Source organism: Xenopus laevis, chromosome 6L (genome assembly GCF_017654675.1).
Source record: "Xenopus laevis strain J_2021 chromosome 6L, Xenopus_laevis_v10.1, whole genome shotgun sequence".
NCBI classification, from domain to species: domain Eukaryota; kingdom Metazoa; phylum Chordata; class Amphibia; order Anura; family Pipidae; genus Xenopus; species Xenopus laevis.
In genome coordinates, this window is record NC_054381.1 from 157371689 (window position 1) to 157515867 (window position 144179).

At 41.8% G+C, this 144179-nt stretch overlaps 1 protein-coding gene across 1 annotated transcript; it reads right to left on the bottom strand.

Moving 5' to 3' along the window:
- Window positions 1–21018: 21018 nt before the first annotated feature.
- kcnk9.L (potassium channel, two pore domain subfamily K, member 9 L homeolog) lies at window positions 21019–83396 on the bottom strand. The gene is given in 2 exon segments (NM_001094635.1): window positions 21019–22973; window positions 83046–83396. Coding segments are annotated over 2 exon segments (1125 nt in total). The 5' UTR covers window positions 83329–83396; the 3' UTR covers window positions 21019–22131.
- Window positions 83397–144179: the final 60783 nt, after the last annotated feature.

The following is a 144179-nucleotide window of genomic DNA, read 5'->3' on the forward strand; positions in this document are numbered from 1 at the left end:
AGGGGACCATGACCAAAGGCTGAACCTCCATAAGGAACTTGAACTCAAAAAAGTCCAACAATCACTGTCCTAAAGATAAAGTCAATATATATATATATAATACACAAAAGCCATGAATATCCTGTAAATTATATCCTTATAAACGGTGAGTAGTGATGTCATCAGTTATAAACGGTGAGTAGTGATGTAATTTCTGTCACAAGTACTTTACAAGTACATTAGAGGACATTATAGACAAATGGCAGGGGACCTTTTTACCCATAAAGTGGATCACGTACCAGAGGCCTCCCCTTCAGACTAGAAGAAAAGAAGTTTCATTTAAAGGAACAGAGTAGGGGGTTGATCACAGTCAGGACAGTGAGGTTGGGGAATGCACTGCCGGGTGATGTTGTGATGCTGATTCAGTTAATGACTATAAGAGGGACTTGGATGATTTCTTGGACAGACATAATATCAAAGGCTATTGTGATACTAAACTCTATAGTTAGTATAGATATGGGTATATAGAATTTAATTAAAAGTAGAGAGTGGTGTGTGTATGGATGCTGGGTTTTCATTTGGAGGGGTTGAACTTGATGGACTTTGTCTTTTTTCAACCCAATTTAACTAACTAACTATGTAAAATGACTCACTAAAATTTGTGTATTATAATAAATAAAGTACTCCCAGTTGTAAAATATGAGGATATTAGAAGTTACCTTGGAGTTCGGCCTTGTGTTTTTATATGGTCATGAAACTCCTCGGTAACTTATAATATCCTTATACTTTACAAGAGGGGGTACTTTATTCACTATATATAATATGGGTTGAGTGTTTCACAGTTGCTCTGCAGAGAATTATACAATTAGTATTTACCACCATGTTCATTGCAATTACATCTGCTCCAGACAGGGGAACAATTCCTCTTAAAATAAAGTGCTCTCATTTGACTTGGGAAACTTTCCATTGTATTTCATCTCTTTATCTAAATGAAAGATGAAAGTGTTGCTATTTTAAATAACCAGTTTAAATGCGATGTCCTTGGGTAAATCAATCAGCGCAAATTATTCCTCGCTGAGTGGATCTAAATGACTCCGTTAATTTGAATATTGCATTTATCTGCTCGTTTGGATGAAAGGGAGAGGTGTACCCAAGCAGAGTATAGTACAAGTACAATTATATTATTTTCTAATCATGCAAGTATTTTACAAAGAACGTCGGAGGCTGGTAATCATTCATTCATGAATGCTAAATTTTGGGGGATTTTCGGTTATCGATATCCCATATGCGTTTAGCATGCTGTATTTAGACATTTTAACAATAACTGGAGAAAAATATGCCATTTCTATCACGCTACAGGTTTTTTTGGGAGGATCTTATCAGAAATTTATTGTGGTCGTCTCTCGCTGAAAAAACGAATGACTCACCGTTCAAAACTCATAATTCACCTGTCAGGTGACGTGAAGAAATTTGCAAAGTAGGAGCAGTGAAAGCATGTCATTAAGTCACAAAGCAATCAGAAAATTCACCTAAAGTGTTCTTCACCTTAAATAGATGTCAGAGGCTGGACGTGGTAGAGTATGGGTAGAGTAAGTAGGAGACATACTGATGGAGAAGCCACCAATAGTAACACTGTTCATGGGTGTAGGGAAAAGTTTTCCAAAGGAAGAATGTAGGGGTGCAACAAATAGTTACTCTTATTAATGACACAATGTCACTGGCCTTAAAGTTGACCCAATTGTCCCCAGTCAGCCCTGAGGTCATGAGGAAATGTGCCAGGCCAATAAGCAACTTGACTGGCTAGATCAAAACATCTGTGAGCCAAAGAGAATACAAGGGGGGTTGCCAAATCGCTTTAGAAAGGGGAGGTGATGAGCACTTTAATAAGCACCCAAAAGCTCAGCTACCCCCTTCAGAGAGGTAAGGATAGCAGGGCATACTGTATCCTTGCAGAACATATTTTGGAGAGTGCATTTAAAAAGAACAGTTACTCAACTGGAAGCAACTGGGCCCTACATTAAACATTTTGTAGGTTATTTGATCCCTCAAATGGTGCTTATATTAATAATGATCATTAGGGACATCTGCCACCAAGGCTTCTATAGTCCTAGAACTCATTTCTCTAGTGATACATTTCTGCCACAGGTGAAGCTATTTAACACAAATAGTACAATAGTATAAGTTAACAGTAACCCAAGGTCAGAGCCATTGTTTGCTCTAGAGCAGTGATCCCCAACTAGTGGCTCAGGAGCAACATGCTCACTGAGCCCTTGGATGTTGCTCCCAGTAGCATCAAAGCAGGTGCTTATTTTTGAATTCTTGGCTTGGAGGAAAGTTTTGGTTGGATAAAAACCAGGTGTACTGCCAAACAGAGTCTCCTGTGGTCTGCCAGTCCAAATGGGGCCACCAAATAGTCAACCATAGCCCTTATTTGGCACCTAAGGGAATTATTTTCATACTTGTGTTGTTCCCCAACTCTTTTTACTTGAATATAGCTCACAGGTAAAAAAAAAAAAAAAAAGTAGGGTTCCCTGCTCTAGATCGGGTGCTTACCCAACCTGCCATTTGTAAGATATACTCTTACATAATTAGAAAAACTGAACCCTTGAAATACATTCTACAAAGGCAATTGCTAAACCCAGTGCCAGGCAAATTCTAGTTTAGTTTTAGGCTGGTGGGGATTCTTCTTCTGACCAAAGTTACAGTCAGACGTCTCCCTTGTTTAACTGTTGCATTATATTTTTACTCCTTGAGCCCATATTGAGCCCCAAAATTAATCACAACTTGGTGGTTTTATTACTTTACTGCTCCTACAGGAAACAAACCCAGTGTTGATATCTCCTGTCCTCCTTTTTCAGTGGATGCTCTCTTGACTTCTGCATCATTTTATTAAGAAAGCAGCCAAATTTTAAATCAGCCTTGTACATTTGTGCATTCTCATCATATGGTTCTGGATATTGGCCAGTTATCTGTCAGACAGGTTTAAGAAATCCTATTGAGAATGACTGCATTGGTTCATTGAAGTGGTCCTCTCCTGACGGGTCTCCTATTGTAGTTCAATAGTTGACCATGAGCCCATACCACTTGGATTACCCTGATTTGGATAGTGCACATTTGGTGACCTTGTTAAACAAGTGATTACTCTGCGGAATGGCCGGCTATAAATGTACCCTTAGTGACCATATAATCATGTTTTGCTTTAGTTTTTAATGCTGCTATGTCTACTGTGCAGACATCAGAATCCCAGAATAATTTCAGTTGAAGGCTGAAAAGGTAACAAATTAAAAAACATACAAAATAAGTGCTGAAGATCTACTGAGAATTTGCTTACAATAACTCTTTCTAAACATTCTGAAATTGAATGTAACATTTAACTTTTTTGGTGTTTCTTTCTATTTTAAAAATGTTATTTAATAACTATTGTACATTTATCGGAAATAAACCACAGGCCTAGAGGCCCAAATGATCTGTTTGGCCAGCAGTAAGCAGTTTGGTGCTTGTTCAGTTATCACTCACCTTAGCCAATTGTATTTCCAAATGTCACCCCTGATATTGACCATATTTCCTTTAATATAAACTCTGCCTCCAGAATAAAACTCAATTCTTCCAGCACAGTGACGGATATGCTGCACCAGTATAACCCAATACTAGGACATAATCTCTTTGGTTACACATTACCGTGACCTTCTTTTCCCTCTGATATATACCAAGTGGTTGGAGGCACCAGATTTGATTGCTGCAACCTGCCTGATTCATGCAATAAAGCATTTACACCCCTCCCCCTCCTGTAGCTACATTTCATCGATGGCCCATAAAAACAGAATTTTAAAGTTGCACTTTTCAACTGAGAAGAGCTACAAGGTAATTTATACAGTATAAGCCATATATTAAAGGGCAAATAAAGTCCTAGCACAGTTGAAGGATTTGTAGGGGCACTGTACACCAATATGGACATCCAATTTCACTGTTCTTTCCTTTTGAAAAGAAATCTGTATTTTTATATGTTTTTGCTAAAATAAAGCTTTTATTAAAATTGCATTCTCCCCATGAACTCCTTCCTCTCCCTGTATACAGGGTAATTTGTTGAAATGGAGATAATGAGCTATGTATAATTACATTTCTCCCTTCCCTAAGTTGCAGTGTTTGTTAGGCTTTGAGATAAGTAACAGCTTATCATACATAAGGCTTGTCTGCAGACTGGTAATTTATTTTACTAGCTGCTCCCCTGCACACGCCAACTCATGAGAACCAGGAAGCAAGGCAAAAAATCAGTTTCAGAAAAATAGATATTTCTTAATTAATAAAATGTCTTCTCATCTCTAAGGAACCATATCCCAGCACCAATAAAATAAGGATTCATCTACCCTCTGAAATATTTTTTTATTTTGAGATGTGATTCTAAAAGATTGTTCTTGTTTTCAATATAAAACTCTTTTTCTCTTATAAAAACTGACATTAGGCTCAGTCAAGGGTTTTGGCAGAATATGGAGAACTTGGAGATACAATCATAAACCTGCTGAAGGGCTTATTATTTATTGGTTGGCAGGTGTATGGTTTCCTTAACTGACTTTTTTGTTGCGTATTGTAAAGGTCTTAACTGGGTACTGTATGGAATTTGCCATTTTTCTAACTCATTGGGGCAAATTCACTAAGCGCCGAAGCGCCGAACGCTAGCGTTAATTCGCTAGCGTTTGGCATTTTCGTTACTGCGCAAATTCACTAACGAACGCTGGCTTAGTTTCGCTAGTGTTACTTCGCACCCTTACGCCTGGCGAATTTTCGCTAGCGACGTAACTACGCAAATTCACTAACGCGCGCAGTGTACTGAACGCTACCTTTTACGCTAGACTTCCTTCGCCACCTCAGACCTGGCGAAGCGCAATAAAGTAGATAGGGATTGTTTCAAAAAAAGTCAAAATTTTTTCTAAGTCCCAAAAAACGCTGGCGTGTTTTCTACATTATGGGTGATAGGCTGAAAAAGATCGAAAATTTTGGGGCTCCCCTTCTTCCCCCCTACATTTCCTGACTCATTGCAACTTACCTATACAGTGGGCACATGTGTAGGGCAAAATAAAATTTTTATTTGCTGATTTGAAGGTTTTCTAGCCATTTGTAGTGCTGATACGTATTCCTCCATTGAAATTTGAATTTGGCGCCGTATGCAAATTAGCCTTCGCTAGCGTAACTTCGCTTTACTTAGCGAATCAACGCTAGCCAACTTCGCTACCTTACGCTACCCCTGAGCGCAACTTCGGATTTTAGTGAATTTGCGGAGCGCTGGCGAAACTACGCCTGGCGAAGTGCGGCGGATCGCGGCGAAGTTGCGCCTGGCGAAACTACGAATATTAGTGAATTTGCCCCATTGACTCTCAAACTGGGGGACTAGTCCCCCTAGGGGATTTGAGATGTGGCAGAGTGAAAATTGGGTAGAATGGCAATTTGTTCTACAACATAGATCTGAAAGTCCAGCTTGAGGTTCAGTAAGGGTGAGATATTCTTGGAACTATGCCTGAATTAATAACCAATATATAAGCTAGCGAGGCCCTGATCAGAGACTTGGTATTCAAGGGGACTCTGACAAAAAGTTGGGCTTAAAATGGGCTTGATATGAAAAAGCTGGTCTGCAAGGCTCGGCTGTAGTTCTAACAATGAACCTCCGGGTTGTTATCTGCTCTCCTTAGCCACTGGGTCAGGAGAACACCTAGTTTCCTAGAACACCTGTTTCCCTGGCTGTGTTGCATCACCCCAGCATCCTTATTGGTTGGGCAGGCGGTGTCACCCAATCAGGAGTGACTCTGCCCTATATAAATCCAGTCCTCTTCACAGCCAGTACCTGAGCATTAGTCTTGCTTCCCAGAGCACTCTGACATGTCCCTAGCTCTTTTGTTCTGCTTGCGTCTACTCCTGCTCTAGTCCCACACCCTAGTTCTTGTCCCACTCCTTTTTGACTCTTGTTCCTACTCTAGTTATATTAGTGTTCTGTTCCCTGCACCTAGTTTTGTTCTTAGTCCTGCTCTTGTTCTATTCCTGTTCCAGTCCTGTTCCGAATTCCGCCTCTTTACCATAAATGTCCTGCCTCTATCCTGTCATCAGTTCTCTACCTGCTCTGTTAAGGGCCTGTTACTTTGCACACTCCGTCCCTATTCTGCCTGATCCTGACTCTTCTTGCTCGTCACCCTGTTCTGGTTCCTTCATCTCCCCTTATTTTCTACTGTGTGCACAATTACAGTCCTTGCCTGAAGGACTTATCCGATATAGAATCCCTTACATGGTCCAAGTTAATACATAAATTAGAATCTAATTTGCTGTAGACAAAGCCTTAGTGTAGTTAGCTGTTGTGACTTCTTCATTACATGCAGAGATAAAGTGAGCAAGTAATTGGTTGAATGGACTTTCCAGACACTGATCTGATCTGAATCTGATCTGCAGGTGTATTTACCTAGTGCACATGCATAAGACATCATGTACATGGGCCAGTCAACAAGAAAACATGATGATGCCAACCTGATGTATAGCCACTTCTAAACACAGAATGTCCAATCTGGAAGCCTTCTGCAAATGTCATGGGATCACTTCAGTCTTCTTAAGAACCCCTTGCATTCAACAACCGAAGCCACTGGCTGCAATTTATCATGATAATCTGTTTATAATATGGTGGGGGCTCTTAACCTTTCTTACCAAGGCAAGTCATGGCTCAGGTAACCTATTTCCAGACCTCACGTATTTAAAATATTGTTAACATTCACTTACCAGTACTGGTCTACAGATGTCACTTTCAGACTTTTTTCCCAAACCATGAATTGTAGAACATTGGGAATTACATGATTCTATAGGTTCTAAATATACTAACCAGATATTCTACAGCACTCTACAAAGAGTTTGGGGATGCTTGGAATTGTAGCTCATCGACAACAATTTGGATTCTTATTCATGCAGTATTCGTCCCTCTCTGATGCCCCCACCTCTAGACTTTCTGCATTACTAAGGGCCCCCTTTGCTCTGCTTAAGCCTTGTTGTAACTCTCCCTCCAACTATTGCTAATACTCACCCCACCAGCATCCAGCTGGCTCTATCTATTATTGCGTGACTGGCGCTTTCTCATCTCAAATGATCACCCCTGGGTTCCTCTTCTCGGATTCCTGTTTAGAACATGCTGTCACCGACATTGTCTCCTGCCTTTTGATCCTTCCGCCCTAAGTCCTTTATTTGATACTGACAGAGATTGAATGACAGCCGATCTGTTCCGGCACTTCCTTTTGCTCAGCTAAATAAAAATTGTGTTTTTGTGCCCTGTGGAATGCTGCCAGCCTTGGCTCAGATCTTTGACATGCCATGCCCTTGAGACCCTCATCTGGGTCGCTAGTAATCAAGATAAATAGATTGCTCCTCAGTACAGGCCCTGAGTCATTTGCACTGGAAGATTCTCATCTGCAGAATGTATTCAGGTCAATGGAACAGTCATTCTCTTTTCCATAGAAGTTTGGTCATAAGCATTGTAATTTATGGACCAATTCCCTGGATGAAACAGTGATGAATATATTCCAATCATATATAATTCCAGTCTGATCTCTACAGGGGCCGCATCCTCATAAATGGGACTTATGACCAATATTACCCACTTACTCTCCGATGAAGAACAGTATAAAATATCATTAACATTATAAAAGTTAGGAAAGGCCTAATTTTGAGTGACAGCACCCCCCCCACGCTGTAAATTATGAATTCCAACTCAGAACGTAAATGTCAAAAAAGCTTTTATTGTAATGCAAAATAATTTTTATTACATATCTTTTTTTTGTAACCTTACATCTCAATAATAAACTTTACCCCCCGCCCCTTTCTGTACATTGAGATTCTGATTGTATATTCATGTATGTACATAAACATATACAGCTCCGGGTGCCCTGCCAGCTAATACCTATGGATCGTTCTAGGTAAGTTATTTACATCCGGGCCCGTTCCTGGGAATGTACATGAATATGTACAGGGTCATCGAATGGCTTTCGGCATCTTCGGTTTCGTTGTTTTGATGTAAACAAGAACCCACGGAGGATCTGAGCTTGTTCTATTTATTATTCTACATTCACTTACAGAATAAAATGCGTGTTTACATTTGGGAACATGCCATCAAATTCATTTAAAATGGCAAATAAAAGCACAATAGGAAAGTGCACTATGCTAAAGCTCTGCAGTAAATCTGCTGGAGAAACAACTTAGCATTTTTAGTGCCAAAATCGTGTTTGAAATTGGCTCACTTTTGTAAACATCAGTATTAACTTTCCTTTTTTTGTTGGCGGAAGCAGCAATATTTTTCATTTTGGGTTTCAACTTTATTTGAATGTTGAATGTGTTTGGCTTGCCATATTGTGGCTGGCATTGCTAACTCTTGAGTCAGGTGCTTATAGACCTGTGTATGGAACCAGAATGACTGAATGTCGTCCGAGCTTGCCCAGGCAGTATTTAAAATTCCATCAGGCAAAAAACACATTGGGTTTGAATGTGATCTTCTCCAACAGGCTCTGCGTGGTGCTAATGTTAAGGTTGGGGTTAACTCTAATACACTTCTATGAGCCAATCATTGGCCTAGGGTCATACAGATAGATCACTCTCATCTGGCCCACCACTGTGGATGGCTATGTCTGGCAAATACCTTTTGAAATGATTGGATTTCTCATATTCTCATATTTTTGTTTTTGCCAACATTATTGGCTCTTCCCTACTGTAAAACTGGAACTGCACTGGGATTTTCTCCAGGGACAGTAACCTAAGAGAACCAAGTGTTTGATGTCAAACTGAAGGCCAATAAATGCTGCCTGCTGATTGGTTGCTGTGGGTTACTAGGAGTGGAGCAGCTTTTACAATGAGCTTCCAACTGTCACATGGAGTTGGCTTCCAGATCTCACTCACTACGTCTGCAACCATGAACCATTAAAGGGCTACTCTGATCACTGCATCTCTTTTGCCTTGAAGCTCCATAAATGGAAGCAGCTGCCATGGGATGCAGTGAAGGTACAAATCATAGTTTAAGTATTTTTGGAAATTAGAGAGGCTCATGGATGAGAAATATAAATATTTTGTACAAGTGTCTGTGCTTTCCTCAATGACTCGACAAAAACAAAGAGGAGATGCAGCCATTACAGTCACCCAACGTCTCATTGGATCAGCATATTCTCTGGCAGCTGGTATTTATAAATAGTGGCACACATGCCATTATATACAATAATATACCTTCAATCAATTCAAGGCACCTTCCATTAGTGTTTTAGGCATTTGTCATATGTATTCTCATTTATACTTTTCTAAACCTATTTACCACCCAACATTGATCCTCAAGACAAAGGGAAGCCATTTTTACTTACAACTGTCACTTTCTGAAGCTTATGTGAAACCATACATTTTCTATACCAAAAATTAGATGTTTGTCATATCTAGTTGAATGCACTGATTCAATTATACCAAGAAAAACTTTGAAATAGACTGACTGGTGAATAGGAAGGGTCTGTAAAAAATTTTCAGAATCTGTTCCACAAATCTAAGTGTATTTTGCCTTTACTGGTGCAATGGTATCCTGCAACACTTGCAAAAAGAATGACGGGTAAGTGGGTAGAGCCATTTTATAGAGATAATGGACAGATGTTTTGAATGCATTATTGCAATTCATGGTCAGAGCCTCAAGTGGAACACAAATTATTTTAACTGACAACCCACTATGTCTCTTCTTGGGATAAGTACTGTATAAAAAAGGGAAATGGTCTGTAGACCTCAAAATAGTAAAGAACTTAGAAAATTTAATTATGGGTATGAATGCAAAAGTCCTAGACCAGTGGTCAGGTCAGACATTTTTAGTTTAAGCCAATCTTGCAGATCAAATATGGTGAGGGAGCCCAGGGCTCATATCAAAGTGAAAGGGTATAAAGAAATATTGGTGCTTTATTTACAGGGGTACCCAGTACACATATGAGCACTCACCCTAACTCTCCCCCTAACTGACTTCAGACTGGGCCCCCTTAGCTCATAACAAGGTTACAGATATATAGAAACATTGGGGTAACAGTCACCCTGCTATAGTTCCAGGGGTACCCAGGGCACAAATAAGCACTCACCTCAAATCTCCCCCTAACTGGCCTTCAAGCTGGGCCCCCTTAGCTCATAACAAGGTTACAGATATATAGAAACATTGGGGTAACAGTCACCCTACTATTGTTCCAGGGGTACCCAGGGTACAAATAAACACTCACCCCAAATCTCCTCCTAACTGACCTTCAGACTGGGCCCCCTTAGCTCATAACAAGGTTACAGATATATAGAAACATTGGGGTAACAGTCACCCTACTATTGTTCCAGGGGTACCCAGGGTACAAATAAACACTCACCCCAAATCTCCTCCTAACTGGCTTTCAAGCTGGGCCCCCTTAGCTCATAACAAGGTTACAGATTTACTTTTAAGAACTCGAGCAGCTTTGTTTGTTTCCCTGTAAAGCAGCCAGCGACCATATAGAGATTTGTATCCGCAGACCCAGCGCAGTCTGAATATTCTGATTATTAATCAGTCTTGCTGTGTCGGCTTCTATGGCAGACATTATTTGACTGCTGTTTTGATCATTTATGATGATCCCTAAACTTAAAGGAACAGTTCAGTATAAAAATAAAAACTGGGTAAATAGACAGGCTGTGCAAAATAAAAAATGTTTCTAATATACCTGTAGTTAGTTAACCAAAAATGTAATGTATAAAGGCTGGAGTGACTGGGTGTGTAACATAATAGCCAGAACACTACTTCTTGCTTTACAGCTCTCTTGGTTTCCACAGCATCTATTTATCTAGTTTTTATTTTTACATTGAATTGTTCCTTTAACCTCCCAACAGCACTCCAGACCACACTCATTGTTAATTTCTCCGTCCTCATTGTTAATTACAGAGTAACAGAGTAATTAAATTGTGATATTGATGATAGATGCATTTTAGTGCTGGAATCTGGGTCCTCTAAGTCCTCTAAAGAAAACTCATGGGTTTGATGGGTTCTATACTTGTAGATTTGATGGGTTCAGCACATTGGATTTGAGGTTCAAAAAGTAGCTGAATGATGTGCAAGCAAGGGGGCGTTTTTCGGTATGCCCAGGATACACAAACCACACTGCCCTTTCGATGCATTGTTGCATTTAGAGAGAGACACAACTGCTCCTTAGGGCACAAGAGGCAGGGACATGTGCAAAGTGCAAAAAAAAAAGTTATTTGCGTTTTGCACATTGCACATCTAGGCTTGATTAGTCATTATTGTATTAAAAGCCCATGAGTTGTAAATATTTGATCAATAGGGTTGCACTGAATCCACTATTTTGGAATTGGCCAAACCCTCGAATACTTCTCGAAAGATTTGACCGTAATCCGAACTGTATCTGAATCCTAATTTGCATATGCAAATTAAGGGTGGGAAGGGGAAAATATTTTTTACTTCCATGTTTTGTGACAAAAAGTCACGCGACATAACAAGACAACCATTAAAGTTATGGCACTAGTACTGAAGAAAGATATTGTATCTTAAAGGGACAGTATCCTCACAGATCAGGCCTTCTGGAAAAGTGCTTTGGTAAAGCTGAAGCAAGGCTTTGTCCAGTTCATAGGATATATTGGGGGTTATGCAGGAAGATAACCAATGCTCCAACCAATCAGTAGTCCACTTTTACTAGTCTAGTGCAGCAATGTAATTGGTTGCAAATTACCCCCGTGTTACTGAAGAACCCCATATATATGGCTGATAATGACACATACATTAAACTCATTGAATAAAGCACCAGATAAATAGTTCCTATCTGACCTACTGTATAGGCAAATAAATACTATATCTCCTGCCTTCCTTTCAATTGTAATAATACTTAAATTTTGTTATGAACTAAACAGTGCAATTTAAGAACGGTTTCCTTGTAGCCTTGCTCCTGGCTCTTTGGTTATTGAGTCACATTCAGTCTCCCAGTTCAAGGAGCCTCTCCTTATTGAACATGTAATATTCTGATTCCGAATACGTTTCACACATAAAGACCTCTTAAAGCAATGAAATGAGTTGAGTGGCAGGTAGGGAAGAATATTTTGTCAGTAGTCAATCAAAACGGTGTTTTAAATAAATATTATAAATATTCTCGCTTCAAAGGCCATGATTATATATATATATATATATAGGTCTCTTACATTTCATATCTATTTAGATAGAGGTCTTAATATCGACCAAGGTATAATGGTTGGAAGACTGTATCTCATTGGTTGAAGTGGTTAGTTTTGTGCAGGTTGTATTTCAGAAAGGGGAGTCCAATGGGTAGACTTAACTATATCAATGCGCTTGGAACAATTTTATTTTGGTCTTTTACTGATGCCATATATCTGGAGTTATCCCAAAGTGATTGAGATCATTGGGTGTAATTAGAATGGAATGAATAAATTCTGTTTGGGATAAGGGTTATTCCAATATATCAATAGAAGTATCTGTAGACCAGAGGTCCTCAACTTTTGTTACCTGTGAGTCGCATTCAAATTTAAGAGTTAGGGAGCAACACAAGCATGAAAAGTTCTTGGGGGTGCCAAATAAGGGCTGTGATCGGCTATTTAGTAGTCCCTATGTGGACTAGCAGCCTACAGGAGAATCTGTTTGGCAGTACACTTGATTTTATGCAACTAAAACTTGCCTCCAAGCCTGAAATTCAAAAACAAGCACCTGCTTTGAGGCCACTGGGAGCAACAGCCTAGGGGTTGGTGAGTAAAATGTTGCTCATGAGTCACTGGTTGGCGATCAGTGATGTAGGCTAAGCCAAAGAAGACATTTATAGCAATAGTAAAGAGCATCCTATATTGTGATTATAATTATATATGACAAACTGCTGTGGGTTTTCTTATATCTAATTACCCACTATTACTTGTGTGTCGCTCCTGTGCTCTGTAATTAATTCCACATTCATATTATGACTATTTTTAACACCAGCGCTAATGGTGCGTTGTTATTTTATATTAGATTCAAATAATTAGAGGATCTGATTTCAGATACTTAAGTATTTGTAAGAGTTTAGTTGGTTTGTAAACCAGGTTTTCCCTCATTCACCTAAATTACGCCTTCAGCTAAATGGTAGCTGATCCTGATTTGTCTGTGTGTTGGGACTTGTTCAGATATTAGCCAGGTGTGGCAATCCCATTGGTCAAGGAAAGCATCTGTGGGTATATTCTGGGATCAATTTTACTGGCCTCTACTGGAATGGCATCTGTAAGTACTAGTAGATTATAACAGGGACAAATCATGGGGATTTCTCCACAGTCTGTGGACCTGGAAGGGCTTTAAAATACATCTGCCCCAGTTGTTTGTATTATAATCTTAATTTTGCAGATATAGCCATGCCATGTATATCCGACAAGGCAGAGTGGCAAAATCAAATACTGTAGCTATTTGTCACTATGACATTGATCTATGGAATGCTGGGACCACTGTGTCATGAAATGCTGGGGCCACTGCCCCAAGAAATGCTAGAACCATTGTGCCATGAAATGATTGGTTGACTGTGTAAAGAAATGCTGGAGTCACTGTGTCATTAAATTCTAGAAACAATGAGTCATGAAATGCTGGGGCCACCATCTCAAGAAATGCTTGGACCATTGTTCCATGAAATGCTTGGGTGAGTGTGTAAGGAAATGCTGGGGCCATTGCGTCATTAAATGTTAGAAACACTGTGTCATGAAATGCTGGGGCCACTGTCCCAAGAAATGCTAGTTCCATTATGCCACCAAACCCTTGGGTGAAATGCTGGGACCACTGTGTCATAAATTGCTAGAAATACTGCAGGGGCCCTAGATAGAATGAAATATATTCGCAGGATGGATTATCTGACAGCACTGAAACATAATAATGTAGACATATTTGATAGAATATGGTATAATTGAGATCTAATAGAGGTGCAACAGGGGAATCATATAATATAGGGTAAATAGGGGTCTACAAAGTGGGTACATGGCATGTAAAAGATATGTAGGGCGATAAACTGAGAACAAAGCTGGAAGTAGAGGGTGGAGTAGGGAAACAAGAATAACAGTATGGATGTTCCTTATTATATTTGGCAATAACCTGTGGCTTCATGAGTAGTAGGAGGAGCAATGTAGGAAAATAACATATTGATGTATTGCTGCTGTATGATGCTCAGATTATATCTTATATTGCCAATTACACTGTGTTATGGCCCTATGTGGGCAAGTTGTAATTTTTGTTTCATGGAAAAAAAATTAAAAAAAGAAAAAATTATGAATAAAAATATAACTAAAAAAAAAAGAATTACTGCATAGCCAGAACTAGGGCTAGGCAGAAGAGGCACATTCATCGCATGAGCACTCAAACTTCCTCGTCACTTGCGCTGTTTCGCGCATGCGCACTGGCGCGATTGGTGGGGGTGGTGTAGTCGGCCGGGTTGCCTAGGGTGCCCCGACCGACTTGGCCTGGCACTGAAATACTGTGTCAATACTGTGAAATGCTGGGGCCACTGTCCACAGAAATTCTAGGGCCATTGTGCCATGAAATCCTTTGGTGACTGTGTCATAAAATTCCAGAAATGTGTCATGAAATGCTGGGGCCACTGTGAAATAAAATGCTATAACCACTAGGCCATGAAATTCTGGGGTGACTGTGTCATCAAATGCTGGGGTCATTGTGTCATTACTTACACAATCCTGGGGTCACTGGGACATGACATTGTTATCATTGTTTATGAAATTCACTTTAACTTTACACTACATACAGGAGAAAATATGTATGAAATTGTTTCTAGTGGGTATGAACTGTGCTAGACTGTATGATGCATAGGAAAAATGTTTGATGGTGTGATATGTGTGCCATAATTATCCTTTATAATAGGATTTGGCCTTGCAAGTCGCTATGAAGAGTTGGAACTGTCCTCACAAAAGTCAGATGACCTAGATTAGGCCTATCACAGATATGTTGGGCTTTAGTTGGGTTGAAGGTCAGATGAAATGTATATATTCATTCCATTCTAAAACTGCAGTAAGGGGTATCGTCTGATAAGCCTAATTCTAGTTCTGGGGCCACATTAGGTCCTAGGGCCCAATCCTGCTGGAACCCCTAAAATCCATGTAGCCATAGCCTTAGTAAGAGCTTAAATAGACCTATTTTACACGTCACTTTGGTGATTGAAAAATAAATCAAGTTGCTGTACAAAAGAATATATGTGTATTATTAAATAATCACAACATTGTCAGACTGCGGCAGGTAAAGATAGTTAGTAGGAGGTTATTAGCAGCAATATTAAGGCCAGAAAACTGAAGGCAATTTGAACACTGTGGTTTTAGAGAGCTGTTCCTCAACCAAATCCCTCTTTAGAAGGTCTGCAAACAGGGGCAACTGTCTTTTTTATTCTAAACTAATAATGTGGCAACAAGAAGACATTATATCAATGAATGCTATGAGAGTATTTTCCTTAAACCTTGGCTCCTGAGAACAGGGAACGGCACCTTTTGTACATCTGCCTGGACTCCATGGGGGGAATTCACAAAAGTGGAGAGAGTAAAAGTGGTGGTAAACTGGTGTAAAATACTTTCTCCATATTCACAAACAGAAATCCTCCAAAATTCCAACTAAAACTCCACTTTTCATATTTTTAGTGAAAAAAAGACACTTTTATGAATTTTTCTTGCAAAAACGACATTTTCTCAGTGTAACTCTTCCCCAGTTGTCAGATCAAGTCTAAAATAATCTGCTCTGTTTTGGTTTAGCCAATCTTCACTTCACCCTCTGATATGTGCCCCATTGGGGAATTATTATCATATTAATAGGGATTAGCATTTTATAATCAGGGAACACATTTCTGTTTTACGCTATAGGTGTAAAAGCCTCATTAACAAAACAATTAAAACACTGATTAAACAAAAAATGTGTGTTTTATACAATTTGATATGTCAAAAATGTTTAACTCACACTTGCGTTATTTTACTAGTTTTAGCTTAATGAATGAGGCAATATTATCAGTTTGAGTAAATATAATATCTAAAGGAAAAGTAAATCTTCCTAGGCAATTTTTTTTAGTTTTGGCAGCACTTAGACACTTTGGGGGTTATGTAATAAAAGGCACTAAGTTTGCCTAGGAGCAGTAACCCATAGCAACCAATCAGCAGGTAGCATTTACTGGTCACCTGTTTAAAGGCAAACATCTTATTGGTTGCTATGGGTTACTGCTCCTGGGCAAACTTAGTAGCTTTTATTACATATAGGGGTTAGACCTAAGATAATAAAACATATTTCTGATACAAATCCCAATATCGTGTAAAATAGCATTTCTTGTATTTAGACCCTTATATTGTTACAGAAGTGGAATTGCCCAAACTTATAAAAAATTATGTATAATGTTCCTAGGTATAATAAACCCCCTCCCTACTTTTATTTTGTCTCCATATCACCACTTTTGTGAATTCTCCCCCATACAGTCTCTATTTGCTTAGTATTGCTGTGTATATACAGAGGTAGAATATTTCTGTAGCCCACACATTCCTACCTGTCTACAGCTGACCATACATGTGAAGATCCTTAGCCTAAAACTGTTCTGAGTGTCTGATTAACACCAGACACTCAGATGTGGTCTTCACAAATCAAACCTGGAAGATCTGCCTATCAACCAGATATCGGTTGTCAAGGACTATCTTCTGGCACCATGCATGGGCCAATGAGAAGACCAATCCAGAAGAACAAAATCTGCAGCTTTTATCAGCCTACCTATGGCCATCTTAAAGACAGCTCAATGGATGCTTTGCATTTTCCATTCAAAAAAATAAAAGAAAGAACTAAAGTTGTGTTTATGACTTGTGACCCTAAAATAATGTATCTTGACTTTTATGTTTTGTGCGACACAACAACAGCACACACCCAATCCCTAGTTGGGTTCATGCACCATTACTAATTCCTCTCAATGTCTGAATACAAATTAGGGATGCACCGAATCCAGGATTCGGCCTTTGTCAGCAGGATTCGGATTCGGCCGAATCCTTCTACCCAACTGAACCGAATCTGAATCCTAATTTGCATATGCAAATTAGGTGCAGGGAGGGAAATCGCATGATTTTTTGTCACAAAACAAGGAAGTAAAGAATTTTTCCCATTGCCATCCCTAATTAGCATATGCAAATTAGGGTTCGGATTCGGTTTGGTATTCGGCCAAATCTGTCGCGAAGGATTCGGGGGTTAGGCCGAATCCAAAATAGTGGATTCGGTGCATCCCTAATATTAAAAATCTATCTCGGTGCACCTGCTGTACACAAATAAGGGCTTTGTAGCATGACAATATGACTCTCATCCACCAGGAAAGAATTGTGAAAGAGCAGAATTTAGAATTTAATTTCTAGGTAGAGAAAAATACTTTTTTTGAAATATTTGTGATGAACCTATATGATTAAATTCCAAATTCTGCTCTTCCACAATTCTTTCCTGGTGGATGAGAGTCATATTGTCATGGTACAAAGCTCTTATTTGTGTACAGTAGGTGCACCGAGATGGATTATTTATATTCAGACAATATTGACTTTCACGGGGAGACAGATTTGCAAATTATTGAATTTTTTTTTCAAACTTTGGAAAAACTTGATTTTGGTTCATGGTGTTTTACTCGATCGCTAGCATATTTATAAAAAATATTTTTAATTGGAAAAACTCAATCACATTAAATCTCATGTTAAAACCCCAACAACAATAAATTCACATTCTTCATTTTCAATGAATAAGATCTCAAATAATAAAATAGCATGAGATTGGAAAACGCTCCTCTCTTGCACAGCAGTTCTCGAGCTTTAAGATGCCAAATTATCTCATTTGCATTTTCAGGATTTTTTTTTTCAGGTGATAAATCTTGAAAATTTGAGATTTATAAAAAAAATCTAAAAATTCATATTTTTTCTGCTTGAGACTATTGAATCATGGAAAAAATGTTTTAAACATTCAACTTTTTTTGAATCAGCTCCATAGAGTAGATTTATTGGAGTTATATTACAATAAATCTTTTTTCTAGTTATAAATGATGAACATATAAGGGTTTCAATGGAGCAGTCCCTGCTATCTTGGGAACTATTTTAGGGGAAGGATACAGCACTAAGGGGGTTATTTATCAAAATCCAAATTTATCTCATTATTTCCTGAAATATACTCCTACCAGGTTATTTCCCCTTATTTATCAATACATTTTCCTGAAAAATTCCAGTGTGGGAAAAAAATGAAAATCATATGAAAATTTGAATCGTACAAATTTTCCATCCGAAAACTCAGATTTTTTTTCCGGATTTTGGCCCGAAAACCATAAAATCATGGGGATTTTTTCACAAAACCTAGCACAAATCAGGATATCTTCGGGACTTATCCCATTGACTTATATACAGCAGGTCTGAGATGCCGGATTTCCATCCTCTAGGTATAATAAATCATGAAAAATTCATGGTTTTGGATTTTAGTAAAAAGAACTTGAATTTTTGGAGTTTTTGGCCTTTGGACTTCAATAACTCCCTACGTGTTCTCCATGGTGAATTGTAGAAGAGCAAATGACAGATATTATGTTTTCAATCTTCTTTGTGACATAAAATTTTGATTTTCATTACTATTTTCTTAACATGTTCTATTTATTGTCTTGCATCTTCATGACATTTTTTTTACTTTACACATGATGTCCATATAAAGGGGTAGCAAATGTTCTAATAAGATATATGTGATTGAGTTCTTCCAGGTTAATTAAGAAGTCTGCTATTTCTGAAAAATTGTTTAAATGATTAATTTATGTTTTGTCCACTGGAGAAATGAGGTTTTGAGAGCTGCTTATTGGAAAAATTTCCCTTTTACCCTCAAATTCTCCAGCCAATAATGAATAAATGTATTCTGAATCTGTTGTGGAACACATTATCCCCCCCCCCCTAAAATGAAAGACCAATTCTTTTCAGCAGTGGAACAATTTTGAGTAAGTGCGTATAATTTCCGGAGAAGATGCAATACAATCCCATAATGGCTATACATTGAAATGATGAATAATGAACCTTCAGTGCACACCATGAACTATGATGTCATCATTTTCCATCTTAAGGTGGGAGACATGGAAGATAAGTAATTCTCTTTGCAAAGTAGAAATGGAAAGATATATTTTATGATTTTGATTTCTATTAAAAAATGTTCTAATTCCTGAGAAGCTTTGGAAACCCTATAGATACAACCTAATCCTATAAGAAAAAAAGGTAGCACCTTGAAGTCCTATTTATTACAGTCCATTGATAGTTGGACTTTCAATTAAACCAACAACCAATAAGCAATATCACATGACTATTCCATTAGCCAAGTTGGAATCAGCAACTGATTTGTTTCTGATCTTCTCAGATTTATTACCCCAGCTTGTTTGACTGTTTTGGAGTATCAGGAGTTACATCCCTATAAGAACCAATGGAGACTTATTTTATGTAAATATGAGCTTTTTGTTGTCTGTACAATTGCAATCCCTGGTATCTCCAATAACCAAAGATGGTGAGAATTATAATCCAATAGAGTTTGAGGTTGGATATTCCTAGTACAGGGGTCGCCAACCTTTTTTTACCCATGAGCCACATTCAAATATAAAAAGAGTTGGGAAGCAACAAAAGCATGAAAAAAGTCCCTGGAGATGCCAGATAAGTGATGTGATTGGCTATTGACTATATGTGGACTGACAGCCTACAGGAGGCTCTGTTTGGCAGTACGCCTGGTTTTTATGCAACCAAAACTTGTCTCCAAACCAGGAATTCAAAAATGAGCACTGGCTTTGAGGCCACCTGGAGCAACATCCAAGGAGTTGGTGAGCAACATGTTGCTTGCGAGCTGCAAGTTGGGGATTACCCATACACGGGCCGATAAAAGCTGCTGACAGACTGAGTCAGCAGCTTATTGGGCCGTGTGTGGGGCCATCCGACATGCAACTTTAGGGCAGATGTTGATCAGGCAGGGTAAAAAATTCCAACTAATCATGGCCACATCTGTTTCCTGCACCACCTGTATTGCCTCCATTCTGATCTGATCTTTGGGCCCTAGGTCCCACAATCGGATCAGCCCAATATCACCCACCTCAAGATAGGCATATCGGGGAGAGATCCGCTCATTTGGTGACATTGCCAAACAAGCGGATCTCCCTGTGTATGGCCACTTTTAGTACGTACAATAAAAGGAACCTGTTTTGATGTATCTGCCGAGAGTTTTTAAACATAGGGGTAAGGAACATCAGATAAATTAACTGAAATTCCATTGGTATATATTATTCACAATAGTATGTGCACTTTTGCACTTGACTGTGATAGGGCTCTGCCACATTGAAGGTGCGGGTCACAAGCCATTGCACTTGTATCCAGGACAATAGTAAATATAATTTGAAACATTTCTGAAGAAACCCAAGTTGAAAGAGAAGCAAGTAAAAGTCTTCCACTGATATAAACAGAAAGTGACATTGTTATTGATATTATTGAAAGGCATCAAGAATGATAAAGTGTGTGAAAATCCATTATTTTTGTTTTTTTTACCAGCCGGGTGACTTTCTGATATATTTTGATGAGTCGAAAAAACAGAATGACATTTCAACTCATGTGGGCAAAAATGATTTCTTCCTTTCAGAAGAAACAATGATTTTTGCCATGGCGATAAAATGTCATCAACATGTTGGCCCCAAAATTCGTTTTAAGTATTTAAAGACAGACTAAAGTGTGGCAAAATTGACAAAATACCAATGTATTGGATATGACAGAATTTTTCTTTTTATAAATAATCAAAATAGGTTACATAGAAAATTTTAACCAAAAATGGCTGATTTTCCTATTTTCACCTTTTATAAATATGGGTATTTCCACCTCAATCCAGAAACAAATCTGAATAAATATGGGGCCCTGCCCCTTTGAACCAATATGGCGTCAGAGAGAAAAGTGACAAAGAAGGTCACGACTGAAGGAACTGACCCTTGAACTCAACCTGAGACCAACAAAGTCTTTACCGTTATTTACAAATTAAGGAAAATTAAGAGACAATCGTTTGCAATTCATACAGCCAGGAGTGTCCCATCACTATTTTATTGAAAAAAGAAATTTTTACAACCGCCCAAGAATCCCCAAGCATTCCGAAAAATAGAATTCTATTCATGCAGGTACTTGCTGCACCAAAAATATTCTTTTTTTTTCTTTCTTTTTTTTTTTTTAAATAAAGTAAAAAGGAAAAAAAAAATGTACAATTTAAATTAAATATTTTCCCTTGTTCCGTATTAATTGCTCCAGCAATAAAGCAAGTGATTGGAGCCATTCATTAGAGCAAAGTAATTGAAAAAAAGATTTAAAACTCTCATGTGAATAGTTCTATCCGCTTTTTGTATTATTCGTAAATGCATGCCAGTTTCAAAAACAAAAAAGTGCATGCTGTTTATTTTCTTAAATTATTTCGGAACCGGCAAACTAGAAAGATCTATAATGTTTCATTATTATTCATATTTTTAAACAATCTCTCTAGCGTTGAAAAAAAAAAAAAGTCTTATGATATTTACGGCATTCAAACTGCCTAATGCACATGCTTTGAAAGAAATGAATAAAAAACTCAATTTCAATTTAAAAGAAAAAATAATAATTTTGTAGGTTTTTTTAGTCGTCTATCAGTAATTAAAAGTTTTTTTGTTTTTTTAAAGCAATACAATTGCTTACCGGAATTAATACCTGATGTTTGAATTTGTTACAATTAAGTTGGGATTGCACAAACACTCATACCCGTGACCTGCTATATTTTTTTTGTTGTCGTTTTTTATTTTTTAATAATTCAAAAAGGTTCTAAGGTCAGAAGTGCAAGCGACACACAAACGCCCACCGTCTTGTGTGCAACTTTAGATTTGGTACCCACTCCATATCAATTATTTATGAAATCCTCTGAAATACTTTCAGGGGGTTTATGTAAGGCATAGTTTGCTGGAGAAGTTAGAAGAATCCATGCTTCATGCTCACTAATGAGTCTCGGAGAAGGCAGGCTCGTTTCAACTTTTTGTTTTTTTTTCTTTCTTTCGCTCCCCTCTCTCTGTCTCATTTCAGAAAAAATGAGACCTAAATGCCAGAGAGAAAAAGAAGGGCGACCTTGGGAAAAACTAAAAAAAAGACTATAGGTGACCCTTAAATCGATTTCCGCCTTTTCATTAACCTGTGTTTGTCTGTAAAGCTATGCAACCCAGGAGAAACTGAGCTAACAGGGGATGGGAAGAGACTGTTTTTTAATGTGCTTGGTGAGATTTCCTCAATCTTGTAGGATATTGAATGAAAGTACTGAGGATTCAGCTTGGAGCTGAAGGAATTTTGGTGGGACACCATCCTGCTGGTGTACTCATGAGATCTGTAACACATGCAAGAACAAACGGACTGAAGGTCTGTCACTTCGGCCTTGTACCGTTGACGGCCATGCGGTGTGTCCTCCTGGATGTGGATGATCATGCTGTTACGATTTCCGGCCAAGGAAGCCCTCTCCTCTGCATCTCTCCTTTCATCCTCACTGTTCATAGTCAGGAACCTGAGAACAACTAAGTTTAGAAATGCCCCAATAACTGTCAAGCCTACTAAAATGTACATAAAGCTAAAAGCCACATATAAAGGCTTCTTTTGAAGGGCCCTGTTTTTTTGCAGAGCCACATAGTCTCCAAAACCTATAGTAGTTAAAGTTATAAAACAGTAATAATAGGCCTGAAAAAAACTCCACTCTTCATAGTGGGAAAAGGCCGCGGCTCCAATGCAAAGGGTACCCATGCAGGAGAAGAAGCCAACGGTCACCATGTTCTCCATGGAGACGTCTGTACTATGCATCCCACAACATTTCTTGATTCGTTTCAGGAGGTACTTGACAAAGGTGTTCATTCGCTCTCCCAGGCTCTGGAACATCACAAGAGTGAGCGGGATGCCAAGGACGGCGTAGAACATGCAGAAGGCCTTTCCCGCGTCGGTTCCTGGAGCAGCATGCCCATAACCTGATGGCATAAGATGAAATAAAACACATTATTATAAAGAAAAATGGAAAATGGAAAAACATCAACACAACAATTTTCAGTAAAATATTTCATTATAGGAACACTTATGCTGTACTAAGCATGTAACTTCTATATGAACAATAGGCAAGCTTGTTCACTTGGATTGTTGGTGGTCTCAGAATCCTAATTACTGGGTCCCACAGCAAAATCCCTTTGCCAGCCCAAACCTCCTGGAACCCCCAGCAGTCTCAGTGTCTGCTTTTTGTAGTGTTACACCCCTGCTGGTGTGTTCAACAATGCCATAGAACATTGATACCCTACCATATCAAATATTGGGGCCCCACCAACACTTAAAAAAACCCTAGGAATGCCATGAATATTCTGACTCTTTGTGAGTGCTTATTTGTGCCCTGGGTTCCCCTGGAACTATAGCAGGGTGACTGTTACCCCAATGTTTCTATATATCTGTAACCTTGTTATGAGCTAAGGGGGCCCAGTCTGAAGGTCAGTTAGAGGCAGATTTGGGGTGAGTGTTTATTTGTACCCTGGGTACCCCTGGAACTATAGCAGGGTGACACCCCAATGTTTCTATATATCTGTAACCTTGTTATGAGCTAAGGGGGCCCAGTCTGAAGGTCAGTTAGGGGGAGATTTGGGGTGAGTGCTTATTTGTGCCCTGGGTACCCCTGGAACTATAGCAGGGTGACTGTTACCCCAATGTTTCTATATATCTGTAACCTTGTTATGAGCTAAGGGGGCCCAGTCTGAAGGTCAGTTAGGGGGAGATTTGGGGTGAGTGTTTATTTGTGCCCTGGGTACCCCTGGAACTATAGCAGGGTGACACCCCAATGTTTCTATATATCTGTAACCTTGTTATGAGCTAAAGGTGCCCAGTCTGAAGGTCAGTTAGGGGGAGATTTGGGGTGAGTGCTTATTTGTACCCTGGGTACCCCTGGAACTATAGCAGGGTGACTGTTACCCCAATGTTTCTATATATCTGTAACCTTTTTATGAGCTAAGGCAGTGTTCGCCAATCAGTAGCTCGCGAACAACATGTTGCTCACCAACACTTCGGATGTTTCTCCCAGTGGTCTCAACGCAGGTTCTTAGTTTTGAATTCCTGGCTTAGAGGCAAGTTTTGGCGGCATAAAAACCAGATGTTATGCCAAACAGAAACTCCTGTAGGCTACCAGTCCATATAAGGGCTACCAAACAGCCAACCACAGCTTTTATTTGATATCCTCAAGGACTTTTTCATGTTTGTGTTGCTCTCCAACTCTTTTTACATTTAAACGTGGCAAATGAGTAAAAAAAGGTTCAGGACCCTCAGCTAAGGGGACCCAGCCTGAAGGCCAGTTAGGGGGAGATTTGGGGTGAGTGCTTATTTGTGCCCTGAGTACCCCTGGAACTATAGCAGGGTGACTGTTACCCGAATGTTTCTATATATCTGTAACCTTGTTATGAGCTAAGGGGGCCCAGTCTGAAGGTCAGTTAGGGGGAGATTTGGGTTGAGTGTTTATTTGTGCCCTGGGTACCCCTGGAACTATAGCAGGGTGACTGTTACCCCAATGTTTCTATATATCTGTAACCTTGTTATGAGCTAAGGTCAGTTAGGGGGAGATTTGGGGTGAGTGTTTATTTGTGCCCTGGGTACCCCTGGAACTATAGCAGGGTGACTGTTACCCCGATGTTTCTTTTTCTCAATACAGTTAAGGACCTATTGCAAATCTTTATTTGTAGAACTCCATCAAAATGTGACTTTATTTGCCAGGGCATAATACAATGGCAGTCATTTTCATAAAATTCCTTGAAGACCTAAAAAAAAAAAAAACCCACAGATGCAATAAAAATAAATATGAGTGGCATTTTTATGCTTGTAGCAATGTGTGGGCTCACTATCATTTTTTTTATTAATAGCTATAATCGCTGAAGTATCACGGTGGGTATAATATACTCTGCGGTGGGTAATGAAAAGAATGGCAAAATAAATGCTAAACAGTCATTTTTGTCTCTGAAGGTTACAGGCTAATGCTTCTGTTTGTTGGAAATAAATATCGCTATTAACATTGGTACAGTAGGCATTCTTGTCATGTGAAAGGGAATTTCAGGATGTCCCGGTGCATTAACAGGGACAGTCAGGTGTCCCCACTATAGGGAAAAAAGCATGGGGACAACTGACTGTCCAACATCTAATTCCTAAACCAAGAGTTGAAGTTGCCTTGGGCACTGATGTCGGGGCTCAGACTTGGCTAATAGTCAGGGTTCTACTTCAGCCTACAGGGGTTCAACTGGGTTGAGGTCAGGTTCTTCCCATCTCTGCAAACCTATTCTGTACTACAGGAGTTCACACCAACCAACGTTTGAAAAGTTCAAAAATGGAACACAACAAACTGCCACATTTTTGCAACTCCCACTTTATAATCACGACTCCAAAATACAAAGCCACACCCATTTTTATATGGTTGGAATGGCGGCATCATGAAGAACCAGGCGCAATAGCGTTTTATAACAGATACTCTATAGGCCCCGCATTTGTATTGTGGTCTCCAGTGTTGGACTGGGGGTCTGGGGCCCACCAGAGTTTCTGTCTCAGGGTCCCTCACATCCACCAGCCCCTCTCCCCAAAAATATCCCCTCTGCACGGAACTCCTTACCCAGCCACATCCCCCTGTACCACCCCCCACACCAGCCACAACCCCTCTGCACCGCTCCCCTCCCCCCCCCGCGCATGCCTCATTTTTCCTTATTACCATGTGACTGTGATCAGTGCAGTATTAATGAGTAGCACATAGGGTCACTGGGCCGGGTTTTTTTCCGGGTGTCTCACCCAGTCCAACTCTACTGGTGCAAAAAAGAAAGGTTGTGGGTGCACACCTGAGGCCAATTTCAAAAAGTCTAATTCCCTGTCTCAATGATTCAAGTAAAAATGCTAGTGCATATAGTTTTGAAACAGGGTTTTTTAGTTACAAAGTTATGATCATAAAATTGATAAGCCACCATACCACGTCAAGGTAAACCCCATACGGTGGTCCCTAACTTGTTTACCTTTAATCATAGTAAAATAGGTATCTTACCTCTCTTCTTAATAGCATTACTTCATGTGAACAACTCCTATGCCTTGGTTTTAAACTGTGTGCTAAACAACGAACCAAAGCAAATAATTAAAGGGACAATAGGACCACCAAAAATCTAAAAGGGTGGGTATGAGGGTGCAACAAACCACATGGAGCTTAGCCATAGCTCCCAGCAATTACAAATACAAAAAAGAAAGGTTGTGGGTCTACTGGTGCCCAAGAATTTCAGGACACACTTTGGCCCCACTGTCAGACACTGTAGAAGCTGATGCCCAGGCCCAGCACAGGAGGAAACTATAGTCAGAATTGTGAGACTACTAAAAATAAATCCTAGACACTATGTAGGGAGTGAACACTGGGACTGTTACATGGAAAGTAGAACAGGCATGGACGTGGCAAGATGATGCCTAGAACCTTTGCAACAATGCCATTATCCAAGGTTATTAACAGATGTTGCTAGTTTTCAGTACATGCTCCATCTAGTGGCAGCATGCAGAATCTATTAAGAAATAGTAATATATTGTGGGATGGCTTAACAAAATGGGTGATTGTTAGTTCTTTTACAAGCAGGAATAATCAAATAGGCATTTATATGAGCTGAAACTAATTCATGACAGCAATATTCTTGTAAGCCTCGGGGCCTAGATCCAATGCCCTCTCTGTTTTATTTAATCGCCGGTCCAGAAACAATTTCAGGTGCAATGGTTCCTCACAGGCAGCAATGGGATCCGGGGCCATGTGGTGACACATTATCAAAGCACATCAGATAATCCAATCACTGCCGAGTAATATTCTCCATTAGCCCCAGATCAAAGTTTGGTGACATCAGCAGGTTTTCTCTCGGGCCTGTGAGTGGGAACATTAATCTCATTTAAAATTAAATTATATTTCTATTTTTTCATAGGCACACGGAGTTAACATTTCTGTTTTCTTGGCTAATTATCTGTCACGTTCATCCTGAAAATGTAAAAGGTTTCACTAGAAGGAACAAGGGTTTTTTTTTTTCCCATTCTTTCTGACATTTATTAGTCACATGCTAATTAAAACAGCTGCTCCTCCGTTAAGGTTTGATACATTTCCAACCACGAAAAGATCAATGTTTTGTTAGAAGAAAAGAGATGAGAGGTAAAAGGATATGAGTTTTAGGATAAAGTTAAATTGAGAGCCCTCCAAAATCTTGCTATTTACTGTACAAAGCCATGTTGCCTTTATATATGTGTATCAATCACTGGACAACTGCCTTTCACTGCAACATGGACCAAATACTCCATTAAACTTCACAGTAGTTGACAAATGAGCCACAATATTGAGAGGTGTTATGGGCAGAACATGGTGGCAATTTTCCTAAGTATTGTGCGAGGGCAATGGTTCTACTAAATATCAACTGGAATGATGCCACAATATTGAGAGGTGTTATGGGCAGAACATGGTGGCAATTTTCCTAAGTATTGTGCGAGGGCAATGGTTCTACTAAATATCAACTGGAATGATGCCACAATAGTGTTTTGCAAGAAAGTATTCAAGAAATGTCTGAAAATAACCAAGAAGAAGCACTTAAGAGTTGTATTTGGAGGAACCATGCGTAGCAGTATGTACAGGCAAAAAAAGATGGGAATAATATGTAGAGCAGAGCAAGATGGAGGTGGTGGGACATGACTGAGACAGTAGAGCAAGATGAAAACATGGTGACAACAGAACAAGATGAACACAGTAGGGCAAGGTAAAAACAAAAGGGCAAGAAGGAGATGGTTGAGTAAGGTGGAAATTATAAGGCATAATAAGTTAATAAGTTAAAGTTAAAGTAACAAAATGCATACAGCAGGGAAAGATGGGACCAATAGGGGAAGAAGGAGATGGTGGGCAAGATAAAGGTGGTTGAGCAAGGTGGACACCAACAAGGGGACTGTAGGGCAATATTGTGGGCTTGATAAAGGACCCAGAGGGGTCCAAAACGTTGCCCCTTTGTGATGTATATTTTGGGCTTCAAATAAATCACCGTTTGGACACAATTGCAACTAACAGGTGTGCATCCGAATTTCTTTTGTTATTTACCCACTGACCCTTATGCGAGGGAAAGGTCTTCTGGATAAGCACCCTACACTTACGTCAAGTGTTTTCTTGGGATTGAGCTCTGTATGTGGGCAATATTGTGACAGTAGAGCAAGATGGAGACTATAGGGTATGATAATTTAACGTATAACAAGATGCATACAGCAGGGAAAGATGAGGCCAATAGAGGAAGAAGTAGACCATGGACAAGGTTAAGGTAGTTGAGCAAGGTGGACACCATATAACAAGAAGAAGACTGATGGGGAAGATGGCAACAATAAATCATGGCAAGAATAAGATGGTAGGGCAAGTAGGAAAGCACCAAATCAAGGATTCGGTTTGGGATTTGGCCAGGATTTGGCCTTTTTCAGTAGGATTCGGATTCGGCCAAATCCTTCTGCCCAGCCGAACCAAATCTTAATTTGCATATGCAAATTAGGGGCAGGGAGGGAAATCACGTGACTTTTTGTCAGGAAATAAGGAAGTAAAAAATGTTTTCCCACTAGAATTTTGATTCGGTTTGGTATTCGGCAAAATCCTTTGCAAAGGATTCAGGGTTTCGGCCAAATCCAAAATAGTGGATTTGGTGCATCCCTAAGGGCAAGGTAGAGATGGTAGAGACTGTAAGGTAGATGGTGACAGTAAAGCAAGATAGCTACACCAAGGCAAAGTATAGATGATAAGGCAAGAAGGCAATCATGGGAAAGGTGTTTCCTGTAGGCCTACAGCAGGGGTGGTTCCCAACACTTTTTACCCGTGAGCCACATTCAGATTTAAAAAGAGTTGGGGAGCAAAACGACTATAAAAATTGCTCCTGGATGTTGCAAAACAAGTGCTATGATTGACTATTGGTAACATCTATGTGGACTGGCAACCTACAGGAGGTTCTGTTTTGCACCTAGTTTGTTATGCAACCAAAACTTGCCTCCAAACCAGAAATGTAAAAATAAACACCTGCTCTGAGGCCACTGGGAACAACATCCAAGGGTTTGGTGAGCAACGTGTTGCTTGCGAGCCACTTTTTGAGGATCATTGGGCTACAGGCACAGAAGAGCACAATGGCAACAGTAGGTCAAGATGGTGACTGTTCCACTTACATTATATCAGGGTTGTCCTAGTTTTGGCACTTCAGCATGTTGTAGATCACCAGTGGCCAGCTGGACAGTCCAGCTTTACATAAAGGGAGCCAACACTCAATTACACGTAAATGTATCATGTGAAATGATAAGAGATGATGTACACTCAATCCCCACCTGAATGTGTAGAAGCCCCCAAATCAGTATATGTGTCAAAGAATTACAAAAAGTACAAGTAGTAGAGGAAGTAAAGGAGAAGCAGAAGAGTTTTCATTTGTAGCCAAATACAGAAGCCATCAGAGATGTCACTGGCCAAAAATATCCTTTGTCCTTTGAAACTGTACGTAGCCGCAGGCAAATATCTCCATGAAGGTACAGGAATTGAGGCTGGCATCAAGTGTAGGTGACATAAAAATACCTTTGCATAGAGCTTGTGTACATGTCTGCTAATACACCAGTAGAGTCTAGAATCTAAGGGGCAAATTCACTAAGCGCCAAAGCGCCGAACGCTAGAGTTACTTCGCTAGCGTTTGGCATTTTCGTTACTGCGCAAATTCACTAATGAACGCTGGCGTAGATTCGCTAGTGTTACTTCGCACCCTTACGCCTGGCGAATTTTCGCTACGGACGTAACTACGCAAATTCACTAACGCGCGCAGTGTACTGAACGCTACCTTTTATGCTAGACTTCCTTCGCCACCTCAGACCAGGCGAAGCGCAATAGAGTAGATAGGGATTGCTTCAAAAAAAGTCAAAAAAAATTCTAAGTCCCAAAAAACGCTGGCGTGTTTTCTACATTAGGTGATAGGCTGAAAAAGATCGAAAAATTTTTTGGGGCTCCCCTCCTTCCCCCCTACATTTCCTAACTCATGGCAACTTACCTATACAGTGGGCACATGTGTAGGGCAAAAAAAAAATGTTATTTGATGTTTTGAAGGTTTTCTAGGCATTTGTAGTGCTGATACGTATTCCTCCATTGAAATTTGAATTTGGCGCCGTATGCAAATTAACCTTCGCTAGCGTAACTTCGCTTCACTTAGCGAATCAACGGTAGCGCAACTTCGCAATCTTACGCTACCCCTGTGCGCAACTTTGGATTTTAGTGAATTTGCAGAGCGCTGGCGAAACTACGCCTGGCGAAGTGTGGCGAAGTGCGGCGAAGTTGCGCCTGGCGCAACTACGAATCTTATTGAATTTGCCCCTAAGTAACTGCTTAGAGCAGAGACAGACGAGAAGATTCGGGGAGATTTAGTCACCGGCAACAAATCGCCTCTTCTTCGGGCGACTAATCTCCTTGAACTGCCTCCCCACCAGCTAGAATCTAAATCGCTGGCAGATGGCACTCGGAACGCTTTGTTTTCTAAAATCACCCGAATTTTCTTCGTGAGGCAACTTCAGGCGACTTCAGGAAAAAACGAAACGCTCCGAGTGCCTTCCCATTGGTGATTTCGATTCTAGCCGAAGGGGAAGCAGTTCGGGGAGATTAGTTGCCTGAAGAAGAGGCGATTTGTCGCCGGGCAACTAAATCTCCCCAAATCTTCTCATCTGTCTCTGCCCTTAGAGATTGTGTATTTACATGCCTGTGCGCCAGCTCAGTGTAAGTGTTGTGTGTGCGCATCTGTTTAACTCCATTATGTAGATTCTATGCTTTAACACTGCTAGATAATCTTACCCACTTATATATCAAACACAGCACCCACCGCTGCCTTAAATGACTCTGTACTTATTGTAAGTGTTACAGCACAATGTAAGGGGGGTTTTTGTTGCTGCAGCAAATGTTTCCTTGCGCAGAGCTGACACCCTCCTTCATTTCTGAAAATCGTTCCTTTCCACGATCCTCTATAGAGTTGCGCAATTCAATAGCTTCCCGCTCGGAACCTTTGGAATGTTTATATAATTGGGTACATTCTTTCTCCCTATGCTTTTCATATAGAAGGGTTTCCATTCTTAATGCCAGTGTGCCGTTTACATTGTGTATAATCCATGGTAAACAATGGACCTTACATTGCTGATAACTCAACTAAAGTCAACTCAGAAGGCAACTTCTCAAAAAAGTCAGGTGATCAACAGATCGTAGGGTTCATTGGGGGGGTGCATAATTCCAGTGTCATTGCGGGTGTAACAGGCAGTTGCATCAATAGATCAAAACATATGTTTAAAGAACTAAAGCTTTTCTAAAGAAGTAGCTAGAAATGTTCTACATTATGTTTTGAGCTTCTGTACCAGCCCAAGGAAACCACAGCCCTTTAGCAGTAAAGATCTGTGTCTCCAAAGATGCCCCAGTAGCTCCCCATCTTCTTGTCTGCTGATTCACTGCACATGCTCTGTGCTGCTGTCACTTACTGAGCTTAGGGAGCCACTCACAATATACAGTACACATAGAATAGAAATGTCACAATATAAGGCTGATTAGTAATTAATACACATAATTACTACATGGCAGCACAGAAACCAGTGCAATTAGCATCAGAATGTAATAATCAGCAAACCTGTAGCATCAGCTTATATTACAGCCAGGGAAGCTCATTTTCTGCTGGATAATTAGTGACGAGCCCTAAGCTTAGCTTCTCAACAGCCAATCAGAGCCCACTGAGCATGTGAGTGTCACAGACACTTTCCAAGATGGTGACCCCCTGTGACAAGTTTGAAGTCCTGGATCATTGCTGCTATTGACAAGCTCAAACTTTAGCCTCGTGCAATAAGTTCAGTGTTTAAAATATGTCATTTTAGCCACATTCATTTTTAGGGTTTAGTTCTCCTTTAAGCATTGGGGTCAATTTTGGTGGAAGTTCCCATCTGTTGGGATTTCCAACATGCCTAATCCATAGCCAGATATCGGTCATGAAGTATGTTGCTCATAAGCCAATAAGTTGCCGACTCTGAGATGGCAAAGGTGTTGGCAGCTAATATTGTCTGTTTACGGTTTATACGTTTGTTATACAACCACTCGTCATTTAGCAACAACTAGAAGCTTCAAAGTTTAAAAAAGAAACAGCGCCCCACCATACACATCTGATTAAAGGGATACTGTCATCGGAAAACTAGTTTTTTTCAAAACGCATCAGTTAATAGTGCTGCTCCAGCAGAATTATGCACTGAAATCCATTTCTCAAAAGAGCAAACAGATTTTTTTATATCCAATTTTGAAATCTGACATGGGGCTAGACATTTTGTCAATTTCCCAGCTGCCCCTGGTCATGTGACTTGTGCCTGCACTTTAGAAGAGAAATGCTTTCTGGCAGGCTGCTGTTTTTCCTTCTCAGTGTAACTGAATGTGTCTCAGTGGGACATGGGTTTTTACTATTGAGTGTTGTTCTTAGATCTACCAGACAGCTGTTATCTTGTGTTAGGGAGCTGTTATCTTAACTGGTCACCTTCCCATTGTTCTTTTGTTTGGCTGCTGGGGGGGGGGAAAGGGAGGGGGTGATATCACTCCAAATTGCAGTACAGCAGTAAAGAGTGATTTAAGTTTATCAGAGCACAAGTCACATGACTTGGGACAGCTGGCAAATTGACAATATGTCTAGCCCCATGTCAGATTTCAAAATTGAATATAAAAAAATATGTTTGCTCTTTTGAGAAATGGATTTCAGTGCAGAATTCTGCTGGAGCAGCACTATTAACTGATTCATTTTGGAAAAAAAAATTTTTCCCATGACAGTATCCCTTTAAGTAATTGGAGCAGGGACTACCAAAGTAAAGGCACCCATGCCACCAAGAGTTGAGCAGATCTTTCCCTAATTTGACCACACATGTTGGGCCAATGATAGGAACATTCGGATGATTCAAGTAGATTTTCCAGCCTGCACAATCAATATCTGAACAATTTTATCAAATATTGATCATGGAGGGCATCATTATGGCACCCATTTATTAGTGGGTGCAAAAAGAGACCACACTAATGACACAGTCAGGGCACCCAAGGATTCCTGCATTACTTTTTCTATAAAGCCTAAAGTTCGCTTTTCACTTTGTGTTCCTCCATTTCTCAAATGGAAATTGAGGAATATTGATCCATGGCTTAATGAATGGAGTTCATGGACCACTACTTCAGATCAACCCTAATTTAGCTATGCTCATGGTTTTCAGACACATCAAGTTTTGAGTTTGGCTGTTGGAAAAACAAAAGAATTAAACCCAACAAGCAAATCATAAAGCTGCCATACATGGACCATGTACTTTCATGGGATTCAAAGTCTCATACCAATTGTTCATTTTGGAGATGTCGATACCCTGAAAGTTCAGCCAATGTTTAGGAAAACTCAATGGTATTTTTTTTTTTTAAAGTTTGAATTCCCGGAGAGCTAATAAATCTGCACCTAAGTGGTATATATATATATATATATAATTCTAATCCATTTCATGCATTCCATCACAAGCCACTTGCTTTTAATTCAATAATACAAACCTTTTTAATTGGGGATTACTGAAAATGTCAACAACTCATCTCAAGCTCAGGTTTTCCACTTCCCATTCCTAAGCCCAATGATTAACTATTTTTCTTCCCAGGACACATCATCAACTGGATTTCTGATTAACTTCCAGTGGAATGATAATAAAAGTGTATTATTTACTTTGCCGTACCAGCGTTTCCCCGCAGAACATGGTGCTCAATCAAACAAAAAAAAAAACATTTGGAACTCTTAAATTATTGACAGGGAGCGCTAAGTAATGGGCTGAAATGCTTTTAGCTTAATTGGCCAATATTTTAATAAACAATTTCATCTGGCATGGGTCCACTCGTCTTCACTTTGTAGAGGAATAAATTGCTGAGCTGGCCCCCTTCATGATGTGATTATTAATTAGGGAATGATGTTACTGTATTAGGGGGAGAGAAGGATTCGATATCCTGATTATATTGGCTAAAGTACATTGCTTTAGGCTGCCAGTGTTTATGCCATACATTGGAGACATTAAGTATTGAATGATTTAAGTTTATGGCAGTTAGATACTGTACGTTGGTAGAAAACAAATGCTCCTGTAACATTCATCACCAGTAGATGTTCAGTAGACCCCTTGTCTGCAGGTCACTCCATGAAGTAAGACAATTTATGTATTTACAGAGCAGGTTTAGACTTCAGTAGAGTGCATCCAAACTTTGGTCATAACAAGGTTACAGATACAGAACATATTGGTATTTAATCAGTGATTAAGCCACAGTACCCAGAATATCTAGGGCAGCAAATACATGAATACCCCAAGTCTCACCCCAATTTCAAGCTGAGTTTTCTAGGAAAGAAAATAGACTTTCACCCCAAATCTTGGCCTAACTGACATTCAGGCTGGACCCCCCTGCCAATGATCCAAGCACTCCCTGGATGAGCAACTCTGCATAAACATATATCAACAAGAGGATTTGTTAACATCTAGATCCCTTACAGGTTCAACATTTGCCCAAGGTCCCCCATATAGGTCCAACTTTTGGTCAGGGCCTCCCTTAGCTCATGGTGGCGGAGAACTAAGCCCTCTGATTGAAAACCAATGCTCAGCTTATGAGACATTTGTCCCAAGAAATGCTACCATGCAGGGAGTTGCCAGCCTTTGAATACTTGGGACCACCATATGGAGTTTACCTTGATAGTAGCTTACGAATTTTATGATCATAACTTTATAACTAAATACATGCACTTGTATAGATACTGGATTACCAGAGAATGTGCACTGATCAATCCCCTCTTTTTTATAATATCACTGTATCAGTTATTTAGCCATAGTTCCAAACATATCTATCACAAGAAATACACATTCACCCTAACTCTCACCCTCATTGGCTTCTGCTTACGTTTTAGGTGTATCTAGGACAGTGGTCCCCAACCAGTAGCTCGTGAGCAACATGTTGCTCACCAACCCCTTGGATGTTGCTCTCAGTGGCCTCAAAGCAGAAGCTTATTTTTGAATTCCTGGCTTGGAGGCAAGTTTTGGTTGCATAAAAACAAAGTGTACTGCCAAACAGAGCCTCCCGAGGGCTACCAGTCCATATAGGGGCTACAAAAGAGCCAATAACAGCCCTTATTTGACATCCCCATGGACTTTTTCATGCTTGTGTTGTTCCCCAACTCTTTTTTACATTTAAATGTGGCTCACGGGTAAAAAAGGTTGGGGACCCCTGATCTAGGAGATCGAATGGCCAGTTTAAACCCTACTTGGCCTTCAGGCAATCCCCCCCCCCCACTGTTCCAAGCCTCCCATAGGGTGTTAGACCTACAATTTGGAAAGTATTGCTTTAGATGCATATAAGATAAGGAGGATAAAACAAGTCCAACATTTCTGAAAGGCCTCCCATAAAGATCAAACCTTTGGTCAGGGCCTCCCTTAGCTCATGAAATTAGTAGAGATATAAGAAAATATCAGTGCATCAGTTGTTCAGTCATAGTTCCAAACATATCTAGGACAGAAGATACACATCATCCCAACCCTCATCCTCATTGGCTTTCACACTTAGGTTTTTCTGGTGTATCTAGGCGATCTAATGGCCTTTTTCCACAGTTCTCACCATATTTGTTATTCAGGTGATCCCACACCCCCACCACTGCTTCAAGCACTCCATGGGGGGGGTTGAGCCCTACAACACTAAACAGGTTTCCATCGAGACTGAAGGAAAAAAAGATGCAGTTTAAGAAATAAATTTGTATCTATGATTATTATCCAGGAATTCCATCCCCTGTCATTGACCTGCTGGATCAGTGATCCTCAACCAGTGACTCATGAGCAACATGTTGCTCCTCAACCTCCTTGATGTTGCTCTCAGTGGCCTCAAAGCAGGAGCTTATTTGGAAATTCTTGGCTTGGAGGCAAGTTTTGGTTGCATAAAAAACAGTTGTACTGCCAAACAGAGTCTCCATTAGACTGCCAGTTCACATAGGGGCTACCAAATAGCCAATCACAGCCCATAATTGACATCCACAGGAACTGAATGTGGCTCACGGTTAAAAAAGGTTGGGGACCCCTGTGCTAAAAGGTGTAAAAGTGGCACTAGGTCCACACAAATTTTTTTTGGAGGGGGAATAAGACAACTTTGAGATAATTCTAAAACTTTTTCCCAGTTTGATGTTTTTCAGTTGCTAATACTTTGTAAATAAATATTCATACATTGTAGCTTGCACCGCTTTGCTCTGGCGTTGGGGAGCCACAATCACAAACACTTCCTTGATTAAGAGTTTAATTCTAATCCACATGTAGTGTCATCCAAATGTCTCTGACCCACATTATGTATCTGATTCTTCCCTTAGTGAAGGAGCACATCATATAATGAGTCCATTAGTAGGCACTTAGTGGCTCAGCAGGCTATTGGTTGAGAGTTCACGTAGGTTGCTCAGTCAAGTCCAATCAACAGCCACCGGCCAATATTGCCATAAGTCCCATCAGCAGAAGAGCAGAACCATCCCCTAAACCCTACACTTAACATCAAGACCTGATTAAGCCTCTAATTTATGCAGAGTCTGATTGACTAAGATTATCAGTGACTTATCTCTGAATCATGGAATGACAGTTTCTACTGCTAAACACTTGTAAACGTTATTCTATTCTATTTCATTAGTTCTAAAGCAAGGGAGCATTGCTCAGTTTCCATCTAGCTCTTTATGTATTTATGGTGCAAAACAAGTTAAAGTCAGCTGTGCATTTTGGGATTACTTAATGGGTTGATTCACCTGTATGTTAACTATTTGGTATTGTGGTAGAATGATCAAAGAAAGGTGAATTTTGCCTTTAAAGGGGTTGTTCACCTTCCAAAAACTTTCTTCAGTTCAGTTGTTTTCAGATTGCTCCCCAGAAATAAAGACTTTTTTCAATTACCTTCCATTGTTTTGTTTTTTACTGTTTCCGAAATCTAAGTTTAAAGTTGAATGTTCGTGTCTCTGTTGTTTGAGTCTGGTAGCTCAGTAATTCAGGTGCAAATTCTGAATATTGATGGGCGAATTTGAGGCGTTTCGCTTCACGAATTTCCAGCGAAATTTGTGAAATGGCGAAAAATTCGCGAAACGCTTTTGACGTCGGCATCAGTTTTTGACGAAATTGCACCGGCGTCCAAAAAAACGGATGCCAGCGTCCATTTTTTTTTGATGCCGGCGAATTTTCGCTGGTGAATTTTCATGGCGGTTTCACGGCGGTTTCATGCATTTATTCGCCGGCGGAGAATCGCGGGAATTCGCCGTGAATTCGCACCTGCCGAATAAATTCGCCCATCACGAATTCTGAACTGTTACAATTTTACAACATTTAGTTGATTTCTCAGCAGCATCTCTGGAGTATTAGTAACTATTGTATCAAGTCTAACAGCTGCCTGTAATGAAACCTAGAGATTCTGCTCAGCAGGGACAAGAAATGTATCAACTAAATGTATCAATTTCGAACAGTTTACAGGGTCGGCGACCCACCCTCCCAGAGCTGCTTTAGAAGGTGAAAAATGACAGTTTACACTTCAATATTAGAAAAACTGTGACACATAGAAAATAGAAAGTAATTGGAAAAAGTTGTTATTTCTGGTGATCTATCTGAAACCAACTAGATACACAGATATTCTCGTATGAAACAAATTTTCATATGATATTCAGTGCATTTATGGTGGGAGATGAGCCTGCAGAAGACTTGGATATTGGCTCATCCATTGTAAAATTTTGATTGGGCGCCTTTGAAAGCATCGGCCATTGTTAGTGCTGAATCGTCAGATCTGTATATCTGACAATTCCGCTCTACACGTGTGTATTGAAACGAATGATCTCTCTTGGAAAGATCTTAATTGTAATGTCTATGGCCTCCTTAAGGAAGGTCTCAGATCAGGGCACAGAATAGGAACGTTACCTGACTGTGTTAGGAACTCCCAGAGGGGCGTCTAAAGTGATTGAGGAAAGTCAGAAGGTGAGACAGACCAGAGGCTGATGAGTTTATATCCCAGTAGGGGAGAGTCAGAAGGGATTAGTGAGAATCCTGAATATTCCATAATGTGGAAATCACCCGGTATGGTGAGAACCCCAGAGTGGGGAAAAGTCTTGAATGACTTTATGTTGGGTAGAGTTTGTGTAAATAAACATGTGCCCCTGTCTTTATGCTCCTGATCCGATGCTTACCTGTCTATCATTGCTAATTCCCCCCCAACCCAATATATATCTATATATGTAATGGGTAATTCTAAGCAACTTTTTAATTAGCGTTCATTTTTTTTTCTTTTCTATAATTTTTTAACAATTTGCCTTCTTCTTCTGACTCTTTCCAGCTTTTTAAATGGAGGGTCAGTGACCCCATCTAAAAACAAATGCTCTGTAAGGCTACACATTTATAGTTTATTACTCATCTTTTTATTCACGGCCTCTCCTATTCATATTCCAGTCTCGTTACTAGAATACTTTGGCCCCTAGCAACCAGATTGCAGCAATTACAAACTGGAGAGCTGCCGAATAAAAAGCTAAATAACTCAAAAACCACAAATAATAAAAAAAGAAAACCAATTGCAAATTGTCTCAGAATATCCCTCTCTACATCATACATTCGTTCAAAAGTGAACATCCCCTTTAACTAGATTTAAAGGAAACATAACCATCATTTAAACATGGATCTATAAGACTCAGAAAAGATTGTTGGATTAATATGTCACAGCAATGTCATTAAAATAAAGGACCGTGCCTAACTGTGGAATAATAACTAATTTACCTTATATATATCTATACCATTCACTTTGTACTCTTTCTCATGACCAAGTTCTTTCACTTTGTTAGCTAGTTTGGATAATATTGACTTGTGCCTTTATATGGTCAAAGAACAACCCTCAGTGACTTCTAATATCCTTATCATTTACAGTAGGGGGTACATTATCCCTTATAATACATGAGTGATACTCAGAGTTCCCTGTATAACTCAGCCTGCAGCCTTGTGCCTTTATATGGTCACAGAACAACCCCTCAGTGACTTCTAATATCCTTATCATTTACAGTAGGGGGTACATTATCCCTTATAATACATGAGTGATACTCAGTGTTCCCTGTATAACTCAGTCTGCAGCCTTGTGCCTTTATATGGTCACAGAACAACCCCTCAGTGACTTCTAATATCCTTATCATTTACAGTAGGGGGTACATTATCCCTTATAATACATGAGTGATACTCAGAGTTCCCTGTATAACTCAGCCTGCAGCCTTGTGCCTTTATATGGTCACAGAACAACCCCTCAGTGACTTCTAATATCCTTATCATTTACAGTAGGGGGTACATTATTCCTTATAATACATGAGTGATACTCAGAGTTCCCTGTATAACTCAGCCTGCAGCCTTGTGCCTTTATATGGACACAGAACAACCCCTCAGTGACTTCTAATATCCTTATCATTTACAGTAGGGGGTACATTATCCCTTATAATACATGAGTGATACTCAGAGTTCCCTGTATAACTCAGCCTGCAGCCTTGTGCCTTTATATGGTCACAGAACAACCCCTCAGTGACTTCTAATATCCTTATCATTTACAGTAGGGGGTACATTATCCCTTATAATACATGAGTGATACTCAGAGTTCCCTGTATAACTCAGCCTGCAGCCTTGTGCCTTTATATGGTCACAGAACAACCCCTCAGTGACTTCTAATATCCTTATCATTTACAGTAGGGGGTACATTATTCCTTATAATACATGAGTGATACTCAGAGTTCCCTGTATAACTCAGCCTGCAGCCTTGTGCCTTTATATGGACACAGAACAACCCCTCAGTGACTTCTAATATCCTTATCATTTACAGTAGGGGGTACATTATCCCTTATAATACATGAGTGATACTCAGAGTTCCCTGTATAACTCAGCCTGCAGCCTTGTGCCTTTATATGGTCACAGAACAACCCCTCAGTGACTTCTAATATCCTTATCATTTACAGTAGGGGGTACATTATCCCTTATAATACATGAGTGATACTCAGAGTTCCCTGTATAACTCAGCCTGCAGCCTTGTGCCTTTATATGGTCACAGAACAACCCAACTGAGATGTCAAATTTCCACTCGTTATTTACAAATTGACTTTTCTCTTCTGACTGGTTAATATTTAACCTTCGCTCTGATGATTATTAGCAGGAAGCGCAGTAATACAATCGTGTTGCGTCTAATCATCGATCTTAATTCTTCTTTGATTATTGAACTAACTTAAAACCTAAGGATCCACGTGAGATGGCTGGAGGCTGCCTGGGAGTTGTTGTTATTGTACATTGATTGGCTGAGAGCCGCACTCCCTGCGTTACTATATCTGCCGCGGGATTGTGCATTCGCTCGTTGGGTAAAATAATATTTTATTATTTGCAGAATGGATCTGTGTCAGATTAGAGGAATAATAATGGCGCTGTCATTGGTGGGGGAGTTTGCACTTTGGAGAGAGCTTTGAGAAGCCGCATTCAGCTCAGCTTATCTGTGAAGGGCTCTTGTGCTGGTCTATTAAAATCACAAGCGGCAGCAAATAAACTCATTGCAGGACAATATACGGGGAAGAGCTTTCAGCTAAAGCTGGGCTTTGAAGCCGCAGTAATTGGATTTTTACCAAGTATGAAGCAGCCGCGATACACATTGATGCAGAGTACGATAAAGCTCACAATACGTAGGCAATCATTATTTATAACAGCTGCCAAAAACCTAAACACATCCCTGTAACACAGCGCGACCCGGTTATGTAGTGCCATGAGCACATTGGCTCCGGTCTAGAGAGAAGAACCCTCATTCAATGATCTGGGCTAGTGATGGCGAATTTCTCCCCCGCTTCGAGTTAAAGTCAGTGGGTGTCCGAATAGTGTTCATGAGCAGTGATTTTGACGCAATCGACTTTTCGTACGCACATCTGACATTTTTTGATGCCTCCGAATTTTCGCCGTTGAATGTCGGCGGGAGTTTCACAAATGTATTCGCCTGCGGCAAAACGCAGAAATTTGCCGCAAATTTGTGCCAGGCGAATTTATTCATCCGTCGGTAATCTGGTCGCATTCCGCCCCAAAAAATAGTCAGTGAGCATCACATCAAAAGAAACAAAACACAAAGACATAGGGGCAAATTCAATAAGCGCCGAAGCGCCGAACGCTAGCGTTAATTCGCTAGCGTTTGGCATTTTCATTACTGCGCAAATTCACTAATGAACGCTGGCGTAGATTCGCTAGTGTTACTTCGCACCCTTACGCCTAGCGAATTTTCGCTAGCGACGTAACTACGCAAATTCACTAACTTGCGCAGTGTACTGAACGCTACCTTTTACGCTAGACTTCCTTCGCCACCTCAGACCAGGCGAAGCGCAATAGAGTAGATAGGGATTGTTTCAAAAAAAGTCAACATTTTTTCTAAGTCCCAAAAAATGCTGGCGTGTTTTCTACATTATGGGTGATAGGCTGAAAAAGATCGAAACATTTTTTGGGGCTCCCCTCCTTCCCCCCTACATTTCCTGACTCATGGCAACTTACCTAGACAGTGGGCACATGTGTAGGGCAAAATAACATTTTTATTTGCTGATTTGAAGGTTTTTTAGGCATTTGTAGTGTTGATACGTATTCCTCCATTGAAATTTGAATTTCGCGCCGTATGCAAATTAGCCTTCGCTAGCGTAACTTCGCTTTACATAGCGAATCAACGCTAGCACAACTTCGCAACCTTACGCTACCCCTGAGCGCAACTTGGGATTTTAGTGAATTTGCGGAGCGCTGGCGAAACTACGCCTGGCGAAGTGCGGCGAAGTGCGGCGAAGCGCGGCGAAGTTGCGCCTGGCGAAACTACGAATGTTAGTGAATTTGCCCCATACCTCCCAACTGTCCCGTTTTCTGCTGGACAGTCCAGATTTTGAAAGCTCAACCCACTGTCCCGGGTTTCTCTTTGATCTCCTGCACTGGCACCAGAAAAAGATCCAAAGTTTCTGAAACTTATTTAAAATGAAATTGCTACTTTTAAAATGAAATGCTACTTTTTATTAATCATCTTTCTATTCAGTCCTCTCCTGTTCATATTCAAATCAAGGCATGGTTGCTAGGGTAATTTGGATCCTAGCTAGGGATGGGCAAATTTGACCCGTTTAGTTTCGCCATAAATTTGCCGCCGCCGAAATGTCGCCAACGCCCATTAAAGTCTATGGGCGCCAAAAAAATTTTGACACACGTCGCCATGCAAGTCTATGGGCATCTATTCCGTGGCGAAACAAGGCGAAAAAATTCGTCTATCCCTAATCCTAGCAACCAGACTGCTGAGATAACAAACTAGAGAACTGCTGAATAAAAAGCTAAATAAGTCAAAAACCAAAAATAATAAAACATGAAAACCAATTGCAAATTGTCTCAGAAAATCCCTCTCTACATCATACTTCATACATCAAACAGTTAATTTACAAGGGAACCCCTTTAAGTGAATAGAAGTACATAAAGGGCTTTCTCCTTGTTGGGTAGTTTAAGCTCAATGCATGTTTGAGAGCATCTAAGATTCATTGATTCCATTCTATTTTATTCATCCATTTAATATGAATTTGGACTAATCCTCGAGTGCAGGAACCCTTACATAATCATATATATATATATATATATCTATATATATATACAATAAATAAAAATATATTTGTGTTAAATATGGGACAGGAATACGGAGAAAGATGTGAATGTTGAGTTGGCAGATGTTACAGATGAGCAAACCGTGGGCATGTTGCCGTCTATCCGCTTCACCTGGATTTCAATTGCATAATAATTTCATCTGCTCAGAATAGAAATGTATTTTTATTTATAAACGTCCCTGCCTGGCTCCACTCCCAGCGCCCCCAAACTCTAAACTTGGGACAGATGTTCCGTTTTTTTTTTTTTTATTAAAATGTTTGTGTTTTTTGGGGTTGTTTGTGAACTCGATAAAAAAGATGCCAAGGACAAAACTTGTAAACAGCTTTATATAATCCAGCTTGGCACAGACAGATGCTCGGGTTTTTCGTTTGCATTTTTCTGCTTTTCTTTATGTCTGTTTAAAGAGGAAGTAAAGTCTAGAATAGAATAAGAGTAGAAATGCTGTATTTTGTATACTAAACATTAACATAAACTTACTGCATCACAATGCTAATAAAACAAATGATTTATGCTTTCAAAGTTGGCCACAGGGGGTCACCATCTTGTAACTTTGTTAAACATCTTTGTAAGACCAAGACTGTGCACATGCTCAGTGTGGTCTGGGCTGCTTAGGGATCGTCATAAATTATCAAAACAGCACAAGTCAAATAATATCTTCCAGAAGCTGATACAGCAAGACTGATTAATAATCAGAATATACAGACTGCACTGGGTCCTGTGTTGTCATGTAATCTAATGTGGATTTTATAGTTTTTTTATTGTTTAATACAAACTTTCTCCAACTCTGCAGAACCAGCGGCTGCAGCAAAATAATCCTCCAAATAGAATCCCAGTTTATCTGTTTAAATCTGGCTCCATGATCTTTGTCCCTGCAGCTGGAGTTGGAAACAGTAAAGGGAATGTAAAGACAAAAATAAAATCCAATACAAATCTCTACACAGTGGCCGACTGCTCTACAGGGAAACAAACAAAGCTCCTTGAGTTCTGCATGGCTGGGAAATAAGGAGGGAGCTCCCCCTGCTGTTCATAAGTATAATTGTTTCCCTGCAGAGCAGTTAGGGATTGTCTGACAATTCCTATCCACAGCAGTAAAAGAAGGGAGAATTTTCTTATTTCTTATAAAAACAGTACACATTTTTTAATTAAAGTATATTGGAGATAGGTTTCTTTTTCATTAAAGAAAGTTAAAATGGGATTTTATTTTTTTGCCTTTACATGGCCTTTAAAGGAGACGTATCACTTACTGACAAGTATCTCTGTTTAGCGCAAATTTTGTCCAGCTGGATTACAAAGGGCAGTACAGGTATGGGACCTGTTATGCACAATGCTCAAGAACTGGGGTTTTCCAGATAAGGGATCTTTCTGTAATTTGGATCTCCATACTTGCAGTTTACTTTAATTTAAAATTGAATTGAACCCAACAGGATTGTTTTGCTTCCAATAAGGATTAATTATATCTTAGTTGGGATCAAGTACAAGCGACTGTTTTATTATTACACAGAAAAGGGGAAATCTTTTTTTAACTTTCATTATTTGATCAAAATGGAGTGTATTGGAGATGACCTCCCAGTAATTTGGAGCTTTTTGGATAATGGGTTTCTAGATAATGGATCACATACCTATAGTTACCTGAAGATCAAATAAGTGGTTGAGGGGCTAAGTCTGAATATTATTTAGGATGAGGTTCAGGGAGAATATATATTTACTCTTTACTCTTGGAAGCCCACCTGAAGGTCAATTGGCAGGAGATTTTGAGGTGATACTTATTTGCTGTCCTCGATATTTATGGAACTATGGCTGATTGGGTGGTCTCCTATAGCTGTAACCTTGTTTTCAGATGTAGGCCATCAAAAGAGATCTTGAACTAAAGAACCACAAAAACCATTGGTCCACGTGGTCCTTAATTCAAATCAGGGCTCTCAAACTCTGATGCCAACCTCACAATTCTGGCCAGATGCTAGTGGTCTCCTTGCTCCCTTTATAACTTCCAGAGACTTTTATACAGAACCAAGTGGCCCATAGTGTTCTCTTATTGGATACAACTAGTCCTGAGCTGGTTTACTGTATGTCCAGTGAGAGGTTGTATAGGTTGTAGGGGACTGCAAATAACTATGACTGTGGAAGTTGAACTTTCTCGAGTTGCCAATTTGTTAGTGGACTGAAAAGCAAATCTGATGTCCTAGACTCATAATGGTCCCACTGACACAGGGTAATTGGCTGGAGAGCATGTTACAACGGGTGAGATCCAGAGTGGGGTGACAGGTCTTGGTAGGAAACAAACAAGAAGGGTAGGAAAGAGGCTGAAGACAAAATACCGGTATGTAGGGGTCGGGAAATAGCGCAATAGCAAAGCCAAAGTACTCAGGCAATGCTGAAGCCACAGGTCAGAGGAAGATCTAAGGTTTTTATTGGTTGATTAGTTAACCCTAATTGGCCAGTGAGGCTGCTAGGATTCAACACAGCCTATGTTTATCTGAAATCTCTCCAATGCCTTCCCAATCCAGGGGTTAAAGGAACAGTAACATGAAAATATATGTGTTTCAAAGTAATAAAAATATAATGTACTGTTTCCCTGCACTGGTAAAACTGATGTGTTTGCTTCAGAAACACTACTATAGTTTATATAAATTGCTGTGTAGTCATGGGGGCAGCCATTCAAGCACAGGATACACAGTAGATAACATATAAGTACTACTATAGTTTATATAAACAAGCTGCTGTGTAGCCATGGGGGCAGCCATTCAAGCACAGGATACACAGTAGATAACAGATAAGTACTACTATAGTTTATATAAACAAGCTGCTGTGTAGCCATGGGGGCAGCCATTCAAGCACAGGATACACAGTAGATAACAGATAAGTACTACTATAGTTTATATAAACAAGCTGCTGTGTAGCCATGGGGGCAGCCATTCAAGCACAGGATACACAGTAGATAACAGATAAGTACTACTATAGTTTATATAAACAAGCTGCTGTGTAGCCATGGGGGCAGCCATTCAAGCACAGGATACACAGTAGATAACAGATAAGTACTACTATAGTTTATATAAACAAGCTGCTGTGTAGCCATGGGGGCAGACATTCAAGCACAGGATACACAGTAGATAACAGATAAGTACTACTATAGTTTATATAAACAAGCTGCTGTGTAGCCATGGGGGCAGCCATTCAAGCACAGGATACACAGTAGATAACAGATAAGTACTACTATAGTTTATATAAACAAGCTGCTGTGTAGCCATGGGGGCAGCCATTCAAGCACAGGATACACAGTAGATAACAGATAAGTACTACTATAGTTTATATAAACAAGCTGCTGTGTAGCCATGGGGGCAGACATTCAAGCACAGGATACACAGTAGATAACAGATAAGTACTACTATAGTTTATATAAACAAGCTGCTGTGTAGCCATGGGGGCAGCCATTCAAAGGAGAAAAGGCTCAGGTTACACAGCAGATAGCAGATAAACTCTGTAGAACATAATGGAGTTATGTGTTATCCACTATTTAACCTGTACCATATAGACTTTTCTCAATTTCCCCCATTGCTACACAGCAGCTTGTTTATATGAACTATAGTAGTGTTTCTGAAGCAAACACATCAGTTCTACCAGTGCAGAGCAACTGTACATTATATTTACATTCCTTTAAAACACTTTAATTTTTTTTTGGTCCTTGGTTTGAATCCCAGCAAAGGCTGAATTTGAATAATGAATCTGATAAAAAAAATTTTTTTACCCAAAGTGATTGTTTTAAGACAAACGCCAAATGGGCCAATGTTCCGCTCCCGACCCAAATCAGCAGCGCTCAGCAACTCTAATGGCCCAATATATTTCATCTTTAATAATACGGCTGCCAAAGGATATTTGTTATTCCTCATTATCATCAGTGCGAAGGCCGTGATTTACATCGCAAAAGTGATGGAAAATTGTCATAAATATCAATGTTCAACTACATCTCCCATCAACCCCTAACAACCCGATCTTTTCTCTGATTTCTTTACTACGAGTTCACAGCGGACGGGAGAGTCCATTGTGCCGAAGGGGGATCAGTAACTGTGCGCAAGTTGTGACAAAGTGGCGGATGAGAACTGGATGTTTCCTCAAGGTCATCAGGTCCCAGACAGGCTGGAGTCAGATAAAAGTAATTAAATCCCAGTTTGCTCACATCCATCTCTGCTCTCTGTAACCGACCTGGATTCCTATATTTAAAAAAAGCTGGCAGTTTATACAAGTGCCATTTAACTAGATGGAGGATAGAGTGGCAATGCTGCGTTTGTTTCTAAAGCTTTCCTCTCTCCCCCCCCACCTTGCTCTTGAAGGGATGTGACTTACCTACATATAAATAACCAGCCTTCCCTTTAAACAGGAAGTATGGAATATCCTTTCTGGAATTCTGGGAATACAGTGCGTGGGCTCTTTAAATAGGTGGTTCACCTTTAGTATGTTATAGAATGGACAATTCTAAACTAATTTTCAATCTGTCTTCATTGTTTATTTTTTTATCGTTTTTGAATTATTTGCCTTTTTCTTCTGACTCTTTCCTGCTTTCAAATGGGGGTCACAGACCCCATCTAAAAAACAAATGCTCTGTAAGGCTACACATGTATTGTTATTGCTACTTTTTATTGCTCCTCTTTCTATTCAGGCCTCTCCTATTCATATTCCAGTGTCTTATTCAAATCAGTGCATGGTTGCTAGGGGAATTTGGACCCTAGCAACCAGACTGAAATTACAAATAACTAAAAAAAACAGAAATAATGAAAAATGAAAACCAATTGCAAATTGTCTCAGAATATCACTCTCTACATCATACTAAAAGTTAAATTAATGGTGAACAACCCCTTTAAGCTTTAAAGGGGCCAGGATAAGACTAAAGCTGGCCATAGATGTTGAGATTTTTAAAAGATCAGATCCTCATCGTGAGACCACGATTATCTTGGTACGATCGTACGAATTTCCCATCAACTAAAAAGACCAATTTACCAGGAAAACAAAGGGGAGCTGCCTGCTTGGCCCTGCAAACATAGATACATTGCACTGGGACCAACAAAGATTTTTTGACCTGGCCGATCAATTTCCTGACAGATGTCGGCCGAAAAATCGTAAGATGTACGATCGTTCGAATCCCACTAACCGCACGATAATTTCGAAGGATTGGTCGGACTTCGATAAAATCGGTCGATCGGCACGAGAAATCTTTTCGTCTATGGGGACCAGTGTCGGACTGGCCCGGCGGGATACTGGGAAAATACCCGGTCGGCCCTAGTGGGTCGCGCGCCTAGTGATCTTTGCGCATGCACAATGCGCCGCCTTGGCTTAGGCTAACAGTAGGTAGCGGGGGCCCTGCACAGCAGTCCCAGTGGGCCCCGGGCCCCCCTGTCCGCCCCTGATGGGGACCTTTAAACAATATAAATCTGATTATTTTACATAAATTAGGAATTCATACTACAGCCCTTCAGTTGTTGTGCTACAACTCCCAGCTCCCCCGTAAATTCCAACTCGTATTGGGGCAGAATTAAAAGAAGATCGGTCCTCAGGCAATGCCGAAAGTTTGGGGTAAAAAACATATATATTTATACATATTTATATATAAACCATTTGCTGAATCAAAGCTAGCAGCATCTCACTGGTAGCCTTTTTGGTTTTTGGAACTGGAACCTTTTCATTACTGTACAGGACCTGTTATCCAGAATGCTCGGGACCTGGGGCTTTCTGGATAACAGATCTTTCTATATCTTCATACCTTAAAGTGATACTGTCATGGGAAAAAAATTTTTTTCAAAATGAATCAGTTAATAGTGCTGTTCCAGCAGAATTCTGCACTGAAATCCATTTCTCAAAAGAGCAAACAGATTTTTTTTATATTCAATTTTGAAATCTGACATGGGGCTAGACATATTGTCAATTTCCCAGCTGCCCCTGGTCATATGACTTGTGCTCTGATAAACTTCAATCACTCTTTACTGCCTTACTGCAAGTTGGAGTGATATCACCCCCCTCCCTTTCCCCACCAGCAGCCAAACAAAAGAACAATGGGAAGGTAACCAGATAGCAGCTCCCTAACACAAGATAACAGCTGCCTGGTAGATCTAAGAACAACACTCAATAGTAAAAACCCATGTCCCACTGAGACACATTCAGTTACATTGAGAAGGAAAAACAGCAGCCTGCCAGAAAGCATTTCTCTCCTAAAGTGCAGGCACAAGTCACATGACCAGGGGCAGCTGGGAAATTGACAGTATGTCTAGCCCCATGTCAGATTTCAAAATTGAATATAAAAAAATCAGTTTGCTCTTTTGAGAAATGGATTTCAGTGCAGAATTCTGCTGGAGCAGCACTATAAACTGCGTTTTGAAAAAAAACATGTTTTCCCATGACAGTATCCCTTTAAATGTACTAGAAAATCATATCAACATTAAATAAACCAAATAGGCTGGTTTTGCTTCCAATAAGGATTAATTATATCTTAGTTGGAATCAAGAACAAGCTACTGTTTTATTATTACAAGGAAAAAGGAAATCATTTCTTAAATAATTTAGATTATAGGAGATGGCCTTTTCATAATTCAGAGCTTTCTAGATAATGGGTTTCCATTCCTGTCCAGCAACAAAGTGCACAATTGACTTTGCTTTGCAGTTCACCTTTAAATTAAATGAGTATGATGCAGATTTAGCTTTTTGCTCAGCAGCTACCTGGTTTCTAAGGTCTGATTTACCCTAGCAACCAGGCAGTGGTGTGGTATGAGACCTGTTATCCAGAATGCTCGGTACCTTTGGGTCATCCTGACAAGGGATCTTTCTGTAATCTGGATCTCCATAACTGAAGTCTGCTAAAAAAAACAACAATTTAAACATTAACTACACCCAAAAGGATTGCTTTGCCTCCAATAAGGATAAATTCGGTTTAAATACAAGGTCGTGTTTTATTATTACAGAGAAAAAGAAAATTATTTTGAAAAATATGAATTATTAGTTTAAAATGGCGTCTTTGGGAGCTGACCTTCCCATAATTCTGGATAATGGGTTTCTGGATAACGGATCCCGTACGTGTATTGCATTTCAGGAAAATTTCAGGAGACTCTGAGCCGCTGTAGAGGATTTGGGGATTTACTGGATTCAGACACAAGATGAAAGGCCGACGCTCATAATGTAACGGATTCTTTTTTAGGGAACCATCAAGCTTTGATTTAGAGGCAGAAAGTGCAGAGGGAATAAATTGGACCTGAGCTGAGCTGCTTTTATTGCAGAATAGTGATCTTTAAGTGTCCGGCAAATGAACACAGATATTCACTGGTATATTGTAACCTAATTAGAAAAGCATTACTGGGCCAAATATTGTATATAATTGATTTATGTTGTAAAATGATGCTGAGCCATATCCTCTCCCCACGTGCAGTGCTGGATTAGATTCTCCGAAGCCCAGAGCTGCTGGACAATACTCTGTTCCTCTGTTCCCTATGTCTGAGAAGTTCAGGTCCATTCAGGACCAAACATTAAATGGGTCGTTCACTTAAAGGGATACTGTCATGGGAAAAAAAAAATTCTAAATGAATCAGTTAATAGTGCTGCTCCAGCAGAATTCTGCACTGAAATCCATTTCTCAAAAGAGCAAACAGATTTTTTTATATTCAATTTTGAAACCTGACATGGGGCTAAACATATTGTCAATTTCCCAGCTGCCCCCAGTCATGTGACTTGTGCTCTGATAAACTTCAATCACTCTTTACTGCTGTACTGCAAGTTGAGTGATATCACCCCCTCCCTTTTCCCCCCCAGCAGCCAAACAAAAGAACAATGGGAAGGTAACCAGATTACAGCTCCCTAACACAAGATAACAGCTGCCTGGTAGATATAAGAACAACACTCAATAGTAAAAACCCATGTCCCACTGAGACACATTCAGTTACATTGAGAAGGAAAAACAGCAGCCTGCCAGAAAGCATTTCTCTCCTAAAGTGCAGGCACAAGTCACATGACCAGGGGCAGCTGGGAAATTGACAAAATGTCTAGCCCCATGTCAGATTTCAAAATTGAATATAAAAAAATCTGTTTGTTCTTTTGAGAAATGGATTTCAGTGCAGAATTCTGCTGGAGTAGCACTATTAACTGATGTGTTTTGAAAAAAACATGTTTTCCGATGACAGGATCCCTTTAAATTAAATTATTGTTATTGCTGCTTTTTGTATTTACTTTTTTTCTCTTCAGGCCTTTCCTATTCATATTTCAGTCTCGTATTCATATCAGTGCATGGTTGCTAGGTTATAGTATGATGTAGACAGTGATATTCTGAGACAATTTGCAGTTGGTTTTCATGTTTTGTTATTTGTGGTTTTTGAGTTATTTAGCTTTTTGTTCAGCAGCTTTCCAGTTTGTAATTCCAGCAGTCTGGTTGCTAGGGTCCTAATTACCATAGCAACCATGTGCTGATTTGAATAAGAGACTGGAATATGAATAGGAGAGATGTGTAATACAAAAAGCAACAATAACAATAAATTTGTAGCCACAAAGAGTTAAAAAAAGAAGGCAAACAATTCAAAAACTATATAAAAAAAAAAGAATAAGCCCAAATTAAAAGTTGCTTAGAATTAGCCATTCTATAAATTACTTAAAGATAACCACCCCTTTAAAGAAATGTATGTATACACCCACAATTAACTAACAAGCACCTAGTGTGTGACTATGCTGGTCTGCTGTTCTTGTCCTGCAGTCTCCATCTGTCCTACTACCCCTGCCACTCATTATGCCTCTTTGCTGCTTTTATGTACAGATGAAGCCACTTGGATTTGTGAGTTAAATGCGTCATGACTCAGAGTTAATTGAAGAAACTGTGTTATCTAAAGTTATCTTAACTCATTTAATGCATTTAACCTTTTCATTAGCATACCAAAGCACCATTGTTCACAATGGTGAATGCTTTAATTAGATGGGATGTTGTGTCACAGTTTTCTGTGTTAAATGAGATAAATGGGATATCTGTGTTTAGTTATTCTGTGTCAAACAGACAAACCAGTAGTCACTCTACACTTTTATTTTCCTATTTATTTTTTTCCATTAGCGCCAGTTTATACAAGATTTTAGAGAAACTGCAGCAGAAGCAGACCCTGCAGCTGCAGGGGGGCCCACAAGATATTTCAATAAATATTGATAAAACAGGTAAACCTTTTTTGGGCCTGAAAATAATTTTCTGTGGGGCCCATTAATATCTAGGTATGCCACTTATCTGTGTTGAATATAAAGTGATCTTCTAATGTGAAAAGCCAGATACACACAATTGTATCCCAGGAATACTGTGCCTTTAAATCAGGAATATATATTTTATGTATTTTTCATGAACATTTACCGAAACGCTGCGCTGTATTCTAACAGTATTATGGAGTAAAACTGCAAGTCACAGATGCACCACTAACGGAATAAGTGATTCGCTGAAAATTGTTTATGTAAATGAAACAATGAAAATGTTCTCTAGCAGCAACGTGCCCGGAATACTGCAACTGTCGGACACCAGCCGAGAACCCCAGATATAAATGTGATCAGAAGAATGTAATAGGGAAAAGGGAAGAGAAGAAAGAGAGGAAGGAAGGAAGGAAGGAAGGAAGGAAGGAAGGAAAAGATCATACATACATTGAAAGAAATTAGGCTGATGGCCCATGCCTTAAGAAAGGAGGGAGGGAGGGAGGAAGGAAGGAAGGAAGGAAGGAAGGAAGGAAGGAAGGAAGGAAGGACGGAAGGAAGGAAAAGATCATACATACATTGAAAGAAATTAGGCTGATGGCCCATGCCTTAAGAAAGGAGGGAGGGAGGGAGGGAGGAAGGAAGGAAGGAAGGAAGGAAGGAAGGAAGGAAGGAAGGAAGGAAGGAAGGAAGGAAGGAAGGAAGGAAGGAAGGAAGGAAGGAAGGAAGGAAGGAAGGAAAGAAAAAAAAGATCATACATACATTGAAAGAAATTAGGCTGATGGCCCATGCCTTAAGAAAGGAGGGAGGGAGGGAGGGAGGGAGGGAGGAAGGAAGCAAGGAAGGAAGGAAGGAATATAATATATGAGTGATACTCAGAGTTCCCTGTATAACTCAGCCTGCAGCCTTGTGCCTTTATATGGTCACAGAACAATCCCTCAGTAACTTCTAATATCCTTATCATTTACAGTAGGGGGTACATTATCCCTTATAATACATGAGTGATCCTCAGAGTTCCCTGTATAACTCAGCCTGCAGCCTTGTGCCTTTATATGGTCACAGAACAACCCCTCAGTGACTTCTAATATCCTTATCATTTACAGTAGGGGGTACATTATCCCTTATAATACATGAGTGATACTCAGATCTCCCTGTATAACTCAGCCTGCAGCCTTGGTTGTGGTGAGTAAAGCGTAACTGAGTAGGTGGATAGAATATATATAGATATATATATATATATATATATATATATATATATATATATATACATTACAAAGAGACACATATACACATATGCAAAGCTTATCCAGCAGATAATTTTAAAGCCGTTACTATGGTATTAAATACGTTTGCTGTATTTATAGATTTGCACGGAATAACCCCAGTAACTAAGCAGCTTTCCTTTTGGTTATCTGTATCTGAGTTTATTATAATCAGGTTAAAAATAGGGAAATGAAGCTCCTGCACATGCCATACAGGCTCCCAGCAAATCAGCCCCAGCAGCTTTTGCATCAGGATTACACCCGTTTTACTGATTTTACAAGGAGGATCAATTTCCCACGTTGGGATTTTTCTTGCTTCTAATGACTTTTGCCTGTATGGCAGCACCAGCACATTAGTATATAGAACAGAGTTAAAGGGGATTAAAGTTTCAGGAAAACTGGGAACTGTTTTCCATTAGCTGATCCAGTTGGCCTGTGGGTTATAAGAAATATATATGATTATTCAGGTGCCTCTGGGAAAGCAACGATGAGGGGGATGGTTTACAATGTAGTAACAAAGATGATAAAACTGCTCCAGTGCAGTAGCCATAGCAACCAGATCTTTGGTTTTAAACCAACTGCAGGAAAGATATTAGGGGGTTCTAGTATCTGCTTACTGTATATATTGTTGATTCTAGCAGGTCATATCCCTATTGGGTCACGCTTGTACCCCCAGCCTTCTCCTACATAGAGGCAGCTCCTCTGAATGTTGGATCCCATCCAACCACAAGACTTGCTGCCAGGGCTAAATATTAAATGAAAAGTTTTAGACATTTGTCTATTTTCAAACTCAACCACTTGGTAAGTTTGGAGCTGGTTCTGCTGGATCTAATGAGGTTTTCATTATACATGAAGTTTATATTCTATCTAATGGGTCCCATACTCACAGCAGTGGAGATCAGAAGCAGAGACCACAGGTTGCTAATTGGAACTCTAGAGAAATGGAATCTCCTGAACGTGGAATAATGGAAGAACCTCTCAAGCTCTTGTGTTTGATCTAAGTTACTTGGTCTAAGTTCCATGGCTCATGGAAATGCTATTTGGAGCTGCAGACAGTTGGTTCTTCTGAACTGATAACGCATGGAGACGGCAAGTTGGATGCACAAGAGAAATTCTGAGGCCTTATCATGGACATCTCCTGACTGAAGGCCCAGCTCTTGACTGAAGAGCTAATGCAGATGCTCCTTCTGTCCTGAAGACTGATCCTACACATGGGAAACAAACAGACTGCAACTGAACTCATCACAATATCCCACATATCAGATGATGTCACAATGTTGGTCTGATGGCACCCTATTGGTCTTCTGTTACCTTTTGCCCTGCTGTGACTATTATTGAAAGTAGGACCCAAAATGGTTCATCTGTTAAAACAACTGAGAATTTGCAATTGCATCCTACTGTCACCCTCTTGCCCACCTGTCATCCATCTTTTTCTGTTGTCCCCATATTTTTCTACTTTCTCCATCTGGGTCATATCTTCCCAATATCCCCTCCTGTTCAGGCCCTGATTTGTGGAGAGGCCACCAAGACCCGGGCCTAGGGCGGCAGGATTTTAGGGGGCGGCATGCTGTCCAACCACACCCACATTGGTTCAGAAACATTGGGGATGCGCATGAGATACAATAGTTTTTAGATTTCCTTTGTGCCAATCCCCACTGCTCTGGTGAAAACTATGAATAATGACGAAGGATGAAAATCTGAGCAAATAAAAGGGAGGGGACGGGGACAACAAACGACAATGGGCCTAGGGGCGCCTGCTATGTAAATCCAGCCCTGCTCCTTTTACCATCATGGCTTCCTTGAACCACGTTGGCTTTCTGTCACCACCTTGACTAAGTGGCACCTTCTTGGCATTGTCTCACCATCTTGCCCTGCAGTTTCTGTCTTGGCCTACTGGCAATAACTTGTCCAGCTCTCACCATCTTGGGTTACTGGCACCGTCTTGGCCATCTGTCACCATCTTTTTCTATTGTCCCTATCATTTCCTACTTTTTCCATCAGGGTCATCTCCAATACTCACCAATACAATACAACACCAATATTCCCTCCGGTTGCCACTCATGGCATCCTAGAACCACATTGGCTTTTTGTCACTACTTTGACTTTGTGGCACCCTCTTGTCCAGCTCTCACCATCTTGGGGTACTGGCACTGTCTTGGCCATCTGTCACAATCTTTTTCTATTATCCCTATCATTTCCTACTTTCTCTACCTGGGTCATCTCCAAAACTCACCAATACAATACAACACCAATATTCCCTCCTGTTACCATCATGGCTTTCTAGAACCACATTGGCTTTTTGTCACCACTTGACTTTGTGGCAACCTCTTGGCCTGCTGTCACCATCTTGGGTTACTGTCATCATCTTGGCCATCTATCGCCATCTTTTTCTGCTGTGTTCATCTCCTACTTGACCTAATGATATTATCTTTCCCTACTATACTTGTTCTTTCCTTTTCTATTGAACTGCTTATCTTTGGGGGGCTCATAACAGTTCCCCTAGAAGCCACTAAACACATCTCTGGGTTCCCCTTGATGCAATGTGCTGTACAACATATTGTGCACATAAACACTGCAACTATATTTGTTCTTTGCCTTTTAGTTCAGTACTTCCAAACTTGACAGATCAAATAGCATTGAGGATTAAAGGCCATTTTAGGCATTCACTTAGCGACTAGGAATCAAACTCTCTTCCTCTGGACTCCCATTCTCAGCCAAAATCCATTGATGTTGCATTGACAAAACCAACAGAGAACCTAAAGAAAAAAGCCTGGCATCTCAAGAGAACGCCATTGTCAGCGCCTGCTTCTCCTCTAATAGCTAAAACATATTTACACAAAGCGAGGCTGCATCTCTATTATTTATAATATTCACTTTAATAGTTCTTTTCCTCTTCAGAAGAATTCATCCTGTTATCTCTGCAAAGCAAGGAAAGTTCCATAGTCTTGACAAGAGGATAGAACTAATTTATTAGAGTTGGCGCAATCGTCACACTTTTCTCTGGCTGAGGGTTTGTTCTCGGGGGGCATTGCTATCACTGGGGCTCATTTGCTAAGAATAAACTGAACCCCATGCACTAATGCAGCCGCAGTATTTGCACTTGCAAAAAGAGTAAGGGCTACCCTTGCCATTCATGTAGGTGTATCCAGCATTTAAGGACCATGCCAAGTGGACTACTAGGTTATTTAGCCTCTTGGGACACTATGGCCACATGGAGAATTAAATACATTCAAGGCTGGAATGGCAATTGTCTGTAGGTGAATCCCAGATGACAGTTGCGCTGACAGTGCATTATATATTTCATAGGGCTGCTATAAATAGTTTATTCTTATATGACTCATCTTTAAAGAGTGTATGGTGCCCGGCCTCTATAAGTGCATAACATACACAATCCCTAAACACATATATATTCAAAGTAACTTTTCAACTGGTCATCATTCTTTATTTTTTATAGTTTTTTAATTATTTGCCTTTTCTTTCCAGTTTTCTAATGGACCCCATCTAAAAAAAAGTAAATGCTCTGTAACTAAGGTTGCCATCTAGTCGGTATTTTACTGGCCTGGAAGGTAAAAATGATGGTTGATCCCAATGTTATTAATAGGGAAAGGAGATAAATATATAGAAAGGTCAGTGATCCCAATGTTATTAATAGGGAATAAAGATAAATATATAGGAAGGTCAGTGATCCCAATGTTATTAATAGGGAATAAAGATAAATATATAGGAAGGTCAGTGATCCCAATGTTATTAATAGGGAATAAAGATAAATATATAGGAAGGTCAGTGATCCCAATGTTATTAATAAGAAATAAAGATAAATATATAGGAAGGTCAGTGATCCCAATGTTATTAATAGGGAATAAAGATAAATATATAGGAAGGTCAGTGATCCCAATGTTATTAATAGGGAATAAAGATAAATATATAGGAAGGTCAGTGATATGATCCCAATGTTATTAATAGGGAATAAAGATAAATATATAGGAAGGCCAGTGATATGATCCCAATGTTATTAATAGGGAATAAAGATAAATATATAGGAAGGCCAGTGATATGATCCCAATGTTATTAATAGGGAATAAAGATAAATATATAGGAAGGTCAGTGATCCCAATGTTATTAATAAGAAATAAAGATAAATATATAGGAAGGTCAGTGATCCCAATGTTATTAATAGGGAATAAAGATAAATATATAGGAAGGTCAGTGATCCCAATGTTATTAATAGGGAATAAAGATAAATATATAGGAAGGTCAGTGATATGATCCCAATGTTATTAATAGGGAATAAAGATAATTATATAGGAAGGCCGGTATTTTTTTCCAGAAAAGATGGCAACCCTATCTGTAAGGCTACAAATGAATTGTTATTGCTACTTTGTATTACTCCTCTTTCTATTCAGGCCTCTCCTATTCATATTCCAGTCTTTTATTCAAATCAATGCATGGTTGCTAAGGGAATGTGAACCCTAGCAACCCAGATTGCTGAAATGGCAAACTGGAGAGCTGCTGAATAACTCAAAACTCAATAATAAAAAAAATGAAAACCGGTTGCAAATTGTCTCAGAATATCACGCTCTACATCATACTAAGAGTTAATTTAAAGGTGAACAACCCCTTTAATTTATTGATAATGGGTTGAGTGCAGAGGACTCTTGTATTTGTCTACCTGGTTATACCTACACTAGACTGTGTCCTATACACTGAGCAATCTCTATCCATCCCTGTGCACAAGTATCCATGGGAAACGCCACTCATTCTGCCATTCCTCCTATAAAAGGCTTTTTATGGAGTTCTAACAGGAACGGCTCCCTCGTTTATCCATTACTAAGCAAATCGGATGTGTAATTCAGCATTTCAGAGGTTTCGTGGTTGAATTAATGATCTTTATTGCGGCTGTAATGCATTCTGACATCCCTTTAAAACTGATAAGCGCCGTGACATCAGCATGAATATTTATAGGAGCCAAAGTACCTGACTATGGACACGGGGCTGGGTAATACCGGGCACAGCGGGATCTGGTGCTCATTCAGCTGCTTGGCTGCAAACTGCAGAGATAGGGCTTCATATAAATGGGCCCTACACATACATATTACAGAAGAGCTTACACTCTGTACAGAACACCTTCATATAGTAATATTGTAGCTGAGGCTGTAAAACAACACCAGGACATTTTTGCAATTGCTCAAATGAGTCAGTTGTGTGTTGGGTTCCATCACTTGGTATCTCAGCTCAATCCTTATACACCAAGCACTGTGTCTTTAAATAGGCGGAGTTACCATAGGGGTTTACTGTCAGGGGCCCAATGGCAGGGGAGGGTTCAAGATATGTAAATTTGAGAATCACTGGGTCACGAATGGGGTGGGGTTTGCTGGGAGTGGGCAGGGTTTGTGTGGGTCGTGGTTGAGATTTCAGGAAAATAGGAGGTGACTGGGTGGATAAAGGCCATTCTTGATTAGGTATGGGATCCTTTATCCGGAAACCCATTATCTAGAAAGCTCCCAAATACAGAAAGGACATCTCCTATTTTTCGATTATTCTATTATCCAAATAAAATTATTTCCTTTTTCTGTGTAATAATAAAACAGTAGCTTGTACAGGTATGGGACCTGTTATCCAGAATGCTCGGGACCTGGGGTTTTCCGGATAAATACCTTAAGTCTACTAGAAATTTAAACATTAAATAAAGCCAATAGGCTGGTTTTGCTTCCAATAAGGATTAATTATATCTTAGTTGGGATCAAGTACAAGTTACTGTTTTATTATTACAGAGAAAAAGGAAATCATTTTTAAAAATTTGGATTATTTGGATAAAATGGAGTCTATGGGAGACAGCCATTCCGTAATTCGGAGCTTTCTGGATATCGGGTTTCCGGATAAGGGATCATATACCTGTACTTGATCCCAACTAAGATATAATTAATCCTTATTGGAAGCAAAACCAGCCTATTGGGTTTATTTAAAGTTTACATGATTTTCTAGTAGACTTAAGGTAGGAAGATCCAAATTACGGAAAGATACATTATCTGGAAAACCCCAGGTCCAGAGCATTCTGGATAACAGGTCCCACGCCTGTACTTGATCCCAACTAAGATATAATTAATCCTTATTGGAAGCAAAACCAGACTATTGGGTTTATTTAATGTTTATATGATTTTCTAGTCAACTAAGGATGTGCCTCACAATTAAACTTCGGTGACTTCAGAAAAACGAAGCAATTCACGTTCTAGCCAGTGGGAAGGCATTTTGGGGAGACTGGTCGCCCGAAGAAGAGGAGATTTGTCGCTGGGCGACTAATCTCCCCAAATAGCCACGTGTGCCACCACCTTAAAGGTGTGAAGGTCCATATTACGGAAAGATCTGTTATCTGGAAAAACTCCTGTGTATTCTAGATAACAGGTCCCATACCTGTATGTGATTTTCTCTTTATTAGGATCCTATTCTATTTCTTGGCAGGGCTTGCTTACCAATAGGTTAATGAATGGGGCCTCCTGGGGGAAGGGCTCTGCTAAATCATAAAGCAAAGCTGCTAAATAAATCTCATGTTTACAGTTAACTTTTAAGTATGTTATAGAATGGCCAATTCTGAGTAGCTTTTCAGTTGGTCTTCATTTTTTATAGTTTTTTTTTAATTATTTGCCTTCTTCTTCTTCTGACTCTTTTCAGCTTTCAAACAGGGGGTCACTGACCCCATCTAAAAAACAAATGCTCTGTAAGGCGACAAAGTTATCACTCATTTTTTATTACTCGTCTTTCTATCCAGTCTCTTATTCAAATCAGTGCATGGTTGCTAGGGTCATTCGGACCCTAACAACCAGATGGCTGAAATTGCAAACCAGAGAGCTGCTGAATAAAAAGCTAAATAACACAAAAACCACCAATAATTTTATTTAAATAAAATAAATAACAACCCCTTCTGTAGTGGAGATCCAAACACAATAAATAGTTTCAATATCAGGAGACTTAGCCCCAGATTTAATAAGCCAATAATCTCTCTATATATCATAAATATATATATAGGAGTCTAAGACATATTTTGGCATAGGGAGGTGATGAAAAAAAAAGCACCCAATGTTCTGCATTACCAGTTCTCACCAGCAGGTGGAGGTGTTCCATTGATGTCTAGCAGGCTGCTATAACAGTATTATGTCCTTATGCAAAATCAAAAGGCTGCAGTGAGGTGTAGTTCAGCAACAGCTGGGGGTTCTTGATACCCAATGACTATCTTTTTTTTTTTTTTTTTAATAAGTAAACACAAACTCTCATAGGGCTCCACTTAGGTTTAATTGATTAAAGGGTTTGTTCACCTTCCAAACACTTTTTTCCAATTCAGTTGGTTTCAGATTGTTCCCCAGAAATAAAGACTTTTTTCAATTATTTTTCCTTTTTTAATTTTTTGCTGTTTTTCCAAAATCTAAGTTTAAAGTTGAATGTTCGTGTCTCTGGTATTTGAGTCTGGCAGCTCAGTAATTCAGGTGCAGACTCTAAACTATTAAAATTTTGTAACAATTAGGGGCAGATTTATCAAGGGTGAATTTCGAATTTGAAAAACTTCGGATTTCAAATTCAAACAGGCCAACTGATATGAAATCGAAGGTTTTGGGTTGGTTTTTTTGGGCCGAATACCGTATGTCAGTTTTCGATCAAATACGTCCATTTTCGATCGAATTTCAACAGTATGACTCGAAGTTATAGCGCATTTGATTTTAAGTTTTTTCCAAAAAAAACTTTGATTTTTCAAAGACCACCAATTGACTCCAAATAGGTTCTAGGAGGTCCCCCATAAGCTAAAACAGCAATTCAGCAGGTTTTAGATGGTGAATGGTCGAAGTCGGATTCGACAGTACATCATAATTTTAGAAATTTGAATTTTTCGAATTTGTTTTCAAATTCGAATCAAATTGGGACTATTCCCTAGTTGAAGTACACAAAAATTAGCCCGAAATTTGAATTTTTTAAATTCAAATTTTCATTTCGATAAATCTCTGGAATATCAGCAACTATTGTATAAATTCTAACAATGAAACCCAGGGATTCTGCTCAGCAGGGACAAACATAACACATGAATCAACTAAATGTATACATTGAGAACAGTTTACAGGGTCGGCGACCCCCATCCCCTCCCAGAGCTGCTGTAGAAATTGAAAAATGACACTTTACACTTCAATATTAGAAAAACAGTCACACTTGGAAAATAGAAAGTAATAGGAAAAAGTCTTTATTTCTGGGGAACAATCTGAAACCAACTGAACTGAAAAAAGTGTTGGAAGGTGAAGAACCCCTTGAAGCGGGCATTGATTTTAGTGCTGCAGAGGTGTCAGCACAGGGATTGTGGCCCTTCAGAGTACGGCTGTTAATTTACCTTGTAGCCTTTATGAAATATTCATGGCCAATTGACTCCGGGCGTCCCATAAATCTGGGCCCCTTATCAGCAAGCGGCTGCAGAATGAGATTTCCAGCCCTTCTACAAGCCATTGATTCCCCTGTAGCTTTCAACACCGCCCGTCAGCATCGGAGAAATGATTATTGTGAGCCTAAGAGCTAACACAGCGCTGAATAATGAAGTCGCCCGCATCCCTCGGCAAAAGGGTTCCTATAAATATAAGAGCCTTCATTTACCTTCATGAAATATCCATGGGTGGCAATGGCCGCGAGGAGGAATCTTATAAGGATCATTTATTTTTCCATTTTGCCGGCACCAAGTTCTCTGATTAATTTCTGCCCACGGTGCACTGAGAGCTGCACTGAGAGCTGCACTGAGAGCTGCACTGAGAGCTGCTGTGCGATTGTATATAGTAGAGTATACACCAGACATTGTATATAGCAGCGCTTCCAAGCGAATGGATTATATACAAGCCGGGAACTTCATACGGAGCCACCAGCAATATGGCAACGAAATGCCCAAGCGGCTGCTGCAATGGATCATCATATTCTGATCTGATTCTATTTGTCTGATTAAGGTTTATTGATGATTATATTGATGATATATTTATTCTCCCTTATTTCACTCGTTTATTTCGGACTCGGACACTGTACAAATGTTAGGGACGCACAGAATCCAGGATTTGGTTCGCGATTCTGCATTTTTCAGCAAGATTCGGATTTGGCTGAATCCTTGTGTCTGGCAAACCGAATCCAAATCTTACTTTGCATATGCAAATTAGGGACAGGAAGGGAAATCACGTGACTTTTCATTACAAAATTTTCCCACTTTTTCCCCTTCCCGTCCCTAATTTGCATATGCAAATAAGGATTTGGTTCGGTATTCGGCTGAATCTTTCACAAAGGGTTCGGGTATTCGGCTGAATCCCAAATAGTGGTTTCGGTGCATCCCTAATAAATGTCTAATTCCAGGGGTCGTGCCTTTCAGTATGTTATAAAATGGCCAATGTTAAGCAACTTTTCAATTGGTCTTCATTATTTATTTTTTTATGGTTTTCTTTTAATGATTTGCCTTTTTCTTCTGACTTTTTCCAGCTTTCAAATAGACCCCATCTAAAAACAAATGCTCTGTAAGGGCTACACATGCATTGTTATTGTTACTCTTTACTAATCATCTTTCTATTCAGGCCTCTCCTATTCATATTCCAGTCTCTTATTCAAATCAATGCATGGTTGCTAGGGGAATGTTGACCATAGCAACCAGGCTGCTGGAATTACAAACTGGAGAGCTGCTGAATAAAAAACGAAATAACTCAAAACCACAGATAATAAAAAATGAAAAACAATTGCAAATTGTCTCAGAATATCCCTCTCTACATCATACTAAAGGTTTACTCAAAGGTGAACAAGCCCTTTAAGTCTGTTAATTTGCTAGCTTCTACTTACATTGTTTCAATAGTCAGAACCACCAGTGCAAAGAATCACGTGCAGTACTTTACATTTTGAGAAGGCCGGACAAGCTTTATAGTGGGGCCTATACTGGGACATTCAGTGTCGTTTAACAGTACCACAATTTATTTGCTGGAACTAATTCTACAGTAGAGAATCTGAAGACAAAGCTAAAGGGGAAATTCACTGAGTATTTTAATACTCAGCAGGCAGGTACAGTATATATCTCACAAACCTGGGAATAATATTATTACCCAGATCAAACCCATCTTATAACGTAGGGTGACAGCTCCGTGGCCAATAGAATTAAAGGAACAGTAACACCAAAAAATGAAGGTGTTTTAAAGTAATGGAAATATAATGCAGTGTTGCCCTGTACTGGTAAAACTGATGTGTTTGCTTCAGAAACACTACTATAGTTTATATAAACAAGCTTCTGTGTAGCCATGGGGGCAGCCATTCAAGCACAGGATACACAGTAGATAACAGATAAGCACTACTATAGTTTATATAAACAAGCTGCTGTGTAGCCATGGGGGCAGCCATTCAAGCACAGGATACACAGTAGATAACAGATAAGTACTACTATAGTTTATATAAACAAGCTGCTGTGTAGCCATGGGGGCAGCCATCCAAGCCCAGGATACACAGTAGATAACAGATAAGTACTACTATAGTTTATATAAACAAGCTGCTGTGTAGCCATGGGGGCAACCATTCAAGCACAGGATACACAGTAGATAACAGATAAGTGCTACTATAGTTTATATAAACAAGCTGCTGTGTAGCCATGGGGGCAGCCATTCAAGCACAGGATACACAGTAGATAACAGATAAGTACTACTATAGTTTATATAAACAAGCTGCTGTGTAGCCATGGGGGCAGCCATCCAAGCCCAGGATACACAGTAGATAACAGATAAGTACTACTATAGTTTATATAAACAAGCTGCTGTGTAGCCATGGGGGCAACCATTCAAGCACAGGATACACAGTAGATAACAGATAAGTACTACTATAGTTTATAAAAACAAGCTGCTGTGTAGCAATGGGGGAAATTTAAAAAAAGGCTTTAGGGCACAGGATAAATAGTGGATAACAGATAACACCATTATGTTCTACAGAGCTTATCTGCTGTGTAACCTGAGCCTTTTCTTTCCCCATTTCTTTCTTTCCCCTCCCATTAAATAGTAATAAAGCCACAAACATTCTCTTCATGAGCTGCTGAGATTCCTTATACACTGGCAGGGGGGTCGAGAGCTGTAAGAGTGGGGTAAGAACTCAGGGGAAACAGAGCAGGAAACATGAAAGAATGGAAAGATTTAGAGGGTTTTTTAATTGTCAGTATTAAAATATTAATCAATATCAATATTAATTCCATCTGAGCTCATTTAAGCCGGAAACCTGAGTCAAGGATGTGCCTATAGGACATTAGCTACTGTTAAATTCTCTGTCCATAGTATTATGTTATTATTTCAGTTTGTGACTATGGCAGTTAATCATATTTCAGGCGTATAGATATTATTCCTAGACTTACCTCAAAGCCAGCAGGAACAGCCCTGTGGGTTTACTTATAGTCTGTACAGAGAGATCCCATAAAACTATGGCAGCATAGGTATTCCTCTGTACTAAGCACAATTCAGCAGGAACAGTCCCTAAGTTTGCTCATAGTCTGTACAGAGAGATCCCATAAAACTATGGCAGCATAGGTATTCCCCTGTACTAAGCACAATTCAGCAGGAACAGCCCTTAAGTTTGCTCATAGTCTGTACAGAGAGATCCCATAAAACTATGGCAGCATAGGTATTCCCTGTACTAAGCACAATTCAGCAGGAACAGCCCCTAAGTTTGCTCATAGTCTGTACAGAGAGATCCCATAAAACTATGGCAGCATAGGTATTCCCCTGTACTAAGCACAATTCAGCAGGAACAGCCCTTAAGTTTGCTCATAGTCTGTACAGAGAGATCCCATAAAACTATGGCAGCATAGGTATTCCCTGTACTAAGCACAATTCAGCAGGAACAGCCCCTAAGTTTGCTCATAGTCTGTACAGAGAGATCCCATAAAACTATAGCAGCATAGGTATTCCCTGTACTAAGCACAATTCAGCAGGAACAGTCCCTAAGTTTGCTCATAGTCTGTACAGAGAGATCCCATAAAACTATGACAGCATAGGTATTCCCTGTACTAAGCACAATTCAGCAGGAACAGCCCCCTAAGTTTGCTCATAGTCTGTACAGAGAGATCCCATAAAACTATGACAGCATAGGTATTCCCTGTACTACGCACAATTCAGCAGGAACAGCCCCTTAATTTCCTGTAATTCTTTCCCACTTTACTAAGGACAGTCATCTACACATTATGTTCCACTGGTTGGTAAGGTCTCACTCAGTGGATTAGTGGCTTTATCAGATCTGGGAGTTACTAAGCGACGGGCGAGGAAGAGGCCAGTGGTGGAGGCTTCTAGTGACCTGAGGCAGATATAATGTGGGTTATTATTAGAAAGCACTGACACAGTGTTCCCTGCCCATCACATGTGGTTGTTCTTTCCTGACGTCTCATAATGGCGTCTTGGAAATCAGAGCTGGACGTTCATCTCTTTCTCCATTATTCTGTATTTGATCTATTCTGTCTCTTTTTCCCTTCTTATCTTCTTCTACATAATTGTTTTCCCACGTATCTTCTACTTCCCTCCATTTCTCCTCTTCTGTCTACAGCAATGATTCCCAAAATGTGGGGCTGACCTTCTGGTGGGTCTGAGAGCAGTGCCAGGTTCCACCCAGTCTGAAGGCCAGTTAGGGGGAGATTTAAGGCGAGTGCTTATTTGTACCCTGGGTACCCCTGGAACTATAGCAGGGTGACTGTTACCCCAATGTTTCTATATATCTGTAACCTTGTTATGAGCTAAGGGGGCCCAATCTGAAGGCCAGTTACGGGGAGATTTGGGGTGAGTGCTTATTTGTACCCTGGGTACCCCTGGAACTATATCAGGGTGACTGTTACCCCAATATTTCTATATATCTGTAACCTTGTTATGAGTTAAGGGAACGTGCCCAACCAGTGGTCAACCATGGCTTTCAAGTTAACTCGCATATAACTACCAAGTTGGGCTTGAAATGAAAATCAATAAAACCCAATAGTCTACAACTGAGGGACTGGTCCATTGAAGCATTGGCAGTGGGTCTTAGCCTGAATGTAGTTGAACAAGTGCCAATGGTAATGTTCTCTCCTAGATACACCTAAAAGCCTATTCTGAAGGTCACCTAGTTTGAGGTTTGTGGTGAACATGTATTTGCTGTCCTACATATTCTTGGACCTATCACTAAATGACTAATACACCAATCATCTTATCTATCTGTAGTCATTAAATGAGCTAAGGGGAACCCTGACCAAAGGTTGAACCTTCAATGGAGGCTCTGGCCAAAGAACCTTAAAGTGGGGCTTTAACTGAAAAATTCACCTGACCAACGTGTTGAGAAGAGTCCAAGTACTGACACAGAAAGCCATAATGGTTATGTGAACAGAGGTGACCACTTAGACTCTCTAACTAACGTTCAACAAGACTGGGGCACCTAGGGCCAATCAGAGGACCTGACCAGCAGGGCACCCCCAAACCTAAGCCAACTGAGTGGGAGTGATGCGCCAAAGGGACACTGATCCTACAGAAATGATAGAAGGTAGAAGGTGATGGTCCAATCAAGGTGCCCACCAAGATTTTTTCCAGTAACCAGGTGGGTCAGCCTGACCCTGAATATACTATACCCTTTAAACATATATCTAGCCTCTCCCTCCAAGGGCCCTCCTCTAATAATAAAGGCCTATGCCTAATACCCTCTCCGCCTTTTCTATAAAGCTGAGGCTGCAAACGAGTTCCAGAATGTAAAGAGTTAACAAATCCAGTTACTAGGTTGCGAGAGTAAGAAAATTGTAAATTAAACGCTATCAAAACATGCCTCAATTTAATTTCTATAGCAACGTCCAACATCTGAGCTGGGGGGAAAAAGCTATTTATAAATTTGCATCAATTTGCTTAAATCTGTGTTGTTTTACTTTGTGTTACTGCTTTTAAAAAATCTGAGGCGGAACTATCGAGTGCATTCATCTTCATAGCAGAGAATTCCGTCTCCCAAAGAGAAAAGAAGGAAACATGGCCCTTGGGGTGGTGGGTTTGGGGGATCTCTGGTGGTTCCGCTTTGGAGTTGCAATGTTTTTTCCGGGGGGGGGGGTTGCCAGTTTCCTGAGTGCAAACTATGACCCTTTCCCCTGCTGCCCCTACTTATAACAAGACTCCCCTCCTGCTCCTCTGACACCACACACTGTCCCTCCTCTCCTATTCGGAACCTTCTTACTGGCCTGACCTGCTTCTCCTGGTGCCGACGCTCACAAGAAAAATACTGTAAAGTAACTTTCCAAGTCCCCACCCAATCCCAGTACTTTATAATGCGAATTCCTACTCAAATAAAAAATTCATGAGACAGAAGCAAAGACATCACCCAGGTCCCTAGGAGTCATTTATCACCCACTTTGCACCCTGCCCTGTTGCCCCCCAAAGTCTTTGCCTTCAGAATGGAGCACAAAAGCCTGTTTTGGGCAGTGCTTTATACACGAGGGGCAGGTGCCACACAGATGGGGTTGCCAACTTTTCGCTTGGTGGAAAACGGGCAGGAGGTGGAGCCGAGGATGTTGAGGGCGGGCCAGTGATGTCAGGGGGTGGGCCAGTGACGGGGGACGGGACCGCGGTATCAGGGTTGATGACGTCAGCGGTGGGATTGATTGGCTGATTGCCCAGGCCCGGATTTGTGGCGAGGCCACATAGGCCCAGGCCTAGGGCGGCACATTTTTCGGGGCAGCATGCCGCCCAGTTGCTCTATGGGGAGCACTGGGGATGCGCTGCTCCCTATTGCTCTAGTGCTTGCATGCCAGCACTCTTGCGTCTGCATGAGGTAGTGCGGGTGGGCGCTATGACCACGCAGACTGCACGGCCTAGGGGCGCCTACCCAGCAAATCCGGCACTGTGATTCCCATGTCATTTGCTTCAATGTCCTGTCCGGATTTACTAATTTGGAAATCCAGACAAGCACTTTTCACCAGGACAGTCCTTCCAAAAACTGGGATGTCCAGCTGAAATCCGGACAGGTTGCAACTAGGGATACACCGAATCCAGGGTTCGGGATTGGACTTTTTCAGCAGCATTCGGATTCGACCGAATCCTTCTGCCCGGTCAAACCGAATCCTAATTTGCAGGGGCGGGAATGGAAATCGCGGTACTTTTTGTCACAAAACAGGGAAGTTAAAAATGTTTTCCCCTTCCCACCCATAATTTGCATATGCAAATTAGGATTCAGATTCGGTATTTGGTCAAATCTTTCACAAAGGAAAGATTTGACCAAATCCAAAATAGTTGCAACACTACACACAGACGTCCCCCCCTCCTGCACCAGAGTTCGGGTTTCATTCAGAGGCAGGACAGGGCTGCTTTATGGTGCCAGTGTGGGGTTCAGAGCTCAGCAGCTCCCCAAATGTTAGTACTTATTGGAAGAGCGCAGTTTCCACTCCTTGGTGCTCTAGTACTTGCACCCACTCATTCAAGAATGGTCTCTTTTTATGACATTCCCAATCTCCATAAATATGTCAGCTGAACCATGGTTGCCCCCCTCCTATGACTGGAACTGTTGCACCCCGAAGCAGACGCCATTCATCATACAGAGGATAATCAGGCACAATAAAACCAAGTCAATGAAACTAACGGCGCCCTGTGGAACATGTACATCAGCCGCTTTGCCTTTTATTATTATTCCCATTATTCTGTTATTATATTTGTGCCGACAGATTTAAAGTTACGCAGAAACAAACTGGGACGCACCGCTCCCCTTTATCTTCTGTTAATTCCCTAAATTGCTCTCTGTAAATAAGAAGAACGTCGTTTATTTTACAGATGGTGAGGAAATAATCGGGAATTAAACACACAGCGTGCCAGATGGGCCGGAGAAAATACGAGGGGCTAAATTAGAGGGGAGGGGGGCTTTTATAACAGATCTTTGCTGCGCTGCAAAGCAAGTGGGTACCAATCACTAGGACCACCCTGTATCCCCCCTGTAACTGCAACTGCACCTGTAACAGGTCATGTGACTCACTTATTAGGGAAGTTTCTACTTTTAGAGAAGGCGGGGCCCCAGCTGACCCCAGTACCAAGGCTGTAGGCTGAATTGATAGACTGGGAGGTGTAAATAATCCACAAGATACTAAAAAAATCACTTGCCCTCAATTTAAACCCTAGAACCAAATACACATGGCTTCTCCATGCAAAATATGGGACACTGTGTGGCGCCATTTATCTAGGGGTTTTGGGATGTTTCCCCATTTGCTGTCCTTCTATTGCCCATATCTTTTTTGCTCTCTCTTCCAGCTTATTTCTGTTCTGTTCTCCTTTGCCTTTACCTTGTGTTACAGTCATCATCATCATCATCATTTATTTATATAGCGCTGTCAAGATATGCACTGCTTACAGTCAATCTGTTCTGTGTTGGGGAAGGGTTGTGCAGTGCTGGGGTCGGACTGGAGGGCTCGGGGTCCACCAGGCTGATGTCTACTGGGAGTTGCAGTTCTGAGATAACTGTGAGGCTGATGCCTCCTGGGCCCCCTGCTCTGGCAGAAAGCCCCTCTGACCCCTCTCCGACCCCCTGAGTTTACATTTTTTATACTCACAGCCGCTACTGGGCCAGGGTGGGAGGTTGGGGATAGCGGCAAATCAGACAAGGACGACTGGGCTGGTGGGGCCCATCGGGTTTTTTTTCCAGTGTCCTCCCAAAACAACTGATGAAATCCAATCAATACTCAAGGATTGGACTCCCCAGCCATTTAATTCTGGGACTGATTGACAGCCTGAAAGCCAGAACCAGTATAAGTGCTTTATGGTAAAACTCTACCTGTATTTTAATCGCCAGCAGGTGTCATTGCTCCGTAGCTTTCCAAGAAGCACTATGGATTCTATTTAAACAATTCCAATCACGTCGGAGTCTCCTACTGACACACGTGGGGAGGGGGTTGGGGTGCAGAACATTTGGCTGTTTTGTAAAGAAAAACACATTTCACTGATTCATAAAGAATAAAAGAGCATTTTGTTACAGAGATCGGCAGCATATGCCGTGTCATGGCAAATTGTCAGCCCACTTGTTTAGTTTGCGTGTGTGTTTATATACAGGCTTGTTTTGTGCGTAATTGTATCAGGAATGGGAGTGACAGACAACACAAAGTGTTATATTATCATCCTTACTACTGGTATGGGACCTGGTATCCAGAATGTTCGGGACCTGGGGTTTTCTGGATAACGGATATTTCCCTAATTTGGATCTTCATACCTTAAGTCTACTAGAAAATCATATAAACATTAAATAAACCCAATAGGCTGGTTTTGCCTCCAATAAGGATTAATTATATCTTAGTTGGGATCAAGTACAAGCTACTGTTTTATTATTACACAGAAAAAGGAAATCATATTTAAACATTTGGATTATTTCATTATAATTGAGTCTATGGGAGACACTCATTCTGTAATTTGAAGCTTTCAGGATAACAGGTTTCTGGATAACGAATCCCATACCTGTATTAATATATAACACCCCATCGGGGATATCCAGCACATAACATTAAGAAGATTAATGCTATAACCTAGTAATGTGGTAACAATAATACAGGTATGGGACCTGGTATCTAGAATGTTCGGGACCTGGGGTTTTCTGCATATCAGATCTTCCTGTAGTTTGGATCTTCATACCTTAAATCTACTAGAAAATCATATAAACATTAAATAAACACAATAGGCTGGTTTTGCTTCCAATAAGGATTAATTATATCTTAGTTGGGATCAAGCACAAGCTACTGTTTTATTATTACACAGAAAAAGGAAATCATTTTTAAACATTTGGATTATTTCATTATAATTGAGTCTAAGGGAGACATCGATTCTGTTATCCGGAGCTTTCTGGATAGCGGGTTTCCGGATAACAGATCCCATACCTGTATCCATGGATATCCAGCCCATAGCATAGGGATATCATCTATGTACCTCCACCAATATCCACACTGATATATTCTTCCATAAACCTACCGTCAACCTGTCTGTCTAACAAACCTTGATTGTAGGGGTTCCAAATCTATGGTGCCAGCCCACTAGGAGCAGGGGTGCCAATGCTGAAGGCTTGTTAAGCTAAGATTGCTCTGATGTTTTCATATATTCATTAACGGGCCCAAAGGCTGGACCTCCAAAGGGACTTGGACTTGGACTCCAGTCTAATATATATGTAATTTCTATAATCTTGTTCTTCTTCCATAACCCCAATGAACGGCATCTCCATACTGAGGATTTTCACTTTCTAAGGACATCACTTTTGGGGTAACTTGTTCCTACAAGCCAACCTTTTGGACCCAGGGCTCAGTAGAAGACACATTTTAGGTGATAAACTAAATTTTTTCCATTACAGCCAAACCATTAAAATACTGCTAACCATACCGGGGATTTTTAACCTCTTCCAATCAACAGATGGTAGATATTGACATGGCAGTACCAGTGTAAACCTATAAGAAGATTAATGCTATCGCTTGCCTAGTAACATGGTAACAATAATACAGGTATGGGACCTGTTATCCAGAATGCTCAGGACCTGGAGTTTTCCGCATAATAGATCTTCCTTTAATTTGGATCTTCATACCTTAAGTCTACTAGAAAATCATGTAAACATTAAATAGACCAAACAGGCTGGTTTTGCTTCCATTAGGGATTAGGGATGCACCGAATCCCTTATTTTGGATTCGGCCGAACCCCGAATCCTTCACTAAAGAATCGGCCGAATACCGAACCGAATCATAATCCTAATTTGCACATGCAAATTAGGGGTGGGAAGGGTAAAACATTTTTTACTTCCTTGTTTTGTGGCAAAAGTCATGTGATTTCCCTCCCCGCCCCTGATTGGCATATGCAATTAGGATTCGGTCTGGCCGGGCAGAAGGATTCAGCCGAATCGGAATCCTGCTGAAAAAGGCCGAATCCTGGATTCTGTGCATCACTAATAAGGATTAATTATATCTTAGTTTGGATCAAGTACAAGATACTGTTTTATTATTACACAGAAAAAGGAAATCATTTTTTAAAATTTGGATTATTTGGATAAAATGGAGTTTATGGGAGACTGCCTTTCTGTAATTTGGACCTTTCCGGATAATGGGTTTCCGGATAGCGGATACATATATATTGACTCTTTAAAGTGCTACTGCTTAATATGCGTCAGGCTCCTCTCAGCACCATCGTTACAGCCCATGTCGATATCCATCCTATTAAAGGCATCTTTCAGCAACTCTCCCATAACAGATGTGTTGCCAATAAAATCCCGGCCAAACAGATACTTGTCATTACCTTCTGTGTAACAATAATTGCTCTGGCCTTTCTGCTGCTGCTCCTGCAGTCCATTTAATGCAACGCCCCCATCTTTATTTGATATCATGGCTGGGGGTTCATTTGCTCCCTGATATCATACAGCGACGATATTGTTACCAGGGTGAAAGGCTGCGGTGGGATAGACTGGGAGACTGGACCAGAACACAAGTTATTTATTGCATGTGATACACATTAATACATCCAATTCCTTCTCCCAACAGAATAAACTCAGAGGCACCCACCTTACTGAGACCTTAAAGTGATACTGTCATGGGAAAACGTGTTTTTTTCAAAACACATCAATTAATAGTGCTGCTCCAGCAGAATTCTGCACTGAAATCCAATTATCAAAAGAGCAAACAGATTTTTTTTTATATTTAATTTTGAAATCTGACATGGGGCTAGACATATTGTCAGTTTCCCAACTGCCCCAGTCATGTGACTTGTGCCTGCACTTTAGGAGAGAACTGCTTTCTGACTGTTATTTCTCCTACTCAATGTAATGAATGTGTCTCAGTGGGACCTGGATTTTACTATTGAGTGCTGTTCTCAGATCTACCAGGCAGCTGTTATCTTGTGTTAAGGAGCTGTTATCTGGTTACCTTCCCATTGTTCTGTTGTTAGGCTGCTGGGGGGGAGGGGTGATATCAGACCAACTTGCAGTACAGCAGTAAAGAGTGACTGACGTTTATCAGAGCACAAGTCACATGACTAGGGACAGCTGGGAAACTGACAATATGACAAGCCCCATGTTAGATTTCAAAATTGAAGATAAAAAATTCTGTTTGCTCTTTTGAAAAATGGATTTCAGTGCAGAATTCTGCTGGAGCAGCACTATTAACTGATGTGTTTTTATAACAACATGTTTTCCCATGACAGTATCCCTTTAAACACCATTATAGGGACCTGGGGCACCCGCTTCCCATCAATGAGGCAAAACTACACCCGATGCTGTGCCACTTTGATACATTTCGGAGCAGAGCAAAGGCAATTCCAGGAAATGACAGACATTCTTGCAGTTAACTCTAAAATCTGTGTTGCTTTTTTTGGTTTCTTAACCTAATTCCCTAACTCCAGAGGGCACCGCATCCAATTACAGGGGGCGCCTGCTGAATGCCAAGCACAGCTGCTCAGAACAAACAAGCCTCCGCTTTAAGGTAAACGAGAGGCTGAATATATTCGGCTTTCTGCACCCCAGAATGCAAGGTCCCTTCTCACTGCACTGAAGCCTTCATCTCCCTCTTTGAAGCCAAGGGGCTTTATCCTGTTCTTACGGCCCAAATTTACCAACCACTTTACTATACAAAGGAGTAAATGAGAAAAGGGGTCTCTAAAAATTAGATTTATAACTCACCACATTGAGGGAGAGGCCCAGGGACTTGAAATAAAGACTTCCTTCCACCAGGGAGATGTAGTAAAGTAGAAAAATGTTTATTATGTCCACATGTACAGCCTATACGCGTTTTGTGTTACAAGCAATTAGTCATACTATACATTGTATGAAACTATTTTAGTATAGGTATTCCCCGGTACTAAGCACAATTCAGCAGGAACAGTCCCCTAAGTTTGCTCATAGTCTGTACAGAGAGATCCCATAAAACTATGGCAGCATAGGTATTCCCCTGTACTAAGCACAATTCAGCAGGAACAGCCCCCTAAGTTTGCTCATAGTCTGTACAGAGAGATCCCATAAAACTATGGCAGCATAGGTATTCCCTGTACTAAGCACAATTCAGCAGGAACAGTCCCTAAGTTTGCTCATAGTCTGTACAGAGAGATCCCATAAAACTATAGCAGCATAGGTATTCCCTGTACTAAGCACAATTCAGCAGGATATACTGCGGTTTAACCCCTTGACTACTGTGTTTTTACATCAAAAAGCTACTGATGGGGGGCCGGTTCCTGCAGCAAGCAGCTGCCTGAGTTCTATACGTTACTTCTGTCTCCAGACAAACATCAAACAAAAGCAAGTGGAACAGCATAAAAACTCTCGCTCTTTCTCCACAGTCAAAGCAGAAACATCACAGGGAACAGTGAACAAGACGATTCTCCCTGTGTTACGGACTGATTCTCCCTGTGTTACTGACTGATTCTCCCTGTGTTACTGACTGATTCTCCCTGTGTTACGGACTGATTCTCCCTGTGTTACTGACTGATTCTCCCTGTGTTACGGACTGATTCTCCCTGTGTTACTGACTGATTCCCCCTGTGTTACTGACTGATTCTCCCTGTGTTACTGACTGATTCTCCCTGTGTTACTGACTGATTCTCCCTGTGTTACTGACTGATTCTCCCTGTGTTACAGACTGATTCTCCCTGTGTTACTGACTGATTCTCCCTGTGTTACTGACTGATTCTCCCTGTGTTACTGACTGATTCTCCCTGTGTTACTGACTGATTCTCCCTGTGTTACTGACTGATTCTCCCTGTGTTACTGACTGATTCTCCCTGTGTTACTGACTGATTCTCCCTGTGTTACGGACTGATTCTCCCTGTGTATTATCTGGTATAAAAAAACGCAAGTAACATGCAACGTCATCTCTATATAACGGCCTTGCACTGACCCTTCATTCCCCATTACACACCCAGACGGACAGGCTACATGAGGATGTTTACTACTCGCAACTCTGCAGTCGATTGTCTATTTTCTGCATCACTGTAGCACAAAGTACTCTGTAGAGATTTACTAAGCAGAGCAAGGTTTATAAATAGCAAGCACGGAGAATGACAGCCATATACTCTGCTTTACTGCCACAGAAAAATACTCTACATTATTTATGGCAGTGGGAAAAAGTAAATAGAAATGTTTTAACCATTTCCCATTAAGAATCTGAGAGCTTTAACCCTTCTGCCGCAGCCTGGAATGGAGACCAACTGGCTGCCTACTTGGGGTTGTGATTTCCTCTGGAGCAACTTGGACTCACTTTAACCCTCACTTGTTATATAACCACGTGACTGATACAGAACTACAGCTCCCAGCATGCTTTCTGCCACCTTCCTTTCATAGACAACAGTTTTAGTGCTTTTTAATACTAGCAATTTGTAGCATGCTAAAAATAGGGTGCCTTACTTTCTATGGGGCAAGCTACATGGGGTACAAATTATAGCACTAATCACTAGAAGAAGAAGAGATATTACTAGGGGTTTAATAGGGGTTTATGGGATGGGTGTTGTTGGCTGTAACACATTAGATTAGTGCCAAGAGGTATTTTACTGTCATTCTATAATTTGTCAGTATCCCTTTAAGTGCTTAAAGGGAAACTAAAAGTTATGTTTATGTTCATTGTTTCTTCCTGTAGATGTGTAATAAAACATATTGATGGGAGTTGTTCAGCACAGAAAGCCCTTTTATCTGCATTTTGTTGAAAATCCCCCCATAGACTCAAATAAAATAGCGGTAAAACATCCAGGGAATTAGAACAAATTGATAGCAGGCTCGCTCAGGTTTCATTGGGAAAACCCTCCATTTATTCTGCAGAGAAAGCTATGAAAAAATATTTTTGGTCTCAATATTGTTTTTAAATATGTCCTATCTCTTTAAGGTTTTGCCAAAGGTTAGATAATGGGGTCACCTACACAAAGAGCAGCATCTCCCCCCCCCCCAGGTTGATAAACAAAGCAGGTCATTATTAGCCCAGACATGTCAGTTCTACTCCATCAGTAGCCAAAGGTCGCCCAGGTGACTAACACAAGTGTTAATGTCAGAGCTCATTACTGCACCGTCTCACAGGCAATGCAGCCGCCAATCACCATCCCTGTCATTCCGCTGATATATGTTTCAGGCAACTGCCAGCTCAGCCTCCCGAGAGGCACTGCTGCTACACTCAGTAGGCCAGTTTTCTGCAGGCTGTGCCAGACAAGTTATGGCTGTTGAAGCTCATTCATACACAAAGTGAAATGTGCAAAGTGCAAAGCTGCCATGACTTAGGGTACATCCTAGCTAAGGGATGGCCAACTGGAACCCTTCATTGGTGACAGGGTCGGACTGGAGCCTTGGGGGCCCACCAGGGCTGCAAAACAAAGGGCCCTCCTAGCAGACCCGAGTGCCCTCTCCCAACCTCTAAACTCCTGGTGCGCACATGTGCAAAAAACAATGCTCCGCACGTGCATGCGAAAAATGTTGTGTCACAGCACAATAGCTGGTCAGCCGGGGGAGCAGGTCTCGGCTGGAGGGGGTCCACGAGGGCCAGGGCCCACCAGGTGTTTTTCCCAGTGTCCCACCGGCCCAGTCCGACCCTGATTGGTGAGGCAGAGAAGCAAGGTTTGTACTTGATGGAGCTCAAGATTGCACCCCAAGCCTTGCAAAGCTGAGGTGCCAGATGATTACTTGGTGATGTAAGGCACCAAGACCAATAGTACATTTGCACACTCTGCACTTTACTCATTTTATGAATGTTTATCCTTATTTATTATTTTAGCTCCATTCTGAGTCACCTATGCACTTTTTGGATCCGGTGCAATAGCCTGTGGGTTAAAAGCACAGATCTAGGGGATGTGTGGCCATTAGGCTCCATCCCCCCTGAACCTTGTCCCCACCATGGGTGCATTATATTTTGGGATCTCTTTGGACGTTTTTCCTGAAACCCTTGTAGGTGTTAGAGCTGGAGGAGGAGGGACAAAGGGGCCCCCCTAGCCTTGCGGTGAAGGGGGTCTAAAGACCATTGCCTCCTGCAGGCCTTTTGGTTGGGATGTCAAGGATAAAGGGGCTTCTCTTAGCTCAAGCAAAAGGATCCGGATCAGTTTGCACCTTTTGACCAGGGGACCCTGGAGACATGGACTTAGCCTTTTTGAAGGATCCCTTATGCACTGGGTTGCACTTATGTGTTTGCACATTTTTCCATGGGTGAATCGAGCACTTGGGCTTCAATTAACGAAAATTAAAATTAAAACAGGCTAAAAGGGAGCATTCACTCTCAAGCAAATTACAATGGATCGTGTATGGGGGTGCATGTGCCTTTCTGAATACAGTGATTTTAAGTACCCCGATTTTAAGTTTTCCTGCATTTATTTGTGGCCCTACCAATTTATAATGCATTTCAATGGGTGTATTTCCCTGCTTTTAAGTAATGTTTTCCCGGATTTTACATCAAAATTTTGTCCTGATGTTCCCAAATGAATGTTATTATTTTTGAAATAAAACACTAAGCAGATGTATATTGTGCCATGGTTCTGCCTGTACAGTATATGGTCTGGCCCTTATACAGTCCTGCACCAATCACTTATTGCTTTAGGTTGTGTATGTGACTGACAGAGAGTCTTGCACTCGCCCCCTATAGTGTAACATTAACTCTGCAATGTTTAACCCTTGTTATTAACGCACTAAATATTGTATCTCAAACTGACTCCTGTGCTTATATCCTTTCAGTACTGGAAGAAAAAAACTTACTTTAACAGATTATCCTGATTTTACATTTTCCCGGATTTTACATATTTTTTTCCTGGTCCCCTGAAAATGAAAATAATAATAGGGGTTCTACTGTATTGTCATTGAGCTCTGGTTGATGCCCTTTACTCTTGTATTTGCAAATGAGCCGTATGGTGCATTAACACACAAGGGGTGCTGACCTTGTGGACAAGTCAGTGGGGGTGCTGGGAGATGTAGTTTGCAGCTCTGCGCCACTTTTCTCTACCGTCCTTTGATACTTACGGCTGCACTCTGTATTTATTATGCCTCAGTCCTGTCTATGAATCATTCTAGGAGCCTAAGAAAATTCCTCTTTATATTGACTTAATATTGCTCTTAGCTGTGGCTGCACCCAAAGCTGCATGCTGATCTCACTCTTGTGCCAAGCTCTCCAGCAGGGAATGGGTTAAAGTGAATAAAATCCAGCAAAGCAGCCCTAGTGCAAGATGTTATTTTTGGCTGGTTGGATGCGCTGTGGGTCTAAGGCAGTGGGAGCTGTCCCTTTCAGCACCGCAAGGTTCTGCTGTCCCTTTCAGCACCGCAAGGTTCTGCTGTCCCTTTCAGCACCGCAAGGTTCTGCTTCCCATGTACAATCGTCAATAAGAGAAAATTCCTATCACTTTAGATTCCTAGGAATCGGGAGAATAATAAGCGCAGCGCTGATGGATTACATAAAGAAATCTTTGCTTGGAACAGTTTGGAATTTAAAGGGATACACACAGTTATGGGCACTCCAGCCTTAGTAATCGAGGAAAACCAGAATGTATCTTGATATTAAATCAGTATTCCTTCTTTTCCTATCTAGAAGGATCCATTGGTTTCTACAGAATATTCCATCAATGCAGAAGAAAATATATTTATTTCTACATTTAAGTGCATGTCAGCATAGTAGCTGAGGTTGAAAGACCCCTGGCACGTTCATCCTTCCAGAAAAACCTATTATATATATAATATAGATTGGAAGAAAGGCTAACAAGCCCCCACAATAAGACAAGGGACATTTCTGCCTGACCCAACATGTCACTCAAACTGCCACCTGAATCAATACAAAGACACTAACCCCAAAGGTATTTATTGGTGGCTGATTTGGGCCTTTCAGGATTATATGGGAGGATGAAATGAGGCCTTTTCCTGACCAGGCCCCAGCTGAAGTAGAAGCATTAAAGATTTGTGAATAATCACATTGCCCCCCTACCATGGTGTAATCCTTTCATTGGCCCTTAGGACCCAAATGCTTAGATTAACCCAATGTTGGATCCAAGGAATTTGCAGCACTCCCAATAGTAGTAGTAGTATAAAATCGTCTTCATTTTCACATACAGCACAGCAATGTTTTGGACCTTACGTTGCTATGCCATATGTGAAAATAAAGGCGGTTTTATACTACTACTACTGGGACTGCTGCAAATTCCTTGTATCCATTATGTGAAACATGTGAAGGTGAACACATGATGGTGCGTGCACCCCTTTAAAAGAAAAAGGTAATCACTGAGGAGCTGGGCTACCAAAAAACTATTAACCCAACTTTGACCCAACAGGGGAGTGACCAGGTTGGATAAAGACCTGGTTAGAATTCTGTATATATGATCTGCTTGACTTAAATGTATTCACAGCAATCACTTTTTCCACCTCCATAGTTAAAGAATTCCAAAAATGTATTGACCTGTATCCTTTTGGGAAATGGTTAAAATATTGGCTTGTGTTGTTGAACCACAACGGCAGTGGGTGATAGATATTACAGTTCAGCCTTTAAAGTGATACTGTCATGGGAAAACATGTTTTTTTCAAAACACATCAGTTAATAGTGCTGCTCCAGCAGAATTCTGCACTGAAATACGTTTTTTAAAAGAGCAAACAGATTTTTTTTATATTTAATTTTGAAACCTGACATGGGGCTAGACATTTTGTCAATTTCCCAGCTGCCCCCAGTCATGTGACTTGTGCTCTGATAAACTTCAGTCACTCTTTACTGCTGTACTGCAAGTTGGAGTGATATCACCCCCCTCGCAGCAGCCTAACAACAGAACAATGGGAAGGTAACCAGATAGCAGCTCCCTAACACAAGATAACAGCTGCCTGGTAGATATAAGAACAGCACTCAACAGTAAAAACCAAGTCTGATTCAGACTGAGACTGATTCAGTTACATTAAGTAGGAGAAATAACAGTCTGCAGGAAAGCAGTTCCTAAAGTGTCGGCACAAGTCACATGACTGGGGTACCTGGGAAATTGACAATATGTCTAGCCCCATGTCAGATTTCAAAATTAATATAAAAAAATCTGTTTGCTCTTTTGAGAAATGCATTTCAGCGCAGAATTCTGCTGGAGCAGCTCTATTAACTGATGTGTTTTTTTTTAAAAAAAAAACATGTTTTCCCATGACATCATCCCTTTAACCATTTCCCATGAATCATCCTGTCTTCATCCCATGGAGGAAAGTTGCAAGTCCAATGAAATGATTCAGTAGGTGCTAGCTGGGGAAGAGATAACTGATTTACTGGATTTACAATGTGGGAATACTGTAATCTTCCCGAGGAGCCTTCCATCTGAATTCCATTTCAGGGAAGTGATAAAACCTCACGACGGGCTGCTTGTGCCGATAGGAATGAAAGGTTTACACAACAGGAGAAAGGTTCTAGAGAATTGTCTCTGCTGAGGAAGGTCACCCAAGTGTCACTATTCTCACCTTCCATCTGCCGGGGAAATAAACCCTCCAAGGTTCTATTGTGGGAAGGTCACTGGCACTGAGTTGCCCAAGTCATCTGCTTGTTTCATGCTCAGAATAAATGATGATACACTGATTTGTCTGCTATACAAATAGACTGATGCAGCAACAAAGATTATGTAACAGGCAGCAGCCTACTCACCATCAATACGTGTGAGAAGTGAAACAGCAATAGCCAGGGCTCTATCACTAAGGGGGCTCCAAGTTATTATGGGGTCCTGAGGGGAATTAATGTACAGACAATTAGGGGATTATCTATCAACCCAAAACATCTATTCCCACCCTTTCTAAATTTCTCCTTTGGATCCAAAAAGAGTCAATTAAAGAGTTGTGCCCTATATGATCTTATGTAAATGAGGAGGATGAAGAAGGTTAAAGAGGAGGAGGAGAAGGGAAGAGTAAGGCAGAGGAGGGGGAAGAGGTGAGGGAAGGGGGAGGGGTGAGGGGCAAACAACAAAGGGGGGGTTAAAGAGATGAGTTTTATTAGATATGCAGCAATAACCAGTGCTTTTAACTGAATTTACTGCCGTGAGTTCTAATGAAACAGCCCCTTTGAGATGCCTAATTTAATTTCAACTTGTTCAATGAATGGGGGTTATAACAATCATAACAGCCTGACCCTCAACCCCCAGATCAGCCAATCACAGATCACATTTAATAACCCAGTATTTGGTCTTTTTTGGAGCATAAGGTACATGTGGAAGATGTTGAGGGCATTATATTCCCCCGAGCAGACCCTCTATTTATCAAGCAGGTCTCCTGCACTCAAACAGAAATATGTGAAGAGCCCCCGGAGGGAAGGAGGGAGATACGTTACGAGGGATGTTAAACAAGATTTCAAATTACAGGAGCTCAACATCTAAAACACAAAATGTTTAGGCCTGGGAAATAGTTAATGATGTTAAAGGCACCCCACCCCCCATTAAAATGCAAGATCAGGGGTCAACAGCTGGATACGTGAAAATTAAAGGGTTTTATATTATGTTATTGACTGGAATTTCTACACTTTTAAGCAAATAAAGTGACCAGGGCTGAGGAACGGCAATGGGATCCCATGAAACCCAATAGAAAGCCTTTTGGATATCACCTGGATCTATTCTGGTTATCACTTGAATCTATTCTGGTTATCACTTAGATCTATTCTGGTTATCACTTAGATCTGTTCTGGCTATGACTTGGATCTGTTCTGGTTATCACTTAGATCTATTCTGGTTATGACTTGGATCTGTTCTGGTTATCACTTAGATCTGTCCAAAACTCAGATATATCAGCTAGGAAAAATCAATGGTCACTTTCCAAACATGCTTTTTAGTAGAAAATGAAGAGTATCCAAGCCATGGAGCTCAACAGGAATCCACTTCACCTGACAAAGACTCACTATAGGGAGACGGCAGTTAGAGAGATCTGTACTCGGCTGCACTAAGTAGACTCTCTCCGTGAGTCACTGTCGGATAATAATGTATTCCAACAAAAGCACAAGAACAAGACAGGAGCCCTGCTATTATTCTCAAACACAAACCATCAAAAGAAATCCAGCGACTTTATTATCTCTCCAACACCGGATAATTTCCATCCCATTTATACTCTTATTATTGCCCTGTTTGTCAGAATCTATGACCACTGCTGTAGACACATGGACATACAATAATTCTGATAGACAATTCTTCTGATAAACTTGATCTCTAAACTTGACCGAGTTGCTGTCAGATAATAATGTATTATAACAAGACAGTACTACTTCTGTTCTTCTAGAAACAACTCCACTTCCTCAACAATAGCCAAGATTTTAGGTTTTCAGTACCTTCCATAACCATGAGCAGTGGCCAATATAATGAACAGATACTGTAGACCAGTGATCCCCAACCAGTAACTCGTGAGTAACATGTTACTCTCCAACCCCTTGGATGTTGTTCTCAGTGGGGCTTGTTTTTGGATTCCAGGATTGGAAGCAAGTTTGTATTGAATAAAAACTAAATATAGTGCCATGTAGAGCCTCCTGTAGGCTACCAGTCTACATAGTGGCTACCAAATAGCAATCACAGCCCTTATTTGGCACTCCAAGGGACTTTTTTTATGCTGGTGTAGCTCCCCAACTCTTTTTACATTTAAAAGTGTCTGACGGGTAGAAAAAGGTTGGGGACCCCTGCTGTAGACAAAGGAGGGATGGAATAACCACTGCACTTGCCAAACTCTAGGTTTCAGGTTGACCAGGTTCATACTCTCTACTGACACAAGACCAGGTATGACATTATGATGAAATAATTACATATATAGGGTTGACTAAAGCTCAACTTTCATCAAGTCAGAACTCCTTCCCTAGTGAGCAGCAATATAGTCTCCTCATCCAGAGTCTTTAGATAAGGGAGAAGCAAGATCAACTAGTGCATGAAGAAGGGGAGAGTTTGAGAACATCGGTTGCGGTTCTCCAATGTTGAAATAGACCAACAATAACACCATAAACCACCAAAGCCCCAGCCCCCACCCCTCCCAGCCAGGTGCTACTTACCTATAGTAGTAATAACAGTTATGGCAAAGTAGAAGGAACCCGCAAATTTCCATTGGACCCCAGCCCTGTGAGGTTCCGACTGCATGATGACCAGCTCCAGTTGCCTGTAGTCCTCGCTGGAGATGTTGTACTTCCCCTTGAGACGTATCTCCTCGGCTTTGAGCTTCTCTTCCTCCCTCATCTCGTAGTCAGACTCCAGGGCGTCAAAGACAGCGGCACCGACCAGCAGGTAAGTGAACGTGCAGATGATGAGGGACAGAGTCCGCACATTCTGCCGCTTCATGGCCGACAGGAACCGGCTAGTGAGGGGATCATGTCCCCCCGTCCTGTGTGAGAGGTCGCAGCAGTCGCTGGGAAGTTGCAGGCAGCAATGGTTGGGTTGGGCACCTGCTGAGTGGGAGTGGAGGGGGTTGTGGTGATGGGTGTAGGGTTGATGGTCACCTCTCCCCACTCCCTGCTCGTTTTCTTGGGAAGAAGAGAGACACAAGAGGCTACTAGACCTCCTGGACCAGTTGTCCTGCACCCTGGTGACCCTGCGCAGGACTTGCCCAAACCAATTCGTCCCAGAGCGAAGGGCCATCAACTCCAGCACCTTCTGACTATGCCCCCAGCTTCTTCCGATCCCTGATCTTCTCCGACACCCAAATCCAGGAGTAGAAGTGGAAAAAACACTAAAGGAACCAATCAAGAACCTGGTGCCAATGCTGGTGCTTCTAGAAGAAAAGAAGAGGTCCTCTGTCCGTCATTGTTTTATCCGAACGGGAAATGACCAGCGAAATACATTTGTGTCTTTCCCTACAGCGACCCGGGAGGAATCTGTTCAGACATCAAGAGCAGCAGCGACCGTAAAATACTCTGGAGACCTGAAGACCAACAAGGGTCCCTCGTAGAGTTTTCCTCCTTCTCACCATTTATTCTGGACCGAAACTGCTGTCAGATCTTGTGTCTCCACCGATCAACGATGAAGTGAAGGCTCCGGCGCTCCTGCTCGCTCCCAGACACAGCGATTTTGGAAAAGCACTTGCGATTAATCATGACAGATGCGTCTGAACGTTCTCTGCAGACAGAGGGGATTGAATGTTGCACAAGAACGATCTGTAGACTTCTGCTGGGCTCTAGAACAAAAGCACAGCCAGTCCCAGCTCTTCTGGAGACAATGGGGGGGATGCAAGTTTAGAGGCTTTGCAGGTAATACTTCTCACAGACAAAGTCACAGCTGCAGATTGGAGACCAGCTAAGGAAAGTCGGGGTGCTTACAGGTTGCAGGTGATGCTGCATGTGATGTCCAGCTGAGAGGTAGAGGAGCAGACTGATGGCACAACACTGGGCTGCACAAAACATCTCTCTGGGGGGTGTCAGAGAAAATCCAGAGGGGCAGGGATTCTTCCTCTAGGGCTTCACCTGTTACAGTTACTTTATATTTGGGAAGAGCCAGAGTCTTTGTTGTGTCCTCCTGCATGAACCCTCCCCAGCCAGGCAGCTGCCCTCCACCAGATGCATCAATGCTGCTGACAGTTGCTAAATGTCTGGAGTGAATGGGGTCCAAGTAAACTGCTCCTCTTTGCCATGTCACAGACTCCAAAGTCAATTGCAAAATGAAGCCCCTGCCAGGCAGCAATTAGGGTTTTTGTCTATTTCTCAACAGCCCCCTGCACCGGCGGTTCCCATGTGAGAAAGTGCACTGCTGCTCCCAACTCTAAGCTGCTGCATGTGTTTGTTTTATGGAGCTCAGAGCTGCACATTCCTGTCTGGGGGCTGCACTGGGAATTTCACCAACACCAAATCCACCTGCCATTGTATTGCCTTCCTCCCCCAGTGATGTTTCCCCTTTAGTCTCCACAACCTTCTGCCTCCCTCTGTCTCTTCCCTGTGTCTCCAACTCCCTGTCACCCCCACCCCCTGTCCCTGGCCCCTCCCCTGGAATATTCTTTATTCAGGGAATCACAGAGAGACGACACCACGTGCTCCTTGTTTAGAGGTTGGAGAGGGAAGGGGGGGGTATTTAATTTGAATTAATGATGATTAACAGTAGGGGGAAGTGCAGGGGAAGCTGTAACCCCCAGTTACACATCATGAAGGAGATACAACTTCATCTGAGGATCCGGGGGTTCTTCATTGCTATTCAGGGTGAGATTCTCTGTGTCTAAAGTAGTGTGTGTGTGTATGTGTGTGTGTATCCATGTCTGTGTGTTTGTGTATCCGTGTCGATGTGTGTGTGTAGTGTGTGTGTGTGTAGTGTGTGTGTTTGTGTATCCGTGTCTATGTGTGTAGTAGTGTGTGTGTAGTGTGTGTGTTTGTGTAACTGTGTCTATGTGTGTGTGTGTGTATCCATGTCTATGTGTGTGTGCAGTGTGTGTGTGTTTGTGTATCCGTGTCTGTGTGTGGTGTGTTTTTGTGACACTGTGAGACCTAGAAAAATTTGCAGCATATCTGATCATCCAGCAGCACATTAACCCCTCAACAAAGCCTTAACCCTCCAGTCGCTGCACAGATTTATACTTTTAAAGGAATCAGTTGGTTCTCGAATTTCCCTCATTATACTGAGCAATTGCAGTGCAAAAACAATGATAAACCAATTTAAATAATACTAGAGAAACAGCCCAACCTAATGGTATCCTGTATTGATTAGAGGGGGGCACTAAATGGGGAGTTTTGCCAAACCCAAAACTATTTAAACAACAAATGAGGGAAATATAATTTAAATTCAGAATTTTAATTTGCATATTCAGATGATTAGGGACGTCATTAGTTGTAATTGGAGATTAGCGTTATCACTTGTATCACATATGATTAAGCATTTTAATAATCATTCTACCTCCTGCTTTTATATATATATATATATTAATGTTATAAATCAGTAAAGAGTTCAGTTCTGTGAACCTGCAGCCTTGTGCCTTTATATGGTTTATATGGGTACATTATCATGTATCATGATACATGAGTGATACTCAGAGTTCCCTGTATAACTCAGCCTGCAGCCTTGTGCCTTTATATGGTCACAGAACAACCCCTCAGTGACTTCTAATATCCTTATCATTTACAGTAGGGGGTACATTATCCCTTATAATACATAAGTGATACTCAGAGTTCCCTGTATAACTCAGCCTGCAGCCTTGTGCCTTTATATGGTCACAGAACAACCCCTCAGTGACTTCTAATATCCTTATCATTTACAGTAGGGGGTACATTATCCCTTATAATACATGAGTGATACTCAGAGTTCCCTGTATAACTCAGCCTGCAGCCTTGTGCCTTTATATGGTCACAGAACAACCCCTCAGTGACTTCTAATATCCTTATCATTTACAGTAGGGGGTACATTATCCCTTATAATACATGAGTGATACTCAGAGTTCCCTGTATAACTCAGCCTGCAGCCTTGTGCCTTTATATGGTCACAGAACCCCTCAGTGACTTCTTATATTCTTATCATTTACAGTAGGGGGTACATTATCCCTTATAATACATGAGTGATACTCAGAGTTCCCTGTATAACTCAGCCTGCAGCCTTGTGCCTTTATATGGTCACAGAACAACCCCTCAGTGACTTCTAATATCCTTATCATTTACAGTAGGGGGTACATTATCCCTTATAATACATGAGTGATACTCAGAGTTCCCTGTATAACTCAGCCTGCAGCCTTGTGCCTTTATATGGTCACAGAACAACCCCTCAGTGACTTCTAATATCCTTATCATTTACAGTAGGGGGTACATTATCCCTTATAATACATGAGTGATACTCAGAGTTCCCTGTATAACTCAGCCTGCAGCCTTGTGCCTTTATATGGTCACAGAACAACCCCTCAGTGACTTCTAATATCCTTATCATTTACAGTAGGGGGTACATTATCCCTTATAATACATGAGTGATACTCAGAGTTCCCTGTATAACTCAGCCTGCAGCCTTGTGCCTTTATATGGTCACAGAACAACCCCTCAGTGACTTCTAATATCCTTATAATTTACAGTAGGGGGTCCATTATCCCTTATAATACATGAGTGATACTCAGAGTTCCCTGTATAACTCAGCCTGCAGCCTTGTGCCTTTATATGGTCACAGAACCCCTGCCCCTGAAATTGCCCCTGCACCCCAGTAAATGTGTCCCGGCTGAATACATGCAGGCTCTGATCAGAATGCAGTCATTTCATTCAGTGGGATACTTATATTAACAGGGAACATTTACACTTCACAGATGAGAGAAGTTAATCCGCACACTTTCTCCAGCCCAGTGGGTGCTCTGCTTGTACCTACAGTCTGTTCCCTCTGTGATAATTTCCATTGAGAGTCACACAGGGAAAGCTTTAGGTTTCCAAACTCTAGTAAACTGCAAATAAATTAATAAATCTGAATTCACCCTTAAATATCACCCAATCCCCCTGTAATACATTGGGCAAGAAAAAAAAAGGTCCCCAAGTTAATTGCAGAATAAATCACATTTAAACCGGGGGTTTCTTGGGGAAAATAGGTGAAGTGACTGTGGCGTTCCCTGGGTTGCTAGGCAACTACCAGTGCCAATCAGGGCACTCTGTGCTGCCATGTTAGTTTGGGGTTGCAAAGGCTACATTACTGTGAGTGACGGCCAGCTAAACATGTCCAGCAATAATAGAGTTAAAGGGAATAAATGAATGTGTGCTGGATATAAACAAGGTTTTGTTCCATTAGTTTCCCTTTACACAGACAGCGGCGTATGAGAGTGGGGAATACTCTTTGTTCCTTCTGATTTATTTCTTATACCTCTGAGTGGAGCTGCCATATTGATTGCCTTGCTTTATGGTAACAGTGTGATAAGGGGGGAAAACCTAGCAATACAGTGAATGGTGCTTTATCGTAACAAGCTGGATGTGTCATCTGAATTTCATGAACTGATCTGCATTGATTCTAGCTGAGTGTATAGTCTCGTGCTTTGATTGGTTACAGGTTGGGCCAAAGCCCTGCGATTGTTTTTATATCTGTCAGTTATTCCATTCATATAAATGCCTGCAGGTTGTTTCTACAGCCCTGAAGGTTCAAGGAATCTGGTTGGATACAGACTAGGTCTAGGGAATGTTCATCACACACAGACCAACCTTATGGGAGTCTGATCCAGAAACAGTTTGGAGGGATATTGTAAAATTTGGGGCTGTTCCACTGGGACAGAATGTTCTGTTATACAGATAGCTAGAATCTCAGCTGCCATAAAGCAGGACAGGACTGCTGCTTACAATGGGGATCAGATAGGATCTGTGCAGCCACTGGGACAGAATGTTCTGTTATACAGATAGCTAGAATCTCAGCTGCCATAAAGCAGGACAGGACTGTTGCTTACAATGGGGATCAGATAGGATCTGTGCAGCCACTGGGACAGAATGCTCTGTTATACAGATAGCTAGAATCTCAGCCATAAAGCAGGACAGGACTGCTGCTTACAATGGGGATCAGATAGGATCTGTGCAGCCACTGGGACAGAATGTTCTGTTATACAGATAGCTAGAATCTCAGCCATAAAGCAGGACAGGACTGCTGCTTACAATGGGGATCAGATCGGAATTTTTTTATTTTGTAAAAACTTATCAATTTACAATAATCATCAGCTCAGCTAAATCAAAACTGATTTTAAACTATTAACCACCAACAAGCAAAATATAGTCCATGAATCTTTGGCTTGTCTCAGCAGTATCTCCCACCACCAAACCCTCTGGGAGTCCTTCCTCTGTCCATAATTCCCAAACCAACCCTGGCAAAGTCTTTCCCTTTGTCCATGAAAAGGGTTTTCCTCCCTCCCCAACCACCACCTTCACCTCCACAAACCCGGCCACAAAGTCCAAAGTTTGGCTTTCTATTAGTAGGCCCTCACACCACCCTTCCCACATACACCCCCCCAACCCAGGACATATATATTGCTGAGCCAAAGAGCTTGCAGAACTTTTCCACTGAAAAGCATGAGCTGGTGTTATCACATTGTCTGTTTGAAAGAGAAACATGTCAGACATCACAGGCATCAGTATCATAAATACATCAGTATATGTCACAGTTTCACACCTCTCCATTTGGATGCATTCAGACAGCTTTGCTTAACCTCTCTTTCCCTCAGGAAACCCAAATCAGCCACCACAGACTTCACTATTTGGTCTATAACAACATCCTCATGGCTAATGGACCTTCTGCAGCGGAACTGTCATAGATACACTGTCCCTCTAGCCAGGGGATGTGGGACAGACAGAACACCATAAAAAGCCAGCAGCACACTGAATCTAGTTGTAGTTGTGTTCAAAGATGAAAATTTATTTAGCCCATATGCAAAAAGGCCTTTTTGCATATGGGCTAAATAAATTTTCATCTTTGAACACACCTACAACTAGATTCGGTGTGCTGCTGGCTTTTTTCTGGATATTGATTTGACCCAGTGACAGGAGTGTGTCTCACAGTACAGCACCTGACACTACAAAAGTGAGATTTGGGGAGGTGAGCGCTCCACATAATTGAGTCTAGACAGAACACCATAGGCCGTATCAGCACAGGACAGGTGTTTGATGTGGGGCACGTTGAGAGCCTCTGCCAGCCGATGTTTTAAAACTTTTGTCACAGGACAATCCACAAGAAAATGTTCTAGGGTCTCATCAGTGGAACAGCCCCATGGGCACTCCCTCTCTGTGATGTTCAAAAAGCTCACATTGCCTCGGACAAAAAGTCTTCCCTGAAGAGCCAGCCAGTTCAGATCAAAATACTTTGGGGGCACCCTTCTGTCATTGAGCCATCGGAGGCTCTGAGAAAGGACATCCCCCACACAGTCCTTCAAGGCCAAGGGGACAACAAAGTAGCTCAATAGGATCCTCTGATAAATTTGTCTCCTTGTAACAGAACTCAGTTCCCCAATTCTAATGTCCCACTTTCTCAAAAGTTTTAGCCCGAGTCGAATATGCAGTGGGAGACAATTCCCGCACACTCGGACCTGCTTCACACTATCGCCAAGCAGCCAATCTCCTACCAGAGGCAATGCCCAATTCCTGATGCAACTCTCCCACAGGGAATCAGTTCTTTGACCCAGGCTCCCAAAGTTGAACTTCAGGAAGATGGATCCAAAGAAAGCCACTGGACATAACATGCCCAATCCTCCCTCTTTCCTCTGCAGGTAAGTAATGCCCCTTTTTACTGGATTCAGCCTGTTCCCCCAGATTAACTGGAAGAACAGGCTTTGGATCCGAGCATAGAGAACTTCTGGCAGCAGATACACGTAGGAAACAAACAAAAAGATAGAGACCAGGTAAGTCTTCACGAGCTTCACCCTTTCTCTGTAGGACAGCTTCCACTGCTTCCAACGCTGTACTTTAACATTTCCAGCATCCAACTTTTCTTCCCAGTTTTGCCTACCATCATCTCCCTTCCCAAATTTGATTCCCAAAATTCTAATCTGAGTTTGGGCTGTTGAAAATTCCTGGAGTGGAAAAGCCGGCTCCTCGTCTAATGACGAAAAAGCCTGAGACTTATCCATGTTGACCAGAGACCCGGAGGCCTCTGAGTAACTTCTGATTGTCTCGGACAGCACTCTCGCATCTTCCGGACAAGAGACTGCTACCGTGACATCATCCGCATAGGCTACTGACCTGAGGGGCTGGCTACGGGGAACAGAGAGACCCTCAATTCCACTGTAAACGCCTTAAAAAAAGATTGATCGCAAAAACATACAGCAGAGGGCTTAAGGGACACCCCTGTCTTACCCCGGGCCCAACCTCAAAGTTTTCACCACGCCACCCATTGATAAGTGGAAAGCTTACTGCCCCTTTGTACAAAGCTGAGAGCCATCTAATGAATGTTCCTGGGATGCCATACTTTGCCAAAACGACCCCAGATACTCATGATCCACTCGATCAAAGGCCTTAGTCTGGTCCAGAGATAGAAAGTTACACCCAGTGTTTTGGATTTTGCTCCAATGCTTCCCTAATAGTAAGGATCGCCCCAAAGATGCCCTTTTTACCGTGCAGAACTGGACAGGAGATAATAAAGTGCCTGAAAATGAACTCAGCCTAGTAAAAAGTATCCGTGCAAGAAGCTTCCTATCAGTGTTGAGAAGGGCAATTGGCCTCCAATTCTCAACATGCTTTGGATCCTTACCCTTTGACAGCAGGATCAAGGAGGATTCTCTCATAGAGGGGGGGTAAGATACCCCCCTCCAAGCCATCCGGTCCTGGAGCCTTTTTTAGCGAGGCAGTCAATGGCAGCTTTGACCTCGTCCTCCGTGATCTCAGCTGTCAAAGCCTCAAAGTCCAAATTGGTTGCACCAGGCCCTGCGGTTGCCTCCAGGAAGGATGAAGTCCTCCCCTTGTGCAAAGCCTTGGCTCGGAATAGAGAACTGTAGAAGTCTTTCACAATCCCAAGGATGCCCTCCCTTGATGTTTGTAACTCACCCTTGGGAATGATCAGACCGGTGACAAGTTTCTGTCCAAATATTCTCTTTGCAGTTTAAAAAGGGGTCCAGCGAGTGAAAACTCCCATAATCCCTTTCCTGCACAAGAGATTTGTACCGGCTGTACTGACAGTCTCTGATCTGGGCCTTTAGCTGGGCAATTTTTGACCCCTCCACCCCATCCGAAATAGAGGACTCCAACTTCTTTAAAAGAGTCAGGTACTTCTTATACTTACAGATAGTTTACGGAAGAAGGTCTGGAATGAGAATTTGGCATCCTCCCACCATGATGACACAGAGTTGTAAAAATCGACTCTATCGAGCTGGTGACAAAGAGCCTCAAAAGACTGTTGAACTGACTCACCCTCCAGGGAATCCACACTCAGCCGCCACAGACCCTTACCCTTCACTGGAATAGATGAGGATCCCACAGTAAAGGAGAGTGTCAAGTGATCAGAGTACTCGACCCCAACTTCCTTCACATTAGTGAACTCCTCACCAGCCCTGACAAAAGCCATATCTAGACGGCTGCTTCTTTCTGCACATCTATAGGTATGTGACGCCTTCCGGCCACCCCAGGTTGCAACATCAACCAGACCAGCCTGCTGAATAAGCATGTTTAAATAATAACTTTCTGATTTTCTCATTTTACCAGAACGATCTCCTGGTCCAAGTACCTGGTTGAAATCACCAGCCAGGATGACCGGAAGGGAAGTGTGCAGAAAAGGTCTCACTTCAACTAGCAGGGCCCTCCTGGCTGCCATACTCTGCGGCCCATAAATGTTTATAAGACGGAAACGACTTCCGCTTATCGTGACATCCAGTAGCAAACAACGGCCCACCTGGATCTCAAGCAAACGGTGTACTGTAATATTGAGGTCACACAAAACAGTATTGCTACTCCCCCACATGGTTCCTCTGCTATAGACCAGAAGGAAGGCCCATGTCGCCAATCAGCTCTTGCCTTTCTAAGATCTGCCTGAGTAGTGAGTCTGGTTTCCTGAAGGAAAAAAACCTCAGCATCTGAGCTTGCCAAACTTTTGAATGTCATGAATCTTGTACGAGGTAATCTCACACTGCAAACATTAGAGGTTAAGAATCTGATTGTAGGCTGCACCATCATGAATGCTTGTGAGGATGTTTTTTCTTACCCAGACCTACAGCTTCCTCCCCATATCACTTGACTTGAGGACCACAGTGAGATCTCATTCCATCCTCAAAACACCCTCTCCGTCCTGATCACTACGTTTTGCACCTACATCTTTCTTCCTGACAGTCTGGTCACTCCTTTCCTCTTTTCTTCAAAGGGGTTTGGATTTTTATTTCCTGCTCTAGTTCTCTCTCTTCTTCTCTCTCTATTTTCTCTAGTTCCTCCTGCTCCTCTCTTTCAGCTCTGTCTCCCCAGGTCTCAGACTCCTACAAAACCACAAATTTGGTTTTGGTGGTGATTAAAAAAGAAGTAGTAGAACCTTCTCCTGGGTCTAACAAGTCAGCCTGCATTTTTTTTGTGTTGACTGTCTGCCAGCCATTCTCTTCCTTCTTACCTTTCTTGTTAGTATTGCTCCTCACTGCTTTCCCCCTTATCTCTTTGACTGGTTTTATGTTCTCCTTTCTGTTGTTCTCACTGTTTTCTCCCCAGACCTTTTTCGGAACAATACTACTCTGTGAGTCCCTCACTTTCCTCGCTGGTCTCTTTCTGGTGTTATAAAATCCTTCCTCATCTCCTTGTCAATCTCTGGGAAAAGGGTGACTATATTATGGTAGGCCTCAGGGCAACTCCTATGCACGTGTCCCATTCGATTACAGAGATTGCACCTGACATTTACACATGCATCTGCAAAGTGACCAATTGCATTACATAGGGCGCACCTCAGGACTGCACATGACCTGGCCAAATGGTTACTTGCTCCACATTTATAGGACCTACGGGGCTGCCCAGCATAAAAACAGGTACCTCGTTCTTTCCCAATGAAAAAAGAATTGGGCAGGTGCTGTGGAACGTTACCTGAGATGTTTAATTTAACCTGGGTTTTACAGACTCCTGCCCAAACCCCATCCTCATCCAAAACCTTAACTAGAGGTGTAAGGACTGTACATTGCCTGCGCAACCATATGAGAATGTCTTCCTGAGGAATGGCGTCATTCTTTGTAACGATCGTGATGTTTTTAGTCTCAGACTTTGTCATAGGGATTACCACAAATTGTTCCCAATTTTGGTTACCTGCCCTTTTTTGCATATTATAGATTCGCCAAAAGTGAAACCCATACTATCCAGTATGACTGTTCTCACAAGAAACCTTCTAGATGGAACTTGTTCTTTCTCTCCATCCCATTTAATTTTTACCCAATGTTTCCTCTTAAAGGGTTGGTTATCATGGGACACGTCTGGGGTTGCAAAGAGCCTTCGCTTTCCCCAAAAACTATTTGCAATTTCATCCACCCCTCCTACCTGAATAGATTCTACCTCCACTCTCTGCTGTACCTGATCTGACTGACTCTCTATATGACCAACTTGCTCCACCTCTACCCCTGCCTCCTGAGTCACAGACTCTTCCGCTGCATTCTCTTGTTCAGGCTGCACAACCGCACTCTCTCTCACTTCTGTTTGCTCAGCCGCACTCTCTCTCACTTCTGTTTGCTCAGCCGCACTCTCTCTCACTTCTGCCTCTTCAGCTTGACTCTCTCTCACTTCCATCTGCTCACACTCATTCCCATCTGTGACCACACTCTCAGCCACACTCTCAGCCACACTCTCAGCTACAGTCTCATACTCAAAACCACTTCATTCCGCACACACAAGTAGATTATTTAGCCCTCACTTCCATTTTGCCTTCAGATTCTGGGCCACTCTCAGCTGCTTTATGGGAGACCTTCTTGCCCTCTGTTTGGTTCCGGCGCCGGACATTTGGATCTTCTGTTGGTCTCACTGCTGCTTTAGGCAACTCTGGAAAGTCCTGATCAGATGAGATTTCAAAGGCGGCTTGAGACGAATCCTCATACCATAGCTTAGGTCTTGTGCTGGTTTGTGGCAGATTCACCTTGAAGCTTTTCTGCTCCTTTTTTTTCTTTTCTTGCTCCTGAATCTCCTTCTCATCAAAAGTCATGTTCTGCCAATTGACTCTGTCATTGGTCGTTGCTGCTGCCGCCGGGGAGGCAATGGTTTTGCAAACTCTGGTTCACTTTCAGAAGTGGCCGGACTGTTGGAGGTACTGGATCGGGTCTGGCGCCGCCCAGTAGTAGGATGTGGATACGCTGCTTTATAACCAGAATGCATTGACTCAAACCTTTGCTTGTCCTGATAGATTTCTTTCCATGGTCCGACTTTCCCATACAGTTGGTTTATTCTCTGGTCAATGCTGCTCATTTCATCAAACAAACTGTGTTTCTTTTTCCTGTTTAGTTCAGTTTCCTTCCCATCAGATACGGATACGAGGTTGTTCAGACACTTTATTGATATCTGCAGTTTTCTCTTTTAATTTTGTAATGTTTGCAGCTCTTTTAAGGCTTCTGCAACCTCCTCTGCAGTGATTGGCTCGTCTTTGCCTTTAATCTTGCCTTTGCATCGAATGGCTCCTTTGCTTGGCTTTGCCACTGTTGCTTTAAATGCTGGCTCCTCCCCCTTCTTCCTCACAAGCTGTTGCTCCTGCACATTCTCTCCCCCTGGTGATTGAGCTGTAACATTGGCTGCACCTGCACAGGTGAGAGGCTCAGTTTGACTGACAGGAGCCTTTGTGATGTCACTGCCGACGCCCCCAACTCCTTGTGCAGTGTTTGCCGGCGCCATCTTGGATTCCCCATGCTGAGACTGCAGGTCTGCTGCAACTGTCAGTTCACTTGGCTTCCCAGACTCTCCCAGCTCCACAACACAGACACCTCCCTCCCCAGGGGCCACAGACTCCAACTCCATGTGCATCACAGGGTCTGACAGGGGGGGATCACTGTGTGTTTGGGGTGCAATAAACTTGTGCATTTTATCAGCAGGTTTGTCAGATGTTTCTTTCTTTTGCAGGGTTTTACTTTCAGTGTCAGTGCATTTACTTAACCCACTCACTGCTGTAACCTGCAGCTGCTGCTGTTTATTCTCTGCACACACAGGGTCACATTCAGGCTTTTGCTCTTTCTTCTTACCTTGTTTCCCTGGGGGTAATGCAGGATTCAGCTTGGATTCTTCCTGGGGGGGTTTCTCAGTGGGAGCCCCACGCCGGCTTCCAACTTCCTGGGCCCGAGCCACTTGCACATTCCTTTGTTTTTGCTTCCTTATATCAGCCAGACTTTTCTCCATATCCTCATCACTCTCACTGCTGTTTCTCCACCATGATCTGGGGGTTCCCAAAGAAGAGGAGCGTAGCTTTGGCCTTGTATGTTCTGCCTGAAGGCTAGGCCCTAAAGCCTGGGCCTCACTTTGTCTGGTAGCCCGACCAGCCCTAGAAGGGCCTGGGCTTGTTCCGGACATTGCAGAACTCTCTGACACACGACTGCTTGCAATGTGAATCAGATAGGAGAAGTCTCCATCTTGTCATACTGTCTCCATCTTGTCATACTGTCTCCATCTTGCCCTACTGTTTCCATCTTGTCCTACTGTCTCCATCTTTTCCTACTGTCTCCATCTTGCCCTATTGCCCTACTGTTTCCATCTTGTCCTACTGTCTCCATCTTGTCCTACTGTCTCCATCTTGCCCTACTGTCTCCATTTGTCCTACTGTCTCCATCTTGCCCTACTGTCTCCATCTTGTCCTACTCTCTCAATCTTGCCCTACTGTTTCCATCTTGCCCTACTGTTTCCATCTTGTCCTACTGTCTCCATCTTGCCCTACTGTCTCCATCTTGCCCTACTGTTTCCATCTTGTCCTACTGTCTCCATCTAGTCCTACTGTTTCCATCTTGCCGTACTGTTTCCATATTGCCCTACTGTCTCCATCTTGCCCTACTGTCTCCATCTTGCCCTACTGTCTCCATCTTGCCCTACTGTTTCCATCTTGTCCTACTGTCTCCATCTTGTCCTACTGTCTCCATCTTGTCCTACTGTTTCCATCTTGTCCTACTGTCTCCATCTAGTCCTACTGTTTCCATCTTGCCGTACTGTTTACATATTGCCCTACTGTCTCCATCTTGCCCTACTGTCTCCATCTTGCCGTACTGTCTCCATCTTGTCCTACTGTCTCCATCTTGCCCTACTGTCTCCATCTTGTCCTACTGTCTCCATCTTGCCCTACTGGCTTCCAACTTCCTGGGCCCGAGCCACTTGCACATTCCTTTGTTTTTGCTTCCTTATATCAGCCAGACTTTTCTCCATATCCTCATCACTCTCACTGCTGTTTCTCCACCATGATCTGGGGGTTCCCAAAGAAGAGGAGCGTAGCTTTGGCCTTGTATGTTCTGCCTGAAGGCTAGGCCCTAAAGCCTGGGCCTCACTTTGTCTGGTAGCCCGACCAGCCCTAGAAGGGCCTGGGCTTGTTCCGGACATTGCAGAACTCTCTGACACACGACTGCTTGCAATGTGAATCAGATAGGAGAAGTCTCCATCTTGTCATACTGTCTCCATCTTGTCATACTGTCTCCATCTTGCCCTACTGTTTCCATCTTGTCCTACTGTCTCCATCTTTTCCTACTGTCTCCATCTTGCCCTATTGCCCTACTGTTTCCATCTTGTCCTACTGTCTCCATCTTGTCCTACTGTCTCCATCTTGCCCTACTGTCTCCATCTTGTCCTACTGTCTCCATCTTGCCCTACTGTCTCCATCTTGTCCTACTCTCTCAATCTTGCCCTACTGTTTCCATCTTGCCCTACTGTTTCCATCTTGTCCTACTGTCTCCATCTTGCCCTACTGTCTCCATCTTGCCCTACTGTTTCCATCTTGTCCTACTGTCTCCATCTAGTCCTACTGTTTCCATCTTGCCGTACTGTTTCCATATTGCCCTACTGTCTCCATCTTGCCCTACTGTCTCCATCTTGCCCTACTGTCTCCATCTTGCCCTACTGTTTCCATCTTGTCCTACTGTCTCCATCTTGTCCTACTGTTTCCATCTTGTCCTACTGTCTCCATCTAGTCCTACTGTTTCCATCTTGCCGTACTGTTTCCATATTGCCCTACTGTCTCCATCTTGCCCTACTGTCTCCATCTTGCCCTACTGTTTCCATCTTGTCCTACTGTCTCCATCTTGTCCTACTGTTTCCATCTTGCCGTACTGTTTCCATATTGCCCTACTGTCTCCATCTTGCCCTACTGTCTCCATCTTGCCGTACTGTCTCCATCTTGTCCTACTGTCTCCATCTTGCCGTACTGTCTCCATATTGTCCTACTGTCTCCATCTTGCCCTACTGTCTCCATCTTGCCGTACTGTCTCCATCTTGTCCTACTGTCTCCATCTTGCCCTACTGTCTCCATCTTATCCTACTGTCTCCATCTTGCCCTACTGTCTCCATCTTGTCCTACTCTCTCAATCTTGCCCTACTGTTTCCATCTTGCCCTACTGTTTCCATCTTGTCCTACTGTCTCCATCTTGTCCTACTGTCTCCATCTTGCCGTACTGTCTCCATATTGTCCTACTGTCTCCATCTTGCCCTACTGTCTCCATCTTGCCGTACTGTCTCCATCTTGTCCTACTGTCTCCATCTTGCCCTACTGTCTCCATCTTGTCCTACTGTCTCCATCTTGTCCTACTGTCTCCATCTTGCCCTACTGTCTCCATCTTGTCCTACTCTCTCAATCTTGCCCTACTGTTTCCATCTTGCCCTACTGTTTCCATCTTGTCCTACTGTCTCCATCTTGCCCTACTGTCTCCATCTTGCCCTACTGTTTCCATCTTGTCCTACTGTCTCCATCTAGTCCTACTGTTTCCATCTTGCCGTACTGTTTCCATATTGCCCTACTGTCTCCATCTTGCCCTACTGTCTCCATCTTGCCCTACTGTCTCCATCTTGCCCTACTGTTTCCATCTTGTCCTACTGTCTCCATCTTGTCCTACTGTTTCCATCTTGTCCTACTGTCTCCATCTAGTCCTACTGTTTCCATCTTGCCGTACTGTTTCCATATTGCCCTACTGTCTCCATCTTGCCCTACTGTCTCCATCTTGCCCTACTGTCTCCATCTTGCCCTACTGTTTCCATCTTGTCCTACTGTCTCCATCTTGTCCTACTGTTTCCATCTTGTCCTACTGTCTCCATCTAGTCCTACTGTTTCCATCTTGCCGTACTGTTTCCATATTGCCCTACTGTCTCCATCTTGCCCTACTGTCTCCATCTTGCCCTACTGTCTCCATCTTGCCCTACTGTCTCCATCTTGCCGTACTGTCTCCATCTTGTCCTACTGTCTCCATCTTGCCCTACTGTCTCCATCTTGTCCTACTGTCTCCATCTTGCCCTACTGTCTCCATCTTGTCCTACTCTCTCAATCTTGCCCTACTGTTTCCATCTTGCCCTACTGTTTCCATCTTGTCCTACTGTCTCCATCTTGCCCTACTGTCTCCATCTTGCCCTACTGTTTCCATCTTGTCCTACTGTCTCCATCTAGTCCTACTGTTTCCATCTTGCCGTACTGTTTCCATATTGCCCTACTGTCTCCATCTTGCCCTACTGTCTCCATCTTGCCCTACTGTCTCCATCTTGCCCTACTGTTTCCATCTTGTCCTACTGTCTCCATCTTGTCCTACTGTTTCCATCTTGTCCTACTGTCTCCATCTAGTCCTACTGTTTCCATCTTGCCGTACTGTTTCCATATTGCCCTACTGTCTCCATCTTGCCCTACTGTCTCCATCTTGCCCTACTGTCTCCATCTTGCCCTACTGTTTCCATCTTGTCCTACTGTCTCCATCTTGTCCTACTGTTTCCATCTTGCCGTACTGTTTCCATATTGCCCTACTGTCTCCATCTTGCCCTACTGTCTCCATCTTGCCGTACTGTCTCCATCTTGTCCTACTGTCTCCATCTTGCCGTACTGTCTCCATATTGTCCTACTGTCTCCATCTTGCCCTACTGTCTCCATCTTGCCGTACTGTCTCCATCTTGTCATACTGTCTCCATCTTGCCGTACTGTCTCCATATTGTCCTACTGTTTCCATCTTGCCCTGCTGTTTCCATCTTGCCCTGCTGTTTCCATTTTGCCCTACGGTCTCCATGTTGCCCTGCTGTTTCCATCTTGCCCTAGGGTCTCCATGTTTCCCTACTGTCTCCATCTTGTCCTACTGTCTCCATCTTGCTGTACTGTCTCCATATTGTCCTACTGTTTCTATCTTACTCTGCTGTTTCCATCTTGCCCTACTTTCTCCATCTTGCCCTACTGTCTCCATCTTGTCCTACTGTTTCCATCTTGCCCTACTGTCTCCATCTTGCCCTACTGTCTCCATCTTGCCCTACTGTCTCCATGTTGCCCTTCTGTCTCCATGTTGTTCTACTGTCTCCATCTTGCCCTACTGTCTCCATGTTGCCCTACTGTCTCCATCTTTCCCTACTGTCTCCATCTTGTCCTACTGTTTCCATCTTGCCCTACTTTCTCCATCTTGCCCTACTGTCTCCATCTTGTCCTACTGTTTCCATCTTGCCCTACTGTCTCCATCTTGCCCTACTGTCTCCATCTTGCCCTACTGTCTCCATGTTGCCCTTCTGTCTCCATGTTGTTCTACTGTCTCCATCTTGCCCTACTGTCTCCATGTTGCCCTACTGTCTCCATCTTTCCCTACTGTCTCCATCTTGTCCTACTGTTTCCATCTTGCCCTACTGTCTCCATGTTGCCCTACTGTCTCCATCTTGCCCTACTGTAGATCTTGCCCTACTGCCTCAAATCTTTACTTTTGATTAAAGCTGTTTGGTTGCTCTAGGCAACATCACGGTAATACTATCATGATAAATAGGCCCTTGTATGTACAAAGAAATTCATTGCAGACGAATGAGGGAAGATGGTGGCATTGCGGTTTGTCCCAGTCGCACATTTCCAGAACATTTCCCTGATTAGGAGCCAAGTCGTCTCATTGGAATTGGGATCATTTCCTGAACGACCCCCAGTGGGGCCCAGAAATTGACTCCCGGGCCCTGACTAAAGGAATTTCTCAGCGACCCCTAAGTGGCTCCGGGAAGGATAAATACAGTTATATCTCAGCAATGAGTTTGTATAGAAATAGATCAAATGGATTGAGGGAAATGGTTTTATTTAGCGGTGACTTTCCAGAGATAAAGAAGCGGAGCGAGTGTCTGACACAAATATATACAAATGACAGGAGGGAAAAGGAGACATTATGTTGCATTAAGCTAAAATGAATACATTACGTTGCTAAGCAACTGGAAAAAAACATTTATTTTGTAGTGTCCCGTGCGTTGTATTTCAGGTATTGGAGAGTCTAAAGAGACTATAACTTACAGCTGGACTACAACTCCCTGCATCCCACACTCTAATGGTCAAGCTATGTTGAAAGGTGAAGTTCTGCAATATCTGGGATCCAAGGTTATGAAACGGGGGCACAGGGGTTACTTTTTACCCCCACTGCTATTTATGTATTACACCCCAAGCTTGGACATCCAAGGGGTCATTTAAGAAGACACAAAATGTTAAAACACTAACGGGGTAATGTAATAAAAGGCACTAAGTTTGCACAGGAGCAGTAACCCATAACAACCAGCAAGTAGGATTTACTGGTCACCTGCTTAAATCAAACATCCTATTGGTTGCTATGGGTTACTGCTCCTGGGCAACCTTAGTGCCTTTTATTACATATGGGGGTAAAAGGGGTACAGTTGTGTCTGGGGTTTTTCTGGGTGATGCACTTTGTATGAGATACATCACCCCTAGACACAAAGCTGCCCTGTCCTTATGTCTGACAGGTCTTGAGTGATTAACCCCCAACTCAAATGTATAAGGACTGAATACAGGGCCGTGCAATGTAAAGGAAGCTGATCTTTCCCGCAAGATTTCAGGTACCTCTTTCCTTTTCATGTTGTCGTACTTGAATTTCATCCAAACTTACCTGCTTTAGCGAGATTAGAACTAATTACTGTTCCTGCTGGAGCTGATATAGGGATTTACATAGAGAGAGGAGGAGCTTGGGGTTGAGGTGTAGATTTTGATTCTGCTAATAACTGGAGTGGAATCCTTGCCATTAGCTTTTGCTGCTGGGAACATAATGTTAATGCAAAGTTGATAATAAAAGTTATTTAATAAAGTAGTGACAGTTTTCTGATATCTCTCTGTACAGACTATGTGCAAACTGCTGAATTGTGCTTAGTACAGGGAATACCTATGCTGCCATAGTTTTATGGGATCTCTCTGTACAGACTATGAGCAAACTTAGGGGCTGTTCCTGCTGAATTGTGCTTAGTACAGGGAATACCTATGCTGCCATAGTTTTATGGGATCTCTCTGTACAGACTATGTGCAAACTGCTGAATTGTGCTTAGTACAGAGGAATACCTATGCTGCCATAGTTTTATGGGATCTCTCTGTACAGACTATGAGCAAACTTAGGGGACTGTTCCTGCTGAATTGTGCTTAGTACAGGGAATACCTATGCTGCCATAGTTTTATGGGATCTCTCTGTACAGACTATGAGTAAACTTAGGGGACTGTTCCTGCTGAATTGTGCTTAGTACAGGGGAATACCTATGCTGCCATAGTTTTATGGGATCTCTCTGTACAGACTATGAGCAAACTTAGGGGACTGTTCCTGCTGAATTGTGCTTAGTACAGGGAATACCTATGCTGCCATAGTTTTATGGGATCTCTCTGTACAGACTATGAGTAAATTTAGGGGACTGTTCCTGCTGAATTGTGCTTAGTACAGGGGAATACCTATGCTGCCATAGTTTTATGGGATCTCTCTGTACAGACTATGAGCAAACTTAGGGGACTGTTCCTGCTGAATTGTGCTTAGTACAGGGGAATACCTATGCTGCCATAGTTTTATGGGATCTCTCTGTACAGACTATGTGCAAACTTAGGGGACTGTTCCTGCTGAATTGTGCTTAGTACAGGGGAATACCTATGCTGCCATAGTTTTATGGGATCTCTCTGTACAGACTATGTGCAAACTTAGGGGACTGTTCCTGCTGAATTGTGCTTAGTACAGAGGAATACCTATGCTGCCATAGTTTTATGGGATCTCTCTATACAGACTATGAGCAAACTTAGGGACTGTTCCTGCTGAATTGTGCTTAGTACAGGGAATACCTATACTGCCATAGTTTTATGGGATCTCTCTGTACAGACTATGAGCAAACTTAGGGACTGTTCCTCCTGAATTGTGCTTAGTACAGGGAATACCTATGCTGCCATAGTTTTATGGGATCTCTCTGTACAGACTATGAGCAAACTTAGGGACTGTTCCTGCTGAATTGTGCTTAGTACAGGGAATACCTATGCTGCCATAGTTTTATGGGATCTCTCTGTACAGACTATGAGCAAACTTAGGGGACTGTTCCTGCTGAATTGTGCTTAGTACAGGGGAATACCTATGCTGCCATAGGCTTTTAAAAGGGAAAAATAAAAATCATCTGAGAATTGTGAATATCTGGATTTATTTCCCGGAAATATAACCTGTAATGATAAATATAACAGATAGTTTCAAGGAAGGGTCGGATGCCTTATTAGCAAGGAGAATATACAAGCTTACTGGCATCGCTACTCATTACAAGGCTGGTTCAGGAGCTACAATTGGCATTTTGAAGTCCAGAAGCAGTTACATTTTATGTCTCCTCCTGTGAGAGATTACAGACTAGTCCTTCGCCTCCCTCTGGATCCACCATGACCTCAGGGAGAAATTATTTTGAGTACAATTTTCATCTTAATGGATATGAGTCTATGTTCAGCCTTGGTTGATTTTGATCCCCTTTAATCTGCCTTTCTTCTTTGAGAAAGACTCTCCATATCCAGTAAAAAGGCAGAATTACCATGAAGTCCCCCCTGTATGTGACATTTCTCTGCTTCATTCTTGTAGTTGCTCCTCTACCTGTAATGCTGCCTAATTTGCACTATAAATAAAAGAAGACTCCCTTCCTTTAAAGTTCAATGGGGGGGGGGGGATTGATTATTTGCCTGACTTAAATCAGGAACTTTGAATATCAACAATATCTAGTTATATTCTCATCTCACCGGGTGCAGGAACATTTCTTTTATCTTCCAAGGCTTCAGCTTGTTCTGGTCTCCAACGCCCAGGCTTCTCGCTACAGGTCTTTGTTTATTGGGAATGTTCCATCTTCTCCATCTCTTTGTTCACTTCATGGTGTGCTCTTCCATGATACATGTAGAGAATGGCATGAAATTCCTAAAAGTAGAGAATTAAATATGTACGTGAAAAAAAAAAAACTCAAGACACTGGAATGAGGTTCCTATGCTAAAGGTATTCTATGGGAGACAGAAGAAGCAAGGAGGACAATATAGAAATGTTACTATTACAAAGCAAAATCCCTATGGAGGCATGAGAATGGAGATATTATAGTAGAATGTCTCATGGTAAGATGCTAGAGGGTTCTTAACGGGTGGGTGATGGTTTTATTTGTGACTCGGCATTGTATGGACAATAGACTGTGAGTGGAGAGGAGAGCAGGTATTTAGCCAATGTTCACCCTAACCAGCCCTTTCTCAACCCAACCCAAGTTTGAGAAGCAACTTGAAAACTTAAGCCAAACTCAGACCTTCAGCTGACAAGAGATGATGTAGAGGGGCTACAGGAACAAAGTTCTAAATTAATTTGAGCCCAGCCTTAGAACATAAATTCAAAATTCTGTGAACTGCTGAGGACAAGGGTGACCCACAACCAAAGAAGCAGCTCAGTTTCTGGCCCAAGCCTGCCTGACCTGAGGGTTTTGGGCTGGCCTAAGCATGACTACAGCAGATATGTAGAGAGGAACATGCAGAGAACAAGGATTTTATGCTTAATGCTCAGGAGATGATGGAGATCTCAGACGTTAACTGAGGCTCCTTCTTGCCCAGCCATTCTTGCCTACAGCTGATGCTCCACTAAATACAGTGTTCTGGGTAATTACCCTTATTTGCACCCCAACAAACACCTCTGATTTGTAGTTGTCTATGTATTTTCAAGCTTCAATATATTTTGTGGTGTATCTCTACCCCCAATAAAGAAATTATTGCAGTCCAGTTGCTGCCTTGGATGTGTCCCACACCTTCATATTTTCTACAGTTTGACTAAACTGGGATATCAAGCACAGGATACCCCGTGGGAAAATCCGACTAAGAGACTAGATGAGCTCCACGTGTATTCTTATTTACAGTGTTCTGGGTAAATACCCTTATTTGCACCCCAACAAACACCTCTGATTTGTAGTTGTCTATGTATTTTCAAGCTTCAATATATTTTGTGGTGGCCACCTTGGGGTCAGGTCCCCTCTCATAATAAGATAAATTCAGGGCACTGTTAACAAATATAATTCAACTGAACGTGCTGTTCCTGAATACTATTAAGTGTCTGACTGACCCCACTGGCTTTTTTTGGACTTCACATTTCTGTAGAGGATGTTGAGATGATCAGCAGGATCAGAGGCATGAAGAACACTTGGCCGTGGCACAATTCTATCACCAACACTGACCATGGGAGAGCTGGGATCATTGTGTGATGTTCCAGTCTCTGTACAAATGTGATGCAACTGAAGCGTTGGGGTTACTAAGCGCTGTTCCACTGGAATAGTAGATATGGTTGCTAACCATATGCTCAGCCCTGCACAGACCATATTATAATATTCCAGTGTTTGTCTGTGGCTTGTAGTCACCACGCTCCTGGCCTCCATTGTTTGGCTGAGTTTTCTACGTGTTTAATTAAAAATACAGCTCATGTACTATTGCCCTCAGGCACAAGAGCTTTAAAGGACACAATTTTCAGTGCAAGATGCATTTTATACCGCATGTCTTCTGTTGCTGAACAGTCCCGATTTTAACAGCTCAGTCCGCAGTCCCGGATTGTTACTGAAATGTCCCAACTTTCTCTTTAATCTCCTGCACTGAACAGCCAGAGAAAAATTACAAAGTTTCTAAATTTAATTAAATAAGAGGCTCCTGGCAGAGAGCCTAGAACACTCAGTTACTTTGAGTTACAATTGTAACTATTTAAGATAACCCGGTCTCTTGGGAGAACTGAGACTCACAGTTTAAAGAGCAATTTACTTTCATTAGCAAAATTGTTATAACACATAAAACATTGCCCTTAAAACTCCCAGAAATGTGTTAAATTTTTCCATTGCCTGCCAAATTTTGTAAAATGGACATGGTATTTAGGGGGGCCATAGAATGGGCGTGGTCAAAAATGTTTCCACGCTACGCGCAGAAGATCTATTTGTCCCCCTTTCCATTTTTTTAAATGTTGGGAGGTGTGTGTATCTAATATAGTTAGTTAGGCAAAAATGTAATGTATAAAGGCTGGAGTGACTGGATGTGTAACATAATAGCCAGAACACTACGATTTTCAGCTCTCTTGCTTTCCACTGATTGGTTACCAGGCAGTAACCAATCAGAGACTTGAGGGGCAGGGCTCAAATTACATAGTAGGCACCCCTAGACTCGATGATGTTCATCACCCCGTCCTCTCCCTTTTATTCGTGCAAATTTTCATCGACTGGACCAGAGAAATGGGGATTGGCGCATGGGAAATTTAAAGAAATTTAAAGAAACTATTTTATCCATGCCTGCCAACCGTCCCATTTTGAGCGGGACAGTCCCATTTTTGACAGCTCATCCTGCAGTCCCGGATTTGTCCTGATATGTCAAGAGTTTCTCTTTGATCTGCTGCACTGAACTGCCAGAAAAATATACAACGTTTCTAACTTTATTGGCTCTTGGCAGAAAGCCCTGAATAGATACTTACATACGTTTAACAGTTTTAGATCAGATGAGAACTTACACAACTTAAAGGGCAATTCACTTTCATTAGCAAAACTGTAATAATACATAAAAAAACACAGAAATGTGTTCCGACTTTCATAACTTGCCAAATTTTGTAAAATGAACATGGTAATTAGGGGGGTGTGGTCACAAAAATGGGTGTGGTCAAAAAAAATTCACTCCGCTACATGCGCCAAATCTTTTTGTCCCTTATTCAGTTTCCAAAATGTTGGGAGGTTGTGTTTTATCTCTTGCACATCCAGTGTTTCCGAACCAATGTGGGTGTGGTTGGGCAGCATGTCGCCCTCCTAAAATCCTGCTGCCCTGGGCCCGGGCCTTTCCACAAAATTGTTGAGGGGGGGGCACATGGATCATATCTGTTGCTTTTGAATCTGAGCTGAATGCTGAGGATCAATTACAAACTCACTGAACAGTTATGTCCCATGTGGCCCCCCTTATAGTCGTTGACTAACTCAGAGTTAGAGAGCTGAAAAGCAGGAAGTAGTGTTCTGGCTATTATGTTACACATCCAGTCACTCCAGCCTTTATACATTACATTTTTGCCTAACTAACTATATTAGATACATTTTTTATTTAGCACAGCCTATCTATTTACCCAGTTTTTATTTTTATACTGAACGGTTCCTTTAAACATATCATTAAACCACGTTCTTCTCTCTCTCCCGGGATAATCGCACTTTAATTGAATAAGGTGAATCGCTCTCGGATGTCACGAGGGTTCTGTAAGCGAACAATGGCGTTGATAAAAGACGTTTGGGTTTAATATGCGGTATCTAACCTTCCGACGGTCGATAATAGTTAACTTTTTTTTTTACAACCCTCTCATCTCCCCTTTCTAAAAACAAGAGTAAAGGTTAATTACTCCTGGGACGTTTCCATCAGATCTGCCCACGGAGGGAAATCTCGATCCTTTGCTAAATTTAGCAGCGAGTTCTCTACGAGTATTGATCCCGTCACTCGCTGTTAATTAGATACACAACATGCAGCATTGCGCGTCATCTATCAACTCCCACCGCTGCCTCTCGCTTCGCCCCTGGAGATGTCATTTGGAGACCGTCTCAAAATATTCTATTGACCACCACAATGAAATCTCTGAGGTCTGTCTGATAACGATTTCATGAAAAACGATTTCCAACTGAACCCTAAAAAGGACCTCAAAAATATTCCGTTCCTTTCTATCACTAATTCCATTACATTGTTTGATTTTAAACCCCTTGTACTAGGAATTCACCATACCCATCATTAGGCCAAATACAGTTATGGGATCTGTTATTCGGAAACCCGTTATCCAGAAAGTTCTAAATCATGGAAAGGCCGTCTCCCATAGACTCCATTTCATCCAAATAATCCAAATTTATAAAAATGATTTCCTTTTTCTGTGTAATAATAAAACAGTCGCTTGTACTTGATCCCAACTAAGATATAATTAATCCTTATTGGAGGCAAAACCAGCCTATTGGGTTTATTTCATGTTTATAGGAGTTTCTAGTAGACTTAAGGTATGAAGATCCAAATTATGGAAAAGATCCGTTATCTATAAAGCCCCAGGTCCCGAGCATTCTGGATAACAGGTCCCATACCTGTACCAATCCTCCACAACAAATTCATCCAAATTCCAAACTTGAAACTGCATATTCAGATTTGAGAAAATTTTTAAAATATCTATAAGCTGTAAACAACTAATTAATGCAATTAGCGATCTAAAGTCATGTGATTTAATGGGGTTGTTCACCTTGAAATTAACTTTTAATATGATGTAGAGAGTGATATTGTGAGACAATTTGCAATTGGTTTTCATTTGTTATTATTTGTGAATTTTGAGTTATTTGGCTTTTTATTCAGCAGCTCTCCTGTTTGTAATTTCAGCCACCTGGTTGCTAGGGTCTAAATTCCCCTAGCAACCATGCACTGACTTGAATAAGAGACTGGAATATGAATAGGAGAGGCCTGAATAGAAAGAGGAGTAATAAAAAGTAGCAGTAACAATATATTTGTAGCCTTACAGAGCATTTGTTTTTTTAAATGGGGTCAGTGACCCCCATTTGAAAGCTGAAAGAATCAAAAGAAGGCAAATAATTAAAAAACTAAATAAATAATGAAGACCAATTGAAATGTTGCTTAGAATTGGCCATTCTATAGCCTACTTTAAGTTAACCCCTTTTAAGGACTTCAGATCCAATGCAGCAGAATCCTGCAAAAAATTGAGGTTCTGGTCAAATTTGGATATTCCGACATACGACTTTGTCTTCTGCACCGACAATCCCTCCAGAGATCGTCCGCTATAAATGGCTGACGATTGATGAGTTTATTCTAAATAAACAATTACCTTCCGGGCAAACGAGACAGGTGAGAATTCATTCAGCCAATAACGCCGGCCTTGCAAATGAATACGAATTGCTTTTGTACGGAGAACAGGACCCCCGGGGAAACCGTCTCTGTCTTGGAAAGAGGAGTGGACTTTAGGGGTAGTGGGATTCATGATACAGGTGTGGGATCTGTTATCCAGAAAGCTCTGAATTACGGGAAGGCCATCTCCTGTAGACTCCATTTTATCCAAATAATCCTAATTTATAAAAATGATTTCCTTTTTCTGTGTAATAATAAAACAATAACTTGTACTTGATCCCAACTAAGATATAATTAATCCTTATTGGAGGCAAAACCTGCCTATTGGGTTTATTTAATGTTTATATGATTTTCTAGTAGACTTAAGGTATAAAGATCCAAATTATGGAAAGATCCGTTATCTGGAAAACCCCAGATCCTGAACATTCTGGATAACAGGTCCCATACCTGTATAGAGTAGCACTAAGATATGATGGGATTTCCTGTTCAAACCTTAATCTGATTTGCAAATTACATCAAACAGGAGAAACCTCTGCCTGCGCTCAAGTTTCCTAAAATTCCCACAATAATGAAAAGTTTTAGTTTCCCCACAAACTCCACTTGTGGCGCCATGTCTGTTATTTCTATGTCTCTTATTTCAGGGCTCCTTTTAAGCAGTGTCGGACTGGCCCGGCGGGACACCGGGAAAAAACCCGGTGGGCCCCGAACCTCGTGGGCCCCCGCCGGGCCAGACCCCCGTACATATAGAAATTTTCGGAAAAAAAAAGTTTTCGCCGATGCGCATCGCCGCTCGCGCATGCGCACAAGAAGCGCCGCTCGCGCATGCGCACGAGAAGCGCCGATTGCGCATGCACATGGCGGCGTTCCAGCGGCCGAATTCGGTGCGGCGCAGTAGGGGGCAGGGGCCCTGGACCAGCAGTCCCGGTGGGCCCGGGCCCCCCAGTCCGACCCTGCTTTTAAGTAAATCTGGTTTTCGTGTAAAAATTGCTTTGAATCACTAACAAATCCAAACAAGTAAAGCGAAATACTCTGCATATTCAGGAAACTGGTTGAAACTCCTCATTCTACAGTAAGTAAGGGTTCTTACACACGGGCGGTTTTTCCCACGCTCCCCTGCGTTACATTTTCTTCCGTTCAGATGCAGGGGAGCGCAGGAGAAGACACACTCAATTATTGTCAATGGGGCTGTACTCACACAGACGCATGTAAGCGCCAAACGCAGATTGGGACGCAGCATGTTGCATTTAACCTGCGTTCGGCGCTTACATGCGTCTGTGTGAGTACAGCCCCATTGACAATAATTGAGTGTGTCTATACCTGCGCTCCCCTGCGGCTGAACAGAAGAAAGTGCAACGCAGGGGAGCGTGGGAAAAACCGCCCGTGTGTAAGAACCCTAAGGCTTTTCAAATGGTTTCCTGAATATTTAGAGGACTTGATTTGCTTTTGAGGTGTTTGGGTGAAAAATGTGCAAATCACAACAAAATTAACTGCTTCTAAATTCGGAAAGGCCGTCTCCTGTAGACTCCATTTTATCCAAATAATCTGAATTTTTAAAAACGATTTCTTTTTTCTGTGTATTAATAAAACAGTCGCTTGTACTTGATCCCAACTAAGATATAATTAATCCTTATTGGAAGCAAAACCAGCCTATTGGGTTTATTTATAGGTCCCATACCTGTACCAAATCCTTCACAACAAATTTATCCAAATTCCAAACTTGAAACTACACATTCAGATTTGAGAAAAATGTAAAAATATCCATAAGATGTGAACAACTAATTGATACATTTAGCGATCTAAAGTCATGTGACTTAAAGGGGTTTTTCAGTTAGAAATTAACTGTTAGTTTGATGTAGAGAGAGGGATATTCTGAGACAATTTGCAATTGGTTTTCATGTTTTATTATTTGTGGTTTTTAAGTTATTTAGCTTTTTATTCAGCAGCTCTCCGGTTTGCAATTTCAGCCATCTGGTTGCTAGGGTCTAAATTCCCCTAGCAACCATGTGTTGATTTGAATAAGAGACTGGAATATGAATAGGAGAGGCCTGAATAGAAAGATGAGTAATAAAAAGTAGCAATAACAATACATTTGTACAGGCCCGGATTTGCGGCAAGGCCGCATAGGCCCGGGCCTAGGGCGGCAAAGAAATAGGGGCGGCATGCCGCCCAGCCGCCGTTCAACTGCACCAGCTGCGCCGGCGTTTTTTTTTGGGAAGGCGGGCGCTAGGACCGCGCGGCCGCCTGGTCGGACCGCGCGGCCTAGGGGCGCCCAAAAGTGAAATCCGGCGCTGCATTTGTAGCCTTACAGAGCATTTGTTTTTAGATGGGGTCAGTGACCCCCCCCCCCCCAATTTGAAAGCTGGGAAGAGAAGAAAAAGACAAATAATTAAAACGCTAAAACAAATAAATAATGAAGACCAATTTGAAAGTTGTTTAGAATTGCCCATACTAAAAGTTAACTTAAAGGTGAACCACCCCTTTTAAGGAGTTCAGATCCAATGCAGCAGAATCCTGCAAAAAATTGAGGTTCTGCACAAATTCTTAAATGAACTGCGTCTTTCTGATTCGCCGGCACTTACACCTGCAATTGCTTTTGTTTTGTCACATTTTGCAGCAATGCCCAGTTGTGCTGCAATAAGGCAGGAATTGTGGGTAAAAAAGGCTGCATTGTGGGTACAAAATGGCACTTTGTACACTGCGCCTACATTTGCAATTGATCGCTGTTATGTCTTATTATCAGGGTCGGACTGGGCTGGAGGGACACCAGGATAAAACCCGGGGGACCCCTTCCCTCATTGGCCCCCCGACCCAGACCTGCTCCCTGGTTGGCCCTGATTGTGGCCCCTGCTGAAAAGACGTTTCCAAGAAAGATGGTTCATTTCAATACACACGTGTAGAGCTGAATTGTCAGATGTACAGATAGAAACAATAGAATTCTACTTGTATCTGACGATTCAGCACTAACAATGGCTGATGTTCTGGAGCCTTCAAAGTGACCCGAGCAAAGTTTTCTGTCCAGCTCGATCGACGAACTGAGCGATATCCAAGTCTTCTGTTGATATCGGTCGTATTGCACGAGGCTAAAGTTTGAGCTTGTCAATAGCAGCAATGATCCAGGACTTCAAACTTGTCACAGGGGGTCACCATCTTGGAAAGTGTCTGTGACACTCACATGCTCAGTGGGCTCTGATTGGCTGTTGAGAAGCTAAGCTTAGGGCTCGTCACTAATTATCCAGCAGAAAATGAGCTTCCCTGGCTGTAATATAAGCTGATGCTACAGGTTTGCTGATTATTCAATTCTGATGCTAATTGCACTGGTTTCTGTGCTGCCATGTAGTAATTATGTGTATTAATTACTAATCAGCCTTATATTGTGACATTTCTATTCTATGTGTACTGTATATTGTGAGTGGCTCCCTAAGCTCAGTAAGTGACAGCAGCACAGAGCATGTGAATCAGTGAATCAGCAGAAAAGAAGATGGGGAGCTACTGGGGCATCTTTGGAGACACAGATCTTTACTGCTAAAGGGCTGTGGTTGCCTTGGGCTGGTACAGAAGCACAAAACATCATGTACAACATTTTTTAGCTACTTCTTTAGTTTATCTTTCCTTATCCTTTAAGACTGATTCATTTGCACATTTTCCAGTTGTATCTGTCGCTCACAGACAAAGGGACACTCTCTTGGGTCACTCCCGGTGCAGTCTCACTCTCCTTTGGTGCATTAGAACTCACTGGTACGTTCACTTTCTTTGGGGCCAATATGTGGCTCGTCCCCACTCTTCTCCCAATAGTTCGGCTCCCTGGCATCCAAACCAATCAAATTGCTCTGTGAGTCATCAGGATGTGGCTACAAACCATAGACATCTGCCTGTACCCCACTCTGTACTAGAGCTTAAATGCTGATCCCCCAATGCATCTTTCCAGAGCCCAGGGTCGGACTGGGCCATTGGGAAACTGGGAAACAACCCGTGGGCCCTACCGGTCCAGACCCAATCCCCACCAGCCCTCCCATAGTGACCGTAATTTAAACCAGCCTTGGGGAGGCTGGTGGCCCCTATAGGGGGTGTGGGGATCCCTTGGCTGTGTGGGGGCCCCTGGGGCCAAAGCCCGTTTTTCCGCACCCCTGCTCCACTACATTGTAAATATAATTGTAGGCAACTTTCCCCATGCGCATTCATTAAACATTCTCATTCCCAGTTTCTATGTGTAAATGGAATTACTATTGAAAGCAGAGTCTGTCTGTCCCTTGCTATTGCCTGCACTGCTGATTCTGACTACTGAAACAATGTAGCAGGCCGGGGAAGAAGCATGCAAGACATTGTAGGAAAAGACATCTTGGCTGAAGGAGAGTTCCAGTTTCAAGAGTCAGAACCAGCAGTTTCTAAGCTTTCGATAATTCAATTTACAAATAACCTGAGGTTTGAAACAATGTATATCAATGGAGATAAGATTACATTTATTTGTAGGTTAATATCCCCTTTAATGTTGCTTTGAAACTGCAAAATGCGACTGTGTGTGTTTGTAATCGCAGCTGTAAGCCCAGCACTTTGCTACTTTATCCTTCGCTCCGTACACAGTGCACAAATGCCGAGCGTTCCTTCTTCCCAGCCTTGGGTTCTACATCAATATTTTATGTCTATAAACACTAACAAGATTGGGAGGCGGGAATGTTTAATCACTCAAACAAATAGCTGAGACTTTGGGATCTTTGGTGCTGGCGCTGATTTGTGACTAATGGATCAACTCAAAGAAATCATCATTTAAACCCGACCCGCTGATTATTGCACTAAATATTCCAACGAGATGCGGCGACAAAACTGCAAATTGCACATCATATTGGGCCTCATAGACACGAGGGAATGGGGTTGGGTCAGTTATATCTCGAGAATATCAAACCCAATTGGACTATTCCATCAGGGGAACATGAATGTGTTGAGACTTTGCAAAGAAATAGACACCAATACAAGTAAAGTGACTGATTTTGGCCAACCATCTCCAACCAAATGCTGCACCATAAAGGCAGTTCATAATGTTAGTGTGTCCACCAGCCAAGAACATCATGAGTACATATGGCCTCCGTTTTTGTGGACTTTCAGAACCCATCACAACAAGGTCTTCTCTGCTCTACTGTTGCCATTGTACCTACTGCCAACGTTTCCCTTCTCTTCCACCTTGTCCTACTGTCTCCATCTTTCCCTGCTCATGCCTTTTGTACCCAACTCTCCACCACTAGTCCTACCAGCAACTGCCGCTTTCAGATCAACATTGGACCCTTGGCAGTCTCTTCCTTTTGAAGATGATTGGGTACGGAAGGAACGCCTCAGAATGTCTCGAAATGTCCAGTTTCAGGGAAGAAGAAATGCCTGTTCTTCCAAGGATAATATTCCTTCAAATTGGAACACTCTTTGTTGCTGAGGAAACCAATTAAAATAAGACGTGAAGGAGAAGGGGGGAGGGGAGATTTCCACTCAAATATTAAATACATATAAGGACAAGCCATTGGAGGGTGAGGAGCAGGTTCTGCCAAATTAATGAAATGCACTTATTGCTTAGGACCGAACCCCCTCTCTTTGCATCCCAACATTCTCATCCAAGTATGAAGCTTATAAGCCACCCATAAAGCCATGATTATATGTTGAAAGCCCAATCTTTTGGCCTGATCTTCTCCTCCTGTACTTCCTATCCACCCAAGGGCAACCCCAGTTCGTCAACCCTCTTCAGTTCTGAGCACAGCAGAAGGATTCTGGGTTTGACATCCCTTGCATCACCACCCCAGATCTGGACACCATTTCCCCGACTTTTTCTTCTGTATATTTTATTGCTGCTGAAGGCATTCAGATAAACAAAGCTGCCATGAAAGCCCATCTACAGCCCAGGGATAAATATCACTGCTACCCATTAGCTGGAGACCCATTAGAACCCATATCACTGCTATGTGTTTATGGGGAGACCCATTAGTACCCATGTACATGTACACGTATCAGCCTGTCATATTCAGGATGGGAGAGAAAGGAGAAAGGAGAAGGTTCTGACATGAAGGGAAAGGACGTCTTGGGCGCAGTAGTGACACACAATGTTTGGGCTAATATGGACCCCCAGGAGACCTAACATCAGGGACCTCCTCTCCACTCCTATTCCCTTTCATTTTGTCTCCTCCCTTTTTCTCCAATTCACTGACTTTTTCAGTTTACTCTGCTTCACTATTTCCCTCACCTCTCTTCTGTCTTCTCTTCTACCTTCTGTGATTCTCCCTTTCTTCTTTCTTATCTTTTCCTCCAGGTTTCCCCATTTTTCCCCCTTCCTCTTTTCCTTTTATTTCTTTCCTTTTAATTTTCTTTCACATTCTCTCTTCTTTCCTTATCCCAAGCTCTCTTCTGTGTTTCTTTTCTTCCTCCTTTCTTCTCCACCTCTCTACCTGTTTCTATCTTCCCCTTTTAGTTAGACTCATCTTTTCTCTCTTCTTCTCCCTTGATTCACCCTTTGCCCCTTTTTTCTGCTTTCTCCTTTCTGTGTTTATTTTTCTTCTAGTCCTCTCCCCTTTTTATTTCTTTACTTTGTTATTTCTCTCACCTCTCCCTTTTTATTACACTCCTCCTCCTTCCAATCTTCTGTGATTTACCCCTTTTCCTTCTCATTCCTTTTGATTCTTTCTTTCATTTGTTGCCTTTTCTTTTTCACTTCTTCATCATTTTTGACGTCTCTCTTCGTTTTCTGTGTCTCACTGCTGAACCCCAATTCCTTTTCTCTCCCTCCTCTTCTCTCCCATTCTGTGTTTATCTTCTAAACTTTTTCTCCTCCTGCTTCTATAAAGTTCTCTCACCACTGTTTCTCTCCTTATTGGCAGAGAGAAGAAGAAGAAGAAGGAGATGAGTTACTATAAATATGTAAATACAGACAGTGCTGGAGACATGAGTGCGTGTGCAGGTAATGTGAGTAATAAGTTGGGTGGAGAGCAGACGTGTGGGCGCAGGATGAGATGGAGCAACTGTAAATCAACGCCATTCAAATGCCCATTGTAGAAGTGATTACTCTTTAACTCAATGTTGATTACGAGTCAATTAAATATCTATAAACCTCCTTTCAGTTGTACAGACAAGACTTTTGGAGTTTTATTTCCAGTCAATCATTTTATAGGTGGAGGGATCACAGCTTTGGGCTCATAAAAATGCATTTAGCTTTTATTTATAAAATTCACACTGAAAACACCTGTTCAATCTTTTTGTTCCCTTTTTTAGTTTTGAAATAAACCTCTAAGGATATGCAGCAAACTATGTCTTCATGATGTACTGGGGGAATCAATATGGCACCTCCCTCCTCCCATATGTATAAATACAAATATACAGAGAAGGAATGTTCTGGGCACTCAATAAGCTATACCCTCATACTGTACTGTCTAAGGGAATCAATATGGCACCTCCTCCTCCCATATGTATAAATACAAATATACAGAGAAGGAATGTTCTAGGCACACAATAAGCTATACCCTCATACAGTACTGTCTAAGGGAATCAATATGACACCTCCTCCTCCCATATGTATAAATACAAATATACAGAGAAGGAATGTTCTGGGCACACAATAAGCTATACCCTCATACTGTACTGTCTAAGGGAATCAATATGACACCTCCTCCTCCCATATGTATAAATACAAATATACAGAGAAGGAATGTTCTGGGCACACAATAAGCTATACCCTCATACTGTACTGTCTAAGGGAATCAACATGGCACCTCCTCCCATATGTATAAATACAAATATACAGAGAAGGAATGTTCTGGGCACACAATAAGCTATACCCTCATACTGTATTGTCTAAGGGAATCAATATGGCACCTCCCTCCTCCCATATGTATAAATACAAATATACAGAGAAGGAATGTTCTGGGCACACAATAAGCTATACCCTCATACTGTACTGTCTAAGGGAATCAATATGTCACCTCCTCCCATTTGTGAACCCCAAAAGGGCAACATTTTCCACAGTGCATGTGAGATACTGGTCACATGACTAGGGTCATAGAAACACAACATTTAATATTTATTTTCGGACCATCATATGGTACTAACTTAGGGAATCTCTCTGTGTGCTTTATAGAAGCAACACAATTTTTTGAAACCATTGCACCACATTTATAACCATAATCCCCTATTTGTTCCATTCATTTCTTCTGACAAACGCCCGCTGTTTCACCCTCCTGCCTCTGCATTGGATCCGTGCCGAGGAGACTATGGTATATATATATATATATATATATATATATATAAACATATAACACTCAGAGGCATTCTGGGCCAGTTAGGGTAAAACAAACCCTTCAGTTGATACTACTGCCATCTTGATCTACAGGCACCATCTTGCCCTACTATCACCAAGTTGCTCTCTTGCCTAATGTTGAGCTACAGCCACACAGGCCAGGACTTCCCCATCCAAACTCATACCCACCACCTTCCTTACCTGTGGTCCCCAATGAGGGGTCAAATTCGGGTGCTTTGGTGAATCTTCCCCCACTCTTCCTACCTGCAATTTTTGTATGTAGGACATGAGATAGTCAACCCCATGTACAAGCCCTAAAGACAGGTCTGACTATACAAACCCAACTGAGCAGCCTCTTTTTATGTATTTGGAACAATTTGGACTTTGGGCTGCTCCAAAGAAACCTATTCACCCAGTTGGGTTGAGGGGCGTAACTACAGAGGAAGCAGACCCTGGGGTTGCATGGGGGTCTTGGAGTGGAGAGAGCCCAGTGAGGCCATAATTAATGAGCACATTCAATATATTTTGGTACAATAGATCAAATTACCAATATTTTGCGGCCATAAAATTGAATTTGGGCTCTAGTAGCATCTAGTTACTCCCCTACTTGCACCCAGCCTTTCAGCAATATCCCATATTATAAGTTACAGGGCAGGGACTAACATTGCTCTCCAATGAGATTAGCCAAGGAAGACAGTGGGCTGGGCCAGTACCTGGGGTGACTGTTGGTTTGGAGGCAAAGGGTCCCCATGAGGCCAAATTTCTATGTCAGACTTTATATTATTTCAAGCTGTCCTGCCAAGTACAACTGAAACCACATCATTGAATCAAATCTATTTGCCACCCTGTTTCAAGCAGCACCCTGGCTCCCCAATTCTCTGGAGAAGCAGCCGCCGGGCTTATAAAACGGTTTGGCTCCCCAGGCCCTCCCGCGTCTGTCAAACATGAGTTTCTTCATGAGTGTCCTTGTCTGTGTGTGCTCTGCAATAATTCTGATTGGATCCAACAGGAAATATAGAGAGGAAAGTGTTAAATATTCATATTGTTCCAATTCAGCCATTAATGAGATGTAAAGGAAAAAAAATAATTAATGCAAATTAGGAAAAACAGCAAAAAAAACCAAAAAACGGATTCTGTCCGATTCATTTGTGGTTATGAGGTTCTGTTAATCAACCCAAAGGGACAGGACCGTAAGAAATATAACGGGAGTGATAGAGAGCAGCTGGAATCCCTATGTAAATCATAATAATATATTGGAACAGTTTGTGAATTAGGAACCAATAAAGGACAAGTAAACCTTTCTTTTCAGTTGCTGTTAATTTCCTGATATCTTTGCTACTAGGAGAAAATTAGGGGGGTGCAGACCCTACAGCCGCAGTAAGGAGCCTTGATCTTCCCAATCCAGTTCCAGCCCCCAATATGGTGTAAGTACAGGTGAACAAAACGTTACCCCCCCCCAACACTACATTCCCCCCATTGGAAACACCATTCAGTTCTGAAAAGAGTCCAAGGCTGCATCAAGTTTCAAAACTCAAAATTGCATTAGTCCTTACCTATTTGAATCCTTTCATTGGGTCAGTACCATCTGGAAATCTACCCCTCCCCCCTATAAATCTCCTTGGTGGGGCCTTATGCTCCAGGACCCCTGCAAAATCCACCAGGTGGAGCCCAAAAGAACCCAAGCCTTGTGCTCCTTTCCCTTAAAACAACTCTGGGAAGGAACCAGTGAATCTCCCATTGGCCTGTGGATATACAACCATCTCCATCCAACTATCCAGGACTTCCTGCAGGAAATTCTCTATTATTCTTTTAATCAATAAAGGGCAAGTTTAAAAATTGCTATTTGCAGCTTTCTGTACCAGTCTTCCTGGGCCATTAAATTAAGATTGATTTGATCATTTCACATTAATGTCTCGCTTGTAAAAGTTGTAATTCTGCCGAGTCGGCGATACATGGAATATTTATAACTGGAACGGAACAAATCAAGGCTACGGCCTGGGGGCGAGCTGAATCATTCCACAATAAGATGATTTAGGATTATTGAATTATAAATATCACCATGTTTTAATCATCTGCAGAAACGATGATAGAATCAGTCACAACACGTAATATCTCTGCCCCAAATAGAAGGGGAATTAGTTCATTTTAAGGAAACTCCAAATGGGCTATTTTAGACTATTTTATTCTAGTCTATTAGTGGTTATTCTGTGACATTATGTCATTTATGGCTTTTAGATGCATTTTAGAGGCTGGAGGATTCACCCCCAGGTATTTCCATCCCATGGAGCTGAGAGGCTGGAGGTCTAAGACGCAGGTATTTCCAACTCATGGAGAAGAGCGACTAGAGGATTAACACCCAGGTATTTCCAGCCCATGGAGCAGAGATACCAGTAGACTAACACCCCTGTAGCATCTAGTTAATTATCTCCATTAAATCTGTTAAGATGAATCTCTGCATTAACACAGTATTGCTGCCCATAATAATGTCACTGTAAAACATAGATATTGGCTGTAAGAAATGCAACAAGCTTCCAATAGTGATGGCTTGCAGGTTTGATGAATAGCTGCACTCTATTTTATTATATCAATTATATCAGGAGCTCAGAGAAATGGAGAGAGAGAATGCGAGAGAGAGAGAGAGAGAGATCACATGAGGACACAGTGCACCTAGTTATTGAAAATGCTGGTTCAAGAGGGTGTTCTTGCCTTTGCAAGAGCAATTTGAGTAAGGTAAGATGGGGAGGGTAGGCCAAAATGGTGACAGTAGGGTGGAATGGTGAAAGTTAGGCAAGAAGAAGACAGTAGAGCAAGATAGAGACAGTAAAGCAAGATGGAGACAGTAGGGCAAGATGGAGACAGTAGGGCAAGGTAGAGACAGTAGGGCAAGATGGAGACAGTAGGACAATATGGAGACAGTAGGGCAAGGTAGAGATAATAGGGCAAGATGGAGACAGTAGGACAAGATGGAGACAGCAGGACAAGATGAAGACTTTAGGGCAAGTTGGAGACAGTAGAGCAAGATGCAGACAGTAGGGCAAGATGGAGACAGTAAAGCAAGATGGAGACTGTAGGGCACGATAGAGACAGTAGAGCAAGATGGAGATTGTAGGACAAGATAGAAACAGTAGAGCAAGATGCAGACAGTGGGGCAAGATGGAGACAGTAGAGCAAGATGGAGACTGTAGGGCAAGATGGAGACAGTAGAACAAGATGGAGAAAGTAGGGCAAGATGGAGACAGTGGGGCAAGATGGAGACAATAGGGCAAGATGGAGATGGTGGCGCAAGATAGAGAGTGTAGGGCAAGATGGAGAAAGTATGGAAAGATGGACCCAATCGGAAAAGATGGAGACAGTATATATTATAGATTAAGAAGACAACAAAAGGCAAGATGGTTATAGTAGAGCAAGATGGTGACAGTAGGACAAGATTGATGAGCGACATCATACAAAATAGCAACTGTAACACTTTGTATTTTAGTTACCCTTCAGATGCAATTGTGCAATTCAGCAGCCATAGATTAACAGCAAAATTCCACATTTCACCATCTGCCAAAAAATTCACAGCTAAGTGGCAGAGGCAAAAAAAAGTCGCCATAAGAAAGCAACGCCCATTGACTTTAATGCATTTTGAGCAAGCCATATTGTCATGCGTGTAAAAAATTGTTGCCAATTGACTTCAATTCGTTTTATTTTTCGCCATTTCTTAAATTTTTTTGCCGTTTCGGGACAGATTCGCTCTTCACTAGTTACGAAAACTAAATAGAGCCCTGCTGGCCTATGAGAGCAAATCAATTCGATTAATAGGGAATCAATGCTGCCATGTTTCCTCTGTCCTGTGGGTAGAGGAGCCAATGTCTATTCATATCAAGTTGCACTCAAAGGGCATATGTAGTGCAGGGTGTTGCGGAACTGGAAGAATGCACACAGAGATGCCAGACTATAGGGTAGAGCTTTATTCCTGGCTGCTCTCTCCACCCTGTATAGAACAACATGACATAGTGTCGTTTTTTCAAAATCAGAAGTTGGGGTGGTGCATTTTCTTTCTGTATATTTCCCCTTTGTCACTCTCCTGGCACAGATTCATGGCAAGGCCACAAAAGCCCGGGCCTGGGGCGCAAGATTATTAGGGACTCCATGTCTCTCAGCTGCTCTATGGGGAGCTCCCCAGTGCTCCGGAGCTTTTGTGCACCTACAAGGGGTTGTGTGAGGGGGCGATAGGACATGGCCGACTTTGATAATAGGGGCCACTTGGAGAGGCAATTCTCTTGAGGAAATTCTATTCCGGCTGTAACGTTCTGTTGCCAATAGCTACAGCTCCGCTCATTGGGGTCTTTTCAAAAGGTAAAGTGTTTGTCTGGAGTCTCCTGACCCCCCAATGGCAAGGGGCTTAGTGGTGGTTCAAGTTCAAGCCTAATTACTTATATTGTTTGCTGTTAGTCCCTCTTTTGTGTGTCTCCAGGTGCAGAAACCATGATATGTTCAAAGCCTCCTACTTCGGATCCCCCTTTACAATGGTGCCAATTATCACAGCGAAACAGGAGCAAAATGTGTGTTGTGCTGCGTATCTTGTAAGCGGCGCTACTCGAGGCTTTGTGTGTTGGCGTGCCAGCTTACACGTACCGCGGGCTGTTGGACAAAATGTGATTAAAAACAAATGAGATCTGGGCAGAGCGTCATGCAGGTTTGAAATGTATTCCCAAATTACAAGCAATTGATGCCGGTGCCACTAACCTGTCAGAATATAATTAACTGTTCTTTATTCTTCACCAAGAGAGAGAAAAAATACATTTCCATACGGGATGTGAGTTGCACAGAAATGTGTTGGAGTTTCGTTCCTAACTGGCAGATAAAGTAACTCATCAGTCACCAGATAAGAGAGATCCCATTCCGTTGAGTTGCAGAAAGTTCTAAGTAAAAGTTACATCTTTCACAAGGAGCTCCGTTCCTCCATTATTGACCCAAAAAAAGACAAAGAAAAAAGACAACAAAAACTCACTTTATAGAAGGACTCATTGTTAGTAGACAGCTTGGAGTTAAGGGCAGGCAGCACAGTATTATGGTCAGTAGACGGGCTGGAGTTAAGGGCAGGCAGCACAGTATTATGGTCAGTAGATGGGCTGGAGTTAAGGGCAGGCAGCACAGTATTATGGTCAATAGACAGGCTGGAGTTAAGGGCAGGCAGCACAGTATTATGGTCAGTAGACGGGCTGGAGTTAAGGGCAGGCAGCACAGTATTATGGTCAGTAGATGGGCTGGAGTTAAGGGCAGGCAGCACAGTATTATGGTCAGTAGACAGGCTGGAGTTGAAGGCAGGCAGCACAGTATCATGGTCAGTAGACAGGCTGGAGTTAAGGGCAGGCAGCACAGTATTATGGTCAGTAGATGGGCTGGAGTTAAGGGCAGGCAGCACAGTATTATGGTCAGTAGACAGGCTGGAGTTAAGGGCAGGCAGCACAGTATTATGGTCAGTAGATGAGCTGGAGTTAAGGGCAGGCAGCACAGTATTATGGTCAGTAGATGAGCTGGAGTTAAGGGCAGGCAGCACAGTATTATGGTCAATAGACAGGCTGGAGTTAAGGGCAGGCAGCACAGTATTATGGTCAGTAGACGGGCTGGAGTTAAGGGCAGGCAGCACAGTATTATGGTCAGTAGATGGGCTGGAGTTAAGGGCAGGCAGCACAGTATTATGGTCAGTAGACAGGCTGGAGTTAAGGGCAGGCAGCACAGTATTATGGTCAATAGACAGGCTGGAGTTAAGGGCAGGCAGCACAGTATTATGGTCAGTAGACGGGCTGGAGTTAAGGGCAGGCAGCACAGTATTATGGTCAGTAGACGGGCTGGAGTTAAGGGCAGACAACACAGTATTATGGTCAATAGACAGGCTGGAGTTAAGGGCAGGCAGCACAGTATTATGGTCAGTAGACGGGCTGGAGTTAAGGGCAGGCAGCACAGTATTATGGTCAGTAGATGGGCTGGAGTTAAGGGCAGGCAGCACTGTATCATGGTCATTAGACAGGTTAGTGTTTAGGGCTGCAGCAAAGTGTCATGGTCAGTAGACAGGCTGGAGTTTAGGGCAGGCAGCACTGTATCAAGTTTGGTAGGTGGGCGGGAGTTTTGAGCAGACAGCACAATATAATAGACAGGATGACTATGAGTTCAGGCTATAAAAGAGAAAGATAAAAAAGAATTGTGCAAACATGCATCCAGCCCGCTAGTACTACAGACTTTATCAAAGCCATCAGACAGACATGAGCTTAGGGCAGGCAGCATAGTATGATGACATAGACTGGAGTGTAAGGCTGGCAGCTCACTATCATGGTTAGTTTATAGGCTGGTGATGATGGCAAGTAAATCAGTATTATGGTGAGCAGACAGGCTGGGGTCAGGGCAGGCAGCTCAGTATTATTGTGAGTAGACAGGCTGGGGTCAGGGCAGTATAAAGACAGGGGTTCAGGCAGGCAGCACAGTATCATGGATGGTAGAGCAGTTGAAGTACTAGAGAGCGAGTATCATGGTAAGTAATAAGACAGAAATAAATCAAATATTGAGTAGGGAGAGTCAAAGGCAGAAGTGACATGAAACAATGGGCGGCCAGTAAAATGATGGAACTGATGCATCGAGGTGTCTATAAACTTTAGGGTGATAAGAAATAACTGCAACTGAGATCATTTCTGTCTCTAAATTCACCCACCGCAGGAATCATTTCCACAGAGAATTACCAGCAGGTAAATAACAATATGTGGCAGATTAGCAGCTAAATCGTCTCGTTGTCGCTTCCTCCAGTTCACCCCAGAAATAAGGAAAAATTCTTGACTTATATTTGCTGTTTCTGGCTCCGACCTGAGCTGCAGAACTGTCTGTTATACACAAAATGACATTGTTATTTACATGCTGATCTGCCTGTTACACTTGTGGCTTCACAATTAAAACATTGCTGTGCTGAGGCTTTGCTGAACAGTATGGCAGGTCCCGCTGATAAGGATTAATGGATATATGTACATTCCCTTACATGTCTCTAATTATATGAAATAAAATAACTCCCAAGATAACCCCCCTGTTAGACAAGCGCCTTATTACCCCTATAAAGGGTTTTCTCTGGAGCCCAAGAATGAAAGGTAACATTTCTATTTTTCATTTAAACGAGGAAAAAGCTAATTCATCCCAACGGCTGCACCTCTGTCACTGTAATTAATAGACGGACAACCCTGAGCACCTTCTTCTCCTCTCCAGGTGGGGGGAATAATGCTCCCGTCTTTATTAACATTTCTTGCTGTCAAATTCCCTTCTGCTTCTGTATCCCAAGCAAAGCAGCACATGTACCAGCGGCTCGGAGTTCTGTAAGAAGCTACAGTATATCATAGCACTCGCAACTACAACTCCCACACACCCCAACAGCTGGAGGATCCACCTGTCTCTACTCATAATGAGTTGAACACAAGTTAAAGGGCTTAGATACTGAATTTCTGTAAATATACAGGTAAATCCATGTTGCATAGTTATGTTATGTCTATACAAATTACAAGCAAAATAATGTCTATATCATGATCCATCCTGTGTCTATAGTAACAGTATAACAGGTATAGTAGGGAGAGACGGTGTCTATAGTAACAGTGGGATAATAGTCTCTGGGAAGGGAGTGTGACTGTGGGATAGCAGGTATAGTAGGGAGAGACGGTGTCTATAGTAACAGTGGATAATAGTCTCTGGGAAGGGAGTGTGACTGTGGGATAGCAGGTATAGTAGGGAGAGATGGTGCCTATAGTAACAGTGGATAATAGTCTCTGGGAAGGGAGTGTGACTGTGGGATAGCAGGTATAGTAGGGAGAGATGTGTCTATAGTAACAGTGGATAATAGTCTCTGGGAAGGGAGTGTGACTGTGGGATAGCAGGTATAGTAGGGAGAGATGGTGCCTATAGTAACAGTGGGATAATAGTCTCTGGGAAGGGAGTGTGACTGTGGGATAGCAGGTATAGTAGGGAGAGATGGTGCCTATAGTAACAGTGGATAATAGTCTCTGGGAAGGGAGTGTGACTGTGGGATAGCAGGTATAGTAGGGAGAGATGGTGCCTATAGTAACAGTGGATAATAGTCTCTGGGAAGAGTAACTAGTATAGTAGGGTGAGATGTGTCTTTAAAAGATAATGGCCTATAGGTTGGGCTGTCCTGTTTCCAGTGGACACCACATTTAAAGATTATGAACCCATTGTTTCTCCATGTCACTTGTTAATAACAAGTCTTTATACTTTTTCTTTCTCTTTTATGCCATTCTCTCCAGTTCGCTTCCTATCAATAGTAAGAGCAGGGCTCTCCTTCCCGTGGCCTTTTCATCATATCTCCAATCATTTTCTATACACACATATATATATAGTATATATATCGCTTTCCTTTAGTATCTCCTGCGTAATCCTCGTTCCTGCCCAGAATTACGATTCCAGCAGAAAAACATATCAATATCCAGTAGCAGCCAAGCAGATGAGTCATTAGAATGGATTTCAAGAAAGAATCAAAACTGCATTCAAGTAGGAATTCCACGGCATCTTTGGGTAGAGACGACATTCTAAACACATCAATATCCTATTGTCATGGCGTTACGGTTATATTGCAGGAGGGAATTTTAATGAGGGATTTTATAATCGTCTGATAAATTTATTAAAGTCCATAAAGAGAATCTCAGTGCTTTTCTGAGGTCCCAAGACCTTGTAAACTAATTGTATGTTCACAAAATAACAGTATATATATATATATAAAGATGCCATTATGTGAATGTTATTTCTTCTTTATATTATCTAGAATTTTATATATTGAAGCCCTAGCATAATTTATAACATTATTATTTAGAATAATTAATTAGAATTATTCCATATTCCGACCACTAGGTGGAGCATGCAATAAAAATGGCAGGGATGCCTCAAAGTACTGCATTGCTGCAAAAGCAGCCGACATCATTAAAACCTGCAAATGACAATATGTTGGTGCAGATTTTCTCCATAGACTTCTTAAAGTGATACTAGCACCTGAAACTAAAAGCAGCATGGGATTTCTCTTTACTTCCTCACTGTCCCAAAGGAGTCTTAAGGTGGCCATAAACGATAAGGTGGCCAAACGGATCTTAACCCAATATACATACCTAATACAGGGCGATCTCGAGATTAATGTGATCATTCGGCCCTAGGGCCAAACTATCAGATGACAGTGAAGGAAACGGGTGCCAACGGGATGAGGACGTCATCAAATAGCCAATACTGTCCTCGATCGCCAAATAAATCAAACCTGTCTGATCAAGATCTGCCGATTTTTGGTCTGATATTGATCAGGGAGACCTGTCGGAATGCCCCATACACTGGTAGAAAAGCTGTGGAATTGGTCTATAGGCCCATGTATGGCCACCTCAAGTCCTTCTAGGGATGGATGGGATCACACATTGATGAAGCAGGAGTGCTACCATGGACAAAGTGATGTTGTAGAAACAATATACTGGAAAAACCAGTAGAAAGTTAATTAGTGGCTAATCAATAATGCTGCAATTTCATCTATCGCTACAGTAGAACCATTGGGCTTAGAACTGTGGTTCAAACCAACTAGTTGGTCAGGATCCACTAAAGAGAATACATAAGAATTGTTTTATAAGCTGTCCTCCTAAAGTTCTAACAGGGTCGGACTGGGCTGGTGGGACACTAAGAAAAAACCCAGTGGGCCTGGGCCCGTTCTCTCCACCAGGAACTGCAGGCACTGGTGCTCTTGCCCCTTGGAGAGTGACATTTGTAGGTGCTGGAGCTGGCAACTTGAGTGGCAGGCCCCAGGACGGCAGCCCCGTTGGGCCCCAGACACCCCTGTCTGACCCTGAGTTCTAATAATAGAATAGAATTGCAAATATAGCACAAACTTCACCCTTATTGGCCTTCAGTCTGGACATTGAGGCATATCTAGGACAAATATAGCCATATTGTATATTTGGCCCCAAACCCCACTTTTATGACCCTTGTGACTGGGCCCCATCTGCGGTTTTTGGCCTACCTAAAAAAAATCAACTTCCAAGGAAATTTTCAGAAAGAACGTTGTCTTCAAAACAAGGTATTTTTGGAGCCATGTGTTGAAATGCTAAGGAATGTATAAGAACAATTATTCTCTGCATGTTGTGCCCTTGACAGGGATACACCACTTCCAGCCGCTTCATTCTTTTTCTGCAAATTCCACACAATTAACTAAAATCCCAAGGGTTGACTTGAAATTCTTGTGAATTTTACCCTTTCAACACTCCGTTGGCTGTAACATTGGAAAGGTTGTAGCGTCGGTCAATATTTCTCTGAGTGCACTGCTCATTAGCATATATCAATATACTGTTAAACACTATTTTAGCATCAGAGACTTGGGAAGAGGCTCAAGTGCTGCTGAGGAGCCCTGGGTATTGCAATGTGGCCCCCGGCATTGAGCAGCCTAGTCCCCTGCATCTGGAACCTCATTTGGACGGCCTACTGGAAGCACTTTAATGAGTTTCCTTTCAACCACATTGGGGATGTGGCCAAAACTAATAGTGGGTTGTCTGATGCTAATATTGGTCTGATAGTGGGTAGACCAAACAATAGGTCACAGGTCAGGTGTGGTACATTATTTTGCTCAACTTTTCTCAAATCAGCTTCTCTGCTTCCCTTCTAACCTTCCATCCAAACACTGGTGGCATTACTTGCATGTATCTGGATTGGAGCCAGTAGGAATCTAGGTTGTGAGAAAGGTGAGGCAGTTGATCCAAGAAAGTAAGAAAAGAGTTTGTCCAGGTGCAAGGCAAAGCTGCTCCAAAGTTTTCAAGGGTTGAAGACCTTGGTAAAGGTTGATGGTCAGTAGGTCCAGGCTGAGCAGAGGGAACCCAGTTAGACCTGCATGAGTGTTTAAGGCTGTAGTTGTGACTGTGTCTATAAAATATGAGGATCATGTGATGAGAGATGAACTTTCATGGCAACTACAGTTAAGGGTTGAAGGTTCCTTGACAACGTTACGTCAACAAGTTTTTGGATTAAACTATTTTTTAAAGGATGGATATGTTGGTTTCCTGCAGAGATTGGCACGTACCTGAGTGTTTCCCTGGGTAAGAGTTGGAGCACTAGGACAGCCCTATTGTCAATGTATTAGTCAAAAAGCCCTTGGTCTATAAAATGAAATGGAGAAGCCAGAGTTGAGATACATAGTCCAGGAGTTACTTACTAAATGTATCATTTTGTCTATGGTGACATGGATATTGTACTAAGGCTGAAGGGTCAATGTCTTCACTGGTGGTGGAACTCTATTGGAACTTAATATAGGACTATACAAGCTACGGACCTTCATTCGTTGTTGAATTATAACTATAATAGCAACCAATGACTGTCACTGGGAGTTATACTTCAACAAGAACTGAAGAACCATAGGATGGGCAACACAGACAGCACCTTGAGTTACTTCTGTCTCCATATTGTCCTTCAGCCACCATATTGCTTCTTGTAACTATGTTGCCCTACAGCCTCCGCTTGTCCCACTGTCCCCATTGTGCCCATCATGTCCCATTTTGCTGACTGTCACCATATTACTGTACAGTTGCCATCTTGTTCTGCTATTTTACACTGCCTATAAGTGCTGCCCTAGGGGCCCATCGACATATAGAAACCTGCGTAGCCTTGACTATTTGCTCTTCCCTAAAGAAAAACTCTGGGCAATTATGGATGTTGAGATTTCTGTTACATTTTTCACATCATCGGGGAAATTAGGGAAAGGAGGCTCTAACTTTGCAGGATACCTGGGGTCCCCATCTTAATAATGGGGTTGCATAACTGTATTCTAACCTACAGTTGTTATTGAACAGTCCACTCCAACAGCAGCTGTAGCAGAACTGTAACGAGTAGTTGCAGAGGTGCCTGCATAGGGCGCAACCATTTTGAGAAAAGGGACGGGCACAATTCCTGAAAGTATCTAGTGGTTTATGGATTTTTATTACACAAAGTAGGATTATCACTGACACGCACCTTAATAAGAAAATGCATCTGGGGCTGAGATTGTCAGGCAGGGGGTTGCCCTTCAGTTGGGTGTCACATCTCTTTGTTCTGGTTATACGTCTGCACGTTGGGTTTAGTCATTGCCCTTTATACTTTACCATAACATTGACTCCACGGCTGAGCACTTCATCCATCAACAACTGGAACAATGGGTTACAATGTGTATATATATATATGTTTATACTATATAATACTTGGGACACAGCAATGCCTTAAATTATTCAGCCATTTAGAATGAAAATGCAGCGTCCGACTGAGCGTGTTTTTCAGCAGACACGTTACATTATTGTCTAAGAACAAACATTTATGTCAATTACCTTTTGCTAAGCCATTGCTTTTATCTGCTGCGCTCAACCAATTCCTCCCTGATTTTAAAGCTACACGTTACTCTATCAATTCTTTGTGACTATACTTACTGGAGGGACACGCCGATAATATAACTTAATGGGTCAGTGTCTTGTCAGAGTAACTCATAACTCATAGCAATGGGAATGCATTGGGGTAACAGTCACCCTGCTATAGTTCCAGGGGTACCCAGTGTACAAATAAACACTCACCCCAAATCTCCCCCTAACTGACCTTCAGACTGGGCCCCCTTAGCTCATAACAAGGTTACAGATATATAGAAACATTGGGGTGTCACCCTGCTATAGTTCCAGGGGTACCCAGTGTACAAATAAACACTCACCCCAAATCTCCCCCTAACTGACCTTCAGACTGGGCCCCCTTAGCTCATAACAAGGTTACAGATATATAGAAACATTGGGGTGTCACCCTGCTATAGTTCCAGGGGTACCCAGGACACAAATAAGCACTCACCCCAAATCTCCCCCTAACTGACCTTCAGGCTGGGCCCCCTTAGCTCATAACAAGGTTACAGATATATAGAAACATTGGGGTAACAGTCACCCTGCTATAGTTCCAGGGGTACCCAGGGCACAAATAAGCACTCACCCCAAATCTCCCCCTAACTGACCTTCAGACTGGGCCCCCTTAGCTCATAACAAGGTTACAGATATATAGAAACATTGGGGTGTCACCCTGCTATAGTTCCAGGGGTACCCAGGGCACAAATAAACACTCACCCCAAATCTCCCCCTAACTGACCTTCAGACTGGTCCCCCTTAGCTCATAACAAGGTTACAGATATATAGAAACATTGGGGTGTCACCCTGCTATAGTTCCAGGGGTACCCAGGGTACAAATAAGCACTCACCCCAAATCTCCCCCTAACTGACCTTCAGACTGGGCCCCCTTAGCTCATAACAAGGTTACAGATATATAGAAACATTGGGGTAACAGTCACCCTGCTATAGTTCCAGGGGTACCCAGGGTACAAATAAACACTCACCCCAAATCTCCCCCTAACTGACCTTCAGACTGGGCCCCCTTAGCTCATAACAAGGTTACAGATATATAGAAACATTGGGGTGTCACCCTGCTATAGTTCCAGGGGTACCCAGGGCACAAATAAACACTCACCCCAAATCCCCTCCTAACTGACCTTCAGTGAGACATATGGCAGTATATAGGTGACACAATGGGGTGACTGAACTGGATATACAACATGATATCATTAGAAGAGGCCTGTGCTATAATAAATAAACAATATAAATAAATATGTGATCTGAGATGAGTCAGTAGAATATTGTTGGGATTAGGAGTCAATAATCTACATAAATACAACAAACAGGAAGAGGATTGGTTCTCACTAATCTTTTTGATAAATGAAGAGAGGCAGGAAAAGTTTCTTTGATGATTTATACCAGAGAAGTGACAGTATGAAAGGGATCTCTCCAGTGATTCCGCCGTTAGATCTCTGCGGCTGCAACTGCCTGTCTGTATATACAGAGTCCCAACTAAATGAAGAAAGGATCATTCTAATAAGATACTCATCACTCTCATACGCACCCGAACCCAAACTGACACAATCATTAGAGAACCGTGTGCTGCTCACGTCCGGCCCCTCAATATTAGCAAAGACCCGAAATGAACTGTGTGACAATAAATATTTCATGACAATTCTATAATTGGACGTCAACAAAGCGGCGCCGGCCTTGTCCCACGGCGAGGGATCAGGGGGGTTGATTGGGACAGTATTGAGTTGGCTAATGAAATTCTTATTAAACATCCTGACCTTTTCCTTATAACTGACCATCACAGATAATCAGATCAACAGGAGAAAAGATGCAGAGATTTTATTGAATATGGCGGCTTTCGGGCGGTTTCTTGTGATTCACCAATCAACTCTGTCCTTCGCATCATTACATCAGAAAGAGTAGCTCCTTTATATACTGTGTTCCATGTTTGTTCTGCAATAGATAAATATACACAGTCCCAGTAATTAACTGCCGCATTTTAGCTGAAACAGGAAGAAGGAGGTCCCTGCTCTGCAGAGCTTACACTCCAAGAGCAATGGTAACTTAAGGGCACAAAGACAGGGATAAATACAAAAGGGTAATCATACTAAAGTCAGGCCAAATAATAGTGATGAATGGATTGATCCAAAACCCATGGTGACCACCGGTTGGGAGGTTTCGAGTTGAAATTTGGAAGATAACTGTGGGTTAGGTTTGGGTGTGGGTCAGACTAGGAAAGTAGACTCCTCCACTGATCCCAAAGATTCCCTATCTTGGAACCAGAGATGTACACAAAAGTAATGTACAGAACAAGATGACGTGGTACAGGTCGGGTGCAGGACCTAGGGTCGGTCACTTACAAATCCTTTGTTTAAAGGTGAACTAAAGACTTAGAAAGATGATAGCTAGAAACGTTGGAAGAAGACGAGGAGCTACCAGGAGCATCTTCAATGCTAATGGGCATGGTGGACTTGGACTGGTAGAGAAGGACACAACATAAGGCACAGCATTTAAATCCGAATTTATTTTGAGCTTCAACCACTTCTCTAGTGGTCTGACTGTAGGGTTTGACCTTCACAGTTTTCTTGCTAAAGGGGCATTTTGTTCTCATCAGGTGCCACAGGTCCATTCTCTTTGGCTGTCATGAGAAGCCAGGCCACGAGTGGCAGGCAACAAATGATTAATCTTCTAAGTGCAAGTAAGTCTGCAAATGGCCGGTTCTCATCTGGACCTCTAATGCAGGATAGGTCTTTTCTTCTAGGAGTTCCTGTTGGGATATATACAATGGTTTTGGTTCTAAGCCCAATCGCTGACTTCAGCAGTGACCTTCAGCTGAACACAACTTCACTGGCTTTTACAATCACCAACTTTCGGCCTATGTTTGGTATTTGGCTATTCTACACTCTCCAATTCTGATCCTAGCCTGTCTGACCATTCCTTGAACTCTGCCTGAATGACCCAGTCTGTCTGATTTTTCTCTACTCTGCTTGTGCTGGCCCAGTCTTCCTGACCAAGCTTTAATGTCTGTCTTCTGAGCTGTGTTGTCTTCCATCCTATGTCCTTGGTAAAATGATTGTGCCCCTTTGCTCGTCCAGAACCCTTTGCTTGGCTCCTCTCTTATTAAGACCTGGCGACATCTAATTAGTGGAGGGCTCCACCCGAAATGAGAGGCGGCTGTTAAAGGCAGAAGCAAGAGCTGAGACCAGGGAGCCTAGCACTGGTTCTGGTTTTAGGGTGCCGAATGTGACACAAAAAAGGAAAAGCATGGGGTCATGATGGTTGGAAGCCAATTATGGGGTAAATTTATCAAAGAGTGAAGTTCGGCCACTAGAGTGAAATTCCGCAGCTCTCAATTCATTTCTATGGGATTTTGAAAGGCGTATTTATCAATGGGTGAAAGTGAAAGTTCACCCTTTGATAAATACGCCTATAAAAATCCCATAGAAATGAATGGAGAGTGGCGGAATTTCACTCTAGTGGCGGAACTTCACTATTAACTTCACTCTTTGATAAATATACCCCTATATCCTCATTATATAATATATATAATATAATATATATATATAATGAGAGTTTTCTCATTGAAGATACTGCACTTAATTATTGTCTCCTCTTTGGGGACTGAAACAAATTTTCAATTTTTTTTAAAAACCAGAAGGGAGCTGATTGAAATGGCTGCATAATACATCCCATTGTAACACGTCAGCTATGATAAATGACTTGAGACCAGTTTCCCTGAATACTTCTGATAGCTATGATTACCCATTTAGGCACCATGAGTAAGCTCAAGCCTTGCTCATACATAGACATCAATAGATACCACAGGAGTGATATTCCCATAGGAAACAAATCTGCAAGGGGAAACAAAGACTTAGAAACAAAAGAAAGTCCATCTTTGTATTAGTCAGAACTGGATCAGCTCAATGTCCTTGATTCTTGTTAATCTACTGTTCTCTGTGCATTACTTTTTTTCTTATTATTAACTGAGGTTCCTCTCTTCTTGTTAGAAATTGTATAACTCTTTGTTTCTATTCACAGAAACCTTGTTACAAGCTCATCTAGTAAAATTATTTGCCATTATGGTGCCAGCAGATAGTATTGGGATTCATGCAACTCTTTTCTGTCATAGAGGTTTGTCCAATCAAAGCCTTGGGACATTCACTAGACCTAGACTAGAGCAACCTGTACCCAATCAAATCCTTGGAACATTCACAGGAATTGAGAAACCAGTAGCCAATCAAAGCCTTGGAGCCATTACTGGATTAAAGGAACCTGTATCCAATCAAAACCTTAGAATATTACAGGACTATATCAACCTGTATCCAATCAAAGCCTTGGAACATTCACAGGAATTGACAAACCAGTAGCCAATCAAAGCCTTGGAGCCATTACTGGATTAAAGCAACCTGTATCCAATCAAAGCCTTAGAATATTCCAGGACTAGAGCAACCTGTATCCAATCAAAGCCTTGGAACATTCACAGGAATTGACAAACCAGTAGCCAATCAAAGCCTTGGAGCCATCACTGGATGAAAGTTACCTGTATCCAATCAAAGCGTTAGAACAGGGGTCCCCAACCTTTTTTACCCGTGAGCCACATGGAAATGTAAAAAGAGTTGGGGAGCAACACAAGCATGTAAAAGTCCAGTGGCATGCCAAATAAAGGCTGTGATTGGCTATTTGGTAGCCCCTATGTGGACTGGAAGCCTACAGGAGGCTCTGCTTGGCACTATACATAGTCTTTATGCAATTAAAACTTGCCTCCAAGCCAGAAATTCAAAAATAATCACCTGCTTTGAGGACACCGAGAGCAACATCCAAGGGTTCGGAGAGCAACATGTTGCTCGCAAGCTACTGGTTGGGGATCACTGCGTTAGAACATCCCAGGACTCATCAGACCCAACGTCAAAGCAGAAAAGCAACAATATGTGTGTAATGAACCTCTATACAACAAAATCATTTGTATAAAATGTGGGTTTCATTTGCTTTATTTGGGTTCATTTGGTTCTACCCTCTGTACAGGCACTGGGGGTCCAACACTGGGGACCCCTCTGGCCAAAATAAAGGTGAATTTACAAAATTTGATTTGATCGATTGATTTCCAGTGCTGGCATTATTGATTTCATTATAATTGGTTTTACAGGGAACAGCTCCACTGAGAGTTTTATTGTTGCTTCACGGAAAATATTCTTCTCCGGCTCTAATGATTTCAGGCGCTCTTGATTCCTAATTAGCTTGTGCGGCGCCATGGGAATGCATCTCTCCGAATGTTCAGTTGAGGGCCACTTAATGCTCCGACCTCTAGGCTGAAATTGGGTCCCAAAGTCCCATACGTGCCCTTTGTGTTAGGGTGGGATGTGGGGTGATTTATATATAGAAACAGAAACAACATTAATTAATTCTCAGGAAAGTAAGTTTAGAAAACAAACTGCCCATTAGCTTGTTCCCTGGATATTACATGAGAAACATCGCATTATAATGAAGAATAGACGTTACACTGTGTTCAAGGAGCACATGAATGATCTGATTGGTTGTGCGGTGGGGTAACTGCTCTGCTGCAGTTTATTTAATCAGCCCCAGTTGGTCTTAGAGCACATTTTGCAACAGTAAAGGACAAGTTTCCCTCCCTATAAACATGACAGCATTTCTAAAATAAAGAGAGTGAGTTTCCCAGGTTTAGAGCACGATGCTCAAACAATGTGTGGCTTCCATGTTACAGCTCCGACAGCACCGGATCTTTTTTATTTTTATTTGAATAATTATGCTATTAGCAATGTGACAGATAACATCCATTACCAATGCCCGTGACGCAGTCCTCAAATGATAAACAGTTGCGACTTTTAATCACACACCGTGCGTTTACTCCATTTGGAGGGTCTGTCACTTGGCAAACGACGCACCAAATAGACTGGATATGTATTAGGGTTTCCCTATTGTACACTTGAAAGGGAGTCCGATGCTGCAGGAGACAATCATTGAAATGAGAGGACTTTTATGGTGTTTGCCAATCATGAGAGGGTGCAGGAGGCAGTCATGGGCGCATTCAACATGCCAAAAAAGCACCAACTGAAATGGCCCCTTGGAGTCATACGCTGGGTTCTCAGCCTGGCAATACTCTACAGGCAGTGTCTGCAAGGGGTGCGGAGTAACCCTTAAAATTTAGACAATGTGCAGTTGATTACAACCTGGAGTAAGTTTAGTGGTTGTTGTAGACTGTCCCATGATTTATGATCAGAGCTTTAGTTCCAACTGAAGGCCTTGCAGTTATGTGATGTCCTTTAATCTCTCTTTTATAAAGCGCAATGTACACAAGATACTGCAAGAGATGCAACTAGTTTTATCCCAGTATGGAATCCCCGTGTGGTGTCTTAAGTTATCCCAGTGGGGTATTCCAGAAAGTGATGGCTGCAGTCCTTTCCTATGCTACTGTACATTCCTAGGTACTCCTAGAAGAAAGGCCCCCAAACTGTTGGGTTGACCCACTAGGGAGGCTCAAAACAGTGAAGGGGAGCCCATTATGAAGGTCAAACTGGTTCAAATTTGAGGGTCAGTGCATACTTCATGTCATAGACATCGTTATGAGCTATGGGCGGCCCATCAAAGTGTTGGAGCATAAATTGGGGCCTGAACCTAAAAAGTCTATAGACCTTTATCTTAAAGAGTGAGACAGTGTGGAATGAATTCCTTTGGGATGGAGCAATATCACCTCTAGAGGAGCCCCTGAACCTCTCTTCACATCCAAATGAAATCTCTATAAAAAAAAAAAAAGTGGCCAATGCTTCCACATGACAGCACCTGCCACTGAACGTCACAGTTACAGAACCAAGAGGCCCGTGAAGTTCCTCAGAATCTAATAAAGTTGTCACTCAAGTGGTGGACGGAACACTGAGCTGCCATCTCTTATCTACCCCACGAATCTAGAACATGTGATGTCATCCACGTATCAATGGAAGAGGCCAAAAATGGCACTTCTGCTAAACGATGGCACAAACTGGCAAGACTTAAATGTTTCCCGAAAATCATATTCACTGTCATGTGTTACACCCAGCTGGGACTTGTAATTCCGTTACCCCTACATTGCATTCAGAGGACTGCCTGGTCGCTCTCTAAATGGTATGGGCTGTTCATTATATTGACCAGACAGGTGACATTCAACGTTGAGATTTAAAAAGACGCTTCGCCTATTGGTTATTTAAAACTCTGTAACCTTGTCAATTGTCCTCCTTTGTGTGGTTTATGAATTGTTCGCTTTTTCACACTAAGGTGATTTGAATCCCAAGATGGAAGACTATCACATGGGGAGGCTTTATTATAATTTTTATTTTTTTCTTGTGGATTCTCCAGTGTGACCCAAGCAAGCAGATGGCAATTTCACTTCTGGGTATTGTACTAGTTGTATTAGTAAAAAGTGATCTGGGTCAAACTGATGACACTCTACCCTTGCCATTGTGGGAGGTCCAGGTAGTCTACAGTCTGGGTGAGGTTAGAGAAGAGCTTTGAAGAACCTGTCTTGTATTAGAAGAACCTTATTTTCTGTTTCAAAAGGAAGATGGGCCCCAACACATGGGATCCCTGGAACTGCACCTGTGACAGTTTTTCATCTGTAAGGTGACCACCAGTCTGAGAGGTGGACCAGTCTAGTCTCAGTGTGAATTCTGTTTGACCCTTGCCAGTCAATGGATTCTTCAAAAACCATCAAGACCAGTTGAAGAGTTGCTTAGAATTAGCCATTATATAATGTACTAAAAGGTGAACCACCCCTAAGCTCCATTTTTTCCTTTATTCTCCTCTGTCTTCGTGCAACTGTATCTTATATTCACATTCCATATAGGATCTAGAAATCCCATCATCTCCGTATAAATAAATAATAATACTGCTTTGTCCTGAATTCCGCTGTTATTTTAAACGGAACTCTAAACAAATGCATTATACGTGTTTATGTCACTTTGTTCAGCAACCATCTGTCACCAAAGGGGGGAGTAGCAGCTTTGTCATCAACCCGTTGCCTGCTGTAGAGCATAATGGCTCCATATATATCAGGGACCTGACTGCTGCCGCCATATAGTTTCATGTGTCCCCTTTAATTTGCGCTGAGCAGCAGGACCAAAGGTCCCCAACACGAAGGGGCTAAAGTAGATCAATAATACACTTTCTGAATTTATACTAAAGGCCACTAGTTCAGGGCACCCAGAAACACACACAGGGGAGTACAGACAAACCTTTGTATATAATTGTCACTATAGTCCTTTGGGTGGTGGGTGGACAGGTGGTTTCCCCTAGTTGTATATAAGATAGAGGAGCCGTCTTGTTAGATCTGTTGGAGCAAATCCTTGGAAAGTGAATGGTGTTGGAAGGTTGGGGTTGGGAAGCATTCAAAGAACAGAAGTCAGAGCAGATCTCAATGGATGTCTGAAATAAGGACCAGATAGTGGTAGGCTAGACCTCTACATTTATTGGATCTGCAAACTTGTTTTGAGCTCGGGGGTATGAAACAAAACATAAGAGCACAGTACTCAATGTCTAAAGCACTCACCACGTAGATCAGGTGGACCAGGTGCACCAAGGCCAGACCCTCAGCTGAGCTCAGGGAGCAGATAAACCACTGGCAGAAAACTGAGGGCTTCCGGGCACTCAAGAAACTTCTCAAGAGCCACCAATAAAAGTAGTATAAAAAATATTATTTTTTGTAGATTCATTTTTAAAAAAAAGCTCTCCATTGGCCCTATGTGTTTTGATTCCCCCCAGGGCACTTAGTCGTGGGCTAACGTCAGATCACATATGTATAGGAGACATAACCATTGAAAAACAAAATGAAAAACCTGCAGAAAAGCTCTGAATGGGTTGGGGATACTCTTGGTGTGACCTGTCCATGCTTCTCTTGTTGACCAAATCGCTCATTATCGTAGGCATTATCCAACCCTTATTTGCCCAAGGTTCATCTATGGAGAACTGAACGCTCTACAGGTGACACTAGGCAGTGAGAAGCCGCCAGTTTGAATGAACCGAGTAAAATATGGATGCCCTCTACAACCATGTGTTAACGTTTCAAACTGTTGTCAACTAGAAGTAACATTCTTTCCGTTACAGTTTTCCTTTAATGTGACAGAGGTGGAACAGGTCGTTCTATAGGCAACAAAACCTCACGATTGTTCCTCAACTGCACTTTTATTGTCTCTCCCACGATATCCTACGTATATATCTTCCTTCCATCAGAGACAATGACTAAAACCGTTCCATCCTTGCTCCGCTCGTTCCAGAAGAATCTTCTCCTTTGTTATGTTCCCAATGAGATGACCTCGCGTCCAACCTCCTTTTAATTACCTCAAATTACTTGTGCGCTTCTTTAGTTAAGGGACGTGCTGTTTTAATTTAATGTAAAGAAAGACGAATGCATCGCTGGCGAGTGAAACAAAACACAATGCGACATTGAATAATCTCCGATGCCAAATGACTTCTACTGCATGAGAAACAATAGGGAGTCCCGTTCATCTGCTTCTAGTTCCACCGACTGGTACCCGGGGCCTCGCCATAGTAACACAAGAAAAACAATGGGTTTAGCCAGATAGTTCCTCTAAATAAACATGAATGCAGTCGGCTGTAATTTAACTTTAATTGTTCTGTTAATTGCTTTAATGCAGAAAATCAAGTGTTTTGTAACAGCACTGAATTAATGAGATATTCCCTTAGGTTTCCCATAAGCTTCTCTAGTTTGAGTTATACACTCATGTATTATAAGGGATAATGTACCCCCTACTGTAAATGATAAGGATATTAGAAGTCACTGAGGGGTTGTTCTGTGACCATATAAAGGCACAAGGCTGCAGGCTGAGTTATACAGGGAACTCTGAGTATCACTCGTGTATTATAAGGGATAATGTACCCCCTACTGTAAATGATAAGGATATTAGAAGTCACTTAGGGGTTGTTCTGTGACCATATAAAGGCACAAGGCTGCAGGCTGAGTTATACAGGGAACTCTGAGTATCACTCATGTATTATAAGGGATAATGTACCCCCTACTGTAAATGATAAGGATATTAGAAGTCACTTAGGGGTTGTTCTGTGACCATATAAAGGCACAAGGCTGCAGGCTGAGTTATACAGGGAACTCTGAGTATCACTCATGTATTATAAGGGATAATGTACCCCCTACTGTAAATGATAAGGATATTAGAAGTCACTGAGGGGTTGTTCTGTGACCATATAAAGGCACAAGGCTGCAGGCTGAGTTATACAGGGAACTCTGAGTATCACTCATGTATTATAAGGGATAATGTACCCCCTACTGAAAATGATAAGGATATTAAAAGTCACTGAGGGGTTGTTCTGTGACCATATAAAGACACAAGGCTGCAGGCTGAGTTATACAGGGAACTCTGAGTATCACTCATGTATTATAAGGGATAATGTACCCCCTACTGTAAATGATAAGGATATTAGAAGTCACTGAGGGGTTGTTCTGTGACCATATAAAGACACAAGGCTGCAGGCTGAGTTATACAGGGAACTCTGAGTATCACTCATGTATTATAAGGGAGAATGTACCCCCTACTGTAAATGATAAGGATATTAGAAGTCACGGAAGACTTCTGGTTTGTATGAATTAAGATATGGGTGTCTCATTGCAACTTTTTTATATTGGTTCTCCATTCCTTAAGGGCAGTTTTAGCAGGTGGACAGTTAGTTGGGTGGCAGTGAGGGAGGCCATTACATGTACAGACTGGATAATGGTACCACATCAATATCATATTTCTACAATATATATTTTACATCCAAAATGACTTATTGAAATGAAATATCTGCGTGCGGATCCATTTCTCGCTTGTTGCTATAGAATTCTGTGCATCATGTGACTTTACTGTATTTAAATTACAAACCTTTAGGCTAAAGAACTAACAGTATTATATTGCTGATCTAATGAGCCGTACTAGAAAGCATTACAGGATTTGCCTTGGGCTGTCACTGGGATTTGTACTCCAACAACAACTGTTCTGTACAATAGACAAACATGCAGACAGTGTGTCGCTTCTTACTCTGCCGGCTCCAACCAGCCCTACTGGTAGTATTTTGCTCTCTTGTCACCATCTTGTTGTCCTCTAATGTTGCCTTATTTACCTTACTGGGAACATATTGTCTACTGGTGCCATTGTTCTCTACCCTCTTTGCCTACTTTCTTCTGTCACCTTCTTATTCTACAGTAGCCATTCGTCACAGCTGGCGCAGTATTGTCCTACACTTTCATTTTCACCGTGTTGCCCAACTGTTGTCTTCTGACTCTAATGTTCCCAGTTTGCTGCATCATAACAATCATGTCCTACTGTTTCCATCTTACTCTGCCACCATCTTGTCCCACTGTTCCTTTGTACCATGGCCATCTTACCCTACTGGCACCATATCAGTGTCAGTGTCTTTACCACTTTCATCCCAGTGTCTTTCTTTCTCTCTTTCTTTCCTGTCGCCATCTTTCTTTATGTCACCACCCTGCCCTACCTGGGTCATTCTACACTACTGCTACCATATTGTCCTGCCATCACTCTCATACTCTACTGTTGCCATCTTTTCCTATTATCTCCATCTTGTCCTACTATTTCCATCTTTTCCTATTGTCTCCATCTTGCCCTACTGTCTTCATCTTGCCCTACTGTCTCCATCTTGCCCTATGGTCTCCATCTTGTCCTACTGTCTTATTGCCCTACTGTCTTCATCTTGCCCTACTATCTCCATCCTGTCCTACCGTCTCCGTCTTGCCCTACTACCTCCATCTTTTTCTATTGTCTTCATCTTGCCTTATTGTTACATTCTATACTCATCTTGCTCTGCCCTACTGTTGTTATTTTATGGTCACCATCTTTCCCTAATGCCATTTTGCTCCATTGTCAACATCTCATTCTGCTGTATTAACTATTCTTTACTTTTGAAACCTACAGCTCACAGTTCTGGAGGCACCATGGCAGTAGTTCCTCTGTAAAAAGAATCATGTTGGCCTCATTCCAAGGGAATCACCTGAAATTCAACGGCATCAACATTACTGGCCTTGATGTTACTGTATATTGCATAGAATCTGATTTATTTAAGACGTTCCACCATTTTTTCTCTGAAAAAACTTCTATCAATTTATCCAATATCATCGAGTTCACAACCACTTGACCTTCCCTAGACTTTCGTTAGAACTATTTTCTCAACTTGTACAGGATCGTCTCTTGTGGTATCTGAGGAAGGAGCAAGATAAAACACAAAAACATTTACTTTCAACTCCTTTAGAGACACTGAATCCGTATCCATGCAAATAAATAATTCACTTGCCCTTGGTTTAAATGATTTATCACAGAGGGAAGATTTGGAGCAATAACTTTATGTTGGGAGAATGCAGGTCTAATCTCTGAAATTGATTGGATTTGATGTCAGACACTGTTTCTAGAATGGGCGTTTTTTTCCACAGGACGCACTCCCCATTGTCATTCACTTTACAATTAACTTTCAGTCGGATTCAGACAAATACATTATCCTTTGTTTTTTGTTTTAAGACTTCTAAATTGTTCATTGTTTGGATACAGGTATCATGTGTCCAATATTCTACTGTGTGTTTTGATGCTGGTGGGAATCATGGAACTATCACCACCTTCATTGTGTCAGTAGGTCCAGGGTTTTATTCAAACAAACTTGCAAGTGCCTTGAGTGGTTTTGGGAGCAACTACCATTAATAAATGGAGTCAATTCAAATAATGACTGCAGCAATTTTAGTGCGGCCACAACTGCACTCGTGGTTATAAATTAGATTTACTTTAGAGATAGTGAAATACATTGTATATTCCAAGAGTATATTTGGGTCTTGGGTAAAGCTGAATTGTAGGTCAATCAAGAGGAGCAATTATAGGTAAGTATGATGGAATTGGAACCATAGAAAATGGTGAGATGCTGGGTTTCATTTGGAGGCATTGAACTTTATGGACTTTGGTCTTTTTTTCAACCCAAATTAAATACGTAACTGACAAAGCAATAAATGCACGAAGGAGACAATTAAACATATGACGGTCTAAAGATTGTGCTATGGGACTGGGCTGGCGGAACACTGGGAAAAAACCTGGAGGTCCCCGGCCTTCCATTCCCCACGGTGCTGCGGAAACTCCGTCGTATTGAACAGGGCCCCCTCAACAGCAGCCTTTATACGACACACTTGTGAACCCTAAGGATTATATAGAGGAGGGGCGAGAGGGCACAACACCTACAGTATTACATTCACAAAGGTACAAAAATGGAAATAAAGAATTGAGAAATGCATTGATCACTGATATAGAGAAGCTCACTCACCTCTCACTGCTGTCCCTGACAAACTTTTTGCCCATCTTCAGTTTAAAGATCAGGATCATCCTAACTAGCTCTGTAATTAAAGGAGAGTTTTCCAACATTAATAAACCAAACACTTTAACCCAAACCTCCATAAACGCCAGATTTGTTTCTCTTATTAAATATGTTGTTAATGGGAGAAAAATGTGACTTCTTGTCCTCCGCCGCCTATTAATCGCTTCAAACTAAAAGGGCTAGTGGTGGAAAGTCTTATTTTGATCATATATTTTACCCCCCCATTGCTCGTAACCTTGGGGCAATGATATTCGGGTGCACGGGTTATTAGTATAATGATCTATCATCGGATGGGTTCCCCGCGGGGAAGTGTCAGGATTGTAACTATTGTAACTATTGTATTCATTACTAAGCGTTGCGCTAATGAGGTCATTACAGGACACGGCCGATGGAATTAAGTGCTGCCACACATGACTGAACTGATAAGGATATTGCTCTCTCTTTTGTGCAGTTTAATAGAGTTAAATATGACACATCTAATAATGGACAGTATGGCGGCATATGAGACTCTTTAACCCAATTCCAGTACAAATTATCTTCATTCATTGCTACTTTTAGATTTATATTTAGAGATAGCACCATGCTTTGTTTATTTACAACCCATCCAGAGTCTGAAAACACAATGCATGGACCCCTGTGTTGTCATTTCCAACGTCCAATAATGAGCCATGCCCAATAACTTGTAGGCTTGAGCCCAATGAGTCCTCTAACGTCTTATAATAAGGCAGGAATAAATAACAAGCTGAAACTTACTTCCAAGCTTTTAGATGTTCCAAAGAAAGATGGGAAAGCTGTGTCCAATCTTCATCAGTAGGGTTATCGATGAGGTTAGTGGAACAAATATGGCGACCACAATCTTCAGTGATAGAGCGATCCTTGATCAGGGTCATTCTAATAAATGTATGTGGTTTTGTGCAACAAATAGGGCATTAGGGTGGACAATTGTTTAGAAAAGTTACCGTTTTGGGGTATCATTGTCCTTAGGAAAAAAAAACCCATCCCTTTCATGAAACAATCAATTGTGTGTCTATTCAGCATTTTCAGAACTAAATAAAATCTCCAGTCGCTTTAAACTGATCTCCAGGGATGACCTGGATCTACTGACAATGTAATATTTTCATTCAACGTGATCATGTACTATGTGCAGAACCAATTCTCCATGTATATGTATATGCATGATAGATCTTAGATTCTCTTAATTCATTTAATTGCAACCCCTCCACCCCCTTAACCAGAAAACCAAGAGTCTACTGCCTATACTATATTCTTTAGATTTCCTTATTCAGTTAATTGTAACCCTATCCACCATTTGAGCACAAGACCGAACCCCAACTGCATACTCCATATTCTTTCGATTTATTATTTATTTAATTGTATCCCACCTTAATAGCAGAAAATCAATACCCTACTGCATTCTCCATATCTTTTAAATTCCCTTATTAATTGAATTGCATCACTTCCACCCATCAAGCAGAAGACCTAAACCCAACTGCATACTCTATATTCTTCAGCTGAACTCGAGAATTTGCCATTGGTTTCATGTCTTTAATTTAGTGTTCTCTATATAAACCAAT